Below are 112,750 nucleotides of genomic sequence, written 5' to 3' on the forward strand. Positions count from 1 at the left end.
CCGTTTATTTTTGGATTGGAACTGGAGGTATCTGTGTGGGGGAGTGGAGAGAGAAATGGGGCAAAACATAAATAATGAGTGAGTGTCAGTAAAGGTAAATGGGAATTCTGGCAACTATAAATTTGAAATTTTATCAAAATATAATTTGATAAATTTGTTAAAAACAAATTTGTTAAAAACAAAGCCATGTAGAGGAGCAAGAGGTAATGAAGATTAGTTCATAGAGAATTTATGCAAAAAGAAAGAAAGCAAAATGCTTTTCTTTCTTTCTTTTTTTTACATTTTTTTTCATTTATTTATTTTCAGCATAAAAGTTTCATTATTTTTTCACCACACCCAGTGCTCCATGCAATCCGTGCCCTCTATAATACCCAACACCTGGTACCCCGACCTCCCCCCCCCCCGCCACTTCAAACCGCTCAGATTGTTTTTCAGAGTCCATAGTCTCTCATGATTCACCTCCCCTTCCAATTTACCCCTACCCCCTTCTCTCTAACTCCCGTGTCCTCCATGCTATTTGTTATGCTCAACAAATAAGTGAAACCATATGATAATTGACTCTCTCTGCTTGACTTATTTCACTCAGCATAATCTCTTCCAGTCCCGTCCATGTTGCTACAAAAGTTAGGTATTTGTCCTTTCTGATGGAGGCATAATACTCCATAGTGTATATGGACCACATCTTCCTTATCCATTCATCCGTTGAAGGGCATCTTGGTTCTTTCCACAGTTTGGCGACCGTGGCCATTGCTGCTATAAACTTTGGGGTGCAGATGGCCCTTCTTTTCACTCCATCTGTATCTTTGGGGTAAATACCCAGGAGTGCAATGGCAGGGTCATAGGGAAGCTCTATTTTTAATTACTTCAAGGAACTTCTCTAACACTTAAATGTATTTTCTCATTTTTAAAAAATTATAAGTGGCCATGATAATTGGACAAGCATTATGAGACCCAGGAATATAAGAACAGATTTAAGAAACAGGTTTAGAAAACACGTGGAAAGCCAATCATGTTATCCTGGGGTTTATATAGTATTTGGTAAGAGGTGATTTGCCATGGTTTGGTTCATAGCAAAGCACAAATAATCTGTAGTATACAAAGCATTTACACTGAGTACATCACCTCTCTATTTCATTCTTTTTCAAAACAAACTTGAAGAACCCATGCACGTCATTCTTGCCTCGGCCATAGATAGAGCTTTAATTATTTTATTCTACTATGGATGGGTTCATTGACATAAACTGGAGAGACTCTCACTTATGCCTACAGAAGAAACTGGAATAGGTTTCTGAAGGTTTTATGAACAATCAAAGGCATATTCATGAAGAGCCCATTTTGTGCCTGCTCTCAGCATAGATCTGGAGTCCTGGGATCTGCCCTGTGGTCTGCCCTTACCTTTAGGCTGCTCTGAATCCAGAGTAGAATGGTTTCCACAGCTCTCCTTAGCTTTGCATTGCCTGAGATTATGATTGCTGCGTGTATCGAGGGACAGGCTGCTAAGATCCCTACACATATCATTACCCCGATCTTGTTGCGCCACAGCATCAGTAAAGGCACTGAAATGAGGGCCGCACAGAAGGACACCACGTAGAGGCAGAGAAAGGAGATGAGAGATCTGAGTGCTTTGATATGGGCCTCCAGGCTGGGGTCATGGGAGTCCTTAGATTTGGCCTTCATTGTCCTCATGTGCCTCCCCAGAGAGACAATCAGCACCCCAGAAGAAACCAGAAAAAGCAAGAAAGGCGGGATGGACCCCAAGGTGCAGAAGATGAAGGAATAATAGAAATTGAGTTTTGTAATTTGCAAATTGAGTTCTGTATTATTCATGAAGAGCGTAGTTGTGAACCCAAAGCCTGATCTACTAAAAAAATCCCCCAAACAGATGAGAGTGCAGATGGAAGAGAAAACCATGGCGCCCAGGAGCATCTGGGGGACCTTCCTGGAGACCCAGCTTGCCAAGCAGAGCAGGATGGTGTGAGAGAAACGGACAATCTTGGAGCAGTAGAGAAGGCTGAGACAGGTGGTGAGCCACAGACCAGCTTGGTTTGTGACCATCCAGAGCATGACGATGATCTGGTAGCTGAGGCTCAGTGGGTCCTTCATGCGCTGGAAGTATATAAGCTGAAGGGCATCCAGGAACAGCAGCCCATGCAGGAAAAGCCGGGTGAGGCTGAGACTCAGAAGGATAAGATCACAGTTGCTCAGTGGCTGCCTCCTCACCACGTCCCAAATATTCACCAAGAAAATGAAGGTATTGGTCAGAATCCCCACTGCAAACTCCAGGGCTGAAAGCAATAGAAATGCACACTTGACTTCATAGGACACAGTTATGACAGGAGTCAGAGTCAACATGATGTCTCTTCTTACTTGGTTAATCTAAGGCTCAACATACCACCCAGCAGAGAAGTGTCAGTGTACATTATAAGCCAGGACCTCTCCTTCACAAGGCATCAGGCTCTTTCCCTGGATCTTTCCCAAAGTGAGGACATAAGAATTTCTGACAGCAAACTTAGAAGAGGGATATATCGCTGTTTTGGAATATCTCTTGGACACACACAAGGGCTCATTGTAAGAGCAGAGGACTGACGGTTCTTTCTTTTGGGTGATGCAGAAGCTTTTAATAAACCTAGGTGTGTCCATACAACATCCTTCTCAGAGGGCTCTGGCATAGCATCAGGGATGCAAACAAGACAGGGTCTCAGTTTTCCAAGTCTGGTTTTGCATGCCCATCTGGACCTGCATGGGAGAAGGGAGCGGGATTTGCTTATGGGTTTGAAGGGAACTGGCAACAGGCAAAACATATCTTCTTAATGAACTAAGGTTTGAAATGGTGCCTCTTTCCATTGACCTGCCTTCTTCTATCACCTCTGAGGCATGACTCTTATCATAGACTTTGTTTTTCATGTGGATGAATGCATAGTTCCTCTCCTGGCATCAGCACACATTAGTTAAGACTGCCGTTGCGAAAGATTTCATTCAAGCATCATCATTATGCCAAGCACTGTGCTGGAATGAGAAGCATTACTGTGAATGAGGCCAGCACCTACCACGAAGGGAGTGGGCAGGGGGTGGTCTGGCCCAGATTATTGCAGAGGCCTTTTAACTGCTCACTCTGCTTTCCACGCCCCACTTCCTTACCCCATTTTCCTACAAAGCAATGGTAGTGATCCTGCTAAAATACAACTAAGATCATGTCATTGCTCTGTTTAGGGCTTTCAGGGCCTCTTATTTCTCTCACCATAAAAGCAAAGTCCTTATGGTGGCCTGTGTATGGGTCCTGCATGCCTAATCATGTCGTCTGCCCCTTCTCAGATGTCGTCCGTGATACCTGCTTCCTCCTTGGTTCCATACCAGCCATATGGGCCTCTTTCATGTTCTGTGAACTTCCCACGCATGGTCCCACCTCAGAGCTGCTCTGCTTGCCTTTCCCATTGCCCAAATTGCTTTACCCACACATACCCAGGTGTCTCACTTTCTTCTCCAAAGTCACCTTATCAGAGGGACCTTCCTGATCATGCTAAGAATGGCACCCCATATCCACATCTCAGATGCTAGTGAGCACGGTTACCCCATTCTGTGTTCCTGCCTGACCAGAGCATGACGATGATCTAGTATAAGGGATTATATCCTAAACATGACATACTCTAATATACTAGGCTGTAATTTTGAAGTCTAGCTCTCTCTTAAACAGTTCCGAATATCTGATGTGCTTGGGCTTTCTGGCATCTCTAATTCTCCTTCATCTCTAAAGGAGTTTGAGCTGATTTTACAATCCCTTCTCTAAGCTTTGTAAAAATTCAGGCTAGCTACTCAATGGAGATTTGGAAAGCCTATCATTTAGAGACCAGATGTTGTTTTATAACATTTCTGCCTGATCTGGTGCTTTTTCCCCCCACTCTTAAAAATGTTTAAACTTTTCCAGTTTTGGGGCGCCTGGGTGGCTCAGTTGGTTGGGCAACTGCCTTCAGCTCAGGGCATGATTCTGTAGTCCCGGGATCGAGTCCCACATCGGGCTCCTAGCTCTGCCAGGAGTCTGCTTCTCCCTCTGAACTTCTCCCTCTCATGCCCACTCTCTCTCTCTCTCTCAAATAAATAAAATCTTAAAAAAAAAAACCAAAAAAACAACTTTTCCAGTTTTTTTATTGTTGTCCTTCATGCTTCATCCAGCCACTCACTCATTCTGTGGGGTGAACGATGGGGAAAAGGAAAAGAGAAGTTGAGTGGTTGGTTTGCAATCTGTCATATGGTAACATTTCCTCTAAGACGTGGAGCTTTCCACCTCTGCACCTCTGCTTGCTCAGCCTCCTGCCTCATTGGCCATTTTCGCTAATGTTTCACAGTCTTGCTTTGGGCAGTATGCCCAGGGAGCGAGTTCTCAGTTCCCTAAAGCACCTAGAGGAAGGGTGCTCTGCGTTGAGAGTCTCTGGAATCAGGAGCCTTTGGAACCAGGGTCTCTTGGGTTGAGGCCTGGCTCTGCCACTTCTCTGTGTGACCTTGGCAAATGATTGAATCTTCTATATTTATCCCATATGAAATGGAGATGACCATCAAAATAACTCTTACCTCGGAGGATTGGGAAGCTTACCCGAACTGACACATACAGCATGATCAGTGTTGTGCTTGTTGCATGACATCTGAATGTGAATTATAGGACCACTGCATTATCTTAGCACTCTCTCTTCTAGATATGTAGCCAATGGAAATGAAGCCAGTACCTCGAGGAGGTATCTGCGCTCCCATGATCATGGCAGCATTATTCCCAATAGCTGAGATACGGAGACAACCCAAGCCTTTGTCACGGATGAATGGATAAAGAAATTGTGACATATAGATACAATGGAGTATCATTCAGCCTTAAAAAATGAGATCCTGTCATTTGCAACAATATGGATGAAACTGGAGGACATTATGTGAAGTGAAAGAAACCAGTCACAGCAAGAAAAACACTTCATGATCCCACTTATATACGGAATCTGGAAAGAGTTGAATTCATGAAAGCTGAGAGTCGAATGGTGGTTATTAGGTGTGTGGTGGAGGGGGTGATGGGGAGATGCTGGTCAGGGGGTAACTTACTCTCAGGAAGTGTGGAGGCTGAGGATAAGTCCCCATGTCTCCAGTGTCCCCGGATAATTGGACAAAGAAATGGGCCCCAACAAACTGGGAAAGTCCTATAATCATTGGTATTTTCCCAAATGTTCAAACCAGTTTAGGACCCAGAATCCTCCTATCATTACTCAATAGCCCCCACCAGAGGGCGCCAGACCACTGTGAGACCTGGAATTCCTGGCCCATTTACCCAGCAGGTTCAACCCAGTCATTGACTTAATCTCAGGAAAATGTGGCCCCATATTCTACAGAATTGAAACTGTAGATTCCACTCACTACTTTAGAGTAGGATGAGTATCCCTTAAGCTCACAGTTACCCTCTAAAGACCAGAATGCTACTTCCATTTCATTGACAGAGTGGAGTTTCAAGACGGTGAGATAGTTCAGTATCTGCCAGAGGAACTGAAGGGCTAAGTGAGAAGTTGCATTTCTAATTCAAATTCTAATTCTAATATTCTGACTTCATGTTTGATGTTCTTTCCTCTAAGTCTAGCTACGGATCTGTAGACTGGGGTGTAATGGATATCCTTATTTGGGCAAAAGGCCTGGTGACATTCTTTCCAACCGGATTCCTATTTGAATGGGTTTATTTTGGGGAATGGCAGTTGAGTCCTTGTGAACTACCTCAGGGTAGAGGTCGAGGTCGAGGGAGGGATGAACTATCATCCCATTCTCAGGAAAGGTAGAAAAGTCGGATCTGGTGGGTTCGTATCTCAGGAAACCACTATTCTGGCAGGGAAAGAGGTGGAGGGATCTCTGTAGGCTTGGTTAAGAGGACTGAAAGAAAATGTCTGTCTACCCAGGAGGTTAACATAGCGATTAGCAGTGTATAAATATAAGTATAAGTGAAATTCCTCAGAATTTGTTTGAGTAGATCTGGGTTGAGGCCTTCTTTGATTCCTTCCCATAGACTTCCTACATCTTCTTTGCTACAAAATGGTGATTTTGTCCATAACACTATCGTAGCACTTACCATATCGATCAAAATACGTATTGGTTTACAAGTGCGTATCCCCACTTACACTGAGTTACTCAAAAGCAGCAATTATATATTATTCATTCTTTGCTCCTCATGGTATATGACATACAACTAGATTTTTGTTCATTTATTTAGTCATTCGCTTTAAATCCAAGGCAGTGATATGATCCCTTGGGCTTTCTTATGAATGAAGTACATAGGCCCCACTTGAATGTAGATGAATTCACTTCTGGAATTCAAATGTGTTTTCCGTGCTAAAGATTAAAGGCTGTAAGTATCTCATTACCTGCTGGGTAGCCATTTAGGAAAGCACTCATCATAAAGATAGAAAGAATTAGGCAGTGAAATTTGACCTGGTAACAACTGGAGCCACCAGAGCATAGACAGGGTTCTGACAGATACGGTGTTTGTCATTAGATCTTGTTCTCAATCTGGTCCAATGGGCTTCTGTCTGAGTCCAAAGGATATATTAAGTAGCTTCTTTTGGCTGCAAGGAGTGAAGAGTTATTTGGGAGATCTCCAGTAATGCAAGTTTATTATAAGTTAGACGAGATCAGGGAGGTCAGTCTCAGCAGAGAACTTGTGGGAGATGCAAACTCTTGGGCCTCACTTAGAACCATTGAACCAAAATCTTTGAAGGTGGAGCCCAGTGGTTTGTGTTTTGACAAAGCCATTCAAGTGATGCCAATGTACACTAAACATTTTTTTTTTTTTTTGGGCTTTTCTGATCTGGCTCTTTCTTTCTTTTTTTTTAAATTTTTTATTTTTTATAAACATATATTTTTATCCCCAGGGGTACAGGTCTGTGAATCACCAGGTTTACACACTTCACAGCACTCACCAAAGCACATACCCTCCCCAATGTCCATAATCCCACCCCCTTCTCCCAAACCCCCTCCCCCCAGCAACCCTCAGTTTGTTTTGTGAGATTAAGAGTCACTTATGGTTTGTCTCCCTCCCAATCCCATCTTGTTTCATTTATTCTTCTCCTACCCACTTAAGCCCCCATGTTGCATCACCACTTCCTCATATCAGGGAGATCATATGATAGTTGTCTTTCTCTGCTTGACTTATTTCACTAAGCAACTTAGCAAACTCAACACCCAAAGAACAAATAATCCAATCAAGAAATGGGCAGAGGACATGAACAGACATTTCTGCAAAGAAGACATCCAGATGGCCAACAGACACATGAAAAAGTGCTCCATATCACTCGGCATCAGGGAAATACAAATCAAAACCACAATGAGATATCACCTCACACCAGTCAGAATGGCTAAAATAAACAAGTCAGGAAATGACAGATGCTGGCGAGGATGCGAGGAGAAAGGGGAACCCTCCTACACTGTTGGTGGGAATGCAAGCTGGTGTAGCCACTCTGGAAAACAGCATGGAGGTTCCTCAAAATGTTGAAAATAGAACTGCCCTATGACCCAGCGATTGCACTATTGGGTATTTACCCTAAAGATACAAACGTAGTGATCCAAAGGGGCACATGCACCCGAATGTTTATAGCAGCAATGTCCACAATAGCCAAACTATGGAAAGAACCTAGATGTCCATCAACAGATGAAGGGATCAAGAAGTTGTGGTATATATACACAATGGAATACTATGCAGCCATCAAAAGAAATGAAATCTTGCCATTTGCGACAACATGGATGGAACTAGAACGTACACTAACATTTAACCCCTGAGATAAAAGGGCATTAGGGATTTCCAGGATCCCAGCAGTAGCAACACCTCAATCTGGGGAATGAACTGAACTCTACTCAGAATCCACATCATCTTAGCAGGAAGACTTAATTGCCATTCACTTGACGGCTCATACATAGTGAGATTCAGACTGTCATTACAAGTATTGGGGCGCCTGGGTGGCTCAGTCGGTTGGGAGGCTGCCTTTGGCTTGGGTCATGATCCTGGTGTCCTGGGATCGAGTCCCACATCGGGCTCCCTGCTGTGCAGGAAGCCCGCTTCTCCCTCTGCCTCTGCCTGCCACTCTGCCTGCCTGTGTGCTCTCTCTTTGACAAATAAGTAAAAATAAAATATTAAAAAAAAGAAGAAGTATTAAGGAGGGGACATATGGCATGGATCACTGGCTGTTATACACAAACAGTGAATCATGGAACACTACATCAAAAATTAATGATGTACTGTGTGTGGCTAACAGAACTTAATAAAAAAAAATAAAATACACCCCCCCCCGAAAAAAGAAGATAAGACTTGTTAATACTTTCAGATGGCACATAGCCAAGAGCTCCCAATCCCAGCTCTGCCAGTCACCCCTATTACATGAGAACAGCAGTAGAATGGGGGTGTAGGGTATATATTGGTTTATTAAAAGCTAGACCAGCACCTGAAGAGTCTGAAGGCAGAGATTTGTATAGTACAAGTTGATTTGGAGCGCACAATTGACATAGGCAACGTCCACATATCCAACTTGCTGCTCTGCTCATGGTGGATATTGCTAATTACCTACACTCTTCATTACCAGCAGAACCCCTGTGATATTGGGTTGTCAATACTCCATCTAAAAATAAACTGCATTCCTATCTTGCATATAGATAGGAGCAGCATTTGGAACACATGGAGACGTTATTAAGTAGACTATTTTAGAGACGCTTGTTGCCTTTTTTTCCTTCTGTGCCGGCACGTTAATGTTACAGTTGGAGCTCTGAGCATGAGGGAAAAGCCAAGAGGATTGCAAAGGCCTCACCCTGAATTTTTTGAATACTTAGAGCCACACCAGCAACTACTCTGCTCCAGGTTCTCCTTCCGTGAGAACGGTCATCTCCTTATGGTTTTAAGTCAAAAGGCGTGGGCCACCATTACTCTTGCCCACAAGAAGGGCCCTGGGAATCTATTTTCCTGTCTAAGCACGGAAGTGGAACGGAGGCAAGGGCAGCCCGGCCTCTGTCTAGGTGTGTTTGTCAGAGAGAGGCAGCGAACAGGAAGTGCAAGAGAAGAGATCAAAGGAAGGATGTCTCCACTTCCTGCATTTTAAAGCCCATTTTGTCCACTCACGATTGCCAAAAGGATGTGGGAAGAGTGGTACTGATATAGAGAGAGGAAGTTCAAGATTGTCTCACTACAGCTCTTATTTTGGATTCTCTCTCTGTACATTTTACTCTTTCTACTAACTGATCCTGCTGCAAATTCTCTCTGTGTCTCACACTCAGAGAATCTAAGTTGTCTTGTGAACACACAGCAAGCTTCTTCGTAAGAGGCTGGTCGAAATAAGGACTTGCTGTCTTGGGATTAGGGGCTTATCCCTGGTGAAGGCATGGGATCTGGCGACTCAAGGATAAGATCACTTCCTTCAGCAGGGAGCTGTGGAAAGGCATTCCTTTAGAGGGATCTCTGGGCCCCTTCTTAGGCTTCATTTTGTCCACTAAAATGAATTAAGAAAGAGGAGGTTTTCAGTAAAAGCCAGATAGAGCTGTAAGACATTAGATGAGAACCAGTCCTGTTCAGTTTCTCTGACACAATAAAGTAGGACAACAATGGGCAGCCTTGGCACCATGAGGGTTCATATCCAGCCGAGACAGGGAGATCCTGTGGACATGCTGATTCCCAAAGAGCGGAATGGAGAGGGAAGCACATAGGGAGAGAGGCTGCACCAGAGAGAGGGCAGTGGTGAGAGAGAGAGTCTGTGCATGGCTCTAAGGTATTGTCAGTGCCTTTTTTTTTTAATTTATTTTTTATTTTCAGCATAACAGTATTCATTATTTTTGCACCACACTCAGTGCTCCATGCAATCCGTGCCCTCTATAATACCCACCTCCTGGTACCCCGACTTCCCACCCCCCGCCCCTTCAAAATCCTCAGATTGTTTTTCAGAGTCCATAGTCTCTCATGATTCACCTCCCCTTCCACTTTCCCCCAACTCCCTTCTCTCTAACTCCCATGTCCTCCATGCTATTTGTTATGTTTCCTGTGGCATTCTTTTCACTTGTTTTGTCCTGGGATGGAGGCCAAGGGGGAAGCACATTCACTAGCATCTCATCACAGGTGAAAATTTCTGTAAAACTTCGTATTTCATGTTGAAAAGTATCATGTAAATTTGCATGCTATTACTTTATGCCGTCACATTTTTCATCATTCAAAATATTGATCCCAATTACTCCTTCTCCAATGATCTTAGACTAAAATGGAATTTCCCAGAAAATGTGTGGTGTTCCTCTCAGCAGGTCACCACATAACCCTGGGTTACATATATCCCGATCTTAAAAGTACACTTCTATGGGAATGCCAAACGATCCAGAGAGACTCTGTGGGGATTTGAAGGTCCCACGATTATTACAAGTGGTTGTAAAAACCAGCAAAACCCAGCAGGAGGATATGTTCGAGGGGAGTGTTTAGAGATTTTTGGTGAAGATACTTACTTTGAACAAAGGGAGAAAACTAAGAGCCTGTGGTAGCAGAGACTGGTTGCCAGGCATGGAAATGCACAGAAACTATCTGGAAGAAAGGATGATGGTGGTGGCGGCGGCGGCGCTGGTTCGTAGTAGAAGAGGTGGTGGTGGTGATAGTAGGGAGAGTATCTTGGTGGAGGTGCCAGAGGATCAGATGACATTCAGTTGCACCTTGGTCTTCACAGAAACAGGAAAAATACTGGCAGCGAGTCTCTGCTGTTCCTTCTTTGGATCTGAGCAGTCTCTCATTTCTGCTACTTCCTACGTGCCTTTTCTCTCCTCATCTCAGTAAACAAGCATGTTCAGCAAAACTTTAATTTTTCTCTCCCAGGAACATGACATGACCACACAGACACAGCGCCCAGTGCAATGTGATTCAGACTCGGTGTCTCAGATCCTAATCTCTGGGAGAGAGAATCAGAGGGAATGAGATGGGCTCAGTCGGCTGGGACCCGTCGGTCAGGGCTTTGCTGGACTCCCTTATAGGAGTGGGCAGGTGTTCTCCAGGCACGGGCAGGAAAGCTGTGGGGGAGCCCATGGGACTCTCTAGTTCCAGATGTGGGCTGAAAGAGAAGGGGCTAGCTGTAAGGTGAGAGTGGTAGAGGTTGGTAACTGATGGGATCTGAGAGTGTCCACTTTGGGAGACATGGTAGAGAGTGAATTTGGAATTGGCCGACTGAATGAATGACTATTTCGTCTGGAAGAGAAATTCTGTATTTACTGAATTATTTACCGACTTCAGACTCCGTGAACATCCAGAATGCTCTATTGAAATGTCTGTGAGCTCCACTCTGCCACAATTCAAGGGACCTTTTGCAAGTCATCTTTCTTGGTTTGTTTCCTCATTTTTACATGGGGATAAAATACCTGCTTTATGACATGCAATTAAAGAAATAGTACAGGTTAAAGTGCTCTGAGAGCTACAAGGATGGTACAATTGATGCTTTATGACTGACACGTGAACACTAGGTAATGTATTATTCTCGACAACTCTCTCCCTGGACCCACACCTGTGTGTGCACGTGTTTCTGTCTGCAGGGGTAAGAGGTAGGAAGGACGCCCGCCAGGAGCAGACTGCTGACTAATAGATATTTCCCAAGGGAAGGAAATGCTGTAATGCTCAGTACGGGTTGCCCATACTCCCCATCACCTTTCCTCTGAACCCTTCTGGGCAGAGAAATTACTCCTACCCCACACAACTCCTCTTTCTCCTTTCCAGGTAGCCTCGCCAAGAGCTGATACTTGGAACAAAAGAAGGAAAACCAACTCAGCTGCAATAAGAAGGAGGTACAACTTAAAGTTTGTGGGTTGTGGTGAGCACGAGAGGTGACTTGTGATAGGAAGGGTGGAGATGGCATGTAGCCTGTGAGTGTGAGCGCCTCGGAGTGCGTGTGCGCTTGTGTGCGTGCAGGGGTGGGGATCGTCTTGCAGAACAAAACTCTGAGCCAGGACTGGCTTTCCCCCACTGGTCTGGGGAACCAGTTTGGTGTGGCAGACGTGCACTGGTCTCTGTTGTCTGTCAGTGGTCCGTGGAGGAGAGAGCCCACTGCTTCCGTCCCCCGCCCCGTGAGGCTCTTCCTGGTGGTTGATGAACTGAAGGAAGAGTTCTATTAGGATCTAGACCAGTGCCACTGCTTGCTGGGTTTTACTTGACTTTATTTTCAGAAAAGACCACTTAGGGAGAGACTGGAAAACTGACCCTGGATGTCAGTCATTTACCATCGTGGCTCAAGCTCAAAATAATATTCTGATGTGCACATCATCATCTTTAATTTATAGAAAAGGCAACTAACTTGAGAAAGTTTAAATGACTTCCCAAGTCTGTAGCAAGTAAACAGAAACTGATATTCAAGGACAGGCTAGTTGGATTCTTTCTGTGACACCAGATGGGGGTCATTAAACCACCATCTGAAGATTTTGCATGAAAACACATCTCCAAGAGATGACTTTTCTTTTTTTTCTTTAATTTTTTTATTTGTTATTTTTTCAGCGTAACAGTATTCATTGTTTTTGGTCCATGCAATCCGTGCCCTCTCCAATACCCACCACCACCTGGTTCCCCCAACCTCCCACCCCCCGCCCCTTCAAAACCCTCAGATTGTTTTTCAGAGTCCATAGTCTCTCATGGTTCACCTCCCCTTCCAATTTCCCTCAACTCCCTTCTCCTCTCCATCTCCCCTTGTCCTCCATGCTATTTGTTGTGCTCCACAAATAAGTGAAACCATATGATAATTGACTCTCTCTGCTTGACTTATTTCACTCTCCAACATTGTTTTCAACTGTTACAGATTAATAGGCTACAGGGACACTGTCAGCATTATCTTATCCACCCCTAGTCTACTGCCAGTAAAGTGCAAGCAGGTGTGTATTTTCTGTTCTATAGAATTTTCTTCCCATCAGTGAAAATATGACAATGCGTTTGGTGCTAGGAGGCTGGAGACAGCCTCCTCTGAGCCGGTGCTCAGCCAGCTCCTCTTAGCTCAGCGGTTAGAAGGGGCTCCTCACCTGGGTCTGGCTCTGCTGGAGCCTCTGAGGGAACTCAGCCAGCAGGGACTTTGATGAGTGGCTAGCACTGCTCGGAACTCTTTGGGGTATATACATCTAGTGGAACCCTATCTTCTTGAAAGTATTGTTGCTTTAGTAGCTGAGAAAAGGGGAAGCATCCACATGAATCGAGTTAGAGAAATTTCATGGCGAAGTGAGTTTAAACTTGGCTTTGCAATGAGCGAGGTTCATGTAGGAAGACAGAGGACAGAGACATTTCTGGTGGAATCTGCACCAAATATGCAGAAACAGCAGTGGGCTAAGCTTTTTGGTGAATGATGAAAAAAAAATATTGGTATGGTAGGATCAAGAATGGTAAAGTGGCTTTAAGGAGAAAGAAGAGCTTGAGATTTATCCTGAAGAACAGGCTGTGACTATTTTGGGGTCTAGAATGGAAGCCAGAATGAAGCGTTGTTTAGGGCAGGTCAGCAGATGTTCTCATCAGTACTGGCGAGGTGACTCACTGCTCTCTTGATCTTTAGGGCATGACCCTGGAGATCTCAGGGTGGCCTCCAGTGTGCCACTCCAATGGACAGGCCACTTGTAGAGCGTCCAGAATTCCCTACTGAGAGGTGCTTGCTCTGCATGGAGCTGTGGGGAGACCAAATATCCTGACTAAGGTAGTAAAGGGACAGATAAGCCAGCATTTTGAGTCCTGGGCAGAGAGCTCAGAAATGGATTTCACACTTATGACTGCTCTGGGCAGTTTCTTGTCTGTGATGGTTCCCTGTTGGTAACAGGCTAGAGTGGGACTCCACGAGGGGACTCCAGTGTGCTCTGCCAATAGTGTCCCTGGCTTTCCCACAACCGTCTTCCCCGTCTCTCTCTTTTCACTGCAGTTTCTAAGACGGGTCCCGTTCTCTCTAACCTCTGAGGCTTGTGTAGGCTGATCCCTCAGCTCAAAATGTCTTTCCTTCTTCCCTGTTCATTCCCATCTATCCATGCCTTCGGTTTCTTTCTTGTCCCTCCCAGTTGTGGTCTTTGCCTTAGTCAGTGCCGTCTTGTCTTCTGTATGGCAGTCCCTGGACTTCTACCTTCTCTTGGCTGTAAGGTTATGGAAGCACTGCTCACATTCATGTCCAAGTGCAGGTTTGACCACACTGACCAAGTTTGCATTCTGGTTTCACTCTTCCTAATTACAGAACTTCATTCAGGCAAGTTGCTGTTTGTGTCTAGGGTTTCTAGTCTGTGAAACTGGAGTGACAGCTGCTGCCTCACAGTGCAGCGATGAGAAGGAAGTGGAATCATGCATGTGAGTCATTTAGCCTAATGCACAAGAACCGTGCCGTAAATGTTGCTGCTGTTGCTCTTCCAACAACACTTGCTTATATCACACATATACCTACATGCTGAACTGACTTGTGTTTAGGAAGGGGTTAGTGTTATGTTTTCAGGGATTGGAAGCAAGGACGGGGGTCATGAAAGTCTAAGTAAGGGTGATGTCTAAGGAATAGGGAGGAGGAGGTGTCATCATCACGTTACTGGATGAACAGTCTCCATGGCTCCCAAGTAGACACGAAAGGCAGAAAGCCAGTGAACTTGCAGGGGACAATATATATGTATTTTTCTTTGCATAAATCCAGCTGAAATGTGGCCTCTTTTATTTGTTTATTTATTTAACAGACAGATCACAAATAGGCAGAGAGAGAGAGAGAGGAGGAAGCAGGCTCCCCGCTGAGCAGAGAGCCTGATGCGGGGCTTGATCCCAGCACCCTGGGATCATGACCTGAGCCGAAGGCAGAGGCTTCAACCCATGGAGCCACCCAGCTGCCCCGTGGCCTGTCTTTTAAGTATAAAGTGAGATCACAAACCTCAGGAGTGTTAGAAGTACCTATGAATTTGGTTCCAAGAGAAGCCATAGTTTCATTTGTATCATATTTTGAAGAGAAACTCAAGATACTATTTCCATTTATTACTACTTTGAGATTGTAGTAGCTGTTAGACCTATTGCTAGATCTGTTAGCTAATACATCACTAAAGAAAAACATGCATTACTATATTGCAATTAAAAATATTCTAGTAAATAATTCATTGGAATTAGTTTCCTCTGTATTCTTTTTAAAATTTTTAAAAATTTTTATTTAAATTCAATTAATTAACATGTAATGTATTATTAGTTTCAGAGTCTTTCGTATCCATAGTATTTTGTCTCATTCATTTAAAAATGTAATTCTAGGAGAGGCCCGTAGGAAGTGCGAGACTGCCAAAGGGTCTCCCCCCTGCCACACACAAAAATGCTTGGGGACAGCTCTCCTAGAGACAAAGAAAGAAGAAAACTGCTCTGAAAACATTTTCAGAATTATTTCCTTCAAACACAAGCCAGCAGATTGTGCTAGTAAATGTCAAACGGGAGTCTGGGATGGTTTATTTTTTGCTCTTAATCATCTACATGTTGAGTCCGTCTGTGTTCCTTTGCTAGGCACCTGAGTGTGATCACTGCTGAAAGTGCATTCAGCACCTGGAGGGGTCAGTGGGGGTCAGGATGATCACCTCTTACTCCAGGTTCTTAGGGATGTTCCCAGAAGACCATGATTACTAATTAACTAGGAGATATGATCTGGAGGATGAAATCAGGGCAGTCATTAGCATTTGAAACCCATTAACCTTAACACGGCAAAGGCTTGCCAGAGCTGTCACTGCGCTCTGCGGACTGTTTTCCTCGCTTTGCTTCCTAGTACCTCCAGTGAGAGCAGGAACCGCGGCAGGAAACGGTGAGGTATGTTTGTAAACCATGTGTCGGTTTACGGCTGTGGATGTGTGTGCGCAAGGGTGTGTGGGCGGATGCCGATCTCCGTTAGGACATCCCTGTAATTGACCAAACACAAAACTAAACAACAGCACACATAATGATACGAAAACACACAGCAAACAAGATTCAACTCGTGTGTGTGTGTGTGCATGCACTCAAGGATGGGTCTATAAGCCCTGCTGTAGCTAAACCTCTGTGTGTGTGTGTGTGTGAGGGAGAGGATGATGAAAGCGTTGATATCAGGGTAGCAATTCTTTGTGATCCAGAGGAGAGGTGGGAGGCGCAAGGCAGAGTAGGGTTAGAGTAGAACCCATGGGGACGTTCCTTCTGAAAGGACAAGGGATTGTGATAGCAGGAGGGTAACTAGAACATCTATCATGATCAGGAAATTGAGAAATCTATTACTAGCTCCAAGAACTGGGTACCTTAGTGAGCAAATAAAGAATTATTCTAGGAAAGAGTCTCAGGTGTGTGCACGTGTTGGGTGCTGGGGGCCGTGGGGGCATCGGAGAGCTTTCAGGTGGAGTCTGGGAACAGGGAAAGGTGCAGGACCTGGACCGGGGGTCATGCGTGAAATAGCACAGAAGTGCCCAGGGGAGGGGGGAGGCGGTGGCTTGTGGCTGGCCCCTCTCTGGTAAAACTTAAGGAAAGCTGGGTTCTCGCTAGTTGTTGCTCAAGTCTAGCTAGATACAAATGGGCATTTCCTGGCACTGAGGTGGGAAGGAGAAGTTTCTGTTGGGGAAAGAGGAGGAGGCCAGGATCAATGCCATGGTCTCACTAGGATAGGCTCAAGGGTCCAAATGGTGGCTTTCCTGTTCTAAAGGGACCTCCTGCTCTCCAAGCTGGTTATTGCAACTCTGATGTCATGTTGCGTAACGGTGAGTAGCTGTGTGCTGGGCAGGCAGGGAGCGAGAGGGAAGGGGTCTTTGGTCTGTCGTGCTGGGCCAAAGTGGATTGGGGACCAGGTGAAGTGGAAGGACAGTCTATCCCGCCGCTTCCAGTCGGCGACGAGAGAAGAATTAGGCACAAACAAGTCAGCTGCAAGAGACTGGGAGCAGGGGACAGCACTCGAAAAGGACGGCTGCCAGGAGCAACTCCACAGTCTCCCTTTTATTGGATAGAAAACAATAGGCAACAGAAGGACTGATGAAGGTCAAACGTTAGGCAGGTCCTGAGGGCAAGCAAGCAAGGAAAAAGTTTATAGTTAAACAGGCACATTCAGAGGACTCCTCTAACTAACAACGGGCGCTTTGGGGAAGAGGAACGAGTGATCAGGGATAAGAGAAGCGGGCGGCGGTTTTCGTGCCACCCTGGGCTGACCGGGCGTCCCGGGTGCTCGGCTTCCCTGAAGCAGGCGGCGATCCGCCCTGAGCGAGCCGGGCACCCCCAGCGGCCCGGCTTCACGGTCGTACACCGTCCTTCTCCCCAAAGACCTATTGCCAGTATATGTGTTTCTGAAGGCCCTGTCTAAATGTGCTTGGCAACTAGTAAAATCCTCCAGGGGTTAACAGTTTAAGTAACAAATTGTTCCGAGGGGCAGCAGCACCATCCTGGACTCCAGTTTTAAGATAGCTCATCAGGATTTCCCTCACACTTACACACAATGTCTGTGATTTTTTGTTGTGAGCCATTCCCTCACAAATGCGTTTCAATGAGCTGATAAAGTTACTTGACCAACTGCTCCATAAGCATGGAATACTCATGAGTAGATGGACTCAGAAGAAGAAATTTTCCCATTTCAAGTTTTTGGGAGTGAGCTGCAGAAGGGGATGAAGAAGATAAGCTTTTGCTGAGGCTGATCAACAAAGTGATAAGGTGATGAGGAAGATAGCCCTGGTTTGGGGTCACAGTCGTCCGCAGCTGTCTTCTAGAGATGATCCCTTTGTGGTTCGGGGGGGGGGGGGAAGCGAGGCCTGGAAGGGTTAGACGGGAGCTGGGAGACCATGAACTACCCCGAGAAGTTTGGCCCAGGATTTCTGAGGAGTAGCCATGACTTGCTGGGCTCCTTTTTGCAAGTTATTCCCCATCTCTGTGAAACTAACTCTTTCTTCTCACTAGTTCTCTTGCCTTGTGTTATCAAAGGATTTTTAGAAGAAAGTCTTAGATCTTCATACACAAGTCAGGCACTGATCATATGATCCTATGCAAATACATTGTATTTAGAAAAATATGACAATTGGTTATCCAGTTTTTCCAGATTAATTCAGATAGCTATTTCAATAGTTTGGGGTGCTACCTGATTTACCTATCTACTTTGCCTAAACAGTTGTAACAGTACCAGGAAAATGCCCTTTGGCAACTATTCATGTAACCATTTTAATGTATATGAATACTGTTGGAGTCAGCACAGTTTATGTACAGAAATGATTTGAACCTTCCAAGCGAGCTTTGCTCCGACCAGTCTAATTGAAAGTGCTCCCTTCATCCCCACATGCCTCACCCCCCCACCCCATTTTATTTTTTTTCCCATAGTACTTGCCATATATATGTACTTATTTTGTTTATTGTGTCTTTTTTCTAACAACAAGGATAGAAGTCCCACGAGGGTAAGAATTTTTATGTTTCGTTTGTTGTAGAACCAGCTCCTGGAAGAGCGCTTGGCACATTGTGGGAGCTTAATTCATAATTGATGAGTAATAAATGATGAGTAATAAATAAACTGATTACAGTTTATACAGTTTATTCATTACTCTGCCCAAAGACAGAGCCCTGATAACTGGATGATGAATAAACACGGAAAGTCTGCTTGGCAGCTCACTCCCCTTGGTCTCAGAGAATTTAACACAGTCCTGTGGCCCATAAACTGAAAATGAGCTGACGTCTACGGATGCCTATCGAAGTACTTTTGAATCCCCCAGGGGCCGTGGGGATTAAACCGTTGCTGAATATTTGTTTCGCCTTCTTTCCAGAAGCCTTCAAGCCCTATGGTTGTCTCTGGAAGGACACAGGCATCTCCCATACATCCTACCTCGACTTCATCTAGCAGTTTTAATTATTCATAAGTAGAGAAGCTTCTACATCACAGTGTGGAAACTGAGTTTGGATTCCCAGTGCCCAGTTGGAAACTTGGCTCTGAGCTCTGGACCGTGGGCACCCCAGCTTCAGTTGGGCCCACTTAACTGTTTGTGCAAGGGAGGTAGTAACAGTCCCTCCTCACAGGGTGGTTGTGAGGACTCATGGAAATAAAGCAGCTAAGTGCTTAGCTGTGTACACGCACGTTCTGAGTACTTGGTTAATGACCTAGATACTGTCTGATAAAACCACAGTCTCACGAAAAGCCTAAGCTGCTGTGCAAAATGGGACATAATAACTTAGAATAGAGAGTCATGGTTGAAAGTTTTGGCTACGGAGTCCAGAGGCCAGGTGAAGAAATTGTGGCTTTTCTTCTTATCAGCTATGTGACACTAGGCAAGTTTTTTTGACCTTGCTGAAATTTTAATTTCCTCATCTGAAAGTGAGGTTGTAGCAGTAAGTCACGTTGGGTTGTCATGAGGACTGTATGCAACAAATTATGTAACCTCTTAGCATATTCACTCACTCATCATTAAGCATTTTTAGTATTATTATCAGATGGCACAATTTTTATCATATGAAATAGAATATTCAAAGTAGCAGTTTGTTAAAATTTTTTTTTTAAGATTTTATTTATTTATTTGACAGACAGCCATCACAAGTAGGCAGAGAGGCAGGCACAGAAAGAGAGAAGGGGGTGGGGAAGCAGGCTCCCTGCTGAGCAGAGAGCCCCACGAGGGACTTGATCCCAGGACCCTGAGATCACGACCTGAGCTGAAGGCAGAGGCTTAACCCACTGAGCCACCCAGGCGCCCAAAAATGTTCTTTCTTTTAAAAGCAATTGAAATTGTTTGTATTTGCTTTTTGCCATCTTTCCTGATTTCGTCTTCCTAAGTTGCATTCTGAAATGAGACTGTAGGTTTCACCATCAAGATCCCTGTGATGAGAGGTTTTGTTTTTGTTTTTTCTTAAGGGTTATGGAAATGTTTCTCTTCTATAGCTAGGAAATAATTGTTATTTTTCCAGAGAGCAGGTAACTATATCTGAATAAATGAAACAAAAGACTTTGATAAGAGGCAAAAGATTTTTTAAAATGCAAATGACATTCAGAAGTCTAATTTACCCACATGTATTAATTATCTCTTAATGCATAACAGATTACCCTGACTATTCACAGCTTGAAACAATAGCTATTTTTTAGGTCACAGTTTTTATACATTAGAAATGCTGGAGCAGCTGAGCTAGGTGATACTGCATCAGGGTCTCTCCTGACCTCACAACCAAGATGTTGCGAGGGGCTGGAGTCATGTGAAGACTCGACTGGTGCTGGAGGACCCACTTCTGAGGTGGTGCCCTCACCTGGCTGTTGGCTAAAGGCCTAGTTACTCGCAGGTTTTTGGTCCTTTCCATAGGCCTGCTGGAGTATTGCTAGGACATGGCAGCTGGCTTCTCCACGAAGGGAACCAAGAAAAAGAGCAAGGAAGTGATCCAAGAGCAAAGAAAGGAAGAAGTTGTCCTGCCTTTTATGACCTCATTTTGGGGGTCATGCTCCAGCATATTCTATTGTTGGAAGTGAGTCCCCGAGTCCAGCCTACTCTCAAGAAGGGAGGGTTGGGTCACTTGTCCACCTCTGGTTGGGGGAGTATCAAAAGATTTGTGGACTTTTTTTGTAAACCACCACATCATAATTTTGAGTAATAATGAATTTTATTTTATTGCACATTTTACTCAGTCCTCTCTCTGGATATTTACACTATTCTCAGTGTTTTGCTGTTGTGTACATTTCACGTCATGCCACAATGAAAAACCTTTATCTGTATATCCACGTGCAAACATATTTGTGGGCTAAATCTCTATAAATGGAATTCCAGATTGAGAGCATACAAAGTTTTAATGGTTTTGGCCAACTCTTCATTAAGCATATGGTGTTTACATTTGACTGTGGGAACAAAGTGTGGGTACCTTTTATTTCATAGTCGCTCACACAGTGTGTTTTTATAAACATTGGAGAAATTTAAAACAAACAATCTCTTATCTCATAATTACTAGCAACAGTGAAAGAGAAGGAAACATGACGACTTAGACATGACCACTCTGGTAACTCCTGTCCTTGCCAGTGAGCATGAGATCACTTTTTACCTCATTAGCTAACTTCATTCTATCAGGCATGGGAGGTTCTTAATCTTTATGGAATTTTAGATATAAGATTAATATTATGGGATACTTTATCAAGCCTTTGGGAGTGAAGTATTAGGGATAGGACAGATTGGAGTTCGGTAAGGTATTTTAGAAAAACGAAGGGGGTTCCCCTTTCTCCACATCCTCTCCAATATTTATTTCCTGTCCTGTTAATTTTGGCTATTCTAACTGGTGTGGGGTTTTGGAGGGGAGGAGGATTGGTGAGCCTGGTGGTGGGTATTAAGGAGGGTGTTGGGACGCCTGGGTGGCTCAGTTGGCTGGGCCACTGCCTTCAGCTCAGGTCATGATCCCGGTGTCTTGGGATCTTGAGCTCCTTGCTCAGCGGGAGCCTGCTTCTCTATCTGCCTCTGCCTGCCACTCTGTCTGCCTGTGCTCACTCTGACAGATAAATAAATAAAATCTTAAAAAAAAAAAAAAAAAAAGGAGGGTGGGTATTGCATAGAGCACTGGGTATGGTGCATAAATAATGAATCTTGGAATACTGAAAAAATAAAATAAAATTAAGAAAAAAAGAAAGAACATGTTAAAAAAAAAAAAAAAACCAACAAGAGGATCCTTGTAGGGAGAGGTAGAGCCACATTTCCTTTCACAAAGTAAGAGAGCCTTATGTCAGGGCACCTGGGTGACTCAGTTAGTTGAGTGTCTGAGTATTTTTGTTTTCTTTTAAGATTTTATTGATTTGACAGAGAGGTAGAGAGAGTCAGAGAGCACAGGCAGAGGGAGAGGGATAAGCAGGCTCTGCACTGAGCAGGAAGCCTGACATGGGCTCCATCCCAGGCCCTTGGGATCATGACCTGAGTCAAAGGCAGATGCTTAAGCATCTGAACCACCGAGGCTCCCTGAGCATCTGATGCTTGATTTCGGTTTAGGTCATGATCTCAGGGTCATGGGATGGAGCCCTGTGTCTGGGGTTCCTCACTCAACGTGGGGTCTGCCTGAGATTTTCTGCCCTCCCTCCCTCTCTGTTTCTCTCTCTTAATACATATATCTTAAAAAAAAAAAAAAAAAAAAAGAAGGGTATTATGTTGACAAAGAGCAATTTCTCATTAGTGTGTAGGAAGCAGATCCTCTTGTCATTTCATCTTTGGGTGAAGGACTGAGGAGAATATGGAGCTTGCATGAGGACACAATGATTGGGTGGAGAGCAAGGCTCCAAGGCTGTATCAAACAGTAAGTTCAAGATTCCCAAGCTGGGAGCTTTAAATTAGGGCCTGAGGGAAGATGGGTGGGGATGTGCCTTTTGAGAAAAGCTGGTGTGATTTACAAGGCAGCCTGGGAGAGGAGCAGTGGATGCTGGGGCAAAAAGTGGGTCTTGAATGGGCAAGCTCCAGCTCTGGCTCCCACTGTTTCTTCCTGCCTTTCTGCTTCTGCGTCTCAGGTAATTTGCGACTCACCTAACATATGGCTGTAAAGCACTCAACAGACTGCAGGGTAGATCAGAAAATGTTCACAGGGGCAACACTCAGCAGATTGGAGAGTAGATCAGAAAAGGTTCAAAGGGGCAGCAGTCAGGAATGTGCATCTACCACCTCATGAAACACTGAACGGTGCCCCAGTCTCTGAAAGTGGGTTGGACATGGTTCTTAGGGACATGCTGCTTCTTACTTAGTACCCACGGCTATCTTTTTTTTTTTTTTTTAAAGATTTTATTTATTTATTTGACAGAGAGAGATTACAAGTAGACAGAGAGGCAGGCAGAGAGAGAGAGAGAGAGAAAGGCAAGCAGGCTCCCTGCTGAGCAGAGAGCCCGATGCGGGACTCGATCCCAGGACGCTGAGATCATGACCTGATCCGAAGGCAGCGGCTTAACCCACTGAGCCACCCAGGCGCCCCACGGCTATCTTTTTTAAGGCAAATGAAAACATGGCATGTAATGCTTTGTAATTTAAAGTATTTTTATTTGAGGGGCGCCTGGGTGGCTCAGTTGGTTGAGCGTCTGAGTCTGATGTCAGCTCAGATCATGATCTTGGGGTCCTGAGACTGAGCCCCGTGTTGGTCTCTGCACTCAGCTGGAAGGCGGCTTCTCTCCCTTTTCCTCTCCCTCAGCCCCTTTAGCCACTTGCTTCTGTGTGTGTGTGCTCTGTCTCTCAAGTAAATAAATAAATCTTTAAAAAATTGTGTTTTTATTTGATTTTCACAATAAGAAGGTGATGATGGGTAATATAATAGATATTGTTAGTTTCATTTTTACAGATAAGAAAACCAAGACTCATGAGTATTAGGAAAATTCTTTTGGCTACCACAGCAAGAAATGATAGGATAAGGAGTCAAGTGCAGGTCTTTTTTTTTTAAATTTTTCCCCCCCTATTAAGCAAGGCTCTCTGTTCTGAGAAGGAGAACTTGTTGGGGGGGGTAAGATGAAGCAGGAAATTACTAATGAAAATTTTAGCACAGTGATCATCCAGGGAGTAAAATACTATCAATCAATAAGTATTGATTATGCAGATTCTACAAGTACATACTTCGGAAGGAAATAAAAAGGAAGAAGCAGGCCTAATTTTTTTTTTTTAATTTTTTATTTTTTATAAACATATATTTTTATCCCCAGGTCTGTGAATCACCAGGTTTACACACTTCACAGCACTCACCAAATCACATACCCTTCCCAATGTCCATAATCCCACCCCCTTCTCCCCAACCCCCTCCCCCCGGCAACCCTCAGTTTGTTTTGTGAGATTAAGAGTCACTTATGGTTTGTCTCCCTCCCAATCCCATCTTGTTTCATTTATTCTTCTACCCACTTAAGCCTCCATGTTGCATCACCACTTCCTCATATCAGGGAGATCATATGATAGTTGTCTTTCTCTGCTTGACTTATTTCGCTAAGCATGATACGCTCTAGTTCCATCCACGTTGTTGCAAATGGCAAGATTTCATTTCTTTTGATGGCTCCATAGTATTCCATTGTGTATATATACCACATCTTCTTGATCCATTCATCTGTTGATGGACATCTAGGTTCTTTCCATAGTTTGGCTATTGTGGACATTGCTGCTATAAACATTCGGGTGCATGTGTCCCTTTGGATCACTACATTTGTATCTTTAGGGTAAATACCCAATAGTGCAATTGCTGGGTCATAGGGCAGTTCTATTTTCAACATTTTGAGGAACCTCCATGCTGTTTTCCAGAGTGGCTGCACCAGCTTGCATTCCCACCAACAGTGTAGGAGGGTTCCCCTTTCTCCGCATCCTCGCCAGCTTCTGTCATTTCCTGACTTGTTTATTTTAGCCATTCTGACTGGTGTGAGGTGATATCTCATTGTGGTTTTGATTTGTATTTCCCTGATGCCGAGTGATATGGAGCACTTTTTCATGTGTCTGTTGGCCATCTGGATGTCTTCTTTGCAGAAATGTCTGTTCATGTCTTCTGCCCATTTCTTGATTGGATTATTTGTTCTTTGGGTGTTGAGTTTGCTAAGTTCTTTATAGATTCTGGACACTAGTCCTTTATCTGATATGTCGTTTGCAAATATCTTCTCCCATTCTGTCAGTTGTCTTTTGATTTTGTTAACTGTTTCCTTTGCTGTGCAAAAGCTTTTGATCTTGATGAAATCCCAGTAGTTCATTTTTTCCCTTGCTTCCCTTGCCTTTTGCGTTGTTCCTAGGAAGATGTTGCTGCGGCAGAGGTCGAAGAGGTTGCTGCCCGTGTTCTCCTCAAGGATTTTGATGGATTCCTTTCGTACATTGAGGTCCTTCATCCATTTTGAGTCTATTTTTGTGTGTGGTGTAAGGAAATGGTCCAATTTCATTTGTCTGCATGTGGCTGTCCAATTTTCCCAGCACCATTTATTGAAAAGGCTGTCTTTTTTCCATTGGACATTCTTTCCTGCTTTGTCGAAGATTAGTTGACCATAAAGTTGAGGGTCTATTTCTGGGCTCTCTATTCTGTTCCATTGATCTATGTGTCTGTTTTTGTGCCAGTACCATGCTGTCTTGATGATGACAGCTTTGTAATAGAGCTTGAAGTCCGGAATTGTGATGCCACCAACGTTGGCTTTCTTTTTCAATATCCCTTTGGCTATTCGAGGTCTTTTCTGGTTCCATATAAATTTTAGCATTATTTGTTCCATTTCTTTGAAAAAGATGGATGGTACTTTGATAGGAATTGCATTAAATGTGTAGATTGCTTTAGGTAGCATAGACATTTTCACAATATTTATTCTTCCAATCCAGGAGCATGGAACATTTTTCCATTTCTTTGTGTCTTCCTCAATTTCTTTCATGAGTACTTTATAGTTTTCTGAGTATAGATTCTGTGTCTCTTTGGTTAGGTTTATTCCTAGGTATCTTATGGTTTTGGATGCAATTGTAAATGGGATTGACTCCTTAATATCTCTTTCTTCTGTCTTGCTGTTGGTGTAGAGAAATGCAACTGATTTCTGTGCATTGATTTTATATCCTGACACTTTACTGAATTCCTGTATAAGTTCTAGCAGTTTTGGAGTGGAGTCTTTTGGGTTTTCCACATATAGTATCATATCATCTGCGAAGAGTGATAATTTGACTTCTTCTTTGCCGATTTGGATGCCTTTAATTTCCTTTTGTTGTCTGATTGCTGAGGCTAGGACCTCTAGTACGATGTTGAATAGCAGTGGTGATAATGGACATCCCTGCTGTGTTCCTGACCTTAGCGGAAAAGCTTTCAGTTTTTCTCCATTGAGAATGATATTTGCGGTGGGTTTTTCATAGATGGCTTTGATGATATTGAGGTATGTGCCCTCTATCCCTACACTTTGAAGAGTTTTGATCAGGAAGGGATGTTGTACTTTGTCAAATGCTTTTTCAGCATCTATTGAGAGTATCATATGGTTCTTGTTCTTACTTTTATTGATGTGTTGTATCACATTGACTGATTTGCGGATGTTGAACCAACCTTGCAGCCCTGGAATAAATCCCACTTGGTCGTGGTGAATAATCTTTTTAATCTACTGTTGAATCCTATTGGCTAGTATTTTGTTGAGTATTTTCGCATCTGTGTTCATCAAGGATATCGGTCTATAGCTCTCTTTTTTGGTGGGATCCTTGTCTGGTTTTGGGATCAAGGTGATGCTGGCCTCATAAAATGAGTTTGGAAGTTTTCCTTCCATTTCTATTTTTTGGAACAGTTTCAGGAGAATAGGAATTAGTTCTTCTTTAAATGTTTGGTAGAATTCCCCCGGGAAGCCGTCTGGCCCTGGGCTTTTGTTTGTTTGGAGATTTTTAATGACTGTTTCAATCTCCTTACTGGTTATGGGTCTGTTCAGGCTTTCTATTTCTTCATGGTTCAGTTGTGGTAGTTTATATGTTTCTAGGAATGCATCCATTTCTTCCAGATTGTCAAATTTATTGCCGTAGAGTTGCTCATAGTATGTTCTTATAATAGTTTGTATTTCCTTGGTGTTAGTTGTGATCTCTCCTCTTTCATTCATGATTTTATTTATTTGGGTCCTTTCTCTTTTCTTTTTGATAAGTCGGGCCAGGGGTTTATCAATTTTATTAATTCTTTCAAAGAACCAGCTCCTAGTTTCGTTGATTTGTTCTATTGTTTTTTTGGTTTCTATTTCATTGATTTCTGCTCTGATCTTTATGATTTCTCTTCTCCTGCTGGGCTTAGGGTTTCTTTCTTGTTCTTTCTCCAGCTCCTTTAGGTGTAGGGTTAGGTTGTGTACCTGAGACCTTTCTTGTTTCTTGAGAAAGGCTTGTACCGCTATATATTTTCCTCTCAGGACTGCCTTTGTTGTGTCCCACAGATTTTGAACCGTTGTATTTTCATTATCATTTGTTTCCATGATTTTTTTCAATTCTTCTTTAATTTCCCGGTTGACCCATTCATTCTTTAGAAGGATACTGTTTAGTCTCCATGTATTTGGGTTCTTTCCAAACTTCCTTTTGTGGTTGAGTTCTAGCTTTAGAGCATTGTGGTCTGAAAATATGCAGGGAATGATCCCAATCTTTTGATACCGGTTGAGTCCTGATTTAGGACCGAGGATGTGATCTATTCTGGAGAATGTTCCATGTGCACTAGAGAAGAATGTGTATTCTGTTGCTTTGGGATGAAATGTTCTGAATATATCTGTGATGTCCATCTGGTCCAGTGTGTCATTTAAGGCCTTTATTTCCTTGCTGATCTTTTGCTTGGATGACCTGTCCATTTCAGTGAGGGGAGTGTTAAAGTCCCCTACTATTATTGTATTATTGTTGATGTGTTTCTTTGATTTTGTTATTAATTGGTTTATATAGTTGGCTGCTCCCACATTGGGGGCATAGATATTTAAAATTGTTAAATCTTCTTGTTGGACAGACCCTTTGAGTATGATATAGTGTCCTTCCTCATCTCTTATTATAGTCTTTGGCTTAAAATCTAATTGATCTGATATAAGGATTGCCACTCCTGCTTTCTTCTGATGTCCATTAGCATGGTAAATTCTTTTCCACCCCCTCACTTTAAATCTGGAGGTGTCTTCGGGCTTAAAATGTGTTTCTTGGAGGCAACATATAGATGGGTTTTGTTTTTTTATCCATTCTGATACCCTGTGTCTTTTGACAGGGGCATTTAGCCCATTCACATTCAGGGTAACTATTGAGAGATATGAATTTAGTGCCATTGTATTGCCTGTAAGGTGACTGTTACTGTATATGGTCTCTGTTCCTTTCTGATCTACCACTTGTAGGCTCTCTCTTTGCTTAGAGGACCCCTTTCAATATTTCCTGTAGAGCTGGTTTGGTATTTGCAAATTCTTTCAGTTGTTGTTTGTCCTGGAAGCTTTTAATCTCTCCTTCTATTTTCAATGATAGCCTAGCTGGATATAGTATTCTTGGCTGCATGTTTTTCTCATTTAGTGCTCTGAAAATATCATGCCAGCTCTTTCTGGCCTGCCAGGTCTCTGTGGATAAGTCAGCTGCCAATCTAATATTTTTACCATTGTATGTTACAGACTTCTTTTCCCGGGCTGCTTTCAGGATTTTCTCTTTGTCATTGAGACTTGTAAATTTTACTATTAGGTGACGGGGTGTGGGCCTATTCTTATTGATTTTGAGGGGCATTCTCTGAACCTCCTGAATTTTGATGCTCGTTCCCTTTGCCATATTGGGGAAATTCTCCCCAATAATTCTCTCCAGTATACCTTCTGCTCCCCTCTCACTTTCTTCTTCTTCTGGAATCCCAATTATTCTAATGTTGTTTCGTCTTATGGTGTCACTTATTTCTCGAATTCTCCCCTCGTGGTCCAGTAGCTGTTTGTCCCTCTTTTGATCAGCTTCTTTATTCTCTGTCATTTGGTCTTCTATATCACTAATTCTTTCTTCTGCCTCATTTATCCTAGCAGTGAGAGCCTCCATTTTTGATTGCACCTCATTAATAGCTTTTTTGATTTCAACTTGGTTAGATTTTAGTTCTTTTATTTCTCCAGAAAGGGCTTTTATATCTCTCGAGAGGGTTTCTCTAATATCTTCCATGCCTTTTTCGAGCCCGGCTAGAACCTTGAGAATTGTCATTCTGAATTCTAGATCTGACATATTACCGATGTCTGTATTGATTAGGTCCCTAGCCTTCGGTACTGCCTCTTGTTCTTTTTTTTGTGGTGAATTTTTACGTCTTGTCATTTTGTCCAGATAAGAGTAAATGAAGGGGCAAGTAAAATACTAAAAGGGTGGCAACAACCCCAGGAAAATATGCTTTAGCCAAATTAGAAGAGATCCAAAATCGTGAGTGGGGAGAAAGGGGATAAAAAGAGGTTCAAAAAGGAAGAAAGAAAAAAGAAAAAAAAAAAGAAAAGAAAAGAAAAGAAAAGAATTTTTTTAAAAAAAGAAAACACCTAAGAAAAATGTAAAAAAAAAAATATATATATTAGATAAACTAGTAAAAAATCGTTAAAAAAGAAAAAGGTAACAGTTAAAAAAAAAAAAAATTTTACCCGAAGGCGAGAAAAAAAAAAAAATGAAAAAGAAAAAATTAAATTAACTGCAAGACTAAAAAAAATCACAGGAAAAAAGCCATGAGTTCCGTGCTTGGCTTTCTCCTCCTCTGGAATTCTGCTGCTCTCCTTGGTATTGAAACCGCACTCCTTGGTAGGTGAACTTGGTCTCGGCTGGATTTCTTGTTGATCTTCTGGGGGAGGGGCCTGTTGTAGTGATTCTCAAGTGTCTTTGCCCCAGGCGGAATTACACCGCCCTTACCCGGGGCCGGGGTGAGTAATCCGCTCGGGTTTGCTTTCAGGAGCTTTTGTTCCCTGAGCGCTTTCCGTAGAGTTCCAGAGGACGGGAATACAAATGGCGGCCTCCTGGTCTCCGGCCCGGAGGAGCCGAGAGCCCAGGGCCCCACTCCTCAGTGCGCCCTCAGAGAACAGCGCCCAGTTACTCCCGTCTGCCTGACCTCCGGCCGCGCTCCGAGCTCACCGAGCCTGCGACCGGTTCAAGGTAACACGGAGCTGCGAGCTTACTGTCGGCTCTGTCTCTGTAGCCGGCTTTCCCGTTCCAATACCCGCAAGCTCTGCGACACTCAGACACCCCCGATCCTTCTGTGACCCTGCGGGACCTGAGGCCACGCTGACCCCGCGTGGGCTTCGCCCCGGTTTAGCCTCTGGAGCGATGTCCCTCAGCGGAACAGACTTTTAAAAGTCCTGATTTTGTGCGCGGTTGCTCCGCCGCTTGCCGGGAGCCGGCCCCTCCCCCCGGGGTCTATCTTCCCGTCGCTTTGGATTCACTTCTCCGCCGGTCCTACCTTTCAGAAAGTGGTTGTTTTTCTGTTTCCAGAATTGCTGTTCTTCTTCTCTTCGATCTGCCGATGGATTTTCAGGTGTTTGCAATCTTTAGATAAGCTATCTAGCTGATCTCCGGCTAGCTGAAGCAGTCTCAGCTTGCTACTTCTCCGCCATCTTCAGGCCTAATTTTTATACATTGGGAGCTCACAATTTGAGAGAGAAAAGGGGTTTTGCAAACTTATGGAAGTAGATACACTTTTTGGGAGAAAGCCTTAGGAAAAAACTTAACTTGACCACAAATGAGCTGGGAGTACAGAAGGTGTGTTGACGTGCTAGAGGTGCTGGGAGTGGTGTTTGATGGACTTCTTGATAATTTCACAAGGGGCCACCATCCCCTACTGCTCCTTCCAAAAATGTTATTTGGTTTTTAGTTGTTACTGTCTCCTACTTAATGTTTGTCCCATTTTTCACTGTCCTCAATTTATACCTGCCACTCCACTCCCATCCTATAGGATAATGCCATGGAGTATTATTAAATCCACTGATGAGTTCAAAATCCCCCAGACGGTTTTCAAATAGGAGTAGAGGGAATTGAATATTGAAGTCATCTGGGGAACTTTTGAAACCTACCCAAAAAGGTTCAAGATGGTAGCTGGATCACAGGACTTTACCTGTTTTCTTTTCCAAACTTCCATTAACGTTCTTATAAAGATGTACCAAATGAAATGCGTCTGTGACAAAATGGAAAAAAGAAAAACAGACATGACCATAGTGCTGGGTATAGCAGAGCAGAGAATATCTCTCAGGAGTCTGTTGTGGAGTTGGGGGCAGTTCTGTTCAGAGAGACCACTGAGCCTTGAGCTAGGAGTATGGGAGGGCAGAGTAGCAGAGGGATATGAACCAGTGTTCAGCTATAGTTGGGCTTAATAAAGGGGCGGTGAAGAGCACTGTTTTCCAGAAAGTGGATTTACTAGTATATGTTTTTTTAATAAAGATGTGATTTCCAACTATTTCTTTTATGTTTATAACTCATATTAAGGCTGTTATTCATATGAGATATAGTTACAAAGGTCATATGGAGAGGGAAGTGGCTATATATTCTGGAAAAAAAAAATCAAAACCCTCCCTAGAGATATTGATTTCCTCTCCTTCATACTTCAAAAACGGTTGATGAAAAGAAATCATGACTTGGATCCTTTTGTAAAACAACTGCATTCTAATTTATATTATTTTTTATATCATTTTTTTTTCCTTTTTCTCACTTGGATTTCTGTAGTTACGGGTGAGATTGCTGGGATGAAGGCATACCGTTTCCTGTTTCATCCCTCTCATACCCCTTCGGAAAGAGGACCAGGTTCTCTGAAGTGCATCTGTGACACAGAGCATATCATGGTGGTGTTTCCACTCAGTCTTGCTTCCAAATCAGCAAATACTCACTTATAACCATTGCCAGGGGCATCCATTGAAGCATTGTAGAGTTTTCCCCCACATTTTCCTCATGATAGAGAACAAAGAAAATGGTGGTAGTGTCATTAGGCTAAATGAAAGGGATCTAGATTTGCAGAAGCAGCAACTCTCAACAGAAGAATGGCCCAGCCCTGAACTTTCTGCCCCTGCCCCACCCACCTACACACAGAACAAGGAAGTCAGTATCTCAAGCTGTATCTCAGGTTGAGAGGGATCACTCAGAGAGGGTTGAAATACTCTCACGCACTGGCATCTAGCTGCTTAAAACTTAGGAGGGGAAGACACATTTTCCTCAGAGTTAAATATAGATATAGATAGAGAGTTTGGGAGCAAGAGGGGGAGAGAGGGTTAATTTTAAGTCCTGGAGTAGATATTGTTGAACTGAAGAAGCAGGATTCTGATAAGGGGAGCAGGTGGTGTTGGGGAAGGGTGTGGGCTTTGCTGTGGTTGTGTAGAGAAGCCTGTCTTTGGAGCATAGACTGGGAGTGAATTTCAGCTCCACTATTTGTCATTGCTGATAAGTTTTATATCTTTCTGACCTCTGTTTTCTGCTTGTAAAATAGAGGTGAGGGGCGCCTGGGTGGCTCAGTGGGTTAAGCCGCTGCCTTCGGCTCAGGTCATGATCTCAGGGTCCTGGGATCAAGTCCCACATCGGGCTCTCTGCTCAGCAGGGAGCCTGCTTCCCTCTCTCTCTCTGCCTGCCTCTCCATCTACTTGTGATTTCTCTCTGTCAATAAATAAATAAAATCTTTAAAAAAAAAAATAGAGGTGAATGATACCTGCATTTCAGGATTATAAAGATGATTATAAAGATGACAGCCTGGAAAATACCTGACATAGAGAAACCCCAAAATATTACCTATACTTACTACTCAGAGTCAGACTGTAGATGATACCATTTAGTCTTGTAAATGATGGAAGCCATTACAAGCTTGTGAGGCCTCAAAACCAATGGCCCCACTCATGGCGGCAGTTCTGCTGCTCTGCTCTCCCCACTCATGGCGGCAGTTCTGCTCTGCTCTCCGCCCATCTTTTACTTGACACTTCTCACTATGTCTGATTCCAGATTCGGCTGCAACTTAAGGGGATACGAGAAGCTAGTTAGATCGATGAAAACTCATTTTAGAAATCATTCTGTCACACCACCCAACTTGAAAATGGATTTGTTTACTTCTTCTGTGCAAGATATTTCCAGAGACAATTCTCTCTCCCACGCTGGTTGATGTATTGATTGTGACTTGTCAGCTTCACTCCCTGTTGGGTGACACGTTTCAGCATCACAATACCGCGCTGTGTAGTTCTACACTTTCGAAGAAGTGCTGTTTTCTGTGTAGGTGGACACTCTCACAGAAAATGGTGGACATTCTCACACAAAACATGAAAGACAGAGTGTGCCTTTACCTAAGAGGCAGTGAGGTCATAAAGACAACCCTGAAGGTGGAAGTCAGAATCCCTCATTGTGCCTGATCCCTTAAACATGGTCTGTATATGTCTGGTCAGATGAAGGGAACCCGCTCAGAGGCCCAAGTGACACTGCCAGTCACTGTGGTCCCTGCTTTAACAGATGTGAGTTCTTCCTTTCTTAGGTCCTATTTCTGTGTTGGTCATCATATTCACCCTTAGGAATGTGGTATCCTTTTTTTTTTTTTTTTAAATTTGAATATTTGGCATGTTGCTGTGATTCGTATCTAGACAGTGGAGCACTTCAGCTGCTCTCTGGGCACAGTTCTCCCTGTAATTTCCCCCAGTGTGAGCAGGTTCAATGAGTGAGGGTGACTGCCTAATCCTTCCTTATTAATGACAAGGTATTTCAAGACCTGCTTTATGTCGGACCTCTGAATATGAAGAATAATGTTTTTAGGGTTTGAATTCTATGAATCTTTAAGACACAAATTTTGACTTAAAACCATCAAAAGCGATCAAGGCGAGAGAGAAAAACAAAAGTGAACAAATATAAAAACCTCCAGAGAACAAAAGCCTGAGAAAACCAGTTTCCTCAGAGCCCACCCCCTTGAGGGGGGCAGGAGGATTTAGCTGAGAGAACTTCAGGGACTGAAAACCCACGTGGCAGGCCCCTCCCCCAGAAAACCAACCGGGAAAGGAAAAAAAAAAAAAGATGACAAGAGAACAACCACCACTACTTCATAGGACAATTTTTATCATTAATTCGATCCCACTATTCTGGCTCATTTTTTTTATACAGTTAATTTTTTATTATTATATAGATAATTTTTTAACCTCTTTACCATCACAGTGAGATGTCCAGTACATCAAATTCCATAATAACCTTCTAACCTGAACTTTTTGATACATACACCTGTGTTTTCCTTTTGAATTTCTATTTTTTAAATTTCTTCTTTTTAATTTTAGTTTAGTTTAGTTTATTCCTTTTTTAAATTTTTATTTTCGAATATTCATATAGAGTTAAACTTCAAGGTAATCCCCTTTCCCCAATCAATGCCACCCCTATAGATAAACCCAATTCTTAATCCCCCCTTATCTTAGGAAAGTTGAGTCCTTTAACAAAGATATCAAGATACATCCAGGAAGAATCAAAACAACCTTCCTCACCCACACTGAGAATTTACAACCACTCTCCCATCTTTTTCTTCCACCAGTATCTCTGTGTTTTGTGTGTGTCTGATAGTATATAAATCTTACCCTCAGGGTTCTTTTTGACGAGGTTCTTCCTTTATTTGCATATATATATATATATATATATGCAAATATATATATATATTTTCTCTTGTCATATACTTTTATCAGTCTTTTTGTTTGTCTGTGTCTGTTTGTATACTTCATAAATCTTACCTTGGGGCCCATTTGGGCTAAACCTTCTCTTTTATCTCACCTTTCTTTCCTGTCTCTCTCCCTCTCTCTCTTTTTTCTTTTCCTTTTCTTTTTCCACTCATTTGGGTGGGGAACCCTGCTTGCTCAGAAGCATTCCAGGGTGCACCTTGACTGCACCAAAGTCGATACACCTAGCTACACCCGTTCAGCCATCTCTCACCAAAATGACTAGGAGGAGGAATGTCCAACAGAAGAAAAATACAGAGGATGGACCTTCTGCAACAGAGCTAATGGCTATCAACATAGACAATATGTCGGAAAGAGAATTCAGGCTAACAATTATCCAAGCAATAGCTAGGTTGGAGAAAGCCATGGGTGACCAAACGGAATTGATTAGGGCCGAACTGAAAACGACCAGAGATCCTGTTTTCAATATTAGGGAAGAGCTGAAAGCTACCAGGGATGAGCTTCACAATGCTCTCAATGAGTTCCAATCTAATCTAAATTCTCTCAATGCTAGAGTAACTGAGACAGAAGATAGAATTAGTGATCTGGAGGACAAACAGAGAGAAAGGATCAGGAGGAAGCCTGGAACAAACAGCTTAGAAGCCACAAAAACAGAATCAGGGAAATAAATGATGCCATGAAACGTTCCAACGTCAGAATTATTGGAATCCCTGAAGGGGAGGAGAAAGAAAGAAGTCTAGAAGATATAGTGGAACAAGTTCTTCATGAAAATTTTCCAAATCTCGTGAATGGAACCAGCATTTATGTACTAGAGGCTGAAAGGTTTCCCCCCAAGATTACAGATTCTTGAAAGTCCTCGAGATACCTAATAGTAAGAATGAAGAATTATAATTGTAGGCAAAACCTCTTGAAAGCAGCTAGGACAAAGAAGATCCTTATGTACAGAGGAAAGCCCTTCAGAATAATGTCAGACCTGTCCACAGAGATCTGGCAAGCCAGAAAGGGCTGGCAAGATATATTCAGGGCACTGAATGAGAAGAACATGCAGCCAAGAATACTTTATCCAGCAAGACTGACATTCAAAATGGATGGAGGAATAAAGAGTTTCCAGGACCGGCAAGGCTTAAAAGACTATGCAACCACCAAGCCTATACTGCAGGAAATATTAAGGGGGCTTCTTTAAAGGAGGAAAAAGCCCAAGAATAGCATTGAACAGAAATATAGAGACAATCTACAGAAAGAAAGACTTCAAAGGTAACACGATGTCAATAAAAACGTATCTATCAATAATCACCCTCAATGTGAATGGCCTAAATGCGTCCATAAAATGGCACAGGGTTGCAGACTGGATAAAATGACAGGACCCATCCATATGTTGTCTACAAGAGACCCATTTTGAACCTAAAGATACACCCAGACTGAAAGTGAAGGGATGGAGAAGCATCTTTCATGCCAATGGGCCTCAAAAAAAGGCTGGGGTAGCGATTCTCATATCAGACAAATTAGATTTTAAACTAAAGACTGTAGTCAGAGATCCAGAAGGACACTACATCATTCTTAAAGGGACTACCCACCAAGATGATCTAACAATTGTAAATATCTATGCCCCCAATATGGGAGCAGCCAATTACATAAGAAAACTGTTAATCAAGATAAAGAGTCCTATTGATATGAATACACTAATCGTTGGAGATCTTAACATGCCTCTCTCAGAAATAGACAGATCATCGAAGTTAAAACACTGTCTGCATTTAGCACCCCAACAAGCCAGCTTCATGGTTGATCCCAGTCTGTGGCATGTTTGGCAGGAAGCACTGAACTGGGGGTCACATGAATCTGGAATGCAAGACTGACTCAAATCTGATGGAGATCAGGAGCTGTTTGGAAGAAGGGGACAGCAATGGGTTGAGGGAAGTTGTTGAAGCCTGAGGCTGTGGTAGGCTCAAGCGTATTCGATCCATGAGGAGCCCACCAAAAGTTGCCAGGATAGATACAGTAGCTAAGCTACATTAAGCTTATTGGGAAATGTGGTTCTAGTCCTTGGTTGTGTGACTCTCAACAAGGCACTTGGCCTACTGTACCTTGCTTATGCATAAAATGAAGGGGCCTGACGGACTACTGGTTCCATTTCTTTCTTTTTTTTTTTAACGTCATGGACACCACTTCTTAATATGTTTTTGCATAGTGAAATGTGTTTATTATAATTTATAAGCCTGGAATAGGGCCACTGTCTCCAAAACATAGTTGCATATCAGAATTACCTGTGGTGTTAAAAAAAAAAAAATCAGTTATCTAAACCTTCTCCCCAGAGATTCGGATTCACTTAGGTTGAGACAGCAAGAGAGTGCTGAACATCTGATTTAAACTTCTTGGCAAAATATTTTAATGCCCAGCTAGGGTTTATAGCAATCCTAACATAGGTAAATGTGTTATTTCTGTATTTTTTTTTTTTTTAATTGACAATTCTCCCTGGGACTCCGAAGGTAGCCAGTTGGTCAGGATGATCCAACAGTTACCTTCCATTGTAGAATTCACCAAATCTCACTGAAACTATAGTTTCTAAATATTGTTACCACTGTAAAAAAAAAAAAAAAGCCTCCGTAGAGATGTTCCGTTTGGAACTGGAGTCAGGAAATGTGCAAAATGAGCCTAGGTTATCATCTTAAAACAGAGAGCAAGAAAACTACCAAAGACGATCAGAAACCAACTTGGAGAGACTCCCCCTGGGTACATTTATCCTACCTCTCCTCTATGAACTCTGTCTTTATGATCCAAGTAATAGGTGAGGGGGAATTTCTCTCTATAGTAATATTTCATCCAGTATATAAAGTGGTAGAATTACAGTATCACTGTCACAACTAATGGAATAATGGACCTAAGAAATGCTCACCAATGGCTGTTAATATGAAAAAGGGAGAATTTGCTAGATCTTTTGTGTCTCCTGCTGGAAGACTGTATACCAGCTCTGTACCATTCTTGCTAAAATATCGAACCTGCATCTATCAAAACTCTAGATCTGATCATTAAATTTACAGGAAACATTAAGGCAGAGAAACATGTAAGTATATCCACAGATGCAATTAACAAAATCCAGATTATGGGGAAATCTATAGAACAAACCTATAGATTAAAAAAACCTAACTGGGGTGTCTGGGTGGCTCAGTCAGTTAAGCATCCAACTCTCTATTTTGGGTCAGGTCATGATCTCAGGTTTGTCAGATTGAGACCCTGTAGGCTCTGTTCTGGGCATGGAGCCTGTTTAGGATTCTCTCCTCCTCTGCCCCTCCTCCCACCCTGGGCTCGCTCTCTCTCTCTCTAAACAACAGGAAAAAAAAAGCGTAACAGACACAAACCAATTACACTATATAAATTTTCTTGCATCCTGATGAAAGTAGAACAAATTATAAAATATTTATCAGGCAATAAGAGAAATTTCAACATTGACTAGATATTTGATGATTGAGGAATCATTTTATTTATTTATTTATTTAAAGATTTTATTTATTCATTTGAGAGAGAGACAGTGAGAGAGAGAGCATGAGCGATGAGAAGGTCAGAGTGAGAAGCAGACCCCCCATGGAGCTGGGAGTCCGATGCGGGACTCGATCCCGGGACTCCGGGATCATGACCTGAGCCGAAGGCAGTCGTCCAACCAACTGAGCCACCCAGGCGTCCCTGAAGAATTATTTTAAAAATATTTTTGGTGTTCTAACAATATTTTGTTTAGCTTTCATGAAGTTTACTTTTTAATACTTAAATATTTAAAAAAAATTTTAAGCCGAAGATGTGGCATATATATACAATGGAATGTTACTCGGCCATCAGAAAGGTTGCATACCTACCATTTACATCGACATGGATGGAACTGGAGGGGATTATGCTGAGTGAAATAAGTCAATTAGAGAAAGATGATTATCATATGGTTTCACTCATAGGTGGAAAATAAACAGTGCAGAAGATGATAGGGTAAGGGACAGAAAGTGGAATGGGAAGTCATCAGAGTAGGAGAAAAACCGTGAGAGACTCCTAACTATAGGAAAAAAACAGGGTTGCTGGAGGGGAGATGGGTGCGGGGATGGGGCATTAACTGGGTGATGGGCATTAAGGAGGGCACATGATGTGATGAGTACCGGGTGTTATATGCATGTAACACTGGGTGTTATGTGCAACTGATAAATTATTGAATACTACATGTGAAACTAATAATATGTTGGCTAATTGAATTTAGATAAAAACAATAAAGGAATCTCTATATCTACATTGGGGGGCTCAAACTCACAACCCCAAGATCAAGAGTCACATGCTCTATCAACTGAGCCACACAGACTCCCCAGTACTTAGATATTTCCAGATAATAAGATATCTGAGATTTGCTTCAAGGTTAGGGAAAGAAGTAAATAGAATAAAGAAAAAATGAGATTGATCATGAGTTGATAATTTTTTAATCTTCCTGATGGGTATGTACATGATGGACTTGTCGTTATTCATTTTACTTATGTGATATTTAAGCTTGTCCATTAGGAAATTACTAGCTATGAATTCAATAAGACTTAAATATAATTTTTTTTTTCAGATGGCAAGAAGGAAGTTGAAAGATTTCACGACATTGGAGCTTATGCTCAGTGTTCTTCTGCTTATGGTATTTATCATCACTATTCCTCTGTTTGTGCTTTCAGCTAAAGAGTCTTCGGAATCAAAAGGTAACAAGGAACTCTAGCGTTCCCTCCCCATGTGTTGCTCTTACCAGAGCAGAAACCTCATAAATGGCAGGGATTTGATTCTCTCCTGTGCATTGTTGTGAGTGTATGTGGGGAGGGAGGGGGAAGTTATAAGTGTGTCGGTGAGCCCTTGATTGGAACTGTGAGAGCTCACTAGGTATTCACTGTAGGCCTAAGCCAATACTTTTATTTCCCAGTTAGCACAGTGCAGGATTTCACAGCTGATCCTTGAAATAAATTTGCTGAATTGCTTTGAATAATTCTCATTTCAATAACAATATTAACATTTATTAACCAATAACCCCTTATATGTAAGGCAATTGAATAAGTATATAATCAAAGTATTTAAGGCCAAAATTCTGTTTTTTAAAAAGTTAAAAACCATCAGAGTTATTTAATTAAACGTTTATTGAACTGTCTTACTCTAAAAGAGGGGCTGGATTGTGCCAAGTTATCCCTGGTTTCTTCTCTGGTATATCTAGGAACAGTTTCTATGAATCAGGTGATGAAGGGTAGGTCTGTGGCTAGAATCCTTCTCTTCTCCCAGTCCCTCTGTCCCAGCCCTGACAATTTCTCCTTTTGTGGGGAGTTACATCAAATAATCTCAAAGATTGTTTAACTCTTAAAGTTCCATGACTTTGGACATGGAACTAAAACCCTCGTTCAGAAAGTGGCACAAATGTGGGGCTCTCTTAATCTATCACTTTTGAACTGGAATAGTAATGAAAACTAATTAAAAGCCCCATTATTCTGTCTTCATGTCCTTGCAGAGTGACTTAAAGAAATCTCACTTCCTTACTTTAGAATTGAATCAATGTGTCTTTTATGTGACTGATTTTAAAATATGAAGCAAGGCCCTTGGGCAGATCCTAACTGCCAATTTTTACATTGGTGGCCTTCCTTTACATTTTTGCCATATGAGACTTTATATTACATGAGAACGTCATCACTCAGAAGTGTTCCTTGTTGAGGGAATGCCTGGTAGTGGAACAACTGGAATAGAGGTTATGATGGTTAGGGTGGTAACATCCACTAAAACATACACCATATGTGTTCTGTGCTCAGACATACTGTGAACCAGTTACTGGGGGTGGAAGTAAAGGACCAGGGAAGCTTGCAAACTTTTCTGTACAAAACCAGGTACTTAATATTTCAGATTTGGCAGACCATATGGTCTCTGTCGTAACTAACTAATTTTGCCACTGTAGCAGAAAAGCAGCTGTAGATAATACATTAAAAAGTGGATGTGTCTGTGTTCCAGCAATCAGACTGTGACCTGATTTGGCCCCTGGGCTATAATTTGCCTGACCCCTGGACTAGAGAAGAAGGTAGATTTGGTTCTTACCTTGGTGACCTTTTGATTTAATGGTGGAGCCACACTCCTTGCTCTTTTATGAACCATCTCAAAGGGGAGAGTGTTGGTGGTAGAAGGAGATGATGCAGTATACACAGAAGTAAATACAGTCAGCAAGAACAAAATGAGGCTTTCTAAAGTGAACATGTACTCTTCAAGGGCATCAGGGTGAAGACAGATCAGTAGTGGAGTTCATATACTTGGAGGTGTTGAGAACTATGACAATCATGTTAAATGCTTGTGATATTACATCTGATGGTCATTTTATGTTTGTGTTTGGGATTATCCCAGATCCTGGGACAACAGTTACACCAGATCCAAGTACCACCCCTGAATCTGCTGTGTGCCCAGTGGTAAATGAAGTGGAACGGATAAATTGTATCCCTGACCAGCCACCAACAAAGGTTTGAATTACAGATCTTGTTTCCATTTAAGAGTTTATGCTGTTGGATAGTTTTTGTTGTTGTTAATTTCTGTTCTGTTTGTTTGTTTCCTGTTTGTAAGTCTCAGAGAACTGTTTGCATTGCAACTATTGGTGTCTCATGCAAATGAATCCTGTATCCACCCTTGTGAGACCCTGCAGCTTTGGGAGAGAAGAGTGAGAGAATTCCCTTGGGGTGACAGATTAAATTAAATATGGATTTCTGATAAATCATGAGTACTTTTTTTAGCATAAGAATGTCGCATGCAAGATTTGGGACTGACTTCTATTAAAAATGGATTTGTCTTTTATCTGGCAACTGCTTGGTTACTCATTCTCTCTGACTGTTACTGCCTCTGTTTCTTGCCTTTTCTCTGTCTCTCTCCTTTCATGATTCCCAAAGGCTGTCTAGGATCTACAGTGAAAAGTAATACACGTACATAAAACATTATTTAAAATAAGGACAAAGTTTTAAGAGCCATGTTTTGTAAAAAAGAAGATAATAAATCCCAGACTAAAGATAGTGCAGGCATCTGGGTATTTACAGCAATATTTCTTGATCACCAACTGAAGTGCTCCTGAGTATTATTTTATTTATTTATTTATTTTTAGTGAAACAGTATTCATTTTTTTTGCACCACACCCAGTGCTCCATGCAATCCATGCCTCTCCAATACCCACCACCTGGTTCACCCAACCTCCCATCCCCCGCCCCTTCAAAATCCTCTGGTTGTTGTTCAGAGTCCATAGTCTCTCATGGTTCACCTCCCCTTCCAATTTCCCTCAACTCACTCTCCTCTCTAACTCCCCTTGCCCTCCATGCTGTTTGTTATGCTCCACAAATAAGTGAAACCATATGATAATTGAGTCTCTCTGCTTGACTTATTTCACTCAGCATAATCTCTTCCAGTCCCATCCATGTTGCTACAAAAGTTGGGTATTCATCCTTTCTGATGGAGGCATAATACTCCATAGTGTATATGGACCACATCTTCTTTATCCATTCGTCTGTTGAAGGTCATCTTGGTTCTTTCCACAGTTTGGTGACCATGGCCATTGCTGCTATAAACATTGGGGTACAGATGGCCCTTCTTTTCACTCCATCTGTATCTTTGGGGTAAATACCCAGTAGTGCAATTGCAGGGTCATAGAGAAGCTCTGTACTCGAGGAACTACAGAACACTTCTTCAAACCCCTCAGATTGAAGTGGCGGCGGGGTGGGAGGTCGGAGTACCATGTGGTGGGTATTATAGAGGGCACGGATTGCATGGAGCACTGGGTGTGGTGAAAAAATAATGATACCGTTGTGCTGAAAATAAATAAATTTTTTAAAAAAAGAACACTCCTGAACGAAATTGAAGACACAAAAAGATGGAAGACCATTCCATGCTCTTGGATTGGAAGAATAAACATTGTTAAAATATCTGTACTGCCTAGAGCAATCTATACTTTTAATGCCATTCTGATCAAAATTCCACCGGTATTTTTCAAAGAGCTGGAGCAAATAATCCAAAAATTTGTATGGAATCAGAAGAGACCGCGAATCACTAAGGAAATGTTGAAAAACAAAAATAAAACTGGGGGCATCACGTTACCTGATTTCAAGCTTTACTACAAAGCTGTGATCACCAAGACAGCATGGTACTGGCATAAAAACAGACACATAGATGAGTGGAACAGAGTAGAGAGCCCAGATATGAACCCTAGCTCTATGACAAAACAGGAAAAAATATACAGTGGAAAAAAGACAGTCTCTTCAATAAATGTGCTGGGAAAACTTGACAGTTATATGTAGAAGAATGAAACTTGATCATTCTCTTACACCGTACACAAAGATAAACTCAATGGATAAAAGACCTCAACGTGAGACAGGAATCCATCAGAATCCTAGAGGATAACATAGGCAGTAATCTCTTCGGTATCAGCCACAGCAACTTCTTTCAAGATACATCTCCAAAGGCCAAGAAACAAAAGCAAAAATGAACCTTTGGGACTTCATCAAAATCAAAAGCTTCTGCACAGCAAAGGAAACAGTCAAAAAAACAAAGAGGCAACCCACGGAATGGGAGAAGTTATTTGCAAATGACAGTACAGACAAAAGTTTTATATCCAGGATCTATAAAGAACTCCTCAAACTCAACACACACAAAACGGACAGTCATATTAAAAAATGGGCAGAAGATATGAACAGACACTTCACCAATGAAGACATACAAATGGCTATCAGACACATGAAAAAATGTTCATCATCACTAGCCATCAGGGAGATTCAAATTAAAACCACTTTGAGATGCCACCTTACACCACTTAGAATGGCCAAAATTAGCAAGACAGGAAACAACATGTGTTGGAGGGGATGTGGAGAAAGGGGAGCCCTCTTACACTGTTGGTGGAAATGCAAGTTGGTGCAGCCACTTTGGAGAACAGTGTGGAGATTCCTCAAGAAACTAAAAACAGAGCTTCCCTATGACCCTGCAATTGCTGCTGAGTACTATAATTGTGAAGTTAATTACACACACAGTGTATCAGTCACCTTTCACACTGAGAATGAATGAAAACAAAATGCAGCCTTTTGAGTGAAGTCCATTGATATGAAATGGCAGATTTATATCAGACACAGATATGATGCTTGCTGCACGTGATACCCAGGCATGTGGCACGCTCACATTTATCTCTCTAGCCATCCTATCGTAAGCTGGCTGGGATATCTGTGGTGTTCTTGAGAACTGCTGTTTTGGTTTGTCTGAAGGTCCTAATACCAAAAGACATTTTATTTTTCTTTTCTGTTTTTTTTTTTTTCTTTTATACTACTGGAGGCTTTAAGTCCCAAATCAAGATGTTGGCAAGGTTGATTCCTTTTGAGCACTGTTAGGTAGAAGCTGTTCCTGCTTCTCTCCTAGTGTCTGGTGGTAGCAGTCAGTCCTTCACATTCCTTGGCTTATAGCTGCATCACTCCAGTTTCTGTCTGCGTCTTCACATGGCTTCTCCCTGTGTGTGTGTGTCTGTGTTCAAATTTCCCATTTGAATAAGGATACTTGGCATATTGGATTAAAGGCTTACCCTATTTCAGTGTGACCTCATCTTAACTGATTACTTCTGCAATCATCCTAATTCCAAATAAGATCAAAAAATGAGGTATAAAGATTAAGACTTCAATGTGTCTTTTCTGAGGACATAATTCAGTCCAATTCATGGAGAGGGGAACTGTGGAAAGTGGGAATTGTTACAACTTGAGTCTTTGATGTTGACTGACTGGGCGTAGATGCCGAGTCAATGAGAACCAATGCAGCTAAGAGAGAACAGATGAAATCAGCTATAAGATATGATGGACTAGGGTTGGAAGTGGGAAGTTAAGGCAGAGAAGGGAACCAGAGCCAGATAAGTAGCTTGACATAGAGAAGATGCCCAAGACTGCAGCAGAGTTATGGGATAAAACTAATCAGGAAGTCCAGATGCTGTCCTGAGGGTGAGAAAGATCCAATCTCTGGATAGAGATGGGTAGTTAAGGATCAGGAAATCTCCTGGACAGGAAATTCAGTGCCATGACTAACTGTTCTGGCACCAAGGGCAGCAGCCTGCAGAGCAAGTCTGCTAAGGTAAGAAATAATTCCAGTTAGACCAACATACCTTACCAAGGTGATTGTAGTGTTCAATTCCCTTTATTTGGCGTCCTACCCTGACTGAAATGAACTTGACCTCTTAGAATAGTGAACAGAGTTAGAGTTGCCTACTGGGAGTAGGAAGAAACAAGATTGAAAAGAAAAGGTGGATTTAAATAGTAGAAGACCTGGGAAGTCACGTAGAGAAAGCTGCTTTTTGATGTGATATACAGAAGCTAGGAGCAACGATTTAAGGCTGAATGGAATCATGTACTGAGAAACAAAGAAAAGAGAACATCAAAACAGGACTAAAGGAAAAAGAAGGTATCAGGGAGAAAGAAAAAAAAGCAGAGTATGGGGCCAAATGTCAAAGTTCAGCATTTGGGGTGATAGGTTCAATTAAACTAAATATTTTTCTTCTCATAAATTCTTGTAGAGGAGATAAACCAAGTAAATAAATAACTGGAATATGAAAAAGTCTAAGATACAAAAAGAAATATGTTGGAGATCACAGAGAAGAAAGTATTATCAAGGGGAAGGTGACAGTATGGAATTAAACATAAGGAGGATTTTGACACAGATGGGAGGAATGAAAAGTGAATTCAAAATAGAATGGATGAGGAAATTGTGGGGCACACACATGACATATCAAATGGTCCCATATGGCCAAGATATGGGGTGGGTGCCAGAGAGAAGATAATGCCTGAGATGGCAAGGTAAATTAGAGCTGGATGAGAGAGAACCATTAATGTTCTGCTTTGTTGATAGGAAAGGGAAGCTGTGGTCTAGATACGCTTCATGTAAGCAGGATGTTTGGCACGCTAGGTTTGCAGAAGGTTGATCCACACCCGTTCCCTAGCCCCTGTCGCAGTGTACTAGGAACCTTGTTGCTTAGAAGCACAGCTAGATGGCTAATGCATCCTAAGTTCACTCTACTACAACACCTCATCTTGATATTGATTATTGAACTTCAGATGTCATTATTGGCTCAGCAGTGTTTCTTTGGGGTTTTATTGTAAGACCTTTCATAAATTCTGTGGTATCAAGATTATGGTTCAATAAATGAACTTTGACTCTTTTCGTATGTTGTACCAACTGCATTAAACTATGACCTTGGCATTCATTCATTGACCTGTTCCTCTTTAGCTCAGCCAGAGAGAAATGCTCTGGGAGTACTTTCAGTGGCCTGTTTTTTCACAGAAGTTATGGCTTGGGCATTTTGGTGCATGTTTCAAGTATCCTGGCTGTTATATGCTTCCCCAGACTATTGTCGAGAGGCTGAGTCTATGGATGATGATGTATTTATATAATGTGCATGTTAAAGGGAAGTACATGGATGTGTGGAGTAGAGTAGTGGGAAGAAATTATGAATATGATTCCTGGCTAGTGGAATGTTCCAGTGTTGAGGCCATTACATCACTCCCCTCTCTCTCTCTCCTCCATGATTACTTATAAAGAACTAACAGTATAAATTCCCCTTCAGATAATTCTTTGTTGTAGATCCCACTGTTTTTAACTCCCAATAATGAGAAGGGGTCCTATGAATTTGCCAAACCACGTGGTATACTCTTAGAGACATCTTGGGAGAGAATGAGCTCCAAGGGTCTCTTCGATGAATCTCAGGACAGAAAAAAAAGGGTGACTCAGTTATCAAAATCTCTAGCCTGATCTTTAGTTTTGGGTTGGCAGCTGTTTGCAGGGCATCTCCCTTGGGCGTTTTTTCATGAACACCTCGCCTGAACTCATCACTCCTCATCAATTCTGTTTGCCCTCCTCAACCATCAGATTTTGTTCATACTCCTGTTATGCTTCTCATCTCCGTAGCAGGACAGCAGAACTCTTGCCTGGCTCTTCCTTCAAGCCTTTTGAACAATATTTCATGTGTTTTAAACACTTTCCTTGACAGTGTTTCCCAGAATAAGCACTTAATTTCCCTTCATACCTGGTCATGCTGGCCCTTCCCCACCGCACACGTGGCTTATTCCCATAGACTTCCAGCACCTCTTCTGAATTCCATCTCTCCCCTACCTGTGCCATTACACACAGGATTGAAACTGCCCTCTTGAATATCCTACTCTTTTTATATTGCTACCCAGCTGGAGTACTTACAGCCTTCCTTACTGTTTATTGTGTTGAGTTCAAATGCTCAGTGTGTCATCTTAGACCCTTTTTAACCTTTGTGCCTCTCAAGCTGCACATAGGTCATTCTCCCATGCAGATTTTAGAGACAGCTCTCACACTTACCCAAAACCTGTCCATTCTGAAAGACCATATCACTTTCTACTTCCTTGTGAGACCTTCTGCCCATAATCCCAGCACCTTTTACCCATAATCCCAGAGTTGAAAGATCCTGTTGATGGCTGGGAGCAGAAAGATGTAGTCAATTCCAGATACTCAGCTAAGGAAAGAGCTGGTAGACAGTAATTTTAAGCTCATTGATTTTCAGGATAAAATGTATTGTATGTTGGCTAGCTGAACATAAAAAATGAGCGTATTGTATAAACAAAGAAGAGCAGGTTTACATGCTTAAAATAAACTGGCATATCCTAACTATCTTGTAGAATGGGTAAGCTGAGAACAGTTTACAGTAAGTCCTACAGTTAACAATAGTACTAATGATAATCTTTATGATGATGTTTGAGAAGTTACCGTCTTTTTTATTCAGAAGTTGTGTCATATTTTATAGCAGGCATACTCAGTAATTATCTATTTATTGTTTATTTATTGGCTTGTTTTATATTCTGCAAATTCCATTTTCTTATCAATAAGTGTTTAATGGCTCAAGATTTATGAATATCAGCCAGCAAACTGCATTTTGTGGAGATCGTTAAGAGTCCCCACCTTCAAAATTACTCTGTGTTTACACAGCATTAGTTAAGAGCCATTATGTGGTGCCAGGAAGAGCAGTGAGCTGTCAGGTCCTGTGTACAGACTTAAGTTTAATGCTCTATGCCTTGAACTGAGAGTGTAGCCCTTGGGCAGTAGGATGTTAGGGGAGCCACAGTACAGGTTCTAGTCCTGGCTTTGCTTCTGAAAAACTCTGTGACTTGATCATGAAGTCTTGTTTCCTTGCAGACTATCAAATCTTTGTCCGTGAAATGAAGCAGTGTTCTCAGGCCAGTCTGTCTATTAAATGCCTACCAAGCATGAGCCAGGAGCTGTACTACTGCTCTCTGTTTCATATGATTAGTAACCATGAAAGTACTGGCCGATGACATGTGATAATTGACCTGATACATTTTCCCCGAAGGTCTTATTTTGTGTTTTCCATTTGTTCTGTTTTGCTATGTGCTGCTCCCTGCTTGTCCTCCACTCTATGCCCATAACTATGTCTTCTTTCCTTTTTTTTTTTTTTTTAATTTTCTTTTGCTTTGAGGATTTTTTCCCCTGGAGTTTTTAATACTGTATTGGAAGTTACATCGGCTATATTACTTCAGCAATTCCTCTTAAATTTAAATTCTCAGATGAACTTAAAAGGACATTTGTGTCTTGGCTCTAATTCTTCTCTATATGTGCCTTCAGTCCTATTCACATCATCATTTTGTACAGCTTTTCTTTACGACGATTTTCCTAGGTTTCACATCCTTTTTACTCTCCTGTTTATGTGCACCAAGCTTCTCTTTCCACTCCTCGTGACTGCTTAGGGCCACTGCAAGAACTGGCATTTTCAAGTTAGCCAACAGAGAACATTCACTTTTCTGGCTTCTTTGAGCACTCTTTGATCTTTGCCCCTTCCATTCCAATGAAGAAATTATTAACCTCTGGGCAGTGTGCAGAAACCATTCTGTTTAACACCCTTTTTAACACCTTTCTCTTTGCCTGATGTACTGAGGTTTCAACTGAGTAGGTTTTGCATGGAGCACTGGGTGTGGTGCAAAAACAATGAATACTGTTACACTGAAAAAATAAATAAAATAAAAAAAATAAATAAAAGGAAAAAAAAACCCACAAAACCCTGCTAATTGGAATTCATGGTGCAGTCGGATCCCACAGCCATATCATCCACAGATGGGCACGGTTTTTTCATCTTTAAATTAGTATTCATGTAAAAATAAGCATGTGATTAGATCCAATGGTTCATAAACCTAAACCATTTCTTTGTCTTATCATTTGCAAAGCATGGCCGTGTCCTCCTGAAAATATGCTTAAACAGAAATTGAACCCAGAGTATAGGAAAAAGACAGTAGATAGCAAGAGAACTAAGTTTTGGTGCTTGCCTTCCCAGTAGCTCACTGAGCAAGCTTGGCAGGTAACTGCACCTCTGTGAACTTCTGCCTGTCTCAGGTGCTTCATCTGTAAAATATATAGCAGGATGTAGTAGTTATTTATTGCTTTGTGACAGATGATGCCAAAACTTCATGGCTTAACACAATGAACGTAATTTTTTTATTATGGTAACAAATCTGACTTTGACATAGCTGGATGCTTTTGGCTCAAAGTCTTTTAGAAAACTGAGGTTGAAGCGTCTTCTGGGACTGGGTGTGATCACTTTCAGGCTCATTCATGGGATTGTTGGCAGGATTGAGATCCTCCAGGATTGTTGGATGAGAGTCTCTGTTCCTAGAAGGCCATTGGCTGGAGACCTCCCTTAGTCCTTTGCCATGTGCTTCAGAAGAGCAAGGGAAAGAGAGCAAGCCAGACAGGAGACATAATCTTTCTGTAATCTAATCTTAGAAGCAGCATCCCATTATTTTTGCTTTATTCTGTTCATTACAAGTCACTAGGTCTAGTCCACATTCAAGAGGGAGAGGTTTCTTTGTACTTTTTTGTAGTTAGCCTGGTGCTCCTCCCAAATAAATTAGTTGACGTGAGAGAGGGATTGTATTCATTTTAGTCTCCACTTGATTCTGTTGTTAATTGTGGCATAAAGTGGACACCTTTCTTAACTAAAAATTAGAATCTCTTTGAGTTTCAAGGAACAATTACTTCCTGCTTTGGGAGAAGTTGAGAGACTACGTATGTATGTATGTATATATCTATCACGTATATGTAACACACACATAATAGACATATTTATAAGTCAAAAATGATTTGATCTCAAAGTTTCTGAATAAAGCAAAGTCATTTTTTTTTTTTTTAAACCAAACCAATATAAGTGAAGCTGCTTTTGTAATTTTGAGATTCTGGTGGTATAACTATACTGAAGTTTAAGATATTTAAACAAAGTTACCAGTTTTATTGTGAAGGCAGATGTGGGACTGCACTGTGGTCCCTTTATTATTACAAAATAATAATAACAGGGTAGGGCATTGGCAGAAAAATTAATTTTGAGTACAAGCTGTGAATTGACTGAGATACAGCATAATTTCTCTAAATATCATTATAAAATGAGGTTAATGATACCATAAGCTCAAAATACATTTTTAAATGATAATGTTGTACAAATGCATGAAATTATTTGACTAATCTCTTATTTCAGGCCACATGTGATCAGCGTGGGTGCTGCTGGAGACCTCAGGGGACCATAAGTGTGCCCTGGTGCTACTATTCTAGAAGTCATGGTTATCAAATGGAGGGTGACCTTGTCACAACAAATGAAGGTAAGCCAGACAATGAGATGGGAGCTCCAGACCTTCTATTTGCTACAGAGGAAAGCCTTAGCGGCCTGCAGAGTATCACCCTGCACAGCCACACTACCGTCTGTGACAGAAGGTGGGCACTGCTCTTAAGCAACGGCTGGGATCTATTTTGGCATCAAGGGAAAAAAAATCCAATCTTGGCAGTTAGGCTACATGGTCTATTCCTAGCTCTACTTTATGTCCCTTAGTAACCTTGTCCAATCATCGTGACATCTTTGATCCCCAAGTTTCAAACTTTTAAAGAGAGGGATTTGGACTCAGTAACCTCTGAAACTACTCATAACTAATACGATGTGATTTTGATGATATGGAAACAATTCCAATTTCATCAACATTTTATGAAAGTTAGCTCATCAATATCAGTGTTCATAAACCAAATGTCTCTTCTCATTTCTCCCACCCCAAAATGCAGAGGATAATAATGAACCTTCTGAGAGATAACAGAGGGTGACTACTTTGGGGAAGCTCTTAGCATAAAGGAAGAGACTTGCTTCCTCTCTAAGGGTCTTGGCCCGTGGCCTTTTCTAATACAGTCTCAGTTCTCACCTGGTGTACCATGGAACCCAGAAGATGGCATCAGCATATATGATCACCTGCAATGTAACATGAAAATAACTGAGAAGGAATGATACAGAGATAGAGATATATCTAGATATCTCTATCTCTATATCCATATAGATCTCTCTCTCTCTTTCTATCTATATATCTATATATATCAAAGGATAAGAGTGTAAGGGGTATGTGATTAACATAGAATGGCTGATGGACTGTTGGAATGAGAATTAGGCCTTTGCGGGGAGGTTTCAAGCTGATTTTTTAAACGAGAAGCATGGGTAAGGTAGTGCCTGTGCCTCGCTTCACACACTGCCCCACGGTAGTGTTTGATGGGAGACATTGCTCCTCCCTTCTTTTGAGAAATAAAGGCTCTTCACAACCCCTTTGACATAAATATGGCTACTTCTTGGGAGTTTACACAGCCGGCTATGTAAACCTTTTTCCCTCTACATACTAGGATTCACAGCCCAGTTGAAAAGGTTGCCTTCCCCATCCCTATTTGGAAATGATGTCAACAATGTCCTTCTCACAGCGGAATACCAGACGTCCAATCGTTTCCACTTTAAGGTTGTGGTTTGTTTATTCTTTAAGAATCTTTTTGAAAAGTGCTTGTTCTCTCCCTGATGGCTGATGCAGTTACTACAAGACTGACAGTATTGCTAATGGAAGCATTTTTCTCTACTGAAATTTAATTCGTAGTACCTATATGTTGAGTCGTCTGTAGCCTTCCTTCAGTGTGATAACTTCCTGAATGTAGATTTTGAGTCAACTAGTGAAATCTGATTTTCATTTACTTGTCCCTAATACCATGTGAAATGTAGTTAGGAGGGAAAAGAAAAAGAATGATTACAGCTGTGAAAAGTCTAGAGCTAGTCCATCTCTGTAGACTTACAATGTCTATTTCTACCAAAAGACTAACTTCTGCCCAGGTGTTAAACATTTGAATTTGGTAATATAATGGATAAATTTACCTCAGACATCATGCCATTTGGGTCAGTGCCTGAGTTCAGTACCATGAGCAGAGTCACTGGGAAACACTGCTGTGGGTAGGGAGGTTTCTATTTTGAAAATACTGAGGAGCTTTCTTTCCCTTCATGTCCCGGGCAGCTAACTGACCAGAGCAAGGACAGGTATGAAGTACCTCATGAACATGTGCAACCTTTCAAAGGAAGTGCTGCTTCTCCCTTGACCTATGAAGTTACGGTCTCCCAACAGCCATTTAGCATCAAAGTGATCAGAAGAAGTAATAACCGTGTTTTGTAAGTTTTAAAAACCTGTCTGGGGATCCGAGTAGGAAGGACATGGGGAGGGAGGTCTGCAAGCCTGAGGAAGGGTGCATGCATTGCAACAATGTTCCTGAAGGTTGTGAGCCCACTTTTGGTGACAGGACTCTTCGAATGTGTACTTTCTTCCACCTTCCTCTTTCCTCCTCCTGCTGCTGCTGCTTCTGCTGTCATAGTTATTACTAAGCATTTATTAGAGGCCAGGCACTGGGCTGGGCCATTTTTTTCCCCTTCATTTTTATTACTGTGTCATCATTTTTTTTCCTCTTTATTTTTCCATTCCTCCATCCATGTATCCACCAGTAACTATTTATGGAACATCTATTATAACGTAAGAGTAATATTTTGGCAGTATCATAGGGTCTCTAAGGGAAAAAGAATTCCTGATCTCTTAGTGTCTATGGGAGGGCAAATGGGGCCAGTTAAACAGGGGATAGGAGTCATTAAGATGTAAGGGACACTTTTCTAAAGGTGTGTCCTCTCCACTCTACTTGCCCACCTGTCCCTGAATTTTGCACCGGCGTCTAGGTTGGACTCAGGCATTGGACCCCTCATATTTGCCGATCAGTTCCTGCAGCTCTCCATGCGACTGCCCAGTGCTAACGTGTATGGTCTGGGAGAACAGGTGCACCAACAGTACCGGCATGATATGAATTGGAAGACTTGGGCCATGTTTGCCAGGGACACAACCCCCAATGGGGTAAGCTTTTAGGATGGGCCCCCCTGCACTACTGGTCAGCCTCATTTCTGAAGATGACTCCAAGTAGTATAGAATAATAGTTAAGAGTGAGATTCTAGGGTGAGGCTATTTATGTTTGAATTCTAACACTGATACTCACCAGTTCTGTGGTGCTGGGTGAGTTACCTCTATGTGTCTCCAGTTTCTCATCTATAAAACAAGGGGAATATACTTCCCTCATAGGACTGTGAAGGGAATTAGAAGAATTTATCTACACAGAGTCTCTAGAAGAGTGTCTGCCAAATAGAAAGGGCTCAATAAATGCCAACTACTCTTCATTTTATTTTCCTTTTGAACTAACTAGTTGTGGAGAAGACATTACTAATATTGACTCTGCACAATAGGTGGGTTATTATCTCCATATATTTTAGGTTGGGCTTTATAGATGACCAATTTATACTAGGTTCGTCAGTAAAATAGGATAAAATATCAACAAAAATACTGTCTTGCTCATTCCCATATGAATAGTGTTTGGGGCAGTGAAAGAATAAAAGACATAGAGTTTTGTTGTTGTTTTGTTTGATTTTGTTTTTGTTTTCATTTTTATTTTGCTTTGACTGTGGAAATCCAAATCAGAGATACTTTGTAGGCTCAGCAATATTACCTACAGATATGTTCAGCCACTTGCCTAATTAAGAAGAATGAGTTTCCGAATAAAGGAGATCATTGAATTATGTATTAAGTGATCCTTTTAATATATGGTCTGTATTTATTAAAAGAACCCTAAAAATTAAGTATAATTGATTCCATTCAACAGGTGAGAAACTGAGGCTCAGAAGTAGCCCAATGTTTAAAAGTAAGTTTGGAATAGCAGAGATAGGATCTAACCCCTGGCCTGAGTAATGTAAAGCCCATGTTCCTCACTCTACCATATGCCTATCAGAAAGACAGGAAATTGGAGTCCGAGCAGCTCTCCTGGGTATCATTTAATAAGGAGCCTGAGATCTTTGATATTCAAATGGGCATCACTATGGGAGAAATGTATTAGAATTCAAATCCACATTTAACTATCATTCATATATAATTTCTGTGCACACCAAATTTTGAGAAATGCTGTTCTAGAGTAGTGATTTCAGACATGACTACTCATTGGAATCACCTGGAGAAATTTAACAAAATATCAATGCCTGCTTCTACCCCCAGGAATTCTGTTCTAATTGGACTGGGATGAAGCCCCAGGTTGAGAACTACTGTTCTAAAGTGTTAGAAGTTCAGCTCACGTTCTAAAGTCTAGACTTTAGTGAGACTAGAAGACCAAGATATCTTGAGTAGAGCTCCCTCTAGTTGCACATTAGAAAGATGTCTGATTCATATTAAGGCTTGATGGAGCTTTTGCAGATGGAATTAGGTTAAGCCTCTTTGAGAGAAGAGATTTTTTGAACTATGCTTTCAAAATTCTTGTTCTCCTACATTTTGACAGGTATCCCAAGCTCTCACATTTCTACTAGATAAATAGTCATAACTGACTCAATTCAGTAAGAGAACACTAATTCACTTGGTTGACATCAACCAAATCTAGACTTGATATATTAAGGATTGATCTGTGTCTTCTGACCATGAGTTCCCTGTCAGTTACTCACACAACTAACATTTCTAGTCATTTGGGGTTTAAATTATTAGATGGTAAGTTTTCTATTATTTTCTTTCTGCAGGATGGAACTAATTTATATGGTACACAGACATTCTTCCTGTGTCTTGAAGATGCTAGTGGATTGTCTTTTGGAGTGTTTCTGATGAACAGCAATGCCATGGGTAAAAGACAAAAGGAATATTCATAAAAATGCATAAGAGCAATTTTCAGCACAATGAGAAATGGAATGGAGCCCTTGAGGAATGGCTGAGCCATAGCTCAGGGACTCGCATGTTCTTTGATTGTCCCATCCCTAGTTCATTACCTGTTGTTATATGGTAACCATATATAGGCTTTCTCTCCTAACTTATGATTTTCCTGAATCATAGCTCAGATTCAGCTAAACCAAGCAATGAATATTTCATTCAGACAATATAGTGGTAGCAAGGCAAAGTGGAGTGGCAAGGGTCATGCCCTACAAGATCAGTTTGTTTAAGACCAAACAGTGTAACATCAGAGGATTCCAGAAAGTAGGTAACTTCCCCATCTTGAAGGTTTAGATTGAATCAATGATTCTCTACTTTTTTTTTGCTTGCATCAGTAACTAATGGATCTCAGTGGCAGTCAGTCAATCACCACAGGAGAAGAGGAGATGTATTAGAATCTCCCAGGGTTGATGCGATATTGATCCCTACTTCTCAACTGAGAATCAATGGACTAGATCAGAGGTGCTCAAAGCATGGCCCACGGATAGTTCACAAACTGTTTCAGGTCTATAGTAAGATGATTATAGTATTGAAAAGTAAACATTGCTGTGGCATCCAAGTGCATTCATGAACCCTTGTTCATGAACAACCCTGTGTGAGTTATTCTTATGAACAAAGAATACATTTCAGTAAATCCTGAAGCTTTTTATTCCTAAATGCAAACTAAGGCAATGGGGAAACTTCACCTCTGAGAATTGTGATTGGGTCTTAGGGGGATTTGGAGTTTATAATATAATCTCTGACCTTTTTTTTTTTAAGCTTGGCTTTTGCGTGAGTGAGATTCACTGAGGCTGGTGACTCAGTTTGTCCAATGGGTTACATTCCTGCAACGATGATGGGGTGTGAGGCGAGAGCAACAAGTTCTGTAGTTGTGAAGGTCAAGAAGAAACAGTTTTCTTCTGCCTTCGCCAATCCAGTATTTGGGGGCCTGTGAGTCAAATTGACAAGAGATAGCTTAGCAGGAGAAAAGACAGGTTATTTCCATGTGCAGCGTGGGTACACAGGAGAGTGCTCAGGGAAGAGTAACTTCTCAGAGGGGTGGTTAGGATTTGGGGCTTATATTCCAGCTATGCAAATGAGAGGGAGATAAGAGTACTCATGGGAAAACACATGACTTTTTGGAAAGATAAATGAGCCCTTTGGAGAACAGTTGGGGGGTAGGATATTCTTGTAACAATGTCTGTTTGGCGATGGTGCCAATGTATTGTCTCGGAGAAGATTCTAGTTGCTCTGGGGGTGGGAATTTATGACAACTGAGTTCTTTTGGGAAGTCCTGCTTTTTGTTGATAAGAGATTTCAGAAGCTCAAATGTCTTCTGCTTAAAATAACTTCTGTGCTACAGTGACTTAGTCTGGACCCCTTTGTGAAACTATTTTTCATGAAAGCCTGAGTCCTGACATGGGAATGAAAACGCTCAAGTCACCAGTGACCAAAGTCAGTCATGGAACAAATGCTCTACCTTTCATGTGCCGTGATCATCAGAATGTCTCCCTTTGTATACAAAATTTGAGGTGTTAGATTTACTTTCTTAATATTCAGGTGATTGGCGATCCTCCAGTCTAAAACTCTGCATTCATTACTCTAGAGTAAATTCTAATTTTTACTTTTTTTCCACTTCTAAATCTTGCAAGAGGTTGCCCTCCAGCCCACCCCAGCTGTCACTTACCGCACCATCGGGGGCATTCTCGACTTCTATGTGTTTTTGGGAAACACTCCAGAGCAAGTTGTTCAAGAGTATCTAGAGGTAAACTTACGATACCATGACTACAACTGAGGAAATAAATCCCAAGAAGCACAAAGAGAAGTAAATTTAATATGCAGATGTGAGGCACAAAAGTCTGCTGTTATAAGCAGCTATTATAAATCTGCTACTACAATCACTCCTACTCTCAATGATTTATAAAGGGGCTAGGAAAATAGACTAACATTCCTACATTCATGAAATGGTGTGTTGGAAATTAGAGTAGATCATGTGCCCCCAAATCAGTGCTTACAACATTTTGTTAAAAATTGATATTTGCAAGGTGCCTGGGTGGCTCAGTGGATTAAAGCCTCTGCATTCAGCTCAGGTCATGAGCTGAAGGCAGGGTCCTGGGGTCCTGGGATCGAGCCCCACATCAGGCTTTCTGCTTATCAGGGAGCCTGCTTCCCCTTTCTCTCTGCCTGCCTCTCTGCCTACTTGTGATTTTGTCAAATAAATAAATACAATCTTTAAAAAAATCAAGTGTTTGCTAACTTTCATTTCACATACTTCTTTCAGCTCATTGGACGGCCAGTCCTTCCCTCATACTGGGCACTTGGATTCCATCTCAGTCGTTATGATTATGGAACACTGGAAAGCTTGAAGGAAGTCATGGAGAGAAACCGTGCGGCAGGGCTCCCTTACGTGAGTAAGGCTTTAAGTCAACTCCGGAAATAAACGAATTCCCTTGGGGAGTAAGAACAACTGCTTATAATTTCTCTGCCCGAGTTATTTTTTAAGTATCTATAATAAAAAAGATTTTTATATATTCAGAATGCTAGACTTTCTTGCTGCACTGGCCATTCCTTTAAGGAACTAGTTGTTTTTTGTTTGTTGTTGTTTTTTTTTTTAATAGCAAATGATACTTAGAGACCACAATTTTGGGGTTAGGAATACAGTCTGTTTGTGTCTGTTTTTCTTAGAACATTTTATTAGTAAAATTTTCTTATGCTATTGTATTGACTACATTTATATAATGTGTTTTTACTTGAGTTCTCAAAGCACTTCTTTCCCTAGTTTAAGTGAGCAAAACCATATAGTATGTACATTTAAAAATATAATATTTTAATATTTTGAATGGCTAAGTTTGAACATGTCTCTTCTGTCTTGGAGCATGAGGCCTTTCAGTAGGTACAAAGGAAAAAGCCCAGTCATCTCTAGAATAATCCTCTTCTCTTCCCCACACCTTTCCATTGGAGGCAGGCACATAGGTCCTAGAGCAAGTGTCAGTTTCATGCAGGTAGAATTAGGAAAAAACAAATGCCAAAGAACACTGGAGTTAGAAGAGAAGCAACAAAACAAAACACGAGGAGTAAAATGCAGGAGATGTAGGACAGACTGTCTCTTCTCCCCTTCCGTTTGTGGATGGGCTAGGATTTAGGTAGAGATACATATATTTTTTAATTATGTTCAGTTAGCATATAGTACATCAGCAGTTTTTGATGTTGTGTTCAACGATTCATTAGTTGCTTATAAACCCATCACATCACATGGCGGCCTCATTACTGGTCACCCAGTTACACCACCTGTTTTTGATAGCCTTAGTGATTTGCTGTGATTGGTGTGGTTTATTTGTTAGATTGGTTTTGAGTGACGGAGGGGGCCGGTTGACAAGGCCAGGTGATGCAGTTAACCTGGTTCCAGGGCTGAGGGTCAGGCCTTAGGGACACAACGGGTCTTCTGTTTTTGAAATTGCTATTGGAAAACAAGCACTTAGATGCTAGGGACTGATCAAGAACCTGGCTTCGAGCCCGGCATGCAGTCAGCGTGTATGGTGGATAATAACAGTGATGATTTGACTGAGTCATTTGAACAGGGAATGTCCCGCGAGCTGAATTGTGGAGTTTGTGTATGCTTTCAGGATGTCCAGCATGCTGATATTGATTACATGGATGCGAGGAAGGACTTCACTTACGACCCAGTCAATTTTAAAGGCTTCCCTGAGTTTGTTGAAGAGTTACACAGTAACAGTCAGAAGCTGGTCATCATCGTGGTACGGGCCATCCTCTTTTCCCCCTGGATCATCAGGTGCCGGCTCTTCCTTACCTTTACAGCAACCTCCCTCTCCTTCACCCCCCAATTCCCAGTCTCCTTTCTGTGCCTCGAGCTTGAAGCTGGGTTCTCCATTGTGTTTTTTCTTTTCTTAGGATCCAGCCATCTCCAACAGCTCTTCCCCCAGCAATCCCTATGGCCCGTATGATAGGGGTTCCAGCATGAAGATATGGGTGAATGCTTCAGACGGGGTGACCCCACTCATTGGGGAGGTAACTAAACAGGGGGCCTGGGGACCGGTGACGGGGCTGTTGCAGAGTGTGCGTGTGTGCGCACATGTATGTATTTGCATGTGTTTAATTGTCTTGACACTTCAGATGCCTTATATATGCTGGGGATACACATGTCTCCCTGTCCCTTCAGCCCCAGACCCCTAACAGCCACCTAGCTCTATACTCATTTAATTGACTCTGATCAGTGTTTTTCATTTTCTTCTGCAGGTCTGGCCTGGAAAAACTGTGTTTCCTGATTATACCAACCCCAACTGTGCTGTTTGGTGGGCAAAAGAATTTGAGCTTTTCCACAACCAAGTAGAGTTTGATGGAATCTGGATTGTGAGTTCTTAATACTCTGAATATTCGGTGACTGATGTTCAGACTGTGTGTTTCTATATCATCGAGTCAAGGAACATGGCAGGAAGAGGAGGAGAAAAAAAGCACATAGGGCAGTCATTCTGATATTCCTTATGTTACTATTCAAATAATCTTACTGAAACATGTAGCTTAGAATCTAAATCAGATCATTAGGCCTGGAAGTAAACTCAGAAATTTTTTTTTCCCGAATCCAGCTTTTCTTTTAAAATGAATGAGTTGAAAGACATAAAAATCAGTCATATAAGCCTTATATTGTCTCAAACGTATATTGGTTTATTCAGTTGTCAGCACAGCAAGAGCTCTTTTCTTTGGACGCAGTGAACAAATTGATCAGAACCAAAGTCCCTGGGTGCATGACAAAACTGTGGGGGTGGTAAGGATGAATGTCACATACGATATCAAATGGAAACAAATTCAAAGCAACAGATGTTCAGCAAAATTTAGGGAGCTCTAGAGTTGAACTTTTTTCTATTTTTAAGAGAAGTACAGAAAATTTGAACAATACAGAAAGTTAAAAAGATGAAAGCAAAAACCCTCTAAAATGTTAACCAAAACCATCTACCATCGACATTTTGGTACGCATCTTCCCAGAACCCTCATCTGCCCGGCTGTTGGCATGGGCTTGCCCCCTCACTTTCTCTAGGTATGTATTTGTGTGTGTGTGTGTGTGTGTGTATCTAGTGTATATATATACATATATGTATGTATAGATAGATAGAATATGTGTGCATTCATAGCTGTATTGGGGTATATAGATAACATATAAGTTGATATATATAGAAGCATATGAATCGCGATCTTTTATAACCTAATGTTTTTGAACATTTTTCATTTTCCATGATTACAGACATAGAGCATTTTGAAGGGATTTTAAGAACTTTCTCTGTGAAAGCTTCTGTGGGTAGAAAAGACAGGAACATCTATTTCCCTCCATGTGCATAAGAACCTCTTTAAAGATGAAATATCTAGAATCATTTCTCTGATTTCTTAAAAAAACAAAAAAGGAGACAAACATCAGTACAACATAAGGGGGAATGTTACTCTTCCTTTGTGGTAGTTTTGCTCTTTGTCTTGTAGGATATGAACGAAATCTCCAACTTCGTTGATGGTTCCGTTTCAGGATGTTCCACGAACAATCTAAATTACCCCCCATTCACTCCTAGTAAGTCTTGGTGGTAGTATAATTAAAGTGGCAATGCATATTTGGTGTTCTACATTCATAAGGATAGATACGAACCACCCGGTAAGGGAGTTTGTGCATAAGTGTACGTAGGGAGGGGAAAATGTGAGTAATATATACAGAAAATTAGGAAAGAAAACCAAAGCACTCCAAGCTCTCCTAAATGAGGCATAAATTCAAAGGGGGCCACTAATCTTTCTACCAACAGGCTGAGCTGTTTCTAGGGCAAGGTCCAGAGAACATTCAGCACAGAAGCCAGAGGCTAGTGGTTAGTTGGTATTATTCTATAGTGTGTATCCCTCGAGGTCAGGGCTTACTAGAAAGAGACCGTGTAACTGGGCTTGCTCTTTGGATGAGGGTGAAGTCTGGTGATTCCAAGAGTGTGAAGAACAGATGTGAAATGTAGGATGAAAAAGAAGCCAGGACCCATGGCCTTGAAGGGAATCAGAGTCCCTGAATATACTAGTGAGCTCTGGCTGACCTCTGAACAACATCATCTCTCAGGGGATGGCCCCAGAATCCCAGCATTTGCTGTAGTTTGAAGAAAGCTAGAGGCTCACAGATATATTTTATCTTGATTGAGGAAAGAATGAGGTGCTAGCATTATAGCATCTTGGAAGACTTCCAGTGGGGTGAGGAAATAGGACATTGGGGCAGATGGGCCAGGGATTTGCATGGGGGTGAAACAGTTCGCACTTCATTCTCTTGGTGATGGAAGCTATTTATGTTTTCATATAAGGGAATTAAGGTAGTCAAATTGTTTTAGAAATACTAATCTGGCGTTAGTGTGCAGTATGAATTCGAAGACCAATAGTTCAGAAGTAAATAAGCTATTAACTGGGTGTGGTGCATAAACAACGAATTTTGGAACACTGAAAAAAAATTAAAAAAATAAATAAAAATTAAAAAAAAAGAAATTGCAGTCATTAATATGCAAATGTAATTTGGATCAGAGTCAGAATGGTACAATGAGAGTAGAAAAGAATAGAAGCATGAGAGAGAGTGAGGAGGCAGGCTTTTAACTCTCTGGTCAGAGGAGAAAAGGGGTGAACAATTAATTTACACTTTCATCCATTATTTCTATTCTTGGACCACATGGTTTGACTCTGTTTGCAGAATTCGGATTAAACCTCAAGTCTAACTGGATCCTCTGGCTTCTAAGGGCCTGCCTTGAGCCACATGAGCACCTAGAGTGGAAGAGTGTGTATGGGGCAGAAAAATTTATTTATATATCAGAGAAACTACTCCAAACATATAACCCTCTGACAGTCAGGAAGCTGTGTGATCATTTGCAGGTTGGCCACAATAGATCCCTGCCTAGAGTGTCCCTGTTCCGGTTGTGCTACTGGGTAGTCCAGGAGCAGGGAATGTGCCTCAGAGGCTCTCATTAACCTATTCCCTCTTCTGCCCCAGGAATCCTGGATGGGTACCTGTTCTGCAAGACTCTCTGCATGGATGCAGAGCAGCACTGGGGCAAGCAGTATGATGTCCACAATCTGTACGGCTACTCCATGGCGATTGCCACGGCAGAGTAAGACCACTGTTGCTATGGACTTCCTACATGATCAGATTACTGATCTTTGTTCCATGCCATATGTGTTATTTTTAAGAACCCTGCAAGCTAAACAGGGTTATTATACTGAATGAATGAAGAAACTACCCAGCACATAGGGAAGAAGGAATCCGGGAAATGCATATGGAATGTATAGAACGAAAGAATGGAGGAATACATGAATGGAAGGCTGGAAGAGATAGAAGTAACTTGACCAAGGGCAAGCAACTAATACCTTGTAAAAGCATATTTTAAACCATTTTTGCATGAATCCCAAACCCATACATTTTCCTCTCTGCCACACTGTATGGGGTATGGAGGGTAAAGTAACTTACAGACTTCATGTGCCTCAGGGTTTTGGATACAGGTTCAGCATCCTTCTACCACGCGGTGTATACCCTTGTTTGTAGACTCAAATTCTACAGTGGGGGAAACGTGCTGAAAATTTGCTCTAACGGTAACAGCAGGAAGCCAGACCAAAGCCACATTCATTCATTAGCAAAGTCATGGTGTAAGTTTAGCCATCTTGAAAGTTGTTTGAAAAATTACAAAGCAAAAGGTTAAAAATAGACATATAGACTTACAATTTAAAAAATACAGATAGGAGTGCCTGGCTGGTGCAGTCAGTTAAGTATCTGACTCCTAGTTTCAGCTCAGGTCATGATCTCAGGATCATCAGATTGAGCCCTGGATCAGGTTCTGCACTCAGGACAGAATCTGCTTGGGATTTTTCTCTCACTCCCTCTATGGCTTTCCTGCTGGTGCTCCGTCTCTCTTAAAATAAATAAATAATTTTAAAAAATATAGATGATACATATTTATAGTTACTTATAAAACTACACATATGTATCTATACATTTAAAAAGTCTTATTTATTACAAAATTATGACCGAAGTGTCTCTACTTAAAAACAATTTAAGTTCCAAAAAGCTGTTCATAAATTCACTTTTTGCATGTGTTTAAAATCATGCAATGTGAAAGATCAGTGTATATCCATCTATGTAAAATTAAATTTCACCTTTGTTCCATAAAAATTGTACCTCTAGCAACTAGCCTTTTCAACAAGACTTTTCAAAGCCTGCTTTTAAAAATCTTGGAAATTATGGATTTAATGAGGTACATAAAACACCTTAGAAAGAAGCAAAATAAAATGGAAACATACTCAACGGTGCAGTCTGCTTCCACAGCATCTCTAACCCACTAGGAGGGAGTTAAAAGGCAATGATCCTCATCATTGTCACTGTATCTGAGGGCTGAGACATGCTGAGATCACACACTGACTCCTTAAGTTTCTCTCCCTTTCTAGAGCTGTCAAGACTGTGTTCCCTAATAAGAGAAGCTTTATTATAACCCGTTCTACCTTTGCGGGATCTGGCAAGTTTGCAGCCCACTGGTTGGGAGACAATGCGGCCACCTGGAATGATCTTCGGTGGTCCATCCCTGGCATGCTGGAATTCAATCTTTTTGGTATCCCAATGGTGAGTCCACATCCCTACTTCAAGCCCCAGAAAACCTCTTCTAGAAAATTCTCAGAGTATGACATTCACCTTTCCTACCCTTCCTGGCCCAGGGATTTAATGTCTTGAGAACAAAGGCTTCATCTACATTAGTATGGCTCTGATACTACAACATACTTTCCTGTACTGACTTATTAAGATAGAAAGTACACCCTTGAATTGTTATCGTTGGAATATTTTTTTCTATTAAGGTATAACATACACACAAAAAAAGTACACATATCCTTCAGTATATAGTTGATGGATTTTATAAGCTGAACACATGTGTGTATCCAGCACCCACATGAGGAAACTTAACATTGCCAGGTCCCTAGAGCTGGGTTTGACATCTGTTAGTTAAATTGAACATATATATTTATGGAGCCGTTACTATGTGCCAGGTACTGAGTTAGGTATGCAGGGTGAGGGTAGAGAAAAGCATAAATATTACAGAAGCACCTTCTCTTTCCTCTTACATAGAAAATACATAACCAATAATTATGAAAAACTAGGGACATGTTAATTAAATATTGAGGGAAATCCTAGTTCTGACAAGATTATAAGGAACACAGGGAGTCAGGGCAACAAGTGAGAAGAAACATCACGGAACAGGTTGCACTTGAGTTTACCCTTGAAAAGTGGGCTTATTTTACCAGACTAATGGAGAGGTCATTTTAAGTTTGAGAAATAAACATGAGGAAAAGCAGTAAGGGGGAGAATTTGATGTGTTTATAAGGATTAGTTTGTAGGACTGGAGTGGAGAGTGGACTGGAAAGGTGGGTTGGAGCCAGGTTTTGAGGAGCGGCTAGCTAAGCTGTGAGGAGACCTTGGAGATGTTTGAATATGTGACTGATGGAGTCAGATTTAGGCTTTGAGAAGTTAATTCTAATAGTGGTATGGTCAAATAATATTGGCAGTAATCTTAGTCCTACCCATCAAAAAGCTGTTGTATGTTGGGGCACCTGGGTGGTGCTGTTGGTTGGGTGTTTGACTCTTGGTTTCAGCTCAGGTCATGGTCTTGGCGTAGTGGAATGGGGCCCCACATCAGGCTCCACACTCAGCAGGGAGACTGCTTGGGACTCTCCCTCTCCCTCTGCCCCCCATCCCCCACCACTCACTCACTCTCTCTCTCTCTGTCAAATAAATCAGTAAATCTTTAAAAAACAAAAGCTATTGTATGTCAAGTGTTTTTCTTACATTATGTCATTTATGAAAACCCTGTGTAGCTAATTAACACCCATTTAATGAAACAAGGAAACTGAGGCACAGAAGGTTGAAGTAGCTTATTCATGGTCATCTGACGGTGATGAGTGGGCATAGGGGGAGTTCCTGGGTGGCTCAGTTGGTTAAGCATCTGACTCGATTTCAGCTCAGGTTGTGAGATAGAGCCCCGTGTCAGGCTGTGTGCTGGTTGTGGTGCCTGCTTAAGATTCCCTCTCCCTCTGCCCCTCTCTTAAAAAAAAAAAGAAGAGTGAACATGTGATGTGACCCAATTCTGATCAGATTCTATAAGCCTTCTCAGGAAGTCCCTTATGGGAAGCAACAAGGGTGGGATAATGGAGGTGAGGTAAATGTTCTGTCTGTGTGTCCTTCCAGGTGGGTGCTGACATATGTGGCTTCGCGCTGGATGCCCCTGAGGAGCTCTGCAGGCGGTGGATGCAGCTGGGGGCATTCTATCCATTCTCTAGGAATCACAATGGCCAAGGCTATAAGGTAAGGCTCCCAGGAGACATGATCAAAATAAGATCAGGATCTGCCTGCATCCTCACCAAGACATCAGGCGAGCCAACCTCCTACCTGGCGCTTCACTTTGGCTAATTTGCAATTAACCAGGACCTCTGACATGCCATTAAAATGTTCTGCTGTCACAGAGTCTGGTTTTGGTACTGCTGCAGTTAAGGAGATGGTTAGTCTGTGAAGGTTTTCATTAAATTTCTGTACACTCTGACTGCGTTGCTACTTTTGTTATGAGAGTCAGATGAAGAAGTACTTCAGAATGATTGACATAACAGGTGGTGAATGGCACTTACTGGTGAAGCGATTCTGCCCAGCTGTATGGCTCAGAGGCCAAGTTTACACCCTAGGCTCCAGGTCTTTGAGGAAGGACACTCTTGGGTTCTGAAGAAGGGGGTCTGGAGTTCTCCAGATGCTTCTGTCATTCACAGCCAGGTCACAGTGGCAACCTCTTGCTCCTCCTCCCAGGCCCAGGATCCTGCCTCTTTTGGAGCTGACTCTCTGCTGTTGAACTCCTCCAGGCACTACCTTACCATCCGCTACACCCTGTTACCCTACCTCTATACGCTCTTCTACCGTGCCCACAGCCGGGGGGACACGGTGGCCAGGCCCCTTCTGCATGAGTAAGTTCACCTCATCCAAAGAGCTTTTGTTAATGTGGGTGGCAACATGGACTGTTTGATCAAATACCAGCGTGAATATTGAGACACTTTGAATGGTTATTCAGATACATGTGTATTTTTTTAACTGAGTTACGCAGCCTCCATACTGTTCTAGAGGTATATTTAAATGGTATAGTCTGTTCCCTTTTGGGGATAGAAGTAGACTAAAACTTTGGGGCTTTGGGGTATTTTTTCTGCCACCAATTAATTCTTTATCTTACACAAATCATTTAAGTTCTGTAATCCTTCGTTGCTTGATTCTTTTTTTTTTTAAAGATTTTATTCATTTGTTTGAGAGACAGTGAGAGAGAGCATGAGCGAGGAGAAGGTCAGAGGGAGAAGCAGACTCCTTGTAGAGCTGGGATCCCGATGCGGGACTCAATCCTGGGATTTCGGGATCATGACTTGAGCAGAAGGCAGTCATCCAACCAACTGAGCCACCCAGGCGTCCTTTGTTTTTTGATTCTTAATTTAAAAGTTTTGATAGTGTGAACAGGACAGTATCTTCTGTAATGCACCGTGTTCAGGCCCTGGGATGAACCTGTCGTTTACACATGAATAAGAATATTACAGAGGAGACCCTTGGGTGGCTCAGCCAGTTGAGTGTCTGCCTTCAACTTGGGTTATGATCCCAGAGTCCTGGACTCCCTGCTCAGCGAGGAGCCTGCTTCTCCCTCTGCCTACCACTCCTCCTGCTCATGCTCTCCATCTCTCTCTCTCTCTCTCTCTCTCTCTCTCTCTGGCAAATGGATAAATAAAAATCTTTTTTAAAAAAACAATACTACAGAAGATTTCTAGAATTCCAGAATTTTTACTGCCAGCCAATGAGCATCTCCAACTTAATTCTGAATAAAGCCACTTAAGAGTCTTTTCATATGAAAATGCAGTTAACTCCCTCAGTTGTCTGACATTCTAGGCTCTCAGGCACCTATCTGCTATTAGTATTATTATTATTACTATTATTGCTATTATTATACATTCATTATTTTGAGTCCATTTTTACCGCCTCCTGGAATTCCCTGTTGAAAGGCAGCTGCCCGAAAAGCGAAAAGAGTAGAATTTTAAATTATCTGCTATGTGCCATGATCACATTCAGTTCCTTCTTGATAATCTTGTGAAGTTTGGGGAGGTATTGCTTGCTACGCTTATTTTATTTAAAGGGGCAGATGGTGATCAGACTTGGAGTCCGGATCCCGCCCAGCATTCATCTAGCCCGGGAGAAGCGTCTGGCCAAAGAGAAGAAAAGGAGAATGCCTGGGTCGGGGAAAGTGGATCTGCCTCCCAGGGCTCAGACGCAGGACTTGAGCAGGTGTCCCAGAATAATGCGGAGGGTTACCACAGACAGGTGGCCTGCATGTTTTAGACAGTTGCGGGGAGAGAGTTGTCAGGAAGCCTTGGCCCGGATCTCAGCGAATGTCTCTCTGTCTCCAGGTTCTATGGGGACAGCAGTACGTGGGATGTGCACCAGCAGTTTTTATGGGGCCCTGGGCTCCTGATCACTCCGGTTCTGGATGAGGTAAGTGTCCCACAGAGGCACCCGGAGGGTCTCTGCTTCTATTTCTGCTACCCTCCAAACTCTTCTATTCCTAGGCCCATTTTTCTTCTCTTTATTCCAAGCCTGAGTCCAGCCTCCACGCCTGAGCTGGCACTGAGGACAGCATGCTGAGGTTTGGGGAAGTTGGAGATGGGTTACATAGGAGTCTTTTTTTTTTTTTTTTTTCTAACCAAGTTCCCAATAAGTGTAGAAGCATCTGCTGGTGGCTCTGGGTTTGGGAATAGTCCTATTCATCATCAGAGTCTCCTGGTAGATCCTACTTGCTCTGTGAGGTAGAGGCAGAATGGAGCAGGGACCCAGCACTGTCTTTAAGGTTGGGTGGAATCGGGGTGTGATTGTTGCCTCTGCCTCTTAGCACCATGTGGCCTGGGGCAAGTGCCTCAGCTGGAAAGGAGAGATCATGAGAGTATCTGCCACCAGAGACAGGTGAGAGGATTACATGCGTTCATGTAAAGCTGGAATTTTTACCACAACATGTATTTCCATATTATTATTATTCCTAATGTGATTCCACTGGGATTTTCCCTTGTGTTGCAAATTATTGCTTCTGTTATTCCTGTTAGAAGAAAGGCACGATTGGATAACAGAGAAAAGAAAGGCCACTTATGCTCTCTCAGTATACGGTTAAGAAACTCCCTTGGGAGTGCTAAGAAATCCATTTTATCCCCTTCAGAGGCCGAGTCACAAAGAACAATATTTTGTTTCAATTTCAGGGTGCAGAGAAAGTGACGGCATATATGCCTGATGCTGTCTGGTACGATTATGAGACTGTAAGTAGCTTTGACTTTTCTTAACTCCTCAAGACCACAGCTGCATAGATAAGATGCCTCCCTGGTTAGAGGAAGATCTGTCCACACCCTGAAGAGGGTTTCTGTGCTGTTTCTTGTCATTTCGTAGCACAGTGGGTAAAGTGAGCCTAAATCACTTCATGTTAGTCATGAAGAGATCTGGAAAAAAAAAAAAAAAAAAACCTTTTATACACTTTATTCAACAGTAAGATAAGGGCAAATATTGGAGGGTCCCATGGAGAAATTCAGCTGGGTCAGGAGTCAGCTAGCTTGTTTAAAACTATCAGTTCATCTAATATATGTCAGATAGCCTTGGCATGACGTAAACGCTCCCCCAAACTCCCAAGTGATGGCAAAAACCTGTTCTTAATTTGTTTCCTTCCTCTCGCTTGATTGTCTGACTAGACACTAAGTCAGCTTGGTGGAAAAACGAGAGAGCTGCGGACAGCTCAGCCCATGGGTATGAGGGGGGTGCCAGTGGGCCACCCTGCCAAGGTGCTTGACGTGTGTCTGCCTGCACCAGGGGGCCCGAGTGAGATGGAGGAAGCAAAGTGTGGAGATGGAACTTCCTGGAGACAGAATCGGACTTCACCTTCGAGGAGGCCACATCTTCCCCACACAACAGCCAGCCACCACCACGGTGGCCAGGTAGAGCACGACGGGAGTTCCCTTCTAGGGCGAGGCTGGTGACAAAGCTGGTCATTTCCATCCCCCTATGTTGCCCATGCAGAAAATGCTGAAGCTTTCCATGGTGTATGGGAGGAAGGGGGCCGGGGTGTGCGTGACCCTTGCATTTCTGTTGGCCCTTTCTGAGGAAGTTGTGATTTACAAGATGGATTTTGAAAGAACTTACTCCCTGTCCTTACTTAAACCTCCTGCATTTCTCCTCAAAGCACACTGGCTGCTGGAGTGGTCTTCCTTCTGGTTTTTCCCAGAACCGGTTTAATTTTAGCACTGAAAGTTTCATGTCTTGGGAAACCTCTCAGTTCTGGGCAGACAGGGACTGTTGATCACCCTACTTGCTTGGCCAGATCATTCATCCATTGTGCTATGCTCTTGACTCATTCATTCTTCTTCTAGGGAGAGGGAGTCCACTTTCCATTGCCCTATAATCTCGATTTCCCATTCCTTATCTCCCAGTGAGCCATTTCTTTCCTGTGATACAGAACAGCATACAAAAATTACTTACTCACTTCAAATCTCCTTCGTAGCACTGATTTCTTCTTTATGAGTCTTTGATTCTGAAATTCTAGACTCCATCTGTACTAAAGACGTGCACATCTCTACATGTCTCTAAAAGTCTTATTTTTAATAGACTGGGGGTTCTTTGGAGGTTAGAAATCTTTTTTTTTCTTCTAAACTTTCCTTACTACCTTAATTTTTCATATTGCAGACTTCTTATGATAATGAGGCAAAATTCTACATCTAACACCAAATGTTTTCTTTGTATCTAATTGTTCAGCTTCAGGCTGTTCTGCATACTGATACCAAAATTATCTTTCCAGAATGAAGATTTTTTTTTTTCCTTGTTGCGCTCCTGTGTGGAGTCCAAATTCTTTCATGAGGAGGGTGTTGAGGCCAATCACAATCTGGTTGCAAGTTAACTGTGCCTCTGGAGACATCTGAGTGCACTCCCGTAGACCAGCCATGCCCAAAGCCGGATGTTCCCAGACATACCCATCTATTGGACGGCATTTGGGCTTCTGTACTTCTTAGCCCCTCCAACATCCTTTGCCTGGTGCATTCTTAATGACTTTCCAAATTAAAGATTTCATTTGCAAGAAAGCTTCCTTAATTCTTCCAGCAGAGGGAGTGATGCCACTCCAAACTTTTTTTTTTTTTTTTTTTTATCCTTCTTTTGTATACTGTTCAATATTATTTTGTGCCTTAGCTGAGAAAATTCTGTCTAAAATCCTTTGGAAAGTCCAAATTATTGTTCATTGTTTCTGCCAACTTTCCTTCATTACCTGGTATGTTTAGTAATGTTTTTGTCTTTCAAGTGTAATGATCTTAAGGATCCAGACATGGGTCTCATTCCTTCAGAGAGGATTTGCCTCTTTTCTTCAGTTGCAAGTCAGGACTGCTGTCAGCTTGAGGTCATCTGAAGCAGCATTTAAGTATCATGTGTTGGGTGGGTCTTTCAGGGTGCCTGGTGTCCCCCAGAATATTTAGTCAGCCACACTGCTGGAAGTGCCATTTTAGACTCCTGTAAGTCTTTTGACTTTTGTGTCACTCTACTTTCTGCCTTGAGTATGCAGTGAACATGTTTAATCCTTCTCATAATATTTAAGCTCATCAATGGAGTTGTGATCTATTCATCTTTGTATTTCTTAGACTTGCTAAAAAACAAGAGCTACTTAATACATGTGTGTTAAAAGAGAAAGCAGGTGATTTGACTGATAACGGAACCTGCCTTGCATAGGGCACAGTGGGGGGCTGACCTGGGAAAGAGCAGAAAGTATGATGTTAGTGACGGACCAGTGGGAGCAGGAAACTGGGAGGGGGTCTGGGGAGCGGTGACACAAGGAGAGATTAAATGTCAAATGGCTCTTTCTCTCTTTCTCTCCACCCATGTACTTACCACCTTTTTGAGCCATGTTTTGTGTTTCATATTTTAAATTATAAAGAAGATAACTATTGTGTTTTATATTCCTCTCTAAATGAATTAATAATAAATAATCAGATTAGGAAAATTGCTATTAAATAGGTGGGATTTATTGTATTTTATTGCCTTCTGAGTAAAAATGGAGTCACTTTCTTTGTCAGGAAATATATCCCCCTAACTATAGTTAAAACGTCCCCTGCACAAACTCTAAAATTAGGCTGAACCAATTATTGTGTAGAATGTCTTTCTCTTCTAATAGTCTGTATTCTAAGTAATAGTTGCTTCAGCAACTTTTATAGTAGCAATTGCAATGATTCTGACACTTAAATTCTTGCTTCTTACATAGATGTTTATTGCTAATGTTTGCAGTATTTCTGTCTCCTGTGATGTTACTGATTCTGGAGAAAGATGCGCCTGTTGTTTTGCTTTTGTGTCTGGAGAAAAGCCAAGCCATCTCCTGCTAATAACCTTTCCCATTTGGAATCTGATAGCAGGGGCACCTGGGTGGTGTAGTTGGTGAAGCATCCAACTCTTGGTTTAGGCTTAGGTTGTGATCTCAGGGTTGTGGGGTCGAGCACCTTGTTGGGACCAGCGTTCAGGAGGGAGTCTGTTTGGCATTGTCACTCTCTCCCCCTCTGCCTCTCCTGCTTGTGTGTTCTCTCTCTCTCTCTCTCTTAAACTGATTTTGGTTGGGGTGCAAAAAAAAAAAAAAGAAAGGGAAAGAAAGCTGATGGCAACATTCCCAGCTCATTTTCATTTGGCAAAGTTCTTTGAGACATAAGTGTTTCTCTCCTTCCTAAACCTTGTTTCCAACAGCCGCCGGAACCCTCTGGGTCTTATCATTGCCCTAGATGATAACAAAGAAGCAAAAGGCGAACTTTTCTGGGATGATGGGGAAACTAAAGGTGAGCACTGTTAATGACAACCTGCGTCTGTGAGTGACTCCCACTGGTCAACCAGCCAGCGGTAGACTCTCCCCAGGCACAGCAGCGCTATTCACTCAAGAGGAAAATTTTCATGTGGGTTGCACTGTTCGTGGTTAGTGGTAGATGGACCACAGATGGAGGGAAAACATATTTTCTACTTCTTAGCATGCTCCCCTCAGACAGGCAATATATACAGGCTCTCATTTTATTGTCAACAGGCATCTGAAAAAGATGTTTTCGAGACTGTTCCTGCCATTGTAGATCTCTTCCCCCAAAATACTTGTGCACAAAAAGTCAGTGATAGGAAACACACACCATGGCGGCGAGGCAGGGTGAGAGCGTGCTCTTCTCATGAGCCTGTATCCAGACATGCTTCTTTGTGTATTCTTCTGGCTCCAGTATACTAACAACTCTCGGTGCCCAGGCTTAGGCAATAGGTTCACTTGAGGCATATGCCTTGGAAGCACTTGGAAGGGAATCATTTCAAGAGTAAGTAGGAATGAAAAGGGAAAACAGTGGCCTGGCCTTGGAGACTCTGTCTCTAATCTTATCGTTCTCAAGATGAAGCTTTCAGTACAGCCCAGGGGTGATGGCTTCTTCAGTAGTGGGCAGGGCAGAGGCTGACTCACCTTTCTCGCACTTCCAGATACTGTGGCCAATCAAGTTTATCTCTTTTGTGAGTTTTCTGCCACCCAAGTAAGTAGCACATTTTTATGATTCTTAGGTGTGGGCTTTTCTCTGACAGCTTATGTGTGTTTGTGTATGTGTGAAATTACATTTATGGCCTCATATGCCTTTATGACTGTAGGTGAGCATGTTTCTGCTTTCTTTTGGAAGATAAAAGAACTTTGTTTTTATTATTATTTGTTTTTATTTTAATTCCAGTTAGTTACCATGCAGTGTTATATTAGTTTGAGGTGTACAATATAGTTATTCAGCACTTCCGTAGATCACCCAGTGCTTAGATGGGGACGTTTCAATTTATGACTTAATTCCCAATAATTGAATCATCCATGTTGGTAAAAAAAGAGACAGTGATATGGTTAAATCACAGTAGTCAGCCTTTTAAAAAAAATTCTCTGTGTGTGTTTCTCTCTTTCTTCTTCACTCAGGGGAGTATTAAAAAAAATGCTTGTACTCCTTGAGCACATGTTAGTAGAGATAGCTAAGAGGCATTTGAAGCAGTTTTGGGTATCTGGTCTAGGATAGACTATTTGAGTGACTTGACAACCAATCATCAGAACTTTGTGCTTAACTGTTTTGCAGAACCACTTGGATGTGAAGATTTTGCAGTCAACGTACAAAGACCCCAATAATTTAGTATTTAAAGAGATTAAAATTCTTGGGACCCAGGAACCTACCAATGTTACCGTGAAACACAATGGTGTCCCAAGTCAGATTTCTCCTAATGTCACTTATGATTCTAACCTACAGGTAAAAATCCATTTTGTTGAGATAGTTTATCAAGAATTTATAGCTTATCGTGTTCCTTCTTGCCAAAGTCACAAGGGTTCCTGAAGGACCAGGGCACACTCTGAGGTCTGAGGTGGGGAAGTCAGAGGGTTAGGAGAGAAAAAAGCAAGGGTTAAGCCAGAGCTAGAATGGATCAGGGAGCTGCTGAGAAGCTGGAATAAGATGGCTGAAGCTAGAAAGGCAAAGTGGGAGGTGGGATCCCTATAATTAAAAATTTGAAGTGCGTTTTTCTTTACTGTGTTCAGATACATAGATTTTTTTCGCTCACACATACATTGTAAAAAATATTTCAAGTCAAAGACTCCGACCAGCTTAGCTAATGGCTACTCATTGGTTGGATAGTGATAAAAAATAATTTTTCATCAGTTGCAGTGAGACCTGATGCTCCTGAGCGAGTTGTAATCTGTTCGCCTGGTATCTTAGCATTTGAGGAATCCTTTCCTCCATCCTCCTCAGGTCAGGCCCTCCAGATGTTCTGGGACTGGGGGTTGTGGCTCAGCATGTTTGTGAGAGATCTTCCAAATTTGGAGAAAATAAGTACATCTGGCATTCCGCTATAATGATGTATTGATGACATTGGCCATTTTGCCTTACAACATACGCTGAGAATACCTATATTATAGAGTTAGAAATAAAGCACAGTTGACCCTTGAACAGCATGAGGGGCACTGAACCCCCCACCCATGCTATCAATAATCTGTAAGTAACTTCCGATTCCCCAGATCTTAACTACTAATAGCCTACTACTGACCAAAAGCCTTATGGGTAAACTGTCAATTAACACATATTTTATGTATCATAAGAATTCTGTATCCTAATCTTATGATAAAGCAAGCTAAAGATAAGAAAATGTTATTAAGAGAATCATTAGGAAGAGAAAGCATTTGCAGTTCTGTACTGTATTTATTGAAAAAAACAAACCAAACATGCATATAAGTGGCCTGGACAGTTCAAACCCATGTTGTTCAAAGGACAACTTATTGTATGGTTAGTTATGTGCACTGCAAAGTGCAAGCCATTTGAGAGGTGCATATATTAAAAAAAACTCAATAAATATTTGTTATATTAATTAATATAAGAGTGAAAGAATTGTTGGTGCTTGAATTTGGGTGGTGGGGAAACACAGTTTATACACAGAAATTTACCAGGAAGGGGACAGACAGTCCAAACAACACAGAGGAAATATTTACTGATATTATACCTAATTTAATGTTCAAAGTCTAATGGCACAGCTGAGCAAAGCTGTTGGAGAAGTCAGGGTTTGAGCTGGACTTTGAGTGAGGGTGTTATCAGATAGATATTCATTCAGCTAACGAGTGATAGGAAATGGAGCAAAATGGGACTTTGAACAAATTGGGATTTTCTTCTTCATGCAATAAGTTTAGAAAGTGGTCAGTAGCCAGCTTTGGTTCAATGGCTCAAGGTTGTCAGCGTTAACTGGAAATGACAGCTTAATACCAGTTGCTGTGGCCCTATTACTACAGAATGAAAGAGGAGGCAGAAAGAAAAGGTACAGGGAAGTCCCTTAAATCAAAATGAAGATGGGCCAGCAACTCCCATGGACTTGCACTGGCCTATTAAGGGCTGCAGCTATGTTACACAGATTAAAAAATTAAGTTCTTAATTATGAACTTTAATATTCTAAGCTGAAATAGTGAGTCAGAAGGGAACTTTTATATAAGGCAGACAACTAGCAGGACATTCCACAAAAAGACACCATTTTCCTAGAAAGGGCATTTGTCTAGAAAAAGTATGCAAGGTTGAGATATCAGAGTAAGACAATCTAAGGGTTGAGACTAGCTTGACATTGGTCTGTGAATATGCTGTAACTAGAATAGGGAGGAGATCAGTTCGGACAAAGAGTTTGTGGTCAGATTTTAGAGGATCTTAGATACCAAAGTGCGATCTGATTCTTCAAGTGTGTCCTATGAATCCTTGAATCCAGGCTGTGCTATTATGAAAGCATTGCTTTGAGAGTGAGATTTGTGAAACAGGGAAATTTAAGGTGAATTCAGACTGAGAAAAGCCTGGAAAAGGGGTGATTATCCTTAGAGTGTGATTTTGTAACTCTGGGCAAATGAGGACCTGCACTATGCAAATTGCTAATTAAAGAAGAGATGACAATACACAGAAAATATTAAATATTTTCATTAGTGAGACACAACGAAGCAAGGGTTCAGGTTTTGAGGCTTTGGTCTTGGAGAAATGAAGAAGTCGGGATGTTAGAAATGGAAAGGAATGTAATGATCTTTGCCAACTCCCCACTTTTGCAGTTGATGAAACTGAGACCCAAAGAATCAAAATGATTTGGCTAAGTTTCCCTAGTGGAATGGAGATGAGAACACAAGCCACACGTCCTTACGAATGTTCTTGCCACCACTCCAGACCAAGACAGGACAGTGGGCGAGGGAATGGAAGGCAAGAGCATAAGCTCGATTTTGGATGGCCCCGTGAGCTCGTGTGTGTTATGCTACCAGGGAAAACACAGGAAGGTCTTTTGTCCAAGTAAGGAAGAGGAAGGGGAATCAGGGAAAGAAAGACAATAGGTGATCACAGAAGATTTTATTTGCCTTACTTCTCTTCCAGATGTGGGGTATGAGATTCTGATAGAGTCGGCACATTTGTCTTTTCGTCCTTTCCTGCCTTACATGTAGCTTTCCTCCTAGAAGTGCCAGTGGAGTGCCACTAGGATTGTTGAGTCCTCTCTGGTCTCTATTCCCTTTTCTAAAAGAGGTTTCATATCTTATAAGGACTTTGTCCTGGGGGTAAATTTCCTTGTCACTTGCTCACCCCTACAGGTTGCTCTGATCAGGGGAATCGATCTTATCCTGGGAGAAGCATACACAGTGGAGTGGGCCCTGAAGATAAAGGAAGCAGAAAAAATAGACTGTTTCCCTGATGAGAACGGTGCTTCTGCAGAAAACTGTACTGCCCGTGGCTGTGCCTGGGAGGTAACCGTCCCAACAACACTAGCGTGCATCAAAATCCTTGACACTCAACCTAGACTTTCATGAGCATAGCATCAGGACCTATGTCACTCCTTAAAACCCATAGAAAGGCAGGACTTCCAAAGGAACCTGAGTCTGTATCTGGATATAGGAATAGGAGTGGGATTTTTTTTTTTCACCCAAATACTTTGTTTGCAAGGAGACCAGGAATTTAAAGTGATGTCCCTACCAAAGCATATATAAGGAAGTGAGTAATGGTCTGGCTTTATCTCCCTGTAAATGGCCTTTTCTAGCCCTTTGTATTTGATAATTCTAGGGTTTCATGCTGAACTGACCTTAGCTTTTCTTTCCAGGTACCCACTTCTCCAGGAGCCCCGTTTTGTTATTTCGTCAGTGATCTATACTCTGTTGGTGACATTCAGTACCACTCACATGGAGCCACCGCGACCCTGTCTTTAAAGTCTTCTCTCTATGCCTCCGCTCTGCCCTCAGTACCTGTGACCGACCTCCGTCTGCATGTGACCTATCATAAGAATGACATGCTGCAGTTTAAGGTATGTGTCTGCAGTACCCATATGTATCAAGTGCCCACTGGGCACTTGGCAGTTCCATTACATTTTGCTAGTTGAGGTCACAGAACCCTAAAATAAGTTTGCTCCTCTGAGCTAACCATGCCGAAGTATACTAGATCATTATCCTGGGGGCACTGAAAGACCACTGATGAACCAGTGCTGCCTGTTCTGATGTGCATTTGAGAAGGTCACTGTGTCTGCTGTAAGGAAAACGGTTGGCAGGACAAGAGTGAAAAAGGAGAGGCCAGCCAGGAGGCTACCGGTTAGGGTGTCCTTGTGGGTGACCAAGTGTAGACCAGGTATAAGAAAGGAGGATGGTGGGAGAATTGAGAAGGTAGAATCACAGGACCTGGTGATGACTGCAAGTTGGCAATGAGGGAGAGGGAGCCATCAAGAATGATTGCCATGTTCCGGGCATGTGTCTCTATGTGGGTGACAGTAATATTACCTGAAATGGGAGCATTGGACAGGTTTGGGCTTGGGCAGAATAAGATGATGGGTTCAGTTTGGGATACTGAATTTGGGATAGCTGAGAAGTAGCCACAAGAGTGTAGTGATCTCTTTCTTTCCTACGATTTAATGACATCTAAGGATTAGTGACAGCCTGTTCTTATGTCTATTTTTCTCAAAGACAGGAATTTGTCCATTCATCTTTGTGTTTCTGAAATCTGACACCGAGCCTGATAGACAGTTAACACTCAGATGTTTTATGAAAGAGTAAATGAAAGACATTGGACATTGCCCAAAAGTTTCATCACAACCTGCTATCAACCTAGACTGACTCCTTTTACATCTTCTAATGCAGGGAAGATGCTCTTTGATATTCCTGGCCTCACCATAGTGCTGGCCTGTGGTAGGCACCTAGTGAGTTTGAACTAAATGAACTTGCTTGCATTTCCCGCTTCAACCCTTTCCTCCTCTACCTCCTGATCAAACAGTAGCTCTCCCCCCGCCCCAGTCTTTGCCTCTTTCTGACCCAGCTTTAATATGTTGGGTCTTTGCATTTATTTCTCTACCAGGAATGACTTTATCTCCTTGTTGTGCTGGGTTAACGGCTGCAAAGGTTTTAATACAGCCTGTATTTTGCCCATGACATCACCTCAGTCTTCTAGAAGCTGTGCTGGGCATTTTCTTCTTTATAATGTCACAACACTCCCACATAGCTATACATGAGCATATCATCACCCAGATATTGTGGGCACCTCTTTTATTTCCCATTAGCATGTGAATTTCTTAAAAACAGCAAGAATGTGTTATCTGATTTTGTGTGTCTAGTGTCTATAGTGTTGGGCAGGGGTAGAGTATGTACTTGGTGAATCAATTTAGATGCCATTTGTTGCAAGGACATCTATGATTATTTTCATCAAATGGAGTTCATATTTTTTTTACTTATTTTCAATTCAGAGAAGTTTTCAGATATTCACATACAACCACAGATAAATAAATAATAGATTTATATCTACCAAACTGATATTGTACTGATTTTCAAAGATATCAACAATATCAAAGCAAATGTGTTACTGTAATAGGGGCCTTAAAAATGAGATGACAGGCTCAGGTCAAAATGTTAAGTCTAACATTGTTCTTTGATATAATAACTAAATCCCTGGTATCATGAGCTTAATGGAGACAAATACAGCATTCACACTCTGTGTCAAGGATACAAGTTTCTGGTAAGGTATATAGGTTTCTAGAGTACTATATTTTCCTAATTTTCTTTGCACTCACCCTAGATTTATGATCCCAACAATAATCGGTATGAGGTCCCGGTTCCTCTCAACATACCCACAGTTCCTTCCAGCACCTCTGAGAGTCAACTCTACAATGTCCTTATTAAGAAGAATCCATTTGGGATTGAAATTCGCCGGAAGAATACAGGCACTGTAATGTAGGTGGCTTCTAGTCTGATTTGAAATTGATGGTTCCCTGCACTGCCAGGTTCATTGTCCTTGGAGATATCCTGGCTCAAAACACCACACTATCCATTTCCAGATTTATGAATACATTATTCCTTTGGGGCCTGTTCTTATGGGAAATCTTTAGTCCCCTGGCAGTAATTACTGAGATACTTACATGTACTAGGGATTCATTCAACTAGTGTTTATGGGGTGGTTAGTATATATTATTTTTATATTAGGTAGAAGATGAGGTCTCTCTTCTCATGACAAAAATTAATGATCAATAACAAAGATAATGTAAGTTAAAATATAAATAATGAAGTTTAGATAGTGACAATTGCTAGGTAGGAAAAAGAACAGGGTAATAAAGAGTTATGGGGCGTTTACTGCTTTTGATACTGGGGTCAGAGTAGGGATCTCAGAGAAGGTGACATTTGAAGTAGTACTTAGATGAGAAAGATCCACCCATGTGGAGATTTGGGGGAAGGGAGAGGACATTCCAGACAGATGGAATAAGAAGTGCACAGGCCATGAAAGCACACTTGCATATTGAGGAGAAAATGCTTGTTGTGGTCGCAGCACACTGTAGCTGGATGGCTGTGGATGTTAAGTAGCGAAGGGACAGTAGAGAGGACCAAGAGTGGCACCCCGGGCTGGTGTGGAGCGGTAGCACCCAAGATGTGAAAAGTGATTGGATTTGGCATCCAGGAGACAGAACTGAAGGGAGGCAGTGAGAGAGGAAACCAGAAGAATGAATGAAGGCTAAGCTAGCTCCTGGGCTGGCAGCACGTGCATCAAAGATTATTTTAATCAAATGGACTTTGTGGTTTTTTGGGAAGATTAACAGGGCTCTGGGTGAGAGAGGGAATCAAGAGTTCCGTTGTCCTTGAAAAGTCAGCTGCTTGAAGCCAATAGGATGGCCCATTTCTTTCCCCAATACACCCTTTTTTGTTGCAGTTGGGACTCTCAGCTCCTTGGTTTTACCTTCAATGACATGTTCATCCGCATCTCCACTCGCCTTCCCTCCGAGTACATCTATGGCTTTGGGGAAACTGAGCACACAGCCTTTCGGAGAGACTTGAACTGGCACACATGGGGGATGTTCTCCAGAGACCAGCCCCCAGGGGTAAGGACAGAGCATCTGGGATCTGTGTCTACTTCTTTTTATGCACTATGTACGCTCCATGCTTCATCTTCCCAGATTCACCTTAGATGGTCACATTTCCACATTTAGATGAGTGGGTCTGTGCTCAGTCTCCTTTGTTTTTTATGTATTTAGTTCATTGCACAGAGAAAACAGGACATACCTTGCCAATAATTTTTTTCGTGGAGTTTCTTTGTTGGCCACTATGTCTTCTAATCTCTTACCACTTTCCCTCCACGACTCTCCCAGTACAAGAAGAATTCCTATGGCGTCCACCCCTACTACATGGCACTGGAGGAGGATGGAAGTGCCCATGGGGTGCTCCTGCTAAACAGCAATGCCATGGGTAAGAGATGCCAGCATCTCCCCTTGTTTCTGTGAACCAGTCATTTTTGAGTAACAGTGTGTTCAAACTAGCTGACTGAAGTCAAAATTATTATCTTGGGGACAGTGTTCTTGTTTTTATATTTCATTTCCTATATAGCCTTTCTGTTTATTTCAGTTTAGTAACATGCGGTAACAAGAGTTAACTCCTATTTGGCAAACATACAAGAAGGGATGTAAGAAGGGATAGAAAGAACAAGTGAGTCTCAAATATCCTGGGGGTCAGCCAGTGGAAGCCATCTTTTTAATTTGAATTAATGGTGAAGCTGTGGTTAAGAGTGCTCACTCTGGGGGTACAAGGGTGTGAAGAAAATTTATATGGTGTATTGGAAAGAGGGTGGAAAAATAGGGGGTGGGTGGAAAGCATGCATGTAAAAACTGGTCAAATCAGAAGCAGTTTCATGTGAATGTCAGTTTCCTGGTTTTGACAATGCACAAAAGTTACATAAGATGTGGTCATTGAGGGAAGTTGGGTAAAGTGTACAAAGGAACTGTAGTACATTTTTGCAACTTCTTCTATGTCTTAAACTCTTCTAAAATAAAAGATGTAGTAGTAACTTTAAAAGAACAGAATGACAGAGGGCAAAAATTCCAGGGGTAGCTCCCTGGGACTTTCACTTAACTTCTTCAATTTGATGCAGGAATAGTAATAATACTTTCTCTTAATACTCCATAATAAAGAGGCCTAGGGAGAAGGAAAGGGTAAGAATTTGAGGGGTTATTTGTCACCTTGAAGGTTTCCAGCTTGAGTGGTGTTTTCCTATATTTTCAGATGTGACCTTCCAGCCCCTTCCTGCCTTGACATACCGCACCATAGGAGGAATTCTGGACTTTTATGTGTTCTTGGGGCCAACTCCAGAGCTTGTCACTCAGCAGTATACTGAGGTAGGAGGACATTAAACTGATTATCAACTACTCATACAGTAGGTTCTGAGTACCCAATCCACCTTGATTAGCATAACTCTCAGATGATACCTGGAATTGTTGATCCTTCTGGAAGATAGACTATAAAATGAAGAGCAAAGAAAATATATCCCAATAACCATTAAATTTGCAGCCCCTTAAAGCACTGCAGAGTAGCAGAAGTAGTATGGTGCCAGTGGTGGTGTTGGCAGTGGCGATGGTAGTGGTGGAGGTGGTGGTGATGGTATGGTGGGTGGTAGAGATGGTGGTAGGTGGAGTTGGTGGAGCTGGTAGTGGTGGAGGTGGTGATGGTGGGGGATGTGGTAGTGGAGATCATGGTGCTAGAGATGGTCATGGTGGAGGTGGTGCAGGTGGTGATTGAAGTGGTGGAGGTGGTAGTACAGGTGGTGGTGGATGTGATGAAGGTGGTAGTAGAGGTGGGGCATGTGGGGCAGAGGTGGTGATGTGGCGATGGTGATGGTTCTGGTAGTGATGGTGGTCATTAGTGGTCACGACAGTTACTTTGGCAGCAGTAACACACTTATATAACTTACTATGTGTCACTGATCATTTTACATATATGAACTCATTCATTCTTCACAACACTAATGAAGTGAATACTATTATTATCCCCAGTTTGCAAGTGAAAGAACTGATGAACAAGAGGTTTTTAACTTCTGCACAGGGCTACATAGCCAGCAGAGTTTAGAGCCTGTATGGTAGGCCAGGCATTTTGCCTCTAGATTCTGAGATCTGAGCCAGTAAGCTCGACTGCCACTAGGAATCAGAGTAAAATCATATTTTCCAAAATTCTTAGGGAAGTAAGTAAAGTCTAGCAGAAAGCTTTCTCCAAGCTATCCTAGTGGTTCTACATCCACTCAGTTTCTCTCCATTTTTGAATTTCTTGATTATCTAAGATAGGACGCCAGAAAGATGTTCTTAATAATATGTCAACAATTTTAATCCCGAGTCTCCTTTTTAAGGAATGAATTTTCTGTTTATTTTCTAGCTGATTGGTCGGCCAGTGATGGTTCCTTATTGGTCCTTGGGGTTTCAGCTGTGTCGCTATGGATACCAGAATGACTCTGAGATTGCCAGCTTGTATGATGAGATGGTGGCTGCCCAGATCCCTTATGTATGTTCTTCATATGGGTGGATTGGCTCTGGTACCTCATGGCTGTTACTAGTCTTCTCTGTATCTGGATTAGCTTGCCTTCAAGGGGGGGCAGTTCCTATAACTATATGACTTTAAAATATTTGGTCAAAAACACCTTTGGTATCTTAAGAATAAAAGGTTGCCCAAACAATAGTTTTGCTTAATTGAAAAGAAAATGACCCAAATTTAGTCAGATCACCATAGGTGCAGATAAAACCTCACTTCCAAAACTTGGCTGGCATAGTGTTCCCTCAGCTTTGAGCTAAAGTTGAAGATAGGGATCTTGGTTATCAGTTTCCTGATGAAATAAATATGGAAACAAATTCTATCCTTCTCTTGAGGGGAAGTAGGGTCCAAGAATCAGAGAATTAATCCCCTGAACTTCTTACATATTAAATTTTATTCAATATATTTTTCTCTTATTTACAATTGTTGCTATTAATGGTAAGCATGGTATGCAGTATTTCATTTTTAAAAAGAAAGCTATGTCTGATAACCTCCAGGATTGGATACTCTAAAGCAATCACTTTTTTTTTTTTTTATAAGTAAAAGGTAGATTTTCCATCCATCCAATTATATTAGTGCTGGGGAGCTTACATTATGTTCTTTTCTCTGAAAGTGAACCACCGATCCCAGGGGCAGCCTCTTTGGCAAGGTAACCACAGTCACTCCTACTGGCCTTTCACAAAGCACTGTCTCTTACTCTCTTTTCATTTATCCTCCCAATAGTCTTGGCAGATAGATAGGCATTATCATCCTATTTTTGCCGATTTAGTTTTTTTTCTTCTATCTTACTACTGAAAATTTGAAAATTTCCCAGAATCTAATACCTGATACCTGAGGTTTGAATAAGTCAAAAGGAAGCCTTATGAAATTCACCACTGGTTAGTAGAAGCTTGTTCTCACCTGGAACCTGGCCTTTTCCAAGCAAGAGCCACTCATTTTTCTCCTGTGCTCCCACCAGGACGTGCAGTACTCAGATATCGATTACATGGAGCGGCAGCTGGACTTCACCCTCAGCCCCAAGTTCCTGGGGTTTCCAGCCCTGATTAATCGCATGAAGGATGACGGGATGCGGGTCATCCTCATTCTGGTTAGTCCCTCTGGGAATGGGAAGAGTTTGAGAGAGTGAATGGGCTTTGGTGGAGGAAGCTTTCTTTTGTGTTTCTGTCCATGTCATGAGTGGAGAAGTTGAGGTTCAGAAAGAAAGGTGTATTTCCCAGGATTCACAGAAACATGGTTCAGGTGGGAGCTGGTGCCTTTCTGTTTGAAGAGTTCTTTTTTCTGTCCCAAGTTGTTCTCTGGGTTTGGACTTCTACCTAGTCTGTGCTTTGATTTCAGGACCCAGCTATTTCTGGTAATGAGACACAGAACTATCCTGCATTCACTCGGGGTGTGGAAGATGATGTCTTCATCAAAGCTCCAGATGGTGGAGGCATTGTCTGGGGAAAGGTATGACCAATGCGGTGATCCACTAATCCCCAGCCTGGGGTGGGTGACAGCGTGTTTGTGCATGTTGTTTTTGGGCCTTTTCCATTTGGGTTTAGGGCTTAGAAGTTCTCATTTTGTCCATCAATATTTGTCAACACAGTTAAGGAATTTTTAGGGAATATATGTATGTGGGTGCCTTGTGGGATCTACTTTTCTAGATGAAAATCAAGGTATTACCACCTACGACCATGGTTTATAGTTTCTTAGGAAGTACTATATAAGATAAATTATCTAGTGCATTGCTTTTGAACAGTTTTCTCTCCACAGGTGTGGCCTGATTTCCCTGATGTTGTTGTAAATGGGTCTCTAGACTGGGAGACTCAAGTGGAGGTAAAGGACCCTTTGTGGACATGGGAGAAGTCAGGGCTGCTGGGAAGGGGTGGCCATTCTCAGGATAGTGGATTTCCCCATGCGTGTGCATTCAGGAATACACTGAGGGATTATGTCCTGTGTGTCCATCTGTGTGGCAATCACTTTATATGTAATATTTTACTCCCAGTTGGAAGGCAGGGATTATTATCTTCAGCATAACTAGGATTCAGAGAGCTTAAATTACTGCTCTGGAGTTCTAGGTGACCAAGTGATGATTTCAAATCCAAGGCTGCCAGATTCCAAGGGCCCATGAAATTTCTACCTCCTAAGAAATACTGTTTGCCTAGAATGAGTGCATTTGTTGTTGTTTTTATTGTTGTTCCTGAATATTTTTCAGGATATTTTTGAAGATTTTTATTTTTATTTATTTGAGAGAGAGAGAGAGAGAGAGAGAGAGAGAGAGAGCATGCAGGAACAGGGGGAGGGGCAGAGAGAAAAGAAGAAACAGGTTCGTGCTGAGCAGAGAGCCCAATGCAGGGCTCAGTCCTGGGACCCTGGGATCATGACCTAAGCTGAAGGCAGACACTTAACTGACTGAGCCATCCAGGCATCCCTTGAGTATGTTTTGAACATAGTCTCCAAACCCTGTCTTGAGTGATGGAATCTTTTTCTCTGTATTTTTCTTTTTCTCTGTTTTCCATGGACAAGCTTCTCCATCTTCACTCTTACAAATCCCCCATCCTGGGGAACCTGGGTGGTACAGTTGGTTAAGTGTCTAACTCTTGGTTTTGGCTCAGGTCATGATCTCAGTGTCCGGAAATCAAGCCCCTCATCTGGCTCTGTGCTCAGCGGAGAGTCTGCTGCTCTTCCTCTCTCCTTCTCCCTCTGCTCTTCCTGCCCCTCAAGTGCTCTCTCTCTAAAATAATAAAGTAAATATTTTTTAAAGTAATATAAAAATAAATTCCCCATCCTTCCTTGGTTTCTCAACTTCTCTCTTACCTCCCAGCTTCCATCCTTACGTTAAAACTTGTTCTCTCTGGGTAATAAGTTCTTACTTGTAATGGATCTTATATAAGGATTCAAGGGAGAGGACCTAGCTTCCTCTTCTCTCTGTTGCTTCTCATAGGAAACTATTTGAAATTTGCTGGTCCAGAGAGACCATATGGACACAGTAGTCTGCCAGGCTAGAGAAGTTCAGGGTCTCCTTGATCTTAACACTCATTCATTCATTCATTCATTCTTTTTCTTTTTTAGTATTTTTTCCTCTAATACAATTGAAGTATGACTGACAAAATTGTATATATTTAAAGTATACAGTGTGGTGATTGAATACATATATGTAACATGAAATGATTACCATAATCAGGTTAATTAACACATTCATCGTTTCATACATTTACCATTTGTTAGTGTGTGGTGAGAATACTAAAGATAGGGCACCTAGGTGGCTTAGTTGTTAAGCGTCTGCCTTCAGCCCAGGTCATGATGCCGGGGTCCTGGGAATCTAGCACTGCATCCGTGCTCAGTGGGGAGCCTGCTTCTCTCCCTCTGCCACTCCCCCTGCTTGAGATCTCTCCATATCTCTTTGAAATAAATAAGATCTAAAAAAAAAAAAAAAAAAAAAAAAAGAATACTTAGGATCTAAAATCATAGCAACTTTTTTGTATACAAGACAGTATTTTTAGCTGTAGTCATCAGGCTATACATTAGATCTCCAGAACTTACTCATCTTAAAAATAAAAGTTGATCCCCTTAGACCAGCATCTCCTCATTTCTCCCACTCCATTACCCCTGGTAGATACCATGCTGCTGTCTGTTTCTATGAGCTCAAACTTCCTTTTTTTTTTAAGATTCCACATATAAGTGAGATCATATACTATTTATTTTTCTCTGTACAGGTTTTTCATTTAGCATAATGTCCTCTAAGTTTAAGTATGCTGTGCCAAATGGCAGGGTTTCCTTCTTTATCATGGCTGAATAATATTTCATTGTGTGTTTATATGTACGCCATATCTTCTTTACCCATTCACCCATGACAGATGCTTGGATTTTTTCCACATCTTGGCTGTTGAGAATGATGCTGCAATGAACATGAGAGTGCAAATGTCTCTTTAGATATTTCTTTCATTTTATTCAGGATATATATCCAGAAGTGGGATTGCTAGATCACCTGGTAATTCTTTGTTTACTTTTTTGAGGAACCTCCATATTATTTTTCCACATGACTATACAAATTTAAATTACTACCAGTAGTGCACAAGGTGCATGTCTTTTTGTGCATGTCTTCATGAACAGTTGTTGTCTCTTGTCTTTTTGGTAAAAGCTATCCTAATAGGTAGAAGATGATATTTCATTGTGGTTTTGATTTGCATTTCCCTGATGATTAGGGATGCTGAGTACCTTTTCTTGTATCTTTTGGCCATCTATATGTTTTATTTAGGAATATATCTATTCAGATCCTTTGTCAACTTTTTAATCTGTTTTTTGTTGTTGGTTTTTTGTTTTTTTGTTTTTGCTATTGTATAAATTCCTTGTATACTTTGGAAGTTAATCTCTTGTCAGATACAGGGTTTTCAAGTATTTTCTCCCATTTCCTAGGTGGTCTTTTCATTACTTTGATTATTTACCATGCAGAAGCTTTTTATTTCCATATAGTCCCACTTGTTTATTTTTGCATTTGTTGCTTGTACTTGCGGTATCAGATTCTCCCCCAGAATCATTGCCAAGACCAAAGTCAAGGAGCTTTTCCCCTGTTTTCTTCTAGAAGTCTCACGGTTTCTGGTCTTATAATTAAGTCTTGGGGCACCTGAGTGGCTCAGTCATTTAAGCATCTGACTCCTGATCTCAGCTCAGGTCTTGATCTCAAGGTCATGAGTTCAAGCCCCACACTGGGCTCCATGCTGGGTGTGAGGCCTACTTAAAATAAATAAATAAATAAATAAAAAGAAATAAAAAAAATTTAAGGCTTTAATTCAGGTTGGAAATTTTTTGTGAGTGCTGTAAGAGAATGGTTCAGTTTCATTGCTTTACATGTGGATATCCAGGTTTCCTAGGACTGTTTGTTGAGGAGACTATTGTTTTCCCACTGTGTGCTCTTGACATGTTTGCCAAAGATTAGTTGATGGCACATGTGTAGATTTCTTTCTGGACTTTCTATTCTGTGTCATTGGTCTATGTATCTTTTTTTTTTTTTTTTTTTTTTTTTTTTTTTTTGCTAGTACCATGATTTTTAAATCATACTGGGAAAGGGACCACTTCAGTGACAAAGAGGTTGGCTCTCCTACAATTGTAAGCCATTGAGGGCATTTGGAAATCTGTGGGACAGTTTTGATTATTACAGGGGAGCACCAAATGGCATTTAATGGACAGTGACTAGGGATGCTCAGAGTTCTGATTGTGGGGGATGTTCTCTGAAGAATTCTCCTGCCCCAAATGACAGTTGTATTTTTATTAGAGATTCTAATGAAGGCACCCTAATAAAGTCATGATATGTATTTGATAGCATGTAAGAGATTCTCAGTAGGTAGAATAATTATGACTACTTATATTAATAAGACCCCCTCATGATGCTGGTGGGGACGAAGCTACTGATACCCAGGTCTGGCCTGGCTGTGGGTAGTATAAAGCAAACAAACAAACAAGCAAACAGTAGGCAGCCTATGGAAAGCAGATTACTGAATCTGAAGCTCAGATTGAATTCAGGAAGTCTAGGGTTGGGGGCTACGAACTGAATTTTGCTAGCACGCGCATAGTGGGTTGTGAAAGTGGTCCAATGACCAGACATGCAGATGGGTCCGTCACGAGTTGAGATCAAGGGGAGTAACAACAGAAGTTGCAAGGCTGGAGCTGAATAGAGATGGTAGTGAGGCAGAGCCAGCACCTTGGAGAATGGCAAAGCATGTATTTCTTGTGTAAATCATCAGAGCACTTTTCAGTGAGACTAATGAATTAGAATTGGTCAACTTTCTTACTTGTATCCCCTATGGGATTCAGTTGTGACTCCGGCAAGGCTGGTACTGACTCTGTTTACCCTAATCCTCCATCTCCCTCCTCTACACCATGTTTCTAACCCTGCCTGAGCTGGAGCTCTGTTTCTGGTGAGAGGTTCTCTTCTTTTGGTTCCATGTTTCTACCTCTATTTTCTAGCAAAAAGCCATCTCTTTCAAAAGATTCTCAGTGATGTGGTTCACCGCCCCTCACTTCACTGTGAGCTGGATCCCTGCATTTTGTTTCATTTCTGTTTTCTTGTGTTCTTTTTTTGCCTTTTACCTAGACATATGGGTTCATAATTGCCTTTTGTCTATTGTATGTATGTAAGAGGAGGGTTCCTAAACCAAGTCCTCTTTCTGTTGTACCCCCTTTTCCTTACCCCCCTCCCCCAGGACCCTCTCCTCCCACCAGTAGCATTACTTAACTCTTGAACTCTTAAAATGCACTGAGGAACCCAGAGGGACCTATTCACTGGGACATACATAGGACCATGGAGTACCATTACAAGCAGCATGGGATGTATAGAAATTTATAAATACTTGCTGCTGCTGACACTCGGAGGTGCGAACTCACAATTATTCACCGAGCATCTATTTCACGTTAGGTTTGAAGCTAAGCACGGTGAGGGGGGGAGTACAAAGTTCAACCAGAAGAGTATAAAACAAGATCCTTGCTCTCAAAATCCTGGTAATACAGTTAAGCTTCGGATCCAGGTTAAAATAAAGACACAGCTTTTATTATTTGGGGGAGGATGAAGAGAAGAGAGCAGTGTTAAAACTTCCTCTTTAGCTCCTCCCAAGTGACTTGACACCCAAATACAGTTGTTCAGTGATTTCTGAAACTACAGAAAACACATGCACACCAGTGAAATGTCTCACCCCTCACCTCCTTTCCTCAGTGGGAGTGAGACAGGTGAGGATCATCTGGGTGTTGCCTTCCATCCTGTCGACAGTCCATCTGATGCCTTTGAAGCTGCAATCTCTCCTGGCTCCCGCTTTGTCTGAGCCAAGCTTCGGAAATGGCAGGACAGAGGTTGAAAGTTAAGCATCTAGCACACGAGACAGTGAATTTAGGGTGTTGGTTGGTACTGTTCATGTTGATATAAAAAGGAAGACAGTCCATGGATACTTTCCAAATGCTAAGCAGGTGTTTAATTTGTGCTAATGTCTCTTCTGTGCGCTCATATTTCAAGTAAGCTGCACACGTTCTCTAGGCTTTGTCTAAATTATCTATCATCATGCATTATAGGGATGTACATGAGTTATGCTATCAGGAAATGTCGGTTTGCTACCGAATATAATTTGGGGGACCGATAAACTACATTTAATTTTTACAGCTATACCGAGCTTATGTGGCCTTTCCTGACTTTTTCCGTAACTCAACTACCACGTGGTGGAAGAGGGAGTTGCAGGAACTCTACACCAACCCACGGAATCCAGAGAGGAGCTTGAAGTTTGACGGCATGTGGATTGTGAGTGTGTGGGTTCGTGTCTGTGCACATGTGGGTGGGTGTGTTTCTGTATTTGTGTGTCTAAGCTTATATATCATGACCTTTAATCAAAAGGAATAATAATCATCCAAGAAAGACTTTGAACCCATCTGATTGCAATACCTCTAATCAGAAGTGGATCATCCCTAACACTCCTCATATCTTACAACTCGCCTGAAGTTCCTGCTGTAAAATGCCAGGGTGATTACTAGGAATTTCCTGAACTTGAGCCTTGCCCTCATACCTTGAGGGAGATTTTTTTTTTTAATCCTCTAGCCAGTCATTCTTGTGGGCTTGATTGATCTCTCTAGTCAATTCTCAGCTGGATCTAATGAGTGTCCCTGGGCTGGTATCTACCGGATTGCTGGAAGGCAAATGATTTATTCATTGCTTCCTTATCTCTGAGTTGGCAGGATGTAATGATTTGAAAAAGTAAGATCTATCTGTGTTGGACATTTCTAGGATATGAATGAGCCAGCGAGTTTTGTGAATGGAGCAGTTCCCCCGGGCTGCAAAGATGCCACTCTGAACCACCCTCCCTATATGCCGTGTAAGAGCCCTCGGCCTCCTCTGTTGGCAGAGCCATGACTACGAGGACATGACCGCCACAAGTGCCACAAGAGTTCTGACTATTCAGGGCACATCTTAACTGGTGCTGTGGTTTGGGGGTTGGGGGGGGGGCAAGACAAATACGCATCAAGCACTTTATCCAGCTGAGAGTGTATACGTTATTGGCCCTGTTGGGTGAATTTCTCAGATTTGTTCAGAAAACACTTAACTGTGGTTATGTCCCCAGAGGATTCTGTCTAAGTTTCTTAATTCTTCAGGCCTCTGTGAATTCCCCCACAGGAGTTTTTTTGTGCTGCCAGTGGGTGGAAAGCAGCAGCTTTCTCTTATCAGGGAGTTGATGGACTTTGGTGTTATCCTTGTGTTCATATCTTGGCTCCAGAAATTGTGTGACCATCACTAAGAATTGTGTGACCATCAACAGATTACTTGATGTTTCCGAATCTTTGCTTTAAATTGTGAAGGAAGAAAATGCTATCTCTTTTACAGAGTTACAATAAAAATTACATGAAATTATTTATAAGAAAAAATATTTAGACTGCCTGCTGTCAACTAATTAGGTGTTTGACAATTGTTTTCCTCTCCCTTGCCCTCGCTTTCTCCTGGAAAACCTTGCAGGGGACTTGAGGCTAAAACAGTTGTGTCCATTGCAGCTCAGAGCCGAGCATGGTCCCATGCCCCTGAGGAGGAGAGTGACCCATGCAGGGGTCAAATTAGACTTAAGATCCAGTGTCAGATCCCTTAAAGAGAAGTCAGGGATAACAGGATTAGGTGTGGCATTGACATCACTAGATCTTTCTTCTCAGATTTGGAGTCCAGGGACAGGGGCCTCAGCAGCAAGACCCTGTGCATGGAGAGTGAGCAGATCCTGCCCGACGGCTCTCGGGTGCGGCACTACGACGTTCACAGCCTGTACGGATGGGCCCAGACCAGACCCACCTATGAGTGAGTCACCCTCTCTGTTCTCTGGTGCACCTGACCTGCAGGGATAGCCAGTGGTTGATGAAGGAACCCTGCGTTTCCTTCCATGTCCCTCTCAAGGGTTAGGAAGATTTAAATCACAACTATGTCACAATTCTTATTTATTAAGCAAACATGAGCATGGAGCCAGGCTCCAGGATCAGTGTTAGAAGGACAGATTTAGGGGTGCCTGGGTGGCTTAGTCAGTTAAGCATCTACCTTCAGCTCAGGTCATGATCCCAGGGTTCCAGGATCAAACCCTGCATCAGGCTCCTTGGTCGGCGGGAAGCCTGCTTCTCCCTCTTTGTCTGTCTGCTGCTCCTCCTGCTTGTGTTCTCTCTGTGTGTGTCAAATAAGTAAATAAATAAAATCTTTAAAAAAAGAAGAAGAGGAAGAAGGACGGCTTTAAGTAAGCAGTTGTCAGAGAGAAAGATAGTCCTTGTGAAAGAGACCTACACAGAGACACAAGTGATCACACATGGCAGCTGATGCTGTAATTAATTCCAAGAGGTGAAGGGAACACAGAGGACTGGCTGTCTTTTCTTTTATTTCAAAAGGGACTCATCTCTGTTGGCTTTTCTTTTTCTTTTCTTCTTCTTCTTCTTCTTTTTTTTTTTTTTTTAATTATTCTTGTTGGAGGGCACCTGGGTGGCTCAGTTGGTTAGGCAACCGCCTTTGGCTCAGGTCATGGTCCCGGAGTCCCAGCTCCATGGGGAGTCTGCTTCTCCCTCTGACCTTCTCGCCTCTCATGCTCTCTCTCACTATCTCTCAAATAAATAAATAAAAATATTAAAAAAAATTATTCTTGTTGGAGAGCCAACTGATGTTCTGCTGAATTAGTCCTGTCCTATTTTGAGTTAAATGAATAAGAAGAGTTCTCTTAATGGAAAGTCTCATAAAGAAATTCACCTTCTTTCTTCCCAAATACAAAAACTTAGTACTTAGTAAAGTAGTGGTTAAGAGTTAGTGATTAGTCATTATTTTTAGGTGATTCAATAGGCTTATTATAAAGTTCATTGTAAAACACTGTGAAACACCATGTAAAGGCGTAGCTGCTACTATCATGTCTATCCTCTGAGATTAGTCAGTGGGGATTTCATCATGGCTCTGATTTCCATATTTCCTCCAATAATTCAGGAGATGTTTTGTTGCCATAACTTAGGCTCCAAAACTCTGGGAGGAGAAGCTCTGTGGCCTTTCCTCCTCTGATCTCTCCCCATTCACCTCCTTGTTCCCTCCAACAAGAGCTGTGCAGGAGGTGACAGGACAGAGAGGGATTGTCATCACCCGCTCCACGTTCCCTACTTCTGGCCGCTGGGGAGGTCACTGGCTGGGCGACAACACAGCTGCCTGGGACCAGCTGAAGAAGTCTATTATTGGTGTGTGGGCTTATCCTTAAGGGCCTCTTTTGGTGGGAAGGGGGTTAAGACCCTCGCTAAAGGATTCTTGAGGGAGGAGGAGGCAGATCACAACTGCGGCCTCTAATCCAGCTGTGTTCTCATTGCAGGCATGATGGAGTTCAGCCTCTTTGGCATATCTTATGTAAGTGTCTTTGGGTCATTTCTAACCCCCAAGCAGGTAGTGACACCTTTCAGAAATCACCAACAGACTTGTTTTCTTCTACCTCATTTCAGACAGGAGCAGATATTTGTGGGTTCTTTCAAGATGCTGAATATGAGATGTGTGCTCGCTGGATGCAGCTGGGAGCCTTTTATCCTTTTTCGAGGAACCACAATACCATTGGGACCAGGGTAGGATGTTCGCTTATAGCTCAGAAGTGTTGTGTCATTAGGAATACAACCTCCAAGTTTGAGCTGTGTTCTCTGTGACATTTTCAAAACCATTGAACCCTCATGTTTGTTTTTTAATTGATACTTTTATGTAGTGTGAAATGATTACCATGGGAGGATTAGTTAACAACTCCATCACCTCACAAGATTGCCATTTCTATTTTTTGTGGTGAGAATATTTAGTATTTACTCTTTTTGCAACTTTCAAGTATATGATATAGTATTGTTAACTACAGTCACCATCCTGTGCATTTCATTAGCAGAACATATTCATCTTATAACTGGAAATCTGTAGCCTTTGACTGATACATCCCCATTTCTCCCATCCCCCAGCCCCTCATAACCACTGTTCAGCTCTCTAATAGATGTGAGGTAGTATCTCATTGTGGTTTTGATGTGCATTTCCCTGATGAATAGTGATGTTGAGCATCTTTTTATCGGCAATTTGTATGTTTCCATTGGAAACTGGAAACTAATAATAGGAGGAATACTGGAAAACTCACAAATATGTGGAAGCTAAAGAGCCAATGGGTCAAAGATGAAATAAAAAAAAATTAAAAAATCTTGAATGGAAACACAACATTTCAAAACTTATGGGATGCAGTGAAAGCATTTCTAAGGGGAAGTTTATAGTGATAAACACCTACATTAATAGAGAAAGAAAAATCTCAAATAAACAACCCAACCTTACACCTCAAGGAACTAGCAGAAGAAGAATGAAGTATACCCAGATTGAGCAAAAGAAAGGAAATAACAAAGATCAGAGGAAAAATAAATGACCTAGAGACCAGAAAAACAACAGAAAAGGTCAACAAACTAAGAGCTGGTTCTTTGGATAGATAAACAAAGTTAACAAACCTTCAGTTGGACTTGATAAGGAAAACAGAGAGAAGGCTCATATAAAGAAAAGTATAAGTGCAAAAGGGAGACATTAGAACCAATACCACAGAAATGCAAAGGATCACAAGAAACTACAATTGTAAATTGTAGAAATGAAGAAATTCTTAGGAAGATACAACCTACCAAGACTGAAACATGAAGAAACAGAAAAGCCAAACATAAATACCAAATAAGGAGATTGAGCTAATAATAAAAATCCCCAACAAAGAAAAGTGATTTCCCTGGTGAATTATATCAAAAATTTTAGAGAAAAATCAACACCAAGACCACCTCGAACACTTCCAAAAGACTGAAGAGGAGGGAACATTCCCAGGCTCATTTCACAAGATCAGCATTATCCTGACACTAAAGCCAAATAAGGATGCTATAAGAAAACTAAAGATCAATGTCCCTCATGAACATAGATCCAAAAATTTGCAATAAAATATTAGCACACTGAATTCAACACTTGGAAAAAATCACACACCACGATCAAGTGGGATTTAACTTGGGATATGAGGTTGATTCAACTCACACAAATAAGTGTGATACACTACATAAATAGAAGGAAAGATAAAAATCATATGATCATCTTGATATAGGCAGGAAAAAAATTTGACAAAACCTAGCCTCCTTCCATGATGAAAACTCTAGACAAATTAAGCACAAAAGGAATGTACCTCAAGGCTGTATGCGACAAGCCCACAGCTAATACCATACTTAAAGGTGGAAGCTTGAAAACATTTTCTCTAAGATTGGACATAAGACAAGTGCCTACTCTCACTACTCCTGTTTAGCATAGTACTGGGAGTCCTAGCCAGAGCAGTCAGGCAGAAAAAGAAATGAAAATCATTTAAATCAGAAAGGAAGTAAAACTGTCTCTGTTTACAGTTCATATGATCTTATATATAGAAAGTCCTAATGACATCATAAAAATTGCTAGAATGAATCAATTAATTCAGTAAAGTTGCAGAACACAAAGTGAACATACAGAAATAAGTTGTGTTTCTGTATACTGACACCAAGATATTAGAAAAAGAAAGAAAACAATGCCACTCACAGTAGCATCAAAAATCTGCCCTTCAATGGATGAATGGATAAGGAAGATGTGGTCCATATACACTATGGAGTATTATGCCTCCATCAGAAAGGATGAATACTCAACTTTTGTAGCAACATGGACAGGACTGGAAGAGATTATGCTGAGTGAAATAAGTCAAGCAGAGAGAGTCAATTATCATATGGTTTCACTTATTTGTGGAGCATAACAAATAGCATGGAGGACATAGGGAGATGGAGAGGAGAAGGGAGTTGAGGGAAATTGGAAGGGGAGGTGAACCATGAGAGACTATGGACTCTGAAAAACAATCTGAGGGTTTTGAAGGGGCGGAGAGTGGGAGGTTGGGGGAGCCAGGTGGTGGGTATTAAGGAGGGCACATATTGCATGGAACACTGGGTGTGGTGCAAAAACAATGAATTCTGTTATGCTGAAAAGAAATTTAAAAAAATCAATAACATAGTTCTTAATAAATTTAGCCAAGGAGATGAAAGATCTATACAATGAAAACTATAGGACATACGTGAAAGAAACTGAAGAATACACAAACAAATGGAAAGATATTCCATGTTCATGGATTCGAATTAAATTGTTAACAATGTCCATACTACCCCCAAACCATTTATAGAGTCAGTGCAATCATTATTGAAAGAAATAGCATTTTTCACAGAAATAGAAAAAAAATCCTTAAATTCTTATGGAACTACAAAAGACCCCAAATAGCTAAGGCAATCCTGAAAAAGGATAAAGCTGGAGGCATTGTGCTTCCTGATTTCAAACTATATCACAAAGTTATAGTAGTCAAAACAGTATATTATTGGCCTAAAAATAGGTCAATGGAATAGAATCAAAAGTACAGAAATAAACCTTTGCATATAATATTTGACAAGGGAGCCAAGAATACTCAATGAAGAGAAGGCAGTCTCTTCAATAAATGCTGTTGGGAAACTGGATAATCATACCAAAGGATGAAATAGGAACCTTATCTTACATCACTCACAAAAATTAACTCAGAATGATTATACTTTAAATGTAGGATGTGAAACTGTAAAAATTCTGGAAGAAAACATAGGGGAAACCCCCTTGACATTGTTCTTGGCAATGATTTTTTTTGGCTATAACACAAGAAGCACAAACAGGGAACGTGAAAATAAGTTAAGTAGGACTACATCAAACTCAAAAGCTTCTGCATAGCAAAAGAAACAAAATGAAAAGACAACTAGGGAATGGGAGAAAATATTTGCAAACCATATCTCTGATTAGGAGTTAATATCCAAAATATTTAAGGCACTCATACAAAGCCATGACAACCACAATCTCATTTAAAAACGGGAAGACAAATCACATAGACGTTTTTCAAGGAAGACATACACATGGCTAACAAGTACATGGAAAGGTCCTTGTTTTAGTGAACCAGATTCCTCAGTGTTCTTTAGAGTCTTTTGTTTGTTTAGGCTGCTTGTACCCAATATATTCCATCTTACAGAATATCTTACAGAGACATTTCATCATTTGTCTTGGGCAAGCATGAGTGACTTCTTTCAGTATATTAAGAATATTCTCAGGACCCTCTATAATCAACTTTGGTTTAACTATGTGTGATCTTCGTTTGTAATAAGCATTCAGTGACTTCCTTAAGCTCCCAGGTCCCCAAGGTGAGCTCTGAACACTCTTTTTTTCTCCTTTAGAGGCAAGACCCTGTGTCTTGGGATGCTGCCTTCATGAATATTTCCAGAAGTGTGCTGCTGACCAGATACACCCTGTTGCCGTATCTCTACACCCTGATGCACATGGCCCACACGGAGGGCAGCACTGTCGTGCGGCCTCTTCTCCATGAGTGAGTTAGTCTAACTGGGGTCCCAGTGACTAAGGGACAATATCATTCTGTGCGATGGCTTTTGAAAAAAAAAAATCCAAATTAATTTAAAGACATGATTGCCCTTTGCCATTAGCTTTCCAGGCATAGACCATGCATTGTAACTCCTTTTAGTGCAGCGTCAGTCATGCCCTAGGTCCTTGATAAAAGACTACTGAACGAAAAAAATTCAAAGTGATTACAATACAGCATGGAATACTTTCTTTCTAAATTGGGCATATGAAGAACTGCCTATCTTTTGTAGAAGCTCAGGTCCCAAAACACGGCCAGATATGAGGGATGGAGATTTGAGGGCTGAAGGCCATTCTTGCGTGGAGCTATGTATAGGCGAGAATGTGTCTAAATACAACCATTTCTGGGGTTTGAAGAACATGACAGAAAGGAAGAATGTATCTGATTAGGGAAAGAGTTAAAGGAAGGTATAGAATGCATTTGGATTTCTGACTTGGGTCTGAACTCAAGGAGTTTCTTCAGGGTCTGGCCTGAGGCCCTGTTGGGGGTCCTGATTGTGGTACCTTGGTTTCTCTTTCTAGGTTTGTGTCAGACCGGGTGACCTGGGATGTAGACAGTCAGTTTCTGCTTGGCCCAGCCTTCCTGGTCAGCCCTGTCCTGGAGCCTGTGAGTATGGAGGCCTCTGAGGAACAGAGAATTAGAGCTACAAGGCCCAGTGACTAGAGGTAGCACAAGAGGCCTGGTCTGCTGGGCGTCCTGAGATGGGGTCTCTTGCTCTACTGTCTCTTCTTCTGCCTCTGAGCTGAAGTCCAACACCTACCTAGGTGCTCTGGTCCTCTGCTTCCTCATCTTTAAATCAGCATAACAGATTCTGATTCATAGGATAATCAAGAAGGAAAGAACCTTATGGCATATTTCAAGATAGAATCATTTCTTTATTAACTAAAATAAGGAGTATAGGTGAATATGGGTCAGAAACAAATTTTATAGAATTGTTTATACCGAAGTGCATAATCTTGCTTCTAGCTAGTACTTCCCTTCCTTCTAAAAGATGTTTTCAGGCAGCAAAAGCCATTTCTTCGCTTTTTTTGTAGATGTATATAGGCTTCTGATTAAAATAGCAGCTAATTGCATCCTCCGCAAAACTTCCTGCACTAATCATAATCCCTGAGGTTCTGGCACCATAAAATCTGCAAATTTTTCTTCTGCTCCATCCCAAACCCGAGTTTGTCTCTTTCGAGAGGGGTGAGTCTATAAGCAAAGGGTGATTCCCGCCCTCCCAAAGTCCTGATCCCAAAGGGCTTTAGGGAGACTGTTAATTTTGGATAGGCAAATATCCCATTTGGTAAGAGGGAATAGAAGAAAGTCTTCCCAACATTACTGGCCTCTGAAAAGATGAACATGTGGGTCCAAGACCAATACTTTGTTTTGGCCTTTTAACTGTGTGAATTAGTTACCCTGCCCTGGATACAAGAGCCTACCTCCCAAGCCTTGTTTGTGTTTAATTTTAGAATGCCAGAAATGTCACTGCGTATTTCCCCAGAGCCCGCTGGTATGATTACTACACGGTAAGTTTTTCTGGTGTTTTATGCAACTTGGAAAAATGGTAGTGTGCACAGGCTTCTGGATCTGACACACCCACTGGTCATGTTCTGACATTGTCACTCATTTGATGTGTGATCTTGGAGTAGGCACTTTTAATCTTACCGACCCAACTTCTTCACCTCTAAATAGGATAAGAGCACTTCCTTTGCAGATTTGCTATAAAATAATATATTTTGTGAGTGTTCTGTATGTGTTAGTTTTTTTAATATTAACTCTTTTTTTAGTCTTTTATTATTTATTTATTTATTTATTTTAATTTATTTTTTATTTTCAGCATAACAGTATTCATTGTTTTTGCACCACACCCAGTGCTCCATGCAATCCGTGCCCTCTCCAATACCCACCACCTGGTTCCCCCAACCTCCCACCCCCTGCCCCTTCAAAACCCTCAGATTGTTTTTCGGCCATAGTCTCTCATGGTTCACCTCCCCTTCCAATTTCCCTCAACTCCCATCTCCTCTCCATCTCCCCATGTCCTCCATGCTATTTGTTAGGCTCCACAAATAAGTGAAACCATATGATAATTGACTCTGCTGTGTTAGTTTTTAATCTTTCACAATGGTGTATAATGGCAACACTAGTAAACACTTGAAATTGTACAGTAAACTATAGTTTATGTATCTGTTGTCCCTTGTGAGACCGTAAGTTCATATGTAGAGGGACCTTTCCTCTCTGTCTTTTTATTAAATATCTCCTTCTGTAGCATAGATGCTCCCGGACAATCTGTTAAATGTAATATCCTGAGGTTAGAGAGGTCTTGGGCAGTGTGTAAAATATACGTGGAGGTATGAGACCTAACCCTTGTGTGCTGAGCGACATAAGTGCATTTAGAAATGCAAGATGAACACATCATTCTCTTTCTGGAACATTTCTAGGCTGGTCTGAGCCCCAGAGACTCAGCTGGGAGAATGGAGCCTTTCAAAGCAACCTCAGGGCCATGTCTTCTTGTAGGGACACAAGTCGGGCTTTATTCTCGAGGAAGAATCAAAGGTGGTGTTTCCTCTCCCTATAGCCAAGCCTGGTCTAATAACTTTTCTGAGGAGAGCAAATCGACATACAGGAAAAGGAGGACAAGAGCCAGTGGGTTTGTGGTGGGAGTAACGGAAAACCAGACAAGGACAATGGCAGTCTTGCTCCTCTTCTCTGTCTCAGGGAGCCCTGAGTCCTTCCCTGACACCTTCTCCTTTCTTTTCCTTTTCTCTTTTTTTTTTAAACTTAATTTCTTCTCAGTGTAACAGAACTCATTGTTTATGCACCTTCTCCTTTCCACCACTCTTCCCTTTATTTTTGCTGGGCTGAATCTGTCCTCTGGAAGCCCTCATTAAGACTCAGCTATGTGGTTTGCAACCAGCCCTTTCCAGGAGGGGGCAGCCAACTGTTTTTTGTTTGTTTGTTTGTTTTTTGTTTTAATTAAATTTATTTATTTTCAGCAAAGCAGTATTCATTATTTTTCACCAGTAATCTTTTCAATATCAGCCACAGACAACTGTTTTTAAGCAAGCTAGCCTTGCTCCTGAATTTGCCTGTTGACTGCTCTGTTCACTCCCAGTCAGTGATTCTGAGTACACGGAGGTTCCCTCGTGCAGGGCCAGCACTAGGCTGCATCAAGGGAGGTGCCTGGGCAGGGATGGAAAGCCTGAGAGAAAACACAAGGACGCCCAGCTTAGCTTATAAAAAAAATGCACAATTTTTTTTGCTATTTGTGCAATGGAACTTGGGAATTAGCAAATGCCTCGAATGAAGGATAAGTGAAGAATGTATGATATATCATGGTTGTTCCCACTTCTCAAGGATCGTGGCTCCTATCATAGCTGCCTTGGTAGCTGTGAATTCTCATCCCCACACTCTCCCGCCTATGCTCATCTGACCAGCAGAAGCAAGAGAGTCCCCTTACTGCTTGGCCTTTAGGCCTCACTTGTTTTATGAAGTGGCAGGTGCCTTGAAGGCACGACAGGTTGATGTGCTTCATAGAGTGGGTCTACTTCAGTAAGCCTGGCTCTTCCTCTATGCCAAGTCTTAGTTTCTCCAAATAAGGTGCAAACCCAGCAATTTACAGCTCCTCCTAGAGCTCTCTGCCTGTCTCAGGCACACCTCTGTGCTTGAAGTGTCTTTTCCCCATTCCCCCTCCTTTCTGTCATTCTGGGCACTGCGGTTTGTACACTTTATTCGGGAGAGGTGGAGGCATGGCTCTAGTTACCTATGTTTATGAAGCTTAAGAGTAGGCAATGTGTATGAATCCAAGTTTTTATCTACCTGTGGCCATTTTCTTTGTTTACAGTATAGACATATGTTTACATATGTTACATATGTTGGATTCTACATGCAGACATATGTCTACATGTGTTACGTATGTTAGTTTCTTAAAGCCGTGCTTCTCAATTATAATCAATGACTTATACAGTTGATGTAAATCCCCCCCCAAAGGCATTTAGGTTGTCTATTCTTATTTTAATAGTGCTGCTTTGAGATTTTTACCTTACAGTCCTATCTTAATGGATATTTAAACAGCAATTTGTTAGACTAGCCTGGTCAGAAACTATTTAAGGTAAAGTAAACAAGCTTGTGATTAATCAAGTATTAGAAATGAAATCATGGTTGCTGGGGGGAGGGGGGTTGGGAGAAAGGGGGTGGGGTTATGGACATTGGGGAGGGTATGTGCTTTGGTGAGTGCTGTGAAGTGTGTAAACCTGGCAATTCACAGACCTGTACCCCTGGGGATAAAAATATATGTTTATAAAAAATAAAAAATTAAAAAAAATAAATTAAAAAAAAAGAAATCATGAGATTAAAATCACAGTGTATATATATAACACGTAGTAGAATGGAAATACCTTTGAGAGAAATAAGGAATTTGGTAGAGAGATAACTTGATAGTTTTCCATGTGTCGAGTTTCACCTGAAAGTGGGATAATCAGTGGAGGAAATGTCATGTTCATCAGATAATGGAGTGAAATGTCATTAAAGATCATATAATCAGATTTTCTCATGCTATCAGTGAGAAAAACCAGAGAAGCCCAGAGATGTGGGGTTGGACCTTTTATTAAACCCTGTGTAGACTTTGGAGTCCTGAGGCAAGCCGGTGAAGCAGAGTCCATTCCAGGAAGTGTGGCACCCGTCCCTGGGCTTCCTTCTGATCACCCACCCCTACGGTCCGGTCCGTACTGGCAGAATATAGCTAAGATGAACATAAGGGACCAAAGCAGAGGAAAATTATGGTAGCTTACCTCCTTCCCGTTAAAGTAGCAATTATCAAATGGGAGAACTTTGCCTATCAGGGGACATTTGGCAACATCTGGAGACCTTTTATCACATGTGGTGGGCAAGGTTGGGGAGGTGCTCCTAGTATCTAGGGTATAAACATGGGTAAGCATCCCCAAAACATCTACCCGAGACAAAATATTTTCTGGCCCCAGATGTCCATAGTGGTAGGGCTGGGAAGCCCTGCCTTAGGCTGAAGAAATGTGGAAGGCCGGCTTCATAGAAACTGAGCTTTATGGCTCTGGGTGAGAGAGGACTTCTCCTGCCACGCAGGAAGCAAGAAAAAGATGTTAAACATAAAGGAAGCTGTAGTGAGTTACAGACAGGGATTTGTAACGTAAGTCCGCTCATTTTAATTCTTTCTGTCAAGTGGGAGGCAAGGCTTTCGTGAAGTTGGTGATGCTGGAGGGCAGTGGAGGCAGCGAGAGGAGACGGAGCAGAGACAAAGTGAAAGGTCTGGAAATGCCACTGCAGAGTGTTTATCAGGAGGCAACAGGAAATAAGTGAAAGACTCGCTCAGCCTCCTCCAGCACTGCTCTCTGACGCAGAAACAGGATGTAGAATGAGGGTAGGCTGAGATCCATACTGCAGTCTCATGGAGTTTGTACAGTAAAAACCCCAAGGGGTGCTGACATGATGTTGTAGCAACAATGTGAGAGTCCACACAGCCACTGAGTGAGTGGAGATGCATAATAAGCTGTGTGCTGAAGGGTCACAGACAGGCACCAAGTCCAGAAGAGTGGACAAGGTGTCTGGTAAAGGTGTCGTTCAGTGAGGTGTGTTCTCAGCCTGTCTTACCTTCTTCTGGCCCACAGGGTAGGGACATTGGAGCAAGGGGAGAGTGGAAGTCCTTGGAGGCCCCTCTTGACCACATTAATATTCACGTCCGTGGAGGCTACATCCTGCCCTGGCAAGAGCCTGCACAGAACACGCACTTAAGGTGAATGACAAGGGACAGAGCTTCTCTTTTACCTGCCTGTTAGCTCAGATCCTGGTGAAGCCCACCAATTTGTAAGCAGTACCCTCAGACCTCAAAGGAATTTTACTATAGATTTTTGTTTGTGGGTTTGTTCGTGTTTTAACCTTGACTCTACACTCTTTGAACAATTTTTTACAACTGTTTTGGATTTAAGTGGGTGAGATGATAGATCTAATTTTCATACTTGAAATGGAAGTTAAACAAGGAGCAACCTGATTCATACTAGTTTTAGAAGACTCTCTGGATCTTAATTGACTCTGCTAAGAAAACTATGGCTGAGAAATTGTGTAAGCCACATTGCAACTGAAGCTTGAGGCTGGGATTACTCACATCCAGGATTTTAGAATTCTAGACCTAAGCTTATATAATAATTAATAGCTAACATCAAGTAAATGCTTGCTCTGTGCCTAGAACTATACTAATATGGAGGTTTCTACTTGGAAATTATTTATTTTTCTTAACAAAAAATATTTGTGATGTAAATACTATCATCCCCATTTCACAGATGAGCAAAGAGAAGCTTCAAGTGGTCACACAGTAAGTAGTTCAGCAGGGACTAAAATCCATGTCTGTCTGATGTCAAACTAAAATTCTTAGAGCCATAGCCATTTGATTAAAAAAATTCAGTTAAAAACTGAATAAGTTAAGACATTTATAAACAGCTCACTGTCCATGTGCTTAGGACATTGGTTCATGAAAAAAGAAAGATCACATCAGGATTTTTCTCAAAGAACCAGTGAGTTTACTTGTAGTTTAGTGTGGTACTTTTAGAGCACTTATAGGATTGTAGCTCCTTAAAGGAAAATACATTCATTCATTCAGTCAGTCATTCATTCCTGATATGAAATCATACAGCCACTGGAGACAGAGCTAGTACTAGATCTCAAGTGTCTTGAATCCTAGTACCCAGTCTTTATACCATAAAGCACTTCCCTTATGTTTCTATGAAAACCCTTGTTTTGTGGTAGTGGTTTTGTTTTTAGCTAATGACTTTTTCCTACCTCACTGCAGCCGTCAGAAATTCATAGGCTTCAAGGTTGCCTTGGATGATGAGGGGACTGCTAAAGGCTGGCTCTTCTGGGATGATGGGGAAAGCATTGGTAAGTAGGGTTGCCTTGGATTTGTGTCAATACCACTGACTAGGGGACAGGCCTGCTTTTTATCTTTGCCATGTTAAAACAGTTTTGCATTCTTAAACATAGCCATTTGTCATTTCAAGTGTACAATACCTATTGTATATGATCCTTATGCCTCATGTAAATGAAGTGTAGCTCTGAATCTGTTGCCATTATCCAACTTTCCTAATTCTCTGTGCGAGACCACAGCATGGAAGCCAATGGGAATCTGCTATCATGTGGTTTATGTTCACGGGCACATTCCCTAATTTCATGGTTTACTGTCCCAATAAGAAAGGCAGTACCTTTATCAGCTGTGCTATTTATTTGGGGGGATTTTCCACTAGGAGTTTATAGGAACTGGTAAACTCTTGGAAGGAAGGCTTACATTCCATTAACTATGTCCAAGCGAATGCTGTCCAGTACAGTAATGGAAATAGACTGTATCTGTTTGCCCAATATCGTAGCCATTGGCATAGATGGCTATTGCATACTTGAAATGTGACAAGTGCATCCCAGGAACTGAATTTTTAATTTTATTTAATTGTAATTAATTGTAATTTAAATAGATACATACTGCCAGTGGCTGCTATCTTGGAAGGCACAGCTCTAGAGGATAGCCAATGCCCTCTGATTCAGTGGTAAGCAAATGAGTGAGAGATAGAATATGGGGAAGAGTGACCAAGCCCCAAAAGTAGGAGGTAGGGTACGGATGCCTGTGCTAGACATGCCGAACTTCATATTCTCCCCAAACCTGTGACGTACATTAAGGATAAAGGACAAAGAAGTCTTCTCTATGGTTTTTCTCGGTCTCTGGAGATTGTGTTTAAAAAGTTGCCCGATACCTCTCAAAATAAGCTGACCATCAACAGTGTTAATGTTTGTGATGGGGGTGTACATGCACATATGCACACATATGTGTGCCTCTAGCCTTAGGAATCGAGAAATTCTGAGGTGGCTAGGAAGATGTTGAGAATGGTAGGCCATGAGAAAGAGAAGCAGATTAAGAGTGGTGTCAGGAAACTGCATTCTAGGAGGTGACCCTTTTAGACAGATGCATCTGTACATGCTTATTTCAAACATTTTGTGTAAATGGAGTTTGGGGGAAAAGTCTGACTGATTTCACAAAACTCTGCAAAGAAGAAAAGTAAAATGAAGAACAAAATCATCCCTACTTTCTCAACAAGTAAGCAATTGGAATTGGAGAGCGTGCTTACCTCGTTGCTTCTTTGCAGATACCTATGGAAAAGGACTCTATTACCTGGCCAACTTTTCTGCCAGTCAGGTGAGTATGCCTGATACCATGAAGGGAAAAAAGAGTTCTGTTGGCTTAGTTGGATGCCAGGTATCCTAAGGACATAAAGTACTGCCTAGAATCTCCTCCCTGCTCGTCTTGTTCTTTTGCACCCTTTCCTTCCTCTGAAATTCAGACGGAAACTTACTATGTTCTTGGGAAGTTTTCTGTGATTAAACCTATTCCTATTTCATCAGTAACTTCTTCCAGTTCAGCAAGGCACAGACAGAGCGATTGTTTCTATGTTATTTAGCCCTTGTTCCTATGTTGCCCTGCAATGGTCTGCATGCATTGTGACTTCTCTACATGTAGAACAGAAGGTTGCTGATAGCTTAGACTCTTTGTCTTAGAGTTCAGGGTGACTCTAGAGGCACTGTGAGTACTTAGCCAATGCAAAGTTGCATGATGGTTGGAAGCGGGAGATGGAGGGCCGAAGTCACAGTCCGCATTATCCAAGGACAAGAGATGGTGACTTTCATGTTGTCTTACTTCATGATCTGCATTTGTTTCTAAAAAACAAAGTTGAGAAAATTTAAATGGATTTTGTTTTTGTTTCCCCCCTCTGGTTTCTTTTTATCTTTAATTAACAGAATATGATGCAGAGTCATATAATTTTCAACAAATACATCACTGATTCAAACCCTTTGAAACTGGGCTACGTTGAGATCTGGGGAGTGGGCCGTGTTCCCATTTCTAGTGTCAGCATCTCTACGAGCAGCATGGTGATAATGCCCGCCTTCAATTATGACCCCGTGACACAGGTTTGTGACCAGGGAAAAGTCCTAATGGTATATTCCAGTCCAGTCCTACGGTAGTTCATGCCCACCTCTCTTCCAAATGGCAGGCTTTTCTAGAGAGTCCTGTAGGAAGCTCTCTGTGTTCAGTGTGCCAACAGTGTACAGCCTGGAGATGAAGGGAAAATTCCCGACTTATCATTTGGAATTGAGGGTCTGGATCCTTGTTTTGCATATATGTTTTCTTGTCTGCAAATTTATGTAAAACTTTGTCTTTAGTCCTCCACCTCACTTCAGAAATGTACTTTCCAAACAGCTTGAACTGCTATATTCCATCAAATACAAGACACCATCAGTTAAAGTTGCCCCATAATTTCATGTGCCATGAAGAAGGCAAAAAGGATTCCAGAGTATGACACAATGCTTTTGTATCATTTAAAATTTATACTTTAAACAAATACTTTTGCAAGTACTTTTGCAAATACTTGTGCAAGCTTTCTTTAAACAAAGATTTTTATCATTTTAAATGTTAGAGATAATATAGAGGAAAATAGTACGTAGAGACACATGAACATTGATAAATCTTCATCAAAGTAATTTAGATGAGGCAGACTCTGAATGTAAAGGAATACTAGAAATCCCTTAACCTGGGGCACCTGGGTGGTTCAGTGGGTTAAGTGTCTGCTCAGGTCATGATCCAAGGGTCCTGGGCCACATGTTGGACTCCCTGCTCAGAATGGAGTCTGCTTCTCCCCCTCCCTCTCCCCTTCCCCCTGCTTATGCTCTCTCTCTCTCATAGATAAATAAAATACTTTTTAAAAAAAGAAATGCCTTAACCAGTTTGTATCACAGAATCTTATTATTCAAAATTTTATGTAAATATTATAAATTATTTTATTTACTATTATTTAAAAGAAAAATATGTGGTATGAATGGGTTAAGGAGTTTCCCCTGTGCTATCAGAAGCATTGGTGATACATCATTTCATAAAAATTCTTTCACTAGCATCTGTGGGATTTTCTCCAGAAAAAGAAAATGCTTCATACCAGTCTTAATCCAAGTAATTTTCTGATCTTACTATAAGCCAGGTTTCCTATTCTTTCCTAAAATAATGCCTAAGTGGTTTTTAGTCCACCTAGTCATAATACCAGTAATAGCTATGAAGTTCATGCATGCACAGACTATACCAAGTATCATGAATGCTGCTTAGCTCCCAGTAATTCTAAGGCTGTTAACTGCAAAACACATTCTGATTTCATGAATGTTAAAATTGTGGAAAATCTGCACTTTGGGATCAATGCAGTATGGGGTTTCCAACATCTATCCTCATGGTAAATAGATCTTTCTGGGTGTGCTTACTTCTTGCTTTTTCCTGGACTGGTTTTCTTTCATAATCCTTCCTGATTAGAAAGCCTGAAACAAAAGTTTTCCTTCAGTTTTGTATTTTTAGCTCATTTCCTCATATTTGTGGCTTTCTTGTCAACCAAATTCCCCAGCTTTGCCAAGGTCTCATAAAGGAATTTGCCCACTTTTGTTGCTGACCGACTCCTGGACTGTCACACTATGTGACGGCACCTGCAGTGACGCTTTACGGAAAGTATTTACCTAGAAAAAAAGTTGACCTGTTGGACTTTCACTGGGCAATCACCAACTAACTATGGGGGAACAGGAAAAGGAGGAAATCCAAGGAGGGTTCTGAGGAATGGAAATAAAGACGTCTCCAATTTTCGGGGCAGTTGTTTTTCTGCAGGGGTTGCGATTACATAGTTTAGGGCCTGTTGTCTTCTCCCTATTACTGAACAAGTTTGTACTTTAAGGAATCAAGAAATAGGTTCCTCACCTGAAAATTTGAGGGCTGCCTGACAGCTAAGCAATGAATTGTGAAAGTAGCAGAGGGCATGTGGACTGTTGGCTTGTATCTGATTCATTTGAATGGAGGGAATTTCAATTATCAGATGCCCACTCCTTTTCCTTTGGTTCCCAACAGGTGTTAAGCATTGATGTGACCACCAGAGACATCAGCCTCCATAATTTCATTTCACTGACGTGGAGCACTCTTTGAATTTTTAGAACAAGATCTTAATTACGAACAGCTTTGGAACTACTTATATTTCATGCTCATAAAATTATTGTGTGTTCTTAATTGGTTCATGCTTAGTATGGGTAAAGTATTTTATTAATTTTGTTATATATTTTGTCTGTGTCTTAGACCTGTGGTATAGGCCATAGAGAAGTGTGGGAAGTCTATGGGTTGTCTTCCTGTTGATAAACATGGTACTGATGGCTCATCATACAATATCTACTGAAGATGAACTGGGTCCATGATGAAGGGGCGTGTGTGTGTGATCAGGGATGGGTTCCACTCTTGCTAAATACACATGATAAAGCTTGCCAGCACAGTTCCAGGTCCTGGGGTTGACTAATGCCTCAAGAAAGTATGCAGAAAGAACATCTGCTTGTTGTTTATAGGGAGAGGGGAGCAATTGGCTGAGAGCATGATATGAGAGGAAAGAAAGGAAATACAGGAATGGTTAGCAGGAAGGATGAGAGGAAACAGAAGATGGTGATAAGAAATGATCATGACAGGTAATATGAAAACACAAAAATCTAAGTAATGGTAGCCTCATGGGAAGGGCCAACTCACATGAAAGCCCGAAGACAGATGGGGGAGCACAGAATATGGAAGTATGTGTGAGGATGAGATTGAAGCAGGCAAAACTGAAGAAAGGAGTTTGAATGTAAAAGATGTAACTTATTTTTGCAGTGATATCCTTTGAAATGTGTAAATCTTATTTCTTCGCTCTGTGCCTAACATGTATAACCACAGTTGACACAAATGCATGCAACTTAAATGCCAGAAAAAAAATAAAACAAGCAAATTTACAAGAGATTTTGAACTTTATGATATTTTTACCCTTGGGTAACCTATCTTTGGGATTAAGTCTTACTGTTTGACAAACCCTTGTAAGTTGGTCTTATTGTCTTTGGCATCAGAGTTCCTGCAGTCTAACCACTGATGGATTTATGATTATCCACCCTTTCTCTCACATCTCTGGAATGGGTTTTTCTTAAGATTCAGGTTTATGGGAGCCTTTACTTGGGTTGTGGTGGTTGTTTTACTCATCATAGCAACTGGCAAAATGTCTGGGAAAATGTCAACTGGCAAAAAGAGAATTTGCATCATGATTGGTTAAAACCTGAGATAGATAAAATTTGGGATAAAGAAATGGTGTATTAGTGTTCAACAGAGATATTGACTTTTAGTATTCCTCGAATAATGAGTGGATTGGAAACAAGTGTGTATACTTCCCTAAATATTTTTTTTCTTTTTTAAACACCAAGAATGCATCCTATTTTAAAGAAACCTGATTATATTAAAATACATTTATATGAATATTTTTAAAAATTAATATAATAACATGAGGCAATTTTTTTTTAAAGATTTTATTTATTTATTTGTCATACAGAGAGAGAGAGCGAGAGCGAGCACAGGCAGAGTCAGAGGGAGAAGCAGGCTCCCTGCGGAGCAAGGAGCCGGATGTGGGACTCAATCCCAGGGCACTGGGATCATGACCCGAGCCGAAGGCAGCTGCCCAACCAACTGAGCCACCCAGGCGTCCCACATGAGGCAATTTTTAATGATCACATTAAATAACAAGATCTAGTGGTGGGCTTTATAAGGTCATAATTTCAATGTCATGATCGGCATAAACAATATTTTAAGATACCTACTATAAGTTTCATAATGTGATATGAAAATATCTGTGATTCTATTTTTGAGAGACTGACATATATTGCTAACACTGCCATGCTCTGCTATCTACATTTATAATCTAAGAAAATGCTAAATCTCGGTTAGAAATTAGTGAACAAAGACGTATTTTCCCCATCAATATTTTCAGATTCCCGAAGTTATACTCCTTGCAATTCTGGGGGTCCTAATTCAAGAATTCCCTGATTAAGGCACATCTGCTTCTCAAACTTCAGCTTAGCAACTGGGTCCCTATGTAGCCATCACTGTTGTAAGAATTCCCAAGCCACTGTCAGTTACCTGTCTTGAATTCATTCAGCCTTTTGGCTTTTAAACAGCCAGTTTCTTATGGGCTTGAAGACCTTCAGTGTAAGACTGAAAAGATTCTTAGCAGCTCTGGGAAGGGCATCAGTGAAGGAATTGGGTCTGTGGCTCTCTTAGTGTCTCTTTCTGAGCAGAGCTGTCTTCCAGTGCCTGGACCCACTGGTTGAGCATTTTCTGCTGCTTTCCTCTAAACGAAAAGAACTCAGAAGCAATCTTTAGGGTCAGGGACTTGGTTAAATCACTTTGTCTCTCTGGGAACATGCCTCCTCATCTGCAAACTTCTAGTGCCAGAGTAAAGCTGTGATATCCTAACTCTGGAAAGGAGCTCTGCATTGTGCTCTAGGAGAGGGAAGAAGGTAGATTGGCAGGGATCTGAGCTCCCATCCTGGCTTCAATCATTTACTCAGTTACATACTGGAATTCTATTTGAATAAAGAATTCTAAATATAGAGACTGTCTTTTTTCCATTGTATATCCTTCCTGCTTTGTTGAAGATGAGTCGACCATAGAGTTGAGGGTCTATTTCTGGGTTCTCTATTGTGTTCCATTGATCTGTGTGTCTGTTTGGGTGCCAATACCATACTGTCTTGATGATGACAGCTTTGTAATATAGCTTGAAGTCAGGTATTGTGATGCCACCAGCTTTGGTTTTCTTTTTCAACGTTTCCCTGGCTATCCTGAGTCTTTTCTGATCTATAGAAATTTAAGGATTGTTTGTTCCAGCTCTGCAAACAATGTCAATTGTATTTTTATAGGGATTGCATTGAATATATTGATTGCTCTGGGCAACATAAACATTTTATTTTTTATTTTTTTTTAAAGATTTTATTTATTATTTATTTGACACAGAGAGATCACAAGTAGGCAGAGAGGCAGGCAGAGAGAGAGAGGAGGAAGCAGGCTCCCTGCTGAGCAGAGAGCCCGATGCGGGACTCGATCCCAGGACCCCGAGATCATGACCTGAGCCGAAGGCAGCGGCTTAACCCACTGAGCCACCCAGGCGCCCGACATAAACATTTTAATAACGTTTGCTTTTTCCATTCCATGAGCATGGGATGTTTTTCTATCTCTTTAAGTATTCCTCAATTTCTTTCATAAGTATTCTTTCTTTTTTTTTTTTTAAGATTTTATTTATTTATTTGTCAGAGAGAGAGAAAGAGAGCACAAGCAAGCAGAGGCAGAGAGACAAGCAGGCTCCCTGCTGAGCAAGGAGCCCCACACAGGACTCGATCCCAGGATCCTGGGATCAGGACCTGAGCTGAAGGCAGCAACTTAACCGACTGAACCCCCCAGGTGTCCCTCTCATAAGTGTTCTGTAGTTTCTAGAGTGCAGGTCCTTATCTCTTTGGTTAGTCTTATTCTTAGGTATCTTATGGTTTTTGATGCAATTGTAAATGGGATCAATTTCTTAATTTTTCTTTCTTCAGTCACATTGTTAGTGTACAGAAATGCAACTGATTTCTGTGCATTGATTTTGTATCCTATCACATTGTGAATTGCTGTATGAGTTCTGGCAATTTTGGGGTGGAGTCTTTCAGGTTTTCCACATAAAGAATCATGTTATCTCTGAAGAGTGAGAGTTTGACTTTTTCTTTGGCAATGCGATTGGACCATTCTCTTACACCATACACAAAGATGAAATCAAAATGGATGAAAGACCCAAATGTGAGACGGGAATCCAACAAAATGTTAGAGAAGAACACAGGCAGTAACATCCTTTACCTCGGCCACAGCAACTTCTTGCAAAACATGTCTCTAAAGACAAGGGAAACAAAAGCAAAAATGAACTATTGGATTGCATCAAGATAAAAATCTTCTACACTGCAAGGGAAATAGTCAACAAAACTAAAGGCAACTGGAATAGAAGAAGATATTTGCAAATAACATAACAGATAAAGGGCTGGTATCCAAGATCTGTAAAGAACTTATCAAATACCACACCCCCAAAACAAATAATCCAGTCAAGAAATGGGTAGAAAACATGAACAGACACGTCTCCAAAGAAGACATGCAGATGGCCAGCAGACACATGAAAAAATGGTCCACATCACTTGTCATTGGGGAAATACAAATAAAAACCACAATGAGATACCACCTTACACACCAGTTAGAATGGCTAAAATTAAGACAGGGAAAAACAGGTTTTGGTGAGGATGTGGAGAAAGGAAAACCCTCTTACACTCTTCATGGGAATGCAAGATGATATAGCCACTCTGGAAAACAGTAAGGAGGTTCCTCAGGAAGTTAAAAATAGAGCTACCCTATGACCCAGCAATTGCACTACTGGGTATTTACCTCAAAGATACAGATGTAATGAAAAGGAGGGGCTCCTGCACCCCAGTGTTCATAGCAGCAATGTCCACAATTGCCAAACTGAGATGTCCTTCAACAGATGAATGGATAAAGAAGATGTGATTCATATATACAAGGATGTATTACTCAGCCATCAGAAAGGATGAATACCTACCATTTACACTGATACGGATGGAATTGGAGGGTATTATGCTAAATGAAAGAAGGACATCAGAGAAACACAATTACATCATACGATTTCACTCACAGAGAATCATAGGGGAGGGGAGGAAAAAATGAATGTGGAGAAATTAGAGAGGAGGCAAACCATGAGAGACTCTTAACTCTGGGAAACAAATTGAGGGCTGTGGAAAGGGAGGGGAGTAGGGGCATGGGGTAACTGGATGGGCATTAAGAAGGGCACATGATGTGATGAGCACTGGGTGATATACGCAACTAAAAAAATCATTGAACATTACATCAAAAACTAATGATGTACTATATATTGGTTAATTAAATTTAAATTTTAAAAAAGAAAGAATTTAAAGTATATGCGCTGTATATGTATACATATATGCTTAATATATAAAAGTCTATATAACATGCTTAAATTTTTTATTTATGTGGACTATTATCTATCATATACATTTCATATAACATATTTGTGTAAAACATTTGAAAATTAGTACACCAAATCAGCAATTCCACAAATACTTTTGTTCCAGCACCTTTTTATACTCTTAAAAATTACTGAGGATTCCAGAGCTTTTGTTCATGAGGTTATATCTATTGATATTTATCAAATTAAAAATTAATATTTATCATATTAAACCTAAAATTAATGTTACACTGTATGTTAACAACTGGTATTTAAATAAAAACTTGGGAAAAAAAATAAGAATGTCTACACATGGAGCCATATACACTTGAGGCTACCTTGAAGCAGACCTTGTAACATGGACCTACATTTGTAACTCCTGGCCAACTATTTGGGGAAATTTTAGAGTCTTTTTGAGATATTCTCTCTCCCTAAAACCACATAATTTCCGTTTATCTCTTTGCAGGTATGCTTAAATTAAAAAAAAGAAATCTGAAACCCTCTCACTTAAAGAGGAAGAAAATTCATTCCATTTCTTATTAAAAGCATATTTTTAATGATCTAATATTATCTCATCTATTAATAACATTAATATTATAGGTACCTACAAAGACAAGGTTGTGTTGGCCTTGACAGGTATGGTCCAAGTGTCAGTACCTTTTCCTTCTTGTCATTATAGCAATTTCATTGAGATTTTTGCATCTTGCATTGGAGGGTGGTGCTTTGAAAGTTAAGGGTCATGCATATTGTTGGTTTCTGTCTTAATGATTCAACTCTCTGCTTGCTTTGATTACTTTGTAAGTTTTGCCGAGAGCTAACTTCACCATGCCTTCTTACTAATAAACAATTGGAAGATACTGGGTTGCATGCTTGTTTCTTCTCTTTAAAATGCCTCTTTTTCATTGGTCAGCATAATCATGGGACCCAATATCTTCCAGTTGCTAGTTAGTAAGAAGGGATGGCAAAGTTAGCTAATTTCTGCACTTCTGGAAACAGATTATAGCTGGGGTTGTCAATACTGAAATGTGAATGATGTCATAAGTGAGCATGGAATGCGGGGAGCTAAGAGTAAAGTACCACACA

General features: G+C 41.5%; 2 protein-coding genes across 5 annotated transcripts; one reads left to right on the top strand and one right to left on the bottom strand.

Moving 5' to 3' along the window:
- Positions 1–1,347: 1,347 nt before the first annotated feature.
- TAS2R38 (taste 2 receptor member 38) lies at positions 1,348–2,352 on the bottom strand. Its single transcript, XM_059172685.1, has one exon. The coding sequence runs from the start codon at positions 2,350–2,352 to the stop codon at positions 1,348–1,350; it is 1,005 nt and encodes a 334-aa protein (XP_059028668.1).
- Positions 2,353–11,512: 9,160 nt separating this feature from the next.
- Positions 11,513–107,592, top strand: MGAM (maltase-glucoamylase). 4 transcript variants are annotated; one of them, XM_059172074.1, is made up of 49 exons: positions 11,513–11,547; positions 11,720–11,787; positions 38,482–38,608; positions 40,272–40,384; positions 49,420–49,540; positions 50,592–50,701; positions 51,242–51,393; positions 51,946–52,117; positions 53,809–53,908; positions 55,624–55,736; positions 56,253–56,378; positions 57,595–57,726; positions 57,881–57,997; positions 58,226–58,339; positions 59,456–59,540; positions 60,972–61,089; positions 62,417–62,588; positions 64,203–64,319; positions 64,809–64,963; positions 66,434–66,518; positions 67,271–67,327; positions 67,869–67,993; positions 70,767–70,855; positions 71,523–71,572; positions 72,143–72,310; positions 75,148–75,300; positions 75,651–75,851; positions 77,603–77,757; positions 78,725–78,893; positions 79,161–79,257; positions 80,068–80,180; positions 81,208–81,333; positions 82,319–82,447; positions 82,696–82,806; positions 83,113–83,175; positions 88,484–88,618; positions 89,099–89,186; positions 90,010–90,148; positions 91,409–91,542; positions 91,671–91,705; positions 91,798–91,914; positions 95,578–95,726; positions 96,299–96,383; positions 97,229–97,285; positions 101,396–101,520; positions 102,571–102,659; positions 103,910–103,959; positions 104,559–104,729; positions 106,690–107,592. In XM_059172074.1, the coding sequence occupies exons 3-49, from the start codon at positions 38,482–38,484 to the stop codon at positions 106,762–106,764; spliced, it is 5,484 nt and encodes a 1,827-aa protein (XP_059028057.1). In that variant the 5' UTR covers positions 11,513–11,547; positions 11,720–11,787; the 3' UTR covers positions 106,765–107,592. The 4 variants fall into 4 exon arrangements, with proteins under 4 accessions (XP_059028057.1, XP_059028056.1, XP_059028058.1 ...); XM_059172073.1 differs by lacking the exons at positions 11,513–11,547; positions 11,720–11,787 and adding an exon at positions 15,649–15,760; XM_059172075.1 differs by lacking the exons at positions 11,513–11,547; positions 11,720–11,787 and adding an exon at positions 15,736–15,755.
- The last annotated feature ends 5,158 nt before the right edge of the window (positions 107,593–112,750 follow it).

The sequence above is a fragment of the Mustela lutreola genome, chromosome 4 (genome assembly GCF_030435805.1).
Source record: "Mustela lutreola isolate mMusLut2 chromosome 4, mMusLut2.pri, whole genome shotgun sequence".
Lineage (NCBI taxonomy): Eukaryota > Metazoa > Chordata > Mammalia > Carnivora > Mustelidae > Mustela > Mustela lutreola.

Excerpts from the sequence above, each read along its gene's own strand:
- TAS2R38 (XM_059172685.1), bottom strand. The coding sequence starts at position 2,352 with ATGTTGACTCTGACTCCTGTCATAACTGTGTCCTATGAAGTCAAGTGT.
- MGAM (XM_059172072.1), top strand. Across the intron at positions 49,541-50,591 it reads CCTTGTCACAACAAATGAAG|GATTCACAGCCCAGTTGAAA; the intron begins GTAAGCCAGACA and ends TCTACATACTAG. Across the intron at positions 62,589-64,202 it reads ATCTTTTTGGTATCCCAATG|GTGGGTGCTGACATATGTGG; the intron begins GTGAGTCCACAT and ends GTGTCCTTCCAG.